Source organism: Aotus nancymaae, unplaced genomic scaffold, assembly GCF_030222135.1.
Source record: "Aotus nancymaae isolate 86718 unplaced genomic scaffold, 86718_ANA_hifiasm-v0.15.2.pri h1tg000041l, whole genome shotgun sequence".
NCBI lineage: Eukaryota > Metazoa > Chordata > Mammalia > Primates > Aotidae > Aotus > Aotus nancymaae.
The window spans coordinates 45,127,575-45,271,753 of NW_026988455.1; positions in this window are offsets into that span (position 1 = coordinate 45,127,575).

The window sequence follows — 144,179 nt, forward strand, 5'->3', positions numbered from 1 at the left end:
CAGACGTTTTCAGCCCATTACCGGCATATGGAAGAAACAGCAGAAAGCACAGGGAAATATCTGCTTCTAAATCCGAAACGCAGCTATCTAACAGAACGTTTGTCAATGTGTGCACTCAACTTCCAGAGTTAAACCCGTGTGTGGATTCAGCAGTCTGCAAACACTTTCTGTGCAGAGTTTCAAAACAGACGTTTTCAGCCCATTACCGGCATATGGAAGAAACAGCAGAAAGCACAGGGAAATATCTGCTTCTAAATCCAAAACGCAGCTATCTAACAGAACGGTTGTCAATGTGTGCACTCAACTTCCAGAGTTAAACCCGTGTGTGGATTCAGCAGTCTGCAAACACTTTCTGTGCAGAGTTTCAAAACAGGCGTTTTCAGCCCAATACCGGCATATGGAAGAAACAGCAGAAAGCACAGGGAAATATCTGCTTCTAAATCCAAAACACAGCTATCTAACAGAACGGTTGTCAATGTGTGCACTCAAATTCCAGAGTTAAACCCGTGTGTGGATTCAACAGTCTGCAAACACTTTCTGTGCAGAGTTTCAAAACAGGCGTTTTCAGCCCAATACCGGCATATGGAAGAAACAGCAGAAAGCCCAGGGAAATATCTGCTTCTAAATCCAAAACGCAGCTATCTAACAGAACGGTTGTCAATGTGTGCACTCAACTTCCAGAGTTAAACCCGTGTGTGGATTCAGCAGTCTGCAAACACTTTCTGTGCAGAGTTTCAAAACAGATGTTTTCAGCCCATTACCAGCATATGGAAGAAACAGCAGAAAGCAGAGGGAAATATCTGCTTCTAAATCCAAAACGCAGCTATCTAACAGAACGGTTGTCAATGTGTGCACTCAACTTCCAGAGTTAAACCCGTGTGTGGATTCAGCAGTCTGCAAACACTTTCTGTGCAGAGTTTCAAAACAGGCGTTTTCAGCCCAATACCGGCATATGGAAGAAACAGCAGAAAGCACAGGGAAATATCTGCTTCTAAATCCAAAACGCAGCTATCTAACAGAACGGTTGTCAATGTGTGCACTCAACTTCCAGAGTTAAACCCGTGTGTGGATTCAGCAGTCTGCAAACACTTTCTGTGCAGAATTTCAAAACAGGCGTTTTCAGCCGAATACCGGCATATGGAAGAAACAGCAGAAAGCCCAGGGAAATATCTGCTTCTAAATCCAAAACGCAGCTATCTAACAGAACGGTTGTCAATGTGTGCACTCAACTTCCAGAGTTAAACCCGTGTGTGGATTCAGCAGTCTGCAAACACTTTCTGTGCAGAGTTTCAAAACAGACGTTTTCAGCCCAACACCGGCATATGGAAGAAACAGCAGAAAGCACAGGGAAATATCTGCTTCTAAATCCAAAACGCAGCTATCTAACAGAACGGTTGTCAATGTGTGCACTCAACTTCCAGAGTTAAACCCGTGAGTGGATTCAGCAGTCTGCAAACACTTTCTGTGCAGAGTTTCAAAACAGGCGTTTTCAGCCCAACACCGGCATATGGAAGAAACAGCAGAAAGCACAGGGAAATATCTGCTTCTAAATCCAAAACGCAGCTATCTAACAGAACGGTTGTCAATGTGTGCACTCAACTTCCAGAGTTAAACCCGTGTGTGGATTCAGCAGTCTGCAAAAACTTTCTGTGCAGAGTTTCAAAACAGACGTTTTCAGCCCAACACCGGCATATGGAAGAAACAGCAGAAAGCACAGGGAAATATCTGCTTCTAAATCCAAAACGCAGCTATCTAACAGAACGGTTGTCAATGTGTGCACTCAACTTCCAGAGTTAAACCCGTGTGTGGATTCAGCAGTCTGCAAACACTTTCTGTGCAGAGTTTCAAAACAGGCGTTTTCAGCCCAACACCGGCATATGGAAGAAACAGCAGAAAGCCCAGGGAAATATCTGCTTCTAAATCCAAAAGGCAGCTATCTAACAGAACGGTTGTCAATGTGTGCACTCAACTTCCAGAGTTAAACCCGTGTGTGGATTCAGCAGTCTGCAAACACTTTCTGTGCAGAGTTTCAAAACAGGCGTTTTCAACCGAATACCGGCATATGGAAGAAACAGCAGAAAGCCCAGGGAAATATCTGATTCTAAATCCAAAACGCAGCTATCTAACAGAACGGTTGTCAATGTGTGCACTGAACTTCCAGAGTTAAACCCGTGTGTGGATTCAGCAGTCTGCAAACACTTTCTGTGCAGAGTTTCAAAACAGACGTTTTCAGCCCAACACCGGCATATGGAAGAAACAGCAGAAAGCACAGGGAAATATCTGCTTCTAAATCCAAAACGCAGCTATCTAACAGAACGGTTGTCAATGTGTGCACTCAACTTCCAGAGTTAAACCCGTGTGTGGATTCAACAGTCTGCAAACACTTTCTGTGCAGAGTTTCAAAACAGACGTTTTCAGCCCATTACCGGCATATGGAAGAAACAGCAGAAAGCCCAGGGAAATATCTGATTCTAAATCCAAAACGCAGCTATCTAACAGAACGGTTGTCAATGTGTGCACTCAACTTCCAGAGTTAAACCCGTGTGTGGATTCAGCAGTCTGCAAACACTTTCTGTGCAGAGTTTCAAAACAGGCGTTTTCAGCCCAATACCGGCATATGGAAGAAACAGCAGAAAGCCCAGGGAAATATCTGCTTCTAAATCCAAAACGCAGCTATCTAACAGAACGGTTGTCAATGTGTGCACTCAACTTCCAGAGTTAAACCCGTGTGTGGATTCAGCAGTCTGCAAACACTTTCTGTGCAGAGTTTCAAAACAGGCGTTTACAGCCCAATACCGGCATATGGAAGAAACAACAGAAAGCCCAGGGAAATATCTGCTTCTAAATCCAAAACGCAGCTATCTAACAGAACGGTTGTCAATGTGTGCACTCAACTTCCAGAGTTAAACCCGTGTGTGGATTCAGCAGTCTGCAAACACTTTCTGTGCAGAGTTTCAAAACAGGCGTTTTCAGCCGAATACCGGCATATGGAAGAAACAGCAGAAAGCCCAGGGAAATATCTGCTTCTAAATCCAAAACGCAGCTATCTAACAGAACGGTTGTCAATGTGTGCACTCAACTTCCAGAGTTAAACCCGTGTGTGGATTCAGCAGTCTGCAAACACTTTCTGTGCAGAGTTTCAAAACAGGCGTTTTCAGCCCAATACCGGCATATGGAAGAATCAGCAGAAAGCCCAGGGAAATATCTGCTTCTAAATCCAAAACGCAGCTATCTAACAGAACGGTTGTCAATGTGTGCACTCAACTTCCAGAGTTAAACCCGTGTGTGGATTCAGCAGTCTGCAAACACTTTCTGTGCAGAATTTCAAAACAGGCGTTTTCAGCCGAATACCGGCATATGGAAGAAACAGCAGAAACCCCAGGGAAATATCTGCTTCTAAATCCAAAACGCAGCTATCTAACAGAACGGTTGTCAATGTGTGCACTCAACTTCCAGAGTTAAACCCGTGTGTGGATTCAGCAGTCTGCAAACACTTTCTGTGCAGAGTTTCAAAACAGGCGTTTTCAGCCCAATACCGGCATATGGAAGAATCAGCAGAAAGCACAGGGAAATATCTGCTTCTAAATCCAAAACGCAGCTATCTAACAGAACGGTTGTCAATGTGTGCACTCAACTTCCAGAGTTAAACCCGTGTGTGGATTCAGCAGTCTGCAAACACTTTCTGTGCAGAATTTCAAAACAGGCGTTTTCAGCCGAATACCGGCATATGGAAGAAACAGCAGAAACCCCAGGGAAATATCTGCTTCTAAATCCAAAACGCAGCTATCTAACAGAACGGTTGTCAATGTGTGCACTCAACTTCCAGAGTTAAACCCGTGTGTGGATTCAGCAGTTTGCAAACACTTTCTGTGCAGAGTTTCAAAACAGACGTTTTCAGCCCAACACCGGCATATGGAAGAAACAGCAGAAAGCACAGGGAAATATCTGCTTCTAAATCCAAAACGCAGCTATCTAACAGAACGGTTGTCAATGTGTGCACTCAACTTCCAGAGTTAAACCCGTGAGTGGATTCAGCAGTCTGCAAACACTTTCTGTGCAGAGTTTCAAAACAGGCGTTTTCAGCCCAACACCGGCATATGGAAGAAACAGGAGAAAGCCCAGGGAAATATCTGCTTCTAAATCCAAAACGCAGCTATCTAACAGAACGGTTGTCAATGTGTGCACTCAACTTCCAGAGTTAAACCCGTGTGTGGATTCAGCAGTCTGCAAACACTTTCTGTGCAGAGTTTCAAAACAGACGTTTTCAGCCCAACACCGGCATATGGAAGAAACAGCAGAAAGCACAGGGAAATATCTGCTTCTAAATCCAAAACGCAGCTATCTAACAGAACGGTTGTCAGTGTGTGCACTCAACTTCCAGAGTTAAACCCGTGTGTGGATTCAGCAGTCTGCAAACACTTTCTGTGCAGAGTTTCAAAACAGACGTTTTCAGCCCAATACCGGCATATGGAAGAAACAGCAGAAAGCACAGGGAAATATCTGCTTCTAAATCCAAAACGCAGCTATCTAACAGAACGGTTGTCAATGTGTGCACTCAACTTCCAGAGTTAAACCCGTGTGTGGATTCAGCAGTCTGCAAACACTTTCTGTGCAGAGTTTCAAAACAGGCGTTTTCAGCCCAATACCGGCATATGGAAGAAACAGCAGAAAGCCCAGGGAAATATCTGCTTCTAAATCCAAAACGCAGCTACCTAACAGAACGGTTGTCAATGTGTGCACTCAACTTCCAGAGTTAAACCCGTGTGTGGATTCAGCAGTCTGCAAACACTTTCTGTGCAGAGTTTCAAAACAGGCGTTTTCAGCCCAATAGCGGCATATGGAAGAAACAGCAGAAAGCCCAGGGAAATATCTGCTTCTAAATCCAAAACGCAGCTATCTAACAGAACGGTTGTCAATGTGTGCACTCAACTTCCAGAGTTAAACCCGTGTGTGGATTCAGCAGTCTGCAAACACTTTCTGTGCAGAGTTTCAAAACAGACGTTTTCAGCCCATTACCGGCATATGGAAGAAACAGCAGAAAGCACAGGGAAATATCTGCTTCTAAATCCAAAACGCAGCTATCTAACAGAACGGTTGTCAATGTGTGCACTCAACTTCCAGAGTTAAACCCGTGTGTGGATTCAGCAGTCTGCAAACACTTTCTGTGCAGAGTTTCAAAACAGGCGTTTTCAGCCCAATACCGGCATATGGAAGAAACAGCAGAAAGCCCAGGGAAATATCTGCTTCTAAATCCAAAACGCAGCTACCTAACAGAACGGTTGTCAATGTGTGCACTCAACTTCCAGAGTTAAACCCGTGTGTGGATTCAGCAGTCTGCAAACACTTTCTGTGCAGAGTTTCAAAACAGGCGTTTTCAGCCCAATAGCGGCATATGGAAGAAACAGCAGAAAGCCCAGGGAAATATCTGCTTCTAAATCCAAAACGCAGCTATCTAACAGAACGGTTGTCAATGTGTGCACTCAACTTCCAGAGTTAAACCCGTGTGTGGATTCAGCAGTCTGCAAACACTTTCTGTGCAGAGTTTCAAAACAGACGTTTTCAGCCCATTACCGGCATATGGAAGAAACAGCAGAAAGCACAGGGAAATATCTGCTTCTAAATCCAAAACGCAGCTATCTAACAGAACGGTTGTCAATGTGTGCACTCAACTTCCAGAGTTAAACCCGTGTGTGGATTCAGCAGTCTGCAAACACTTTCTGTGCAGAGTTTCAAAACAGGCGTTTTCAGCCCAATACCGGCATATGGAAGAAACAGCAGAAAGCCCAGGGAAATATCTGCTTCTAAATCCAAAACGCAGCTATCTAACAGAACGGTTGTCAATGTGTGCACTCAACTTCCAGAGTTAAACCCGTGTGTGGATTCAGCAGTCTGCAAACACTTTCTGTGCAGAGTTTCAAAACAGGCGTTTTCAGCCCAACACCGGCATATGGAAGAAACAGCAGAAAGCACAGGGAAATATCTGCTTCTAAATCCAAAACGCAGCTATCTAACAGAACGGTTGTCAATGTGTGCACTCAACTTCCAGAGTTAAACCCGTGTGTGGATTCAGCAGTCTGCAAACACTTTCTGTGCAGAGTTTCAAAACAGACGTTTTCAGCCCATTACCGGCATATGGAAGAAACAACAGAAATCCCAGGGAAATATCTGCTTCTAAATCCAAAACGCAGCTATCTAACAGAACGGTTGTCAATGTGTGCACTCAACTTCCAGAGTTAAACCCGTGTTTGGATTCAGCAGTCTGCAAACACTTTCTGTGCAGAGTTTCAAAACAGACGTTTTCAGCCCATTACCGGCATATGGAAGAAACAGCAGAAAGCACAGGGAAATATCTGCTTCTAAATCCAAAACGCAGCTATCTAACAGAACGGTTGTCAATGTGTGCACTCAACTTCCAGAGTTAAACCCGTGTGTGGATTCAGCAGTCTGCAAACACTTTCTGTGCAGAGTTTCAAAACAGGCGTTTTCAGCCCAATACCGGCATATGGAAGAAACAGCAGAAAGCCCAGGGAAATATCTGCTTCTAAATCCAAAACGCAGCTATCTAACAGAACGGTTGTCAATGTGTGCACTCAACTTCCAGAGTTAAACCCGTGTGTGGATTCAGCAGTCTGCAAACACTTTCTGTGCAGAGTTTCAAAACAGGCGTTTTCAGCCCAATAGCGGCATATGGAAGAAACAGCAGAAAGCCCAGGGAAATATCTGCTTCTAAATCCAAAACGCAGCTATCTAACAGAACGGTTGTCAATGTGTGCACTCAACTTCCAGAGTTAAACCCGTGTGTGGATTCAGCAGTCTGCAAACACTTTCTGTGCAGAGTTTCAAAACAGACGTTTTCAGCCCATTACCGGCATATGGAAGAAACAGCAGAAAGCACAGGGAAATATCTGCTTCTAAATCCAAAACGCAGCTATCTAACAGAACGGTTGTCAATGTGTGCACTCAACTTCCAGAGTTAAACCCGTGTGTGGATTCAGCAGTCTGCAAACACTTTCTGTGCAGAGTTTCAAAACAGGCGTTTTCAGCCCAATACCGGCATATGGAAGAAACAGCAGAAAGCACAGGGAAATATCTTCTTCTAAATCCAAAACGCAGCTATCTAACAGAACGGTTGTCAATGTGTGCACTCAACTTCCAGAGTTAAACCCGTGTGTGGATTCAGCAGTCTGCAAACACTTTCTGTGCAGAGTTTCAAAACAGGCGTTTTCAGCCGAATACCGGCATATGGAAGAAACAGCAGAAAGCCCAGGGAAATATCTGCTTCTAAATCCAAAACGCAGCTATCTAACAGAACGGTTGTCAATGTGTGCACTCAACTTCCAGAGTTAAACCCGTGTGTGGATTCAGCAGTCTGCAAACACTTTCTGTGCAGAGTTTCAAAACAGACGTTTTCAGCCCAACACCGGCATATGGAAGAAACAGCAGAAAGCACAGGGAAATATCTGCTTCTAAATCCAAAACGCAGCTATCTAACAGAACGGTTGTCAATGTGTGCACTCAACTTCCAGAGTTAAACCCGTGAGTGGATTCAGCAGTCTGCAAACACTTTCTGTGCAGAGTTTCAAAACAGGCGTTTTCAGCCCAACACCGGCATATGGAAGAAACAGCAGAAAGCCCAGGGAAATATCTGCTTCTAAATCCAAAACGCAGCTATCTAACAGAACGGTTGTCAATGTGTGCACTCAACTTCCAGAGTTAAACCCGTGTGTGGATTCAGCAATCTGCAAACACTTTCTGTGCAGAGTTTCAAAACAGACGTTTTCAGCCCAACACCGGCATATGGAAGAAACAGCAGAAAGCACAGGGAAATATCTACTTCTAAATCCAAAACGCAGCTATCTAACAGAACGGTTGTCAATGTGTGCACTCAACTTCCAGAGTTAAACCCGTGTGTGGATTCAGCAGTCTGCAAACACTTTCTGTGCAGAGTTTCAAAACAGACGTTTTCAGCCCAATACCGGCATATGGAAGAAACAGCAGAAAGCACAGGGAAATATCTGCTTCTAAATCCAAAACGCAGCTATCTAACAGAACGGTTGTCAATGTGTGCACTCAACTTCCAGAGTTAAACCCGTGTGTGGATTCAGCAGTCTGCAAACACTTTCTGTGCAGAGTTTCAAAACAGGCGTTTTCAGCCCAATACCGGCATATGGAAGAAACAGCAGAAAGCCCAGGGAAATATCTGCTTCTAAATCCAAAACGCAGCTACCTAACAGAACGGTTGTCAATGTGTGCACTCAACTTCCAGAGTTAAACCCGTGTGTGGATTCAGCAGTCTGCAAACACTTTCTGTGCAGAGTTTCAAAACAGGCGTTTTCAGCCCAATAGCGGCATATGGAAGAAACAGCAGAAAGCCCAGGGAAATATCTGCTTCTAAATCCAAAATGCAGCTATCTAACAGAACGGTTGTCAATGTGTGCACTCAACTTCCAGAGTTAAACCCGTGTGTGGATTCAGCAGTCTGCAAACACTTTCTGTGCAGAGTTTCAAAACAGACGTTTTCAGCCCATTACCGGCATATGGAAGAAACAGCAGAAAGCACAGGGAAATATCTGCTTCTAAATCCAAAACGCAGCTATCTAACAGAACGGTTGTCAATGTGTGCACTCAACTTCCAGAGTTAAACCCGTGTGTGGATTCAGCAGTCTGCAAACACTTTCTGTGCAGAGTTTCAAAACAGGCGTTTTCAGCCCAACACCGGCATATGGAAGAAACAGCAGAAAGCCCAGGGAAATATCTGCTTCTAAATCCAAAACGCAGCTATCTAACAGAACGGTTGTCAATGTGTGCACTCAACTTCCAGAGTTAAACCCGTGTGTGGATTCAGCAGTCTGCAAACACTTTCTGTGCAGAGTTTCAAAACAGACGTTTTCAGCCCAACACCGGCATATGGAAGAAACAGCAGAAAGCACAGGGAAATATCTGCTTCTAAATCCAAAACGCAGCTATCTAACAGAACGGTTGTCAGTGTGTGCACTCAACTTCCAGAGTTAAACCCGTGTGTGGATTCAGCAGTCTGCAAACACTTTCTGTGCAGAGTTTCAAAACAGACGTTTTCAGCCCAATACCGGCATATGGAAGAAACAGCAGAAAGCACAGGGAAATATCTGCTTCTAAATCCAAAACGCAGCTATCTAACAGAACGGTTGTCAATGTGTGCACTCAACTTCCAGAGTTAAACCCGTGTGTGGATTCAGCAGTCTGCAAACACTTTCTGTGCAGAGTTTCAAAACAGGCGTTTTCAGCCCAATACCGGCATATGGAAGAAACAGCAGAAAGCCCAGGGAAATATCTGCTTCTAAATCCAAAACGCAGCTACCTAACAGAACGGTTGTCAATGTGTGCACTCAACTTCCAGAGTTAAACCCGTGTGTGGATTCAGCAGTCTGCAAACACTTTCTGTGCAGAGTTTCAAAACAGGCGTTTTCAGCCCAATAGCGGCATATGGAAGAAACAGCAGAAAGCCCAGGGAAATATCTGCTTCTAAATCCAAAACGCAGCTATCTAACAGAACGGTTGTCAATGTGTGCACTCAACTTCCAGAGTTAAACCCGTGTGTGGATTCAGCAGTCTGCAAACACTTTCTGTGCAGAGTTTCAAAACAGACGTTTTCAGCCCATTACCGGCATATGGAAGAAACAGCAGAAAGCACAGGGAAATATCTGCTTCTAAATCCAAAACGCAGCTATCTAACAGAACGGTTGTCAATGTGTGCACTCAACTTCCAGAGTTAAACCCGTGTGTGGATTCAGCAGTCTGCAAACACTTTCTGTGCAGAGTTTCAAAACAGGCGTTTTCAGCCCAATACCGGCATATGGAAGAAACAGCAGAAAGCCCAGGGAAATATCTGCTTCTAAATCCAAAACGCAGCTATCTAACAGAACGGTTGTCAATGTGTGCACTCAACTTCCAGAGTTAAACCCGTGTGTGGATTCAGCAGTCTGCAAACACTTTCTGTGCAGAGTTTCAAAACAGGCGTTTTCAGCCCAACACCGGCATATGGAAGAAACAGCAGAAAGCACAGGGAAATATCTGCTTCTAAATCCAAAACGCAGCTATCTAACAGAACGGTTGTCAATGTGTGCACTCAACTTCCAGAGTTAAACCCGTGTGTGGATTCAGCAGTCTGCAAACACTTTCTGTGCAGAGTTTCAAAACAGACGTTTTCAGCCCATTACCGGCATATGGAAGAAACAACAGAAATCCCAGGGAAATATCTGCTTCTAAATCCAAAACGCAGCTATCTAACAGAACGGTTGTCAATGTGTGCACTCAACTTCCAGAGTTAAACCCGTGTGTGGATTCAGCAGTCTGCAAACACTTTCTGTGCAGAGTTTCAAAACAGACGTTTTCAGCCCATTACCGGCATATGGAAGAAACAGCAGAAAGCACAGGGAAATATCTGCTTCTAAATCCAAAACGCAGCTATCTAACAGAACGGTTGTCAATGTGTGCACTCAACTTCCAGAGTTAAACCCGTGTGTGGATTCAGCAGTCTGCAAACACTTTCTGTGCAGAGTTTCAAAACAGGCGTTTTCAGCCCAATACCGGCATATGGAAGAAACAGCAGAAAGCCCAGGGAAATATCTGCTTCTAAATCCAAAACGCAGCTATCTAACAGAACGGTTGTCAATGTGTGCACTCAACTTCCAGAGTTAAACCCGTGTGTGGATTCAGCAGTCTGCAAACACTTTCTGTGCAGAGTTTCAAAACAGGCGTTTTCAGCCCAATAGCGGCATATGGAAGAAACAGCAGAAAGCCCAGGGAAATATCTGCTTCTAAATCCAAAACGCAGCTATCTAACAGAACGGTTGTCAATGTGTGCACTCAACTTCCAGAGTTAAACCCGTGTGTGGATTCAGCAGTCTGCAAACACTTTCTGTGCAGAGTTTCAAAACAGACGTTTTCAGCCCATTACCGGCATATGGAAGAAACAGCAGAAAGCACAGGGAAATATCTGCTTCTAAATCCAAAACGCAGCTATCTAACAGAACGGTTGTCAATGTGTGCACTCAACTTCCAGAGTTAAACCCGTGTGTGGATTCAGCAGTCTGCAAACACTTTCTGTGCAGAGTTTCAAAACAGGCGTTTTCAGCCCAATACCGGCATATGGAAGAAACAGCAGAAAGCACAGGGAAATATCTTCTTCTAAATCCAAAACGCAGCTATCTAACAGAACGGTTGTCAATGTGTGCACTCAACTTCCAGAGTTAAACCCGTGTGTGGATTCAGCAGTCTGCAAACACTTTCTGTGCAGAGTTTCAAAACAGGCGTTTTCAGCCGAATACCGGCATATGGAAGAAACAGCAGAAAGCCCAGGGAAATATCTGCTTCTAAATCCAAAACGCAGCTATCTAACAGAACGGTTGTCAATGTGTGCACTCAACTTCCAGAGTTAAACCCGTGTGTGGATTCAGCAGTCTGCAAACACTTTCTGTGCAGAGTTTCAAAACAGACGTTTTCAGCCCAACACCGGCATATGGAAGAAACAGCAGAAAGCACAGGGAAATATCTGCTTCTAAATCCAAAACGCAGCTATCTAACAGAACGGTTGTCAATGTGTGCACTCAACTTCCAGAGTTAAACCCGTGAGTGGATTCAGCAGTCTGCAAACACTTTCTGTGCAGAGTTTCAAAACAGGCGTTTTCAGCCCAACACCGGCATATGGAAGAAACAGCAGAAAGCCCAGGGAAATATCTGCTTCTAAATCCAAAACGCAGCTATCTAACAGAACGGTTGTCAATGTGTGCACTCAACTTCCAGAGTTAAACCCGTGTGTGGATTCAGCAATCTGCAAACACTTTCTGTGCAGAGTTTCAAAACAGACGTTTTCAGCCCAACACCGGCATATGGAAGAAACAGCAGAAAGCACAGGGAAATATCTGCTTCTAAATCCAAAACGCAGCTATCTAACAGAACGGTTGTCAATGTGTGCACTCAACTTCCAGAGTTAAACCCGTGTGTGGATTCAGCAGTCTGCAAACACTTTCTGTGCAGAGTTTCAAAACAGACGTTTTCAGCCCAATACCGGCATATGGAAGAAACAGCAGAAAGCACAGGGAAATATCTGCTTCTAAATCCAAAACGCAGCTATCTAACAGAACGGTTGTCAATGTGTGCACTCAACTTCCAGAGTTAAACCCGTGTGTGGATTCAGCAGTCTGCAAACACTTTCTGTGCAGAGTTTCAAAACAGGCGTTTTCAGCCCAATACCGGCATATGGAAGAAACAGCAGAAAGCCCAGGGAAATATCTGCTTCTAAATCCAAAACGCAGCTACCTAACAGAACGGTTGTCAATGTGTGCACTCAACTTCCAGAGTTAAACCCGTGTGTGGATTCAGCAGTCTGCAAACACTTTCTGTGCAGAGTTTCAAAACAGGCGTTTTCAGCCCAATAGCGGCATATGGAAGAAACAGCAGAAAGCCCAGGGAAATATCTGCTTCTAAATCCAAAATGCAGCTATCTAACAGAACGGTTGTCAATGTGTGCACTCAACTTCCAGAGTTAAACCCGTGTGTGGATTCAGCAGTCTGCAAACACTTTCTGTGCAGAGTTTCAAAACAGACGTTTTCAGCCCATTACCGGCATATGGAAGAAACAGCAGAAAGCACAGGGAAATATCTGCTTCTAAATCCAAAACGCAGCTATCTAACAGAACGGTTGTCAATGTGTGCACTCAACTTCCAGAGTTAAACCCGTGTGTGGATTCAGCAGTCTGCAAACACTTTCTGTGCAGAGTTTCAAAACAGGCGTTTTCAGCCCAATACCGGCATATGGAAGAAACAGCAGAAAGCCCAGGGAAATATCTGCTTCTAAATCCAAAACGCAGCTATCTAACAGAACGGTTGTCAATGTGTGCACTCAACTTCCAGAGTTAAACCCGTGTGTGGATTCAGCAGTCTGCAAACACTTTCTGTGCAGAGTTTCAAAACAGGCGTTTTTCAGCCCAACACCGGCATATGGAAGAAACAGCAGAAAGCCCAGGGAAATATCTGCTTCTAAATCCAAAACGCAGCTATCTAACAGAACGGTTGTCAATGTGTGCACTCAACTTCCAGAGTTAAACCCGTGTGTGGATTCAGCAGTCTGCAAACACTTTCTGTGCATAGTTTCAAAACAGACGTTTTCAGCCCATTACCGGCATATGGAAGAAACAACAGAAAGCCCAGGGAAATATCTGCTTCTAAATCCAAAACGCAGCTATCTAACAGAACGGTTGTCAATGTGTGCACTCAACTTCCAGAGTTAAACCCGTGTGTGGATTCAGCAGTCTGCAAACACTTTCTGTGCAGAGTTTCAAAACAGACGTTTTCAGCCCATTACCGGCATATGGAAGAAACAGCAGAAAGCACAGGGAAATATCTGCTTCTAAATCCAAAACGCAGCTATCTAACAGAACGGTTGTCAATGTGTGCACTCAACTTCCAGAGTTAAACCCGTGTGTGGATTCAGCAGTCTGCAAACACTTTCTGTGCAGAGTTTCAAAACAGGCGTTTTCAGCCCAATACCGGCATATGGAAGAAACAGCAGAAAGCCCAGGGAAATATCTGCTTCTAAATCCAAAACGCAGCTATCTAACAGAACGGTTGTCAATGTGTGCACTCAACTTCCAGAGTTAAACCCGTGTGTGGATTCAGCAGTCTGCAAACACTTTCTGTGCAGAGTTTCAAAACAGGCGTTTTTCAGCCCAATACCGGCATATGGAAGAAACAGCAGAAAGCCCAGGGAAATACCTGCTTCTAAATCCAAAACGCAGCTATCTAACAGAACGGTTGTCAATGTGTGCACTCAACTTCCAGAGTTAAACCCGTGTGTGGATTCAGCAGTCTGCAAACACTTTCTGTGCAGAGTTTCAAAACAGACGTTTTCAGCCCATTACCGGCATATGGAAGAAACAGCAGAAAGCACAGGGAAATATCTGCTTCTAAATCCAAAACGCAGCTGTCTAACAGAACGGTTGTCAATGTGTGCACTCAACTTCCAGAGTTAAACCCGTGTGTGGATTCAGCAGTCTGCAAACACTTTCTGTGCAGAGTTTCAAAACAGGCGTTTTCAGCCCAATACCGGCATATGGAAGAAACAGCAGAAAGCCCAGGGAAATATCTGCTTCTAAATCCAAAACGCAGCTATCTAACAGAACGGTTGTCAATGTGTGCACTCAACTTCCAGAGTTAAACCCGTGTGTGGATTCAGCAGTCTGCAAACACTTTCTGTGCAGAGTTTCAAAACAGGCGTTTTCAGCCCAATACCGGCATATGGAAGAAACAGCAGAAAGCCCAGGGAAATATCTGCTTCTAAATCCAAAACGCAGCTATCTAACAGAACGGTTGTCAATGTGTGCACTCAACTTCCAGAGTTAAACCCGTGTGTGGATTCAGCAGTCTGCAAACACTTTCTGTGCAGAGTTTCAAAACAGACGTTTTCAGCCCAACACCGGCATATGGAAGAAACAGCAGAAAGCACAGGGAAATATCTGCTTCTAAATCCAAAACGCAGCTATCTAACAGAACGGTTGTCAATGTGTGCACTCAACTTCCAGAGTTAAACCCGTGTGTGGATTCAGCAGTCTGCAAACACTTTCTGTGCAGAGTTTCAAAACAGGCGTTTTCAGCCCAATACCGGCATATGGAAGAAACAGCAGAAAGCCCAGGGAAATATCTGCTTCTAAATCCAAAACGCAGCTATCTAACAGAACGGTTGTCAATGTGTGCACTCAACTTCCAGAGTTAAACCCGTGTGTGGATTCAGCAGTCTGCAAACACTTTCTGTGCAGAGTTTCAAAACAGACGTTTTCAGCCCATTACCGGCATATGGAAGAAACAGCAGAAAGCACAGGGAAATATCTGCTTCTAAATCCAAAACACAGCTATCTAACAGAACGGTTGTCAATGTGTGCACTCAACTTCCAGAGTTAAACCCGTGTGTGGATTCAGCAGTCTGCAAACACTTTCTGTGCAGAGTTTCAAAACAGGCGTTTTCAGCCCAATACCGGCATATGGAAGAAACAGCAGAAAGCCCAGGGAAATATCTTCTTCTAAATCCAAAACGCAGCTATCTAACAGAACGGTTGTCAATGTGTGCACTCAACTTCCAGAGTTAAACCCGTGTGTGGATTCAGCAGTCTGCAAACACTTTCTGTGCAGAGTTTCAAAACAGGCGTTTTCAGCCGAATACCGGCATATGGAAGAAACAGCAGAAAGCCCAGGGAAATATCTGCTTCTAAATCCAAAACGCAGCTATCTAACAGAACGGTTGTCAATGTGTGCACTCAACTTCCAGAGTTAAACCCGTGTGTGGATTCAGCAGTCTGCAAACACTTTCTGTGCAGAGTTTCAAAACAGACGTTTTCAGCCCAACACCGGCATATGGAAGAAACAGCAGAAAGCACAGGGAAATATCTGCTTCTAAATCCAAAACGCAGCTATCTAACAGAACGGTTGTCAATGTGTGCACTCAACTTCCAGAGTTAAACCCGTGAGTGGATTCAGCAGTCTGCAAACACTTTCTGTGCAGAGTTTCAAAACAGGCGTTTTCAGCCCAACACCGGCATATGGAAGAAACAGCAGAAAGCCCAGGGAAATATCTGCTTCTAAATCCAAAACGCAGCTATCTAACAGAACGGTTGTCAATGTGTGCACTCAACTTCCAGAGTTAAACCCGTGTGTGGATTCAGCAGTCTGCAAACACTTTCTGTGCAGAGTTTCAAAACAGACGTTTTCAGCCCAACACCGGCATATGGAAGAAACAGCAGAAAGCACAGGGAAATATCTGCTTCTAAATCCAAAACGCAGCTATCTAACAGAACGGTTGTCAATGTGTGCACTCAACTTCCAGAGTTAAACCCGTGTGTGGATTCAGCAGTCTGCAAACACTTTCTGTGCAGAGTTTCAAAACAGACGTTTTCAGCCCAATACCGGCATATGGAAGAAACAGCAGAAAGCACAGGGAAATATCTGCTTCTAAATCCAAAACGCAGCTATCTAACAGAACGGTTGTCATTGTGTGCACTCAACTTCCAGAGTTAAACCCGTGTGTGGATTCAGCAGTCTGCAAACCCTTTCTGTGCAGAGTTTCAAAACAGGCGTTTTCAGCCCATTACCGGCATATGGAAGAAACAGCAGAAAGCCCAGGGAAATATCTGCTTCTAAATCCAAAACGCAGCTACCTAACAGAACGGTTGTCAATGTGTGCACTCAACTTCCAGAGTTAAACCCGTGTGTGGATTCAGCAGTCTGCAAACACTTTCTGTGCAGAGTTTCAAAACAGGCGTTTTCAGCCCAATAGCGGCATATGGAAGAAACAGCAGAAAGCCCAGGGAAATATCTGCTTCTAAATCCAAAACGCAGCTATCTAACAGAACGGTTGTCAATGTGTGCACTCAACTTCCAGAGTTAAACCCGTGTGTGGATTCAGCAGTCTGCAAACACTTTCTGTGCAGAGTTTCAAAACAGACGTTTTCAGCCCATTACCGGCATATGGAAGAAACAGCAGAAAGCACAGGGAAATATCTGCTTCTAAATCCAAAACGCAGCTATCTAACAGAACGGTTGTCAATGTGTGCACTCAACTTCCAGAGTTAAACCCGTGTGTGGATTCAACAGTCTGCAAACACTTTCTGTGCAGAGTTTCAAAACAGGCGTTTTCAGCCCAATACCGGCATATGGAAGAAACAGCAGAAAGCCCAGGGAAATATCTGCTTCTAAATCCAAAACGCAGCTATCTAACAGAACGGTTGTCAATGTGTGCACTCAACTTCCAGAGTTAAACCCGTGTGTGGATTCAGCAGTCTGCAAACACTTTCTGTGCAGAGTTTCAAAACAGGCGTTTTCAGCCGAATACCGGCATATGGAAGAAACAGCAGAAACCCCAGGGAAATATCTGCTTCTAAATCCAAAACGCAGCTATCTAACAGAACGGTTGTCAATGTGTGCACTCAACTTCCAGAGTTAAACCCGTGTGTGGATTCAGCAGTCTGCAAACACTTTCTGTGCAGAGTTTCAAAACAGACGTTTTCAGCCCAACACCGGCATATGGAAGAAACAGCAGAAAGCACAGGGAAATATCTGCTTCTAAATCCAAAACGCAGCTATCTAACAGAACGGTTGTCAATGTGTGCACTCAACTTCCAGAGTTAAACCCGTGAGTGGATTCAGCAGTCTGCAAACACTTTCTGTGCAGAGTTTCAAAACAGGCGTTTTCAGCCCAACACCGGCATATGGAAGAAACAGCAGAAAGCCCAGGGAAATATCTGCTTCTAAATCCAAAACGCAGCTATCTAACAGAACGGTTGTCAATGTGTGCACTCAACTTCCAGAGTTAAACCCGTGTGTGGATTCAGCAGTCTGCAAACACTTTCTGTGCAGAGTTTCAAAACAGACGTTTTCAGCCCATTACCGGCATATGGAAGAAACAGCAGAAAGCACAGGGAAATATCTGCTTCTAAATCCAAAACACAGCTATCTAACAGAACGGTTGTCAATGTGTGCACTCAACTTCCAGAGTTAAACCCGTGTGTGGATTCAGCAGTCTGCAAACACTTTCTGTGCAGAATTTCAAAACAGGCGTTTTCAGCCCAATACCGGCATATGGAAGAAACAGCAGAAAGCCCAGGGAAATATCTTCTTCTAAATCCAAAACGCAGCTATCTAACAGAACGGTTGTCAATGTGTGCACTCAACTTCCAGAGTTAAACCCGTGTGGGGATTCAGCAGTCTGCAAACACTTTCTGTGCAGAGTTTCAAAACAGGCGTTTTCAGCCCAATACCGGCATATGGAAGAAACAGCAGAAAGCCCAGGGAAATATCTGCTTCTAAATCCAAAACGCAGCTATCTAACAGAACGGTTGTCAATGTGTGCACTCAACTTCCAGAGTTAAACCCGTGTGTGGATTCAGCAGTCTGCAAACACTTTCTGTGCAGAGTTTCAAAACAGACGTTTTCAGCCCAACACCGGCATATGGAAGAAACAGCAGAAAGCAGAGGGAAATATCTGCTTCTAAATCCAAAACGCAGCTATCTAACAGAACGGTTGTCAATGTGTGCACTCAACTTCCAGAGTTAAACCCGTGAGTGGATTCAGCAGTCTGCAAACACTTTCTGTGCAGAGTTTCAAAACAGGCGTTTTCAGCCCAACACCGGCATATGGAAGAAACAGCAGAAAGCCCAGGGAAATATCTGCTTCTAAATCCAAAACGCAGCTATCTAACAGAACGGTTGTCAATGTGTGCACTCAACTTCCAGAGTTAAACCCGTGTGTGGATTCAGCAGTCTGCAAACACTTTCTGTGCAGAGTTTCAAAACAGACGTTTTCAGCCCAACACCGGCATATGGAAGAAACAGCAGAAAGCACAGGGAAATATCTGCTTCTAAATCCAAAACGCAGCTATCTAACAGAACGGTTGTCAATGTGTGCACTCAACTTCCAGAGTTAAACCCGTGTGTGGATTCAGCAGTCTGCAAACACTTTCTGTGCAGAGTTTCAAAACAGACGTTTTCAGCCCAATACCGGCATATGGAAGAAACAGCAGAAAGCACAGGGAAATATCTGCTTCTAAATCCAAAACGCAGCTATCTAACAGAACGGTTGTCAATGTGTGCACTCAACTTCCAGAGTTAAACCCGTGTGTGGATTCAGCAGTCTGCAAACCCTTTCTGTGCAGAGTTTCAAAACAGGCGTTTTCAGCCCATTACCGGCATATGGAAGAAACAGCAGAAAGCCCAGGGAAATATCTGCTTCTAAATCCAAAACGCAGCTACCTAACAGAACGGTTGTCAATGTGTGCACTCAACTTCCAGAGTTAAACCCGTGTGTGGATTCAGCAGTCTGCAAACACTTTCTGTGCAGAGTTTCAAAACAGGCGTTTTCAGCCCAATAGCGGCATATGGAAGAAACAGCAGAAAGCCCAGGGAAATATCTGCTTCTAAATCCAAAACGCAGCTATCTAACAGAACGGTTGTCAATGTGTGCACTCAACTTCCAGAGTTAAACCCGTGTGTGGATTCAGCAGTCTGCAAACACTTTCTGTGCAGAGTTTCAAAACAGACGTTTTCAGCCCATTACCGGCATATGGAAGAAACAGCAGAAAGCACAGGGAAATATCTGCTTCTAAATCCAAAACGCAGCTATCTAACAGAACGGTTGTCAATGTGTGCACTCAACTTCCAGAGTTAAACCCGTGTGTGGATTCAGCAGTCTGCAAACACTTTCTGTGCAGAGTTTCAAAACAGGCGTTTTCAGCCCAATACCGGCATATGGAAGAAACAGCAGAAAGCCCAGGGAAATATCTGCTTCTAAATCCAAAACGCAGCTATCTAACAGAACGGTTGTCAATGTGTGCACTCAACTTCCAGAGTTAAACCCGTGTGTGGATTCAGCAGTCTGCAAACACTTTCTGTGCAGAGTTTCAAAACAGGCGTTTTCAGCCGAATACCGGCATATGGAAGAAACAGCAGAAACCCCAGGGAAATATCTGCTTCTAAATCCAAAACGCAGCTATCTAACAGAACGGTTGTCAATGTGTGCACTCAACTTCCAGAGTTAAACCCGTGTGTGGATTCAGCAGTCTGCAAACACTTTCTGTGCAGAGTTTCAAAACAGACGTTTTCAGCCCAACACCGGCATATGGAAGAAACAGCAGAAAGCACAGGGAAATATCTGCTTCTAAATCCAAAACGCAGCTATCTAACAGAACGGTTGTCAATGTGTGCACTCAACTTCCAGAGTTAAACCCGTGAGTGGATTCAGCAGTCTGCAAACACTTTCTGTGCAGAGTTTCAAAACAGGCGTTTTCAGCCTAACACCGGCATATGGAAGAAACAGCAGAAAGCCCAGGGAAATATCTGCTTCTAAATCCAAAACGCAGCTATCTAACAGAACGGTTGTCAATGTGTGCACTCAACTTCCAGAGTTAAACCCGTGTGTGGATTCAGCAGTCTGCAAACACTTTCTGTGCAGAGTTTCAAAACAGACGTTTTCAGCCCATTACCGGCATATGGAAGAAACAGCAGAAAGCACAGGGAAATATCTGCTTCTAAATCCGAAACGCAGCTATCTAACAGAACGTTTGTCAATGTGTGCACTCAACTTCCAGAGTTAAACCCGTGTGTGGATTCAGCAGTCTGCAAACACTTTCTGTGCAGAGTTTCAAAACAGACGTTTTCAGCCCATTACCGGCATATGGAAGAAACAGCAGAAAGCACAGGGAAATATCTGCTTCTAAATCCAAAACGCAGCTATCTAACAGAACGGTTGTCAATGTGTGCACTCAACTTCCAGAGTTAAACCCGTGTGTGGATTCAGCAGTCTGCAAACACTTTCTGTGCAGAGTTTCAAAACAGGCGTTTTCAGCCCAATACCGGCATATGGAAGAAACAGCAGAAAGCACAGGGAAATATCTGCTTCTAAATCCAAAACACAGTTATCTAACAGAACGGTTGTCAATGTGTGCACTCAACTTCCAGAGTTAAACCCGTGTGTGGATTCAACAGTCTGCAAACACTTTCTGTGCAGAGTTTCAAAACAGGCGTTTTCAGCCCAATACCGGCATATGGAAGAAACAGCAGAAAGCCCAGGGAAATATCTGCTTCTAAATCCAAAACGCAGCTATCTAACAGAACGGTTGTCAATGTGTGCACTCAACTTCCAGAGTTAAACCCGTGTGTGGATTCAGCAGTCTGCAAACACTTTCTGTGCAGAGTTTCAAAACAGATGTTTTCAGCCCATTACCAGCATATGGAAGAAACAGCAGAAAGCAGAGGGAAATATCTGCTTCTAAATCCAAAACGCAGCTATCTAACAGAACGGTTGTCAATGTGTGCACTCAACTTCCAGAGTTAAACCCGTGTGTGGATTCAGCAGTCTGCAAACACTTTCTGTGCAGAGTTTCAAAACAGGCGTTTTCAGCCCAATACCGGCATATGGAAGAAACAGCAGAAAGCACAGGGAAATATCTGCTTCTAAATCCAAAACGCAGCTATCTAACAGAACGGTTGTCAATGTGTGCACTCAACTTCCAGAGTTAAACCCGTGTGTGGATTCAGCAGTCTGCAAACACTTTCTGTGCAGAATTTCAAAACAGGCGTTTTCAGCCGAATACCGGCATATGGAAGAAACAGCAGAAAGCCCAGGGAAATATCTGCTTCTAAATCCAAAACGCAGCTATCTAACAGAACGGTTGTCAATGTGTGCACTCAACTTCCAGAGTTAAGCCCGTGTGTGGATTCAGCAGTCTGCAAACACTTTCTGTGCAGAGTTTCAAAACAGACGTTTTCAGCCCAACACCGGCATATGGAAGAAACAGCAGAAAGCACAGGGAAATATCTGCTTCTAAATCCAAAACGCAGCTATCTAACAGAACGGTTGTCAATGTGTGCACTCAACTTCCAGAGTTAAACCCGTGAGTGGATTCAGCAGTCTGCAAACACTTTCTGTGCAGAGTTTCAAAACAGGCGTTTTCAGCCCAACACCGGCATATGGAAGAAACAGCAGAAAGCACAGGGAAATATCTGCTTCTAAATCCAAAACGCAGCTATCTAACAGAACGGTTGTCAATGTGTGCACTCAACTTCCAGAGTTAAACCCGTGTGTGGATTCAGCAGTCTGCAAAAACTTTCTGTGCAGAGTTTCAAAACAGACGTTTTCAGCCCAACACCGGCATATGGAAGAAACAGCAGAAAGCACAGGGAAATATCTGCTTCTAAATCCAAAACGCAGCTATCTAACAGAACGGTTGTCAATGTGTGCACTCAACTTCCAGAGTTAAACCCGTGTGTGGATTCAGCAGTCTGCAAACACTTTCTGTGCAGAGTTTCAAAACAGGCGTTTTCAGCCCAACACCGGCATATGGAAGAAACAGCAGAAAGCCCAGGGAAATATCTGCTTCTAAATCCAAAAGGCAGCTATCTAACAGAACGGTTGTCAATGTGTGCACTCAACTTCCAGAGTTAAACCCGTGTGTGGATTCAGCAGTCTGCAAACACTTTCTGTGCAGAGTTTCAAAACAGGCGTTTTCAACCGAATACCGGCATATGGAAGAAACAGCAGAAAGCCCAGGGAAATATCTGATTCTAAATCCAAAACGCAGCTATCTAACAGAACGGTTGTCAATGTGTGCACTCAACTTCCAGAGTTAAACCCGTGTGTGGATTCAGCAGTCTGCAAACACTTTCTGTGCAGAGTTTCAAAACAGACGTTTTCAGCCCAACACCGGCATATGGAAGAAACAGCAGAAAGCACAGGGAAATATCTGCTTCTAAATCCAAAACGCAGCTATCTAACAGAACGGTTGTCAATGTGTGCACTCAACTTCCAGAGTTAAACCCGTGTGTGGATTCAACAGTCTGCAAACACTTTCTGTGCAGAGTTTCAAAACAGACGTTTTCAGCCCATTACCGGCATATGGAAGAAACAGCAGAAAGCCCAGGGAAATATCTGATTCTAAATCCAAAACGCAGCTATCTAACAGAACGGTTGTCAATGTGTGCACTCAACTTCCAGAGTTAAACCCGTGTGTGGATTCAGCAGTCTGCAAACACTTTCTGTGCAGAGTTTCAAAACAGGCGTTTTCAGCCCAATACCGGCATATGGAAGAAACAGCAGAAAGCCCAGGGAAATATCTGCTTCTAAATCCAAAACGCAGCTATCTAACAGAACGGTTGTCAATGTGTGCACTCAACTTCCAGAGTTAAACCCGTGTGTGGATTCAGCAGTCTGCAAACACTTTCTGTGCAGAGTTTCAAAACAGGCGTTTACAGCCCAATACCGGCATATGGAAGAAACAACAGAAAGCCCAGGGAAATATCTGCTTCTAAATCCAAAACGCAGCTATCTAACAGAACGGTTGTCAATGTGTGCACTCAACTTCCAGAGTTAAACCCGTGTGTGGATTCAGCAGTCTGCAAACACTTTCTGTGCAGAGTTTCAAAACAGGCGTTTTCAGCCGAATACCGGCATATGGAAGAAACAGCAGAAAGCCCAGGGAAATATCTGCTTCTAAATCCAAAACGCAGCTATCTAACAGAACGGTTGTCAATGTGTGCACTCAACTTCCAGAGTTAAACCCGTGTGTGGATTCAGCAGTCTGCAAACACTTTCTGTGCAGAGTTTCAAAACAGGCGTTTTCAGCCCAATACCGGCATATGGAAGAATCAGCAGAAAGCCCAGGGAAATATCTGCTTCTAAATCCAAAACGCAGCTATCTAACAGAACGGTTGTCAATGTGTGCACTCAACTTCCAGAGTTAAACCCGTGTGTGGATTCAGCAGTCTGCAAACACTTTCTGTGCAGAATTTCAAAACAGGCGTTTTCAGCCGAATACCGGCATATGGAAGAAACAGCAGAAACCCCAGGGAAATATCTGCTTCTAAATCCAAAACGCAGCTATCTAACAGAACGGTTGTCAATGTGTGCACTCAACTTCCAGAGTTAAACCCGTGTGTGGATTCAGCAGTCTGCAAACACTTTCTGTGCAGAGTTTCAAAACAGACGTTTTCAGCCCAACACCGGCATATGGAAGAAACAGCAGAAAGCACAGGGAAATATCTGCTTCTAAATCCAAAAGGCAGCTATCTAACAGAACGGTTGTCAATGTGTGCACTCAACTTCCAGAGTTAAACCCGTGAGTGGATTCAGCAGTCTGCAAACACTTTCTGTGCAGAGTTTCAAAACAGGCGTTTTCAGCCCAACACCGGCATATGGAAGAAACAGCAGAAAGCCCAGGGAAATATCTGCTTCTAAATCCAAAACGCAGCTATCTAACAGAACGGTTGTCAATGTGTGCACTCAACTTCCAGAGTTAAACCCGTGTGTGGATTCAGCAGTCTGCAAACACTTTCTGTGCAGAGTTTCAAAACAGACGTTTTCAGCCCATTACCGGCATATGGAAGAAACAGCAGAAAGCACAGGGAAATATCTGCTTCTAAATCCGAAACGCAGCTATCTAACAGAACGGTTGTCAATGTGTGCACTCAACTTCCAGAGTTAAACCCGTGTGTGGATTCAGCAGTCTGCAAACACTTTCTGTGCAGAGTTTCAAAACAGACGTTTTCAGCCCATTACCGGCATATGGAAGAAACAGCAGAAAGCACAGGGAAATATCTGCTTCTAAATCCAAAACGCAGCTATCTAACAGAACGGTTGTCAATGTGTGCACTCAACTTCCAGAGTTAAACCCGTGTGTGGATTCAGCAGTCTGCAAACACTTTCTCTGCAGAGTTTCAAAACAGGCGTTTTCAGCCCAATACCGGCATATGGAAGAAACAGCAGAAAGCCCAGGGAAATATCTGCTTCTAAATCCAAAACGCAGCTATCTAACAGAACGGTTGTCAATGTGTGCACTCAACTTCCAGAGTTAAACCCGTGTGTGGATTCAACAGTCTGCAAACACTTTCTGTGCAGAGTTTCAAAACAGGCGTTTTCAGCCCAATACCGGCATATGGAAGAAACAGCAGAAAGCCCAGGGAAATATCTGCTTCTAAATCCAAAACGCAGCTATCTAACAGAACGGTTGTCAATGTGTGCACTCAACTTCCAGAGTTAAACCCGTGTGTGGATTCAGCAGTCTGCAAACACTTTCTGTGCAGAGTTTCAAAACAGATGTTTTCAGCCCATTACCAGCATATGGAAGAAACAGCAGAAAGCAGAGGGAAATATCTGCTTCTAAATCCAAAACGCAGCTATCTAACAGAACGGTTGTCAATGTGTGCACTCAACTTCCAGAGTTAAACCCGTGTGTGGATTCAGCAGTCTGCAAACACTTTCTGTGCAGAGTTTCAAAACAGGCGTTTTCAGCCCAATACCGGCATATGGAAGAAACAGCAGAAAGCACAGGGAAATATCTGCTTCTAAATCCAAAATGCAGCTATCTAACCGAACGGTTGTCAATGTGTGCACTCAACTTCCAGAGTTAAACCCGTGTGTGGATTCAGCAGTCTGCAAACACTTTCTGTGCAGAGTTTCAAAACAGGCGTTTTCAGCCGAATACCGGCATATGGAAGAAACAGCAGAAAGCCCAGTGAAATATCTGCTTCTAAATCCAAAACGCAGCTATCTAACAGAACGGTTGTCAATGTGTGCACTCAACTTCCAGAGTTAAACCCGTGTGTGGATTCAGCAGTCTGCAAACACTTTCTGTGCAGAGTTTCAAAACAGACGTTTTCAGCCCAACACCGGCATATGGAAGAAACAGCAGAAAGCCCAGGGAAATATCTGCTTCTAAATCCAAAACGCAGCTATCTAACAAAACGGTTGTCAATGTGTGCACTCAACTTCCAGAGTTAAACCCGTGTGTGGATTCAGCAGTCTGCAAACACTTTCTGTGCAGAGTTTCATAACAGGCGTTTTCAGCCCAACACCGGCATATGGAAGAAACACCAGAAAGCCCAGGGAAATATCTGCTTCTAAATCCAAAACGCAGCTATCTAACAGAACGGTTGTCAATGTGTGCACTCAACTTCCAGAGTTAAACCCGTGTGTGGATTCAGCAGTCTGCAAACACTTTCTGTGCAGAGTTTCAAAACAGACGTTTTCAGACCATTACCGGCATATGGAAGAAACAGCAGAAAGCACAGGGAAATATCTGCTTCTAAATCCAAAACGCAGCTATCTAACAGAACGGTTGTCAATGTGTGCACTCAACTTCCAGAGTTAAACCCGTGTGTGGATTCAGCAGTCTGCAAACACTTTCTGTGCAGAGTTTCAAAACAGGCGTTTTCAGCCCAATATCGGCATATGGAAGAAACAGCAGAAAGCCCAGGGAAATATCTGCTTCTAAATCCAAAACGCACCTATCTAACAGAACGGTTGTCAATGTGTGCACTCAACTTCCAGAGTTAAACCCGTGTGTGGATTCAGCAGTCTGCAAACACTTTCTGTGCAGAGTTTCAAAACAGGCGTTTTCAGCCGAATACCGGCATATGGAAGAAACAGCAGAAAGCCCAGGGAAATATCTGCTTCTAAATCCAAAACGCAGCTATCTAACAGAACGGTTGTCAATGTGTGCACTCAACTTCCAGAGTTGAACCCGTGTGTGGATTCAGCAGTCTGCAAACACTTTCTGTGCAGAGTTTCAAAACAGATGTTTTCAGCCCATTACCGGCATATGGAAGAAACAGCAGAAAGCACAGGGAAATATCTGCTTCTAAATCCAAAACGCAGCTATCTAACAGAACGGTTGTCAATGTGTGCACTCAACTTCCAGAGTTAAACCCGTGTGTGGATTCAGCAGTCTGCAAACACTTTCTGTGCAGAGTTTCAAAACAGGCGTTTTCAGCCCAATACCGGCATATGGAAGAAACAGCAGGAAGCCCAGGGAAATATCTGCTTCTAAATCCAAAACGCAGCTATCTAACAGAACGGTTGTCAATGTGTGCACTCAACTTCCAGAGTTAAACCGGTGTGTGGATTCAGCAGTCTGCAAACACTTTCCGTGCAGAGTTTCAAAACAGGCGTTTTCAGCCCAATACCGGCATATGGAAGAAACAGCAGAAAGCACAGGGAAATATCTGCTTCTAAATCCAAAACGCAGCTATCTAACAGAACGGTTGTCAATGTGTGCACTCAACTTCCAGAGTTAAACCCGTGTGTGGATTCAGCAGTCTGCAAACTCTTTCTGTGCAGAGTTTCTAAACAGACGTTTTCAGCCCATTACCGGCATATGGAAGAAACAGCAGAAAGCACAGGGAAATATCTGCTTCTAAATCCAAAATGCAGCTATCTAACCGAACGGTTGTCAATGTGTGCACTCAACTTCCAGAGTTAAACCAGTGTGTGGATTCAGCAGTCTGCAAACACTTTCTGTGCAGAGTTTCAAAACAGGCGTTTTCAGCCCAATACCGGCATATGGAAAAAACAGCAGAAAGCCCAGCGAAATATCTGCTTCTAAATCCAAAACGCAGCTATCTAACAGAACGGTTGTCAATGTGTGCACTCAACTTCCAGAGTTAAACCCGTGTGTGGATTCAGCAGTCTGCAAACACTTTCTGTGCAGAGTTTCAAAAAAGACGTTTTCAGCCCATTACCGGCATATGGAAGAAACAGCAGAAAGCACAGGGAAATATCTGCTTCTAAATCCAAAACGCAGCTATCTAACAGAACGGTTGTCAATGTGTGCACTCAACTTCCAGAGTTAAACCCGTGTGTGGATTCAGCAGTCTGCAAACACTTTCTGTGCAGAGTTTCAAAACAGACGTTTTCAGCCCATTACCGGCATATGGAAGAAACAACAGAAAGCACAGGGAAATATCTGCTTCTAAATCCAAAACGCAGCTATCTAACAGAACGGTTGTCAATGTGTGCACTCATCTTCCAGAGTTAAACCCGTGTGTGGATTCAGCAGTCTGCAAACACTTTCTGTGCAGAGTTTCAAAACAGGCGTATTCAGCCCAATACCGGCATATGGAAGAAACAGCAGAAAGCACAGGGAAATATCTGCTTCTAAATCCAAAACGCAGCTATCTAACAGAAAGGTTGTCAATGTGTGCACTCAACGTCCAGAGTTAAACCCGTGTGTGGATTCAGCATTCTGCAAACACTTTCTGTGCAGGGTTTCAAAACAGGCGTTTTCAGCCCAATACCGGCATATGGAAGAAACAGCAGAAAGCACAGGGAAATAGCTGCTTCTAAATCCAAAACGCAGCTATCTAACAGAACGGTTGTCAATGTGTGCACTCAACTTCTAGAGTTAAACCCGTGTGTGGATTCAGCAGTCTGCAAACACTTTCTGTGCAGAGATTCAAAACAGACGTTTTCAGCCCTTTACCGGCATATGGAAGAAACAGCAGAAAGCACAGGGAAATAGCTGCTTCTAAATACAAAACGCAGCTATCAAACAGAACGGTTGTCAATGTGTGCACTGAACTTCCAGAGTTAAACCTGTGGGTGGATTCAGCAGTCTGCAAACACTTTCTGTGCAGAGTTTGAAAACAGGCGTTTTCAGCCCAATACCGGTCTATGGAAGAAACAGTAGAAAGCACAGGGAAATATCTGCTTCTAAATCCAAAACGCAGCTATCTAACAGAACGGTTGTCAATCTGTGCACTCAACTTCCAGAGTTAAAGCCGTGTGTGGATTCAGCAGTCTGCAAACACTTTCTGTGCAGAGTTTCAAAACAGACGTTTTCAGCCCAACACCGGCATATGGAAGAAACAGCAGAAAGCACAGGGAAATATCTCCTTCTAAATCCAAAACGCAGCTATCTAACAGAACGGTTGTCAATGTGTGCACTCAACTTCCAGAGTTAAACCCGTGTGTGGATTCAGCAGTCTGCAAACACTTTCTGTGCAGAGTTTCAAAACAGGCGTTTTCAGCCCAACACCGGCATATGGAAGAAACAGCAGAAAGCCCAGGGAAATATCTGCTTCTAAATCCAAAAGGCAGCTATCTAACAGAACGGTTGTCAATGTGTGCACTCAACTTCCAGAGTTAAACCCGTGTGTGGATTCAGCAGTCTGCAAACACTTTCTGTGCAGAGTTTCAAAACAGGCGTTTTCAACCGAATACCGGCATATGGAAGAAACAGCAGAAAGCCCAGGGAAATATCTGATTCTAAATCCAAAACGCAGCTATCTAACAGAACGGTTGTCAATGTGTGCACTCAACTTCCAGAGTTAAACCCGTGTGTGGATTCAGCAGTCTGCAAACACTTTCTGTGCAGAGTTTCAAAACAGACGTTTTCAGCCCAACACCGGCATATGGAAGAAACAGCAGAAAGCACAGGGAAATATCTGCTTCTAAATCCAAAACGCAGCTATCTAACAGAACGGTTGTCAATGTGTGCACTCAACTTCCAGAGTTAAACCCGTGTGTGGATTCAACAGTCTGCAAACACTTTCTGTGCAGAGTTTCAAAACAGACGTTTTCAGCCCATTACCGGCATATGGAAGAAACAGCAGAAAGCCCAGGGAAATATCTGATTCTAAATCCAAAACGCAGCTATCTAACAGAACGGTTGTCAATGTGTGCACTCAACTTCCAGAGTTAAACCCGTGTGTGGATTCAGCAGTCTGCAAACACTTTCTGTGCAGAGTTTCAAAACAGGCGTTTTCAGCCCAATACCGGCATATGGAAGAAACAGCAGAAAGCCCAGGGAAATATCTGCTTCTAAATCCAAAACGCAGCTATCTAACAGAACGGTTGTCAATGTGTGCACTCAACTTCCAGAGTTAAACCCGTGTGTGGATTCAGCAGTCTGCAAACACTTTCTGTGCAGAGTTTCAAAACAGGCGTTTACAGCCCAATACCGGCATATGGAAGAAACAACAGAAAGCCCAGGGAAATATCTGCTTCTAAATCCAAAACGCAGCTATCTAACAGAACGGTTGTCAATGTGTGCACTCAACTTCCAGAGTTAAACCCGTGTGTGGATTCAGCAGTCTGCAAACACTTTCTGTGCAGAGTTTCAAAACAGGCGTTTTCAGCCGAATACCGGCATATGGAAGAAACAGCAGAAAGCCCAGGGAAATATCTGCTTCTAAATCCAAAACGCAGCTATCTAACAGAACGGTTGTCAATGTGTGCACTCAACTTCCAGAGTTAAACCCGTGTGTGGATTCAGCAGTCTGCAAACACTTTCTGTGCAGAGTTTCAAAACAGGCGTTTTCAGCCCAATACCGGCATATGGAAGAATCAGCAGAAAGCCCAGGGAAATATCTGCTTCTAAATCCAAAACGCAGCTATCTAACAGAACGGTTGTCAATGTGTGCACTCAACTTCCAGAGTTAAACCCGTGTGTGGATTCAGCAGTCTGCAAACACTTTCTGTGCAGAATTTCAAAACAGGCGTTTTCAGCCGAATACCGGCATATGGAAGAAACAGCAGAAACCCCAGGGAAATATCTGCTTCTAAATCCAAAACGCAGCTATCTAACAGAACGGTTGTCAATGTGTGCACTCAACTTCCAGAGTTAAACCCGTGTGTGGATTCAGCAGTCTGCAAACACTTTCTGTGCAGAGTTTCAAAACAGACGTTTTCAGCCCAACACCGGCATATGGAAGAAACAGCAGAAAGCACAGGGAAATATCTGCTTCTAAATCCAAAAGGCAGCTATCTAACAGAACGGTTGTCAATGTGTGCACTCAACTTCCAGAGTTAAACCCGTGAGTGGATTCAGCAGTCTGCAAACACTTTCTGTGCAGAGTTTCAAAACAGGCGTTTTCAGTCCAACACCGGCATATGGAAGAAACAGCAGAAAGCCCAGGGAAATATCTGCTTCTAAATCCAAAACGCAGCTATCTAACAGAACGGTTGTCAATGTGTGCACTCAACTTCCAGAGTTAAACCCGTGTGTGGATTCAGCAGTCTGCAAACACTTTCTGTGCAGAGTTTCAAAACAGACGTTTTCAGCCCATTACCGGCATATGGAAGAAACAGCAGAAAGCACAGGGAAATATCTGCTTCTAAATCCGAAACGCAGCTATCTAACAGAACGGTTGTCAATGTGTGCACTCAACTTCCAGAGTTAAACCCGTGTGTGGATTCAGCAGTCTGCAAACACTTTCTGTGCAGAGTTTCAAAACAGACGTTTTCAGCCCATTACCGGCATATGGAAGAAACAGCAGAAAGCACAGGGAAATATCTGCTTCTAAATCCAAAACGCAGCTATCTAACAGAACGGTTGTCAATGTGTGCACTCAACTTCCAGAGTTAAACCCGTGTGTGGATTCAGCAGTCTGCAAACACTTTCTGTGCAGAGTTTCAAAACAGGCGTTTTCAGCCCAATACCGGCATACGGAAGAAACAGCAGAAAGCCCAGGGAAATATCTGCTTCTAAATCCAAAACGCAGCTATCTAACAGAACGGTTGTCAATGTGTGCACTCAACTTCCAGAGTTAAACCCGTGTGTGGATTCAACAGTCTGCAAACACTTTCTGTGCAGAGTTTCAAAACAGGCGTTTTCAGCCCAATACCGGCATATGGAAGAAACAGCAGAAAGCCCAGGGAAATATCTGCTTCTAAATCCAAAACGCAGCTATCTAACAGAACGGTTGTCAATGTGTGCACTCAACTTCCAGAGTTAAACCCGTGTGTGGATTCAGCAGTCTGCAAACACTTTCTGTGCAGAGTTTCAAAACAGATGTTTTCAGCCCATTACCAGCATATGGAAGAAACAGCAGAAAGCAGAGGGAAATATCTGCTTCTAAATCCAAAACGCAGCTATCTAACAGAACGGTTGTCAATGTGTGCACTCAACTTCCAGAGTTAAACCCGTGTGTGGATTCAGCAGTCTGCAAACACTTTCTGTGCAGAGTTTCAAAACAGGCGTTTTCAGTCCAATACCGGCATATGGAAGAAACAGCAGAAAGCCCAGGGAAATATCTGCTTCTAAATCCAAAACGCAGCTATCTAACAGAACGGTTGTCAATGTGTGCACTCAACTTCCAGAGTTAAACCCGTGTGTGGATTCAGCAGTCTGCAAACACTTTCTGTGCAGAGTTTCAAAACAGGCGTTTTCAGCCGAATACCGGCATATGGAAGAAACAGCAGAAAGCCCAGTGAAATATCTGCTTCTAAATCCAAAACGCAGCTATCTAACAGAACGGTTGTCAATGTGTGCACTCAACTTCCAGAGTTAAACCCGTGTGTGGATTCAGCAGTCTGCAAACACTTTCTGTGCAGAGTTTCAAAACAGACGTTTTCAGCCCAACACCGGCATATGGAAGAAACAGCAGAAAGCACAGGGAAATATCTGCTTCTAAATCCAAAACGCAGCTATCTAACAGAACGGTTGCCAATGTGTGCACTCAACTTCCGGAGTTAAACCCGTGTGTGGATTCAGCAGTCTGCAAACACTTTCTGTGCAGAGTTTCAAAACAGGCGTTTTCAGCCCAACACCGGCATATGGAAGAAACAGCAGAAAGCCCAGGGAAATATCTGCTTCTAAATCCAAAACGCAGCTATCTAACAGAACGGTTGTCAATGTGTGCACTCAACTTCCAGAGTTAAACCCGTGTGTGGATTCAGCAGTCTGCAAACACTTTCTGTGCAGAGTTTCAAAACAGACGTTTTCAGCCCATTACCGGCATATGGAAGAAACAGCAGAAAGCACAGGGAAATATCTGCTTCTAAATCCAAAACGCAGCTATCTAACAGAACGGTTGTCAATGTGTGCACTCAACTTCCAGAGTTAAACCCGTGTGTGGGTTCAGCAGTCTGCAAACACTTTCTGTGCAGAGTTTCAAAACAGACGTTTTCAGCCCATTACCGGCATATGGAAGAAACAGCAGAAAGCACAGGGAAATATCTGCTTCTAAATCCAAAACGCAGCTATCTAACAGAACGGTTGTCAATGTGTGCACTCAACTTCCAGAGTTAAACCCGTGTGTGGATTCAGCAGTCTGCAAACACTTTCTGTGCAGAGTTTCAAAACAGGCGTTTTCAGCCCAATATCGGCATATGGAAGAAACAGCAGAAAGCCCAGGGAAATATCTGCTTCTAAATCCAAAACGCACCTATCTAACAGAACGGTTGTCAATGTGTGCACTCAACTTCCAGAGTTAAACCCGTGTGTGGATTCAGCAGTCTGCAAACACTTTCTGTGCAGAGTTTCAAAACAGGCGTTTTCAGCCGAATACCGGCATATGGAAGAAACAGCAGAAAGCCCAGGGAAATATCTGCTTCTAAATCCAAAACGCAGCTATCTAACAGAACGGTTGTCAATGTGTGCACTCAACTTCCAGAGTTAAACCCGTGTGTGGATTCAGCAGTCTGCAAACACTTTCTGTGCAGAGTTTCAAAACAGATGTTTTCAGCCCATTACCGGCATATGGAAGAAACAGCAGAAAGCACAGGGAAATATCTGCTTCTAAATCCAAAACGCAGCTATCTAACAGAACGGTTGTCAATGTGTGCACTCAACTTCCAGAGTTAAACCCGTGTGTGGATTCAGCAGTCTGCAAACACTTTCTGTGCAGAGTTTCAAAACAGGCGTTTTCAGCCCAATACCGGCATATGGAAGAAACAGCAGGAAGCCCAGGGAAATATCTGCTTCTAAATCCAAAACGCAGCTATCTAACAGAACGGTTGTCAATGTGTGCACTCAACTTCCAGAGTTAAACCGGTGTGTGGATTCAGCAGTCTGCAAACACTTTCCGTGCAGAGTTTCAAAACAGGCGTTTTCAGCCCAATACCGGCATATGGAAGAAACAGCAGAAAGCACAGGGAAATATCTGCTTCTAAATCCAAAACGCAGCTATCTAACAGAACGGTTGTCAATGTGTGCACTCAACTTCCAGAGTTAAACCCGTGTGTGGATTCAGCAGTCTGCAAACTCTTTCTGTGCAGAGTTTCTAAACAGACGTTTTCAGCCCATTACCGGCATATGGAAGAAACAGCAGAAAGCACAGGGAAATATCTGCTTCTAAATCCAAAATGCAGCTATCTAACCGAACGGTTGTCAATGTGTGCACTCAACTTCCAGAGTTAAACCAGTGTGTGGATTCAGCAGTCTGCAAACACTTTCTGTGCAGAGTTTCAAAACAGGCGTTTTCAGCCCAATACCGGCATATGGAAGAATCAGCAGAAAGCCCAGGGAAATATCTGCTTCTAAATCCAAAACGCAGCTATCTAACAGAACGGTTGTCAATGTGTGCACTCAACTTCCAGAGTTAAACCCGTGTGTGGATTCAGCAGTCTGCAAACACTTTCTGTGCAGAATTTCAAAACAGGCGTTTTCAGCCGAATACCGGCATATGGAAGAAACAGCAGAAACCCCAGGGAAATATCTGCTTCTAAATCCAAAACGCAGCTATCTAACAGAACGGTTGTCAATGTGTGCACTCAACTTCCAGAGTTAAACCCGTGTGTGGATTCAGCAGTCTGCAAACACTTTCTGTGCAGAGTTTCAAAACAGACGTTTTCAGCCCAACACCGGCATATGGAAGAAACAGCAGAAAGCACAGGGAAATATCTGCTTCTAAATCCAAAACGCAGCTATCTAACAGAACGGTTGTCAATGTGTGCACTCAACTTCCAGAGTTAAACCCGTGAGTGGATTCAGCAGTCTGCAAACACTTTCTGTGCAGAGTTTCAAAACAGGCGTTTTCAGCCCAACACCGGCATATGGAAGAAACAGCAGAAAGCCCAGGGAAATATCTGCTTCTAAATCCAAAACGCAGCTATCTAACAGAACGGTTGTCAATGTGTGCACTCAACTTCCAGAGTTAAACCCGTGTGTGGATTCAGCAGTCTGCAAACACTTTCTGTGCAGAGTTTCAAAACAGACGTTTTCAGCCCATTACCGGCATATGGAAGAAACAGCAGAAAGCACAGGGAAATATCTGCTTCTAAATCCGAAACGCAGCTATCTAACAGAACGGTTGTCAATGTGTGCACTCAACCTCCAGAGTTAAACCCGTGTGTGGATTCAGCAGTCTGCAAACACTTTCTGTGCAGAGTTTCAAAACAGACGTTTTCAGCCCATTACCGGCATATGGAAGAAACAGCAGAAAGCACAGGGAAATATCTGCTTCTAAATCCAAAACGCAGCTATCTAACAGAACGGTTGTCAATGTGTGCACTCAACTTCCAGAGTTAAACCCGTGTGTGGATTCAGCAGTCTGCAAACACTTTCTGTGCAGAGTTTCAAAACAGGCGTTTTCAGCCCAATACCGGCATACGGAAGAAACAGCAGAAAGCCCAGGGAAATATCTGCTTCTAAATCCAAAACGCAGCTATCTAACAGAACGGTTGTCAATGTGTGCACTCAACTTCCAGAGTTAAACCCGTGTGTGGATTCAGCAGTCTGCAAACACTTTCTGTGCAGAGTTTCAAAACAGATGTTTTCAGCCCATTACCAGCATATGGAAGAAACAGCAGAAAGCAGAGGGAAATATCTGCTTCTAAATCCAAAACGCAGCTATCTAACAGAACGGTTGTCAATGTGTGCACTCAACTTCCAGAGTTAAACCCGTGTGTGGATTCAGCAGTCTGCAAACACTTTCTGTGCAGAGTTTCAAAACAGGCGTTTTCAGCCCAATACCGGCATATGGAAGAAACAGCAGAAAGCCCAGGGAAATATCTGCTTCTAAATCCAAAACGCAGCTATCTAACAGAACGGTTGTCAATGTGTGCACTCAACTTCCAGAGTTAAACCCGTGTGTGGATTCAGCAGTCTGCAAACACTTTCTGTGCAGAGTTTCAAAACAGGCGTTTTCAGCCGAATACCGGCATATGGAAGAAACAGCAGAAAGCCCAGTGAAATATCTGCTTCTAAATCCAAAACGCAGCTATCTAACAGAACGGTTGTCAATGTGTGCACTCAACTTCCAGAGTTAAACCCGTGTGTGGATTCAGCAGTCTGCAAACACTTTCTGTGCAGAGTTTCAAAACAGACGTTTTCAGCCCAACACCGGCATATGGAAGAAACAGCAGAAAGCACAGGGAAATATCTGCTTCTAAATCCAAAACGCAGCTATCTAACAGAATGGTTGCCAATGTGTGCACTCAACTTCCAGAGTTAAACCCGTGTGTGGATTCAGCAGTCTGCAAACACTTTCTGTGCAGAGTTTCAAAACAGGCGTTTTCAGCCCAACACCGGCATATGGAAGAAACAGCAGAAAGCCCAGGGAAATATCTGCTTCTAAATCCAAAACGCAGCTATCTAACAGAACGGTTGTCAATGTGTGCACTCAACTTCCAGAGTTAAACCCGTGTGTGGATTCAGCAGTCTGCAAACACTTTCTGTGCAGAGTTTCAAAACAGACGTTTTCAGCCCATTACCGGCATATGGAAGAAACAGCAGAAAGCACAGGGAAATATCTGCTTCTAAATCCAAAACGCAGCTATCTAACAGAACGGTTGTCAATGTGTGCACTCAACTTCCAGAGTTAAACCCGTGTGTGGGTTCAGCAGTCTGCAAACACTTTCTGTGCAGAGTTTCAAAACAGACGTTTTCAGCCCATTACCGGCATATGGAAGAAACAGCAGAAAGCCCAGGGAAATATCTGCTTCTAAATCCAAAACGCAGCTATCTAACAGAACGGTTGTCAATGTGTGCACTCAACTTCCAGAGTTAAACCCGTGTGTGGATTCAGCAGTCTGCAAACACTTTCTGTGCAGAGTTTCAAAACAGGCGTTTTCAGCCCAATATCGGCATATGGAAGAAACAGCAGAAAGCCCAGGGAAATATCTGCTTCTAAATCCAAAACGCACCTATCTAACAGAACGGTTGTCAATGTGTGCACTCAACTTCCAGAGTTAAACCCGTGTGTGGATTCAGCAGTCTGCAAACACTTTCTGTGCAGAGTTTCAAAACAGGCGTTTTCAGCCGAATACCGGCATATGGAAGAAACAGCAGAAAGCCCAGGGAAATATCTGCTTCTAAATCCAAAACGCAGCTATCTAACAGAACGGTTGTCAATGTGTGCACTCAACTTCCAGAGTTAAACCCGTGTGTGGATTCAGCAGTCTGCAAACACTTTCTGTGCAGAGTTTCAAAACAGATGTTTTCAGCCCATTACCGGCATATGGAAGAAACAGCAGAAAGCACAGGGAAATATCTGCTTCTAAATCCAAAACGCAGCTATCTAACAGAACGGTTGTCAATGTGTGCACTCAACTTCCAGAGTTAAACCCGTGTGTGGATTCAGCAGTCTGCAAACACTTTCTGTGCAGAGTTTCAAAACAGGCGTTTTCAGCCCAATACCGGCATATGGAAGAAACAGCAGGAAGCCCAGGGAAATATCTGCTTCTAAATCCAAAACGCAGCTATCTAACAGAACGGTTGTCAATGTGTGCACTCAACTTCCAGAGTTAAACCGGTGTGTGGATTCAGCAGTCTGCAAACACTTTCCGTGCAGAGTTTCAAAACAGGCGTTTTCAGCCCAATACCGGCATATGGAAGAAACAGCAGAAAGCACAGGGAAATATCTGCTTCTAAATCCAAAACGCAGCTATCTAACAGAACGGTTGTCAATGTGTGCACTCAACTTCCAGAGTTAAACCCGTGTGTGGATTCAGCAGTCTGCAAACTCTTTCTGTGCAGAGTTTCTAAACAGACGTTTTCAGCCCATTACCGGCATATGGAAGAAACAGCAGAAAGCACAGGGAAATATCTGCTTCTAAATCCAAAATGCAGCTATCTAACCGAACGGTTGTCAATGTGTGCACTCAACTTCCAGAGTTAAACCAGTGTGTGGATTCAGCAGTCTGCAAACACTTTCTGTGCAGAGTTTCAAAACAGGCGTTTTCAGCCCAATACCGGCATATGGAAGAAACAGCAGAAAGCCCAGCGAAATATCTGCTTCTAAATCCAAAACGCAGCTATCTAACAGAACGGTTGTCAATGTGTGCACTCAACTTCCAGAGTTAAACCCGTGTGTGGATTCAGCAGTCTGCAAACACTTTCTGTGCAGAGGTTCAAAAAAGACGTTTTCAGCCCATTACCGGCATATGGAAGAAACAGCAGAAAGCACAGGGAAATATCTGCTTCTAAATCCAAAACGCAGCTATCTAACAGAACGGTTGTCAATGTGTGCACTCAACTTCCAGAGTTAAACCCGTGTGTGGATTCAGCAGTCTGCAAACACTTTCTGTGCAGAGTTTCAAAACAGACGTTTTCAGCCCATTACCGGCATATGGAAGAAACAACAGAAAGCACAGGGAAATATCTGCTTCTAAATCCAAAACGCAGCTATCTAACAGAACGGTTGTCAATGTGTGCACTCAACTTCCAGAGTTAAACCCGTGTGTGGATTCAGCAGTCTGCAAACACTTTCTGTGCAGAGTTTCAAAACAGGCGTATTCAGCCCAATACCGGCATATGGAAGAAACAGCAGAAAGCACAGGGAAATATCTGCTTCTAAATCCAAAACGCAGCTATCTAACAGAAAGGTTGTCAATGTGTGCACTCAACGTCCAGAGTTAAACCCGTGTGTGGATTCAGCATTCTGCAAACACTTTCTGTGCAGGGTTTCAAAACAGGCGTTTTCAGCCCAATACCGGCATATGGAAGAAACAGCAGAAAGCACAGGGAAATAGCTGCTTCTAAATCCAAAACGCAGCTATCTAACAGAACGGTTGTCAATGTGTGCACTCAACTTCTAGAGTTAAACCCGTGTGTGGATTCAGCAGTCTGCAAACACTTTCTGTGCAGAGATTCAAAACAGACGTTTTCAGCCCTTTACCGGCATATGGAAGAAACAGCAGAAAGCACAGGGAAATAGCTGCTTCTAAATACAAAACGCAGCTATCAAACAGAACGGTTGTCAATGTGTGCACTCAACTTCCAGAGTTAAACCTGTGGGTGGATTCAGCAGTCTGCAAACACTTTCTGTGCAGAGTTTGAAAACAGGCGTTTTCAGCCCAATACCGGCCTATGGAAGAAACAGTAGAAAGCACAGGGAAATATCTGCTTCTAAATCCAAAACGCAGCTATCTAACAGAACGGTTGTCAATCTGTGCACTCAACTTCCAGAGTTAAAGCCGTGTGTGGATTCAGCAGTCTGCAAACACTTTCTGTGCAGAGTTTCAAAACAGGCGTATTCAGCCCAATACCGGCATATGGAAGAAACAGCAGAAAGCACAGGGAAATATCTGCTTCTAAATCCAAAACGCAGCTATCTAACAGAACGGTTGTCAATGTGTGCACTCAACTTCCAGAGTTAAACCCGTGTGTGGATTCAGCAGTCTGCAAACACTTTCTGTGCAGAGTTTCAAAACAGGCGTATTCAGCCCAATACCGGCATATGGAAGAAACAGCAGAAAGCACAGGGAAATATCTGCTTCTAAATCCAAAACGCAGCTATCTAACAGAACGGTTGTCAATGTGTGCACTCAACTTCCAGAGTTAAACCCGTGTGTGGATTCAGCAGTCTGCAAACACTTTCTGTGCAGAGTTTCAAAACAGGCGTATTCAGCCCAATACCGGCATATGGAAGAAACAGCAGGAAGCACAGGGAAATATCTGCTTCTAAATCCAAAACGCAGCTATCTAACAGAACGGTTGTCAATGTGTGCACTCAACTTCCAGAGTTAAACCCGTGTGTGGATTCAGCAGTCTGCAAACACTTTCTGTGCAGAGATTCAAAACAGACGTTTTCAGCCCTTTACTGGCATATGGAAGAAACAGCAGAAAGCACAGGGAAATAGCTGCTTCTAAATACAAAACGCAGCTTTCTAACAGAACGGTTGTCAATGTGTGCACTCAACTTCCAGAGTTAAACCGGTGTGTGGATTCCGCAGTCTGCAAACACTTTCTGTGCAGAGTTTCAAAACAGGCGTTTTCAGCCCAATACCCGCATATGGATAAAACAGCAGAAAGCACAGGGAAATATCTGCTTCTAAATCCAAAACGCAGCTATCTAACAGAACGTTTGTCAATGTGTGCACTCAACTTCCAGAGTTAAACCCGTGTGTGGATTCAGCAGTCTGCAAACACTTTCTGTGCAGAGATTCAAAACAGGCGTTTTCAGCCCAATACCGGCCTATGGAAGAAACAGTAGAAAGCACAGGGAAATATCTGCTTCTAAATCCAAAACGCAGCTATCTAACAGAACGGTTGTCAATCTGTGCACTCAACTTCCAGAGTTAAACCCGTGTGTGGATTCAGCAGTCTGCAAACACTTTCCGTGCAGAGTTTCAAAACAGGCGTTTTCAGCCCAATACCGGCATATGGAAGAAACAGCAGAAAGCACAGGGAAATATCTGCTTCTAAATCCAAAACGCAGCTATCTAACAGAACGGTTGTCAATGTGTGCACTCAACTTCCAGAGTTAAACCCGTGTGTGGATTCAGCAGTCTGCAAGCACTTTCTGTGCAGAGTTACAAAACAGGCGTTTTCAGCCCAATACCGGCCTGTGGAAGAAACAGCAGAAAGCCCAGGGAAATATCTGCTTCTAAATCCAAAACGCAGCTATCTAACAGAACGGTTGTCAATGTGTGCACTCAACTTCCAGAGTTAAACCCGTGTGTGGATTCAGCAGTCTGCAAACACTTTCTGTGCAGAGTTTCAAAACAGGCGTATTCAGCCCAATACCGGCATATGGAAGAAACAGCAGAAAGCACAGGGAAATATCTGCTTCTAAATCCAAAACGCAGCTATCTAACAGAACGGTTGTCAATGTGTGCACTCAACTTCCAGAGTTAAACCGGTGTGTGGATTCAGCAGTCTGCAAACACTTTCCGTGCAGAGTTTCAAAACAGGCGTTTTCAGCCCAATACCGGCATAAGGAAGAAACAGCAGAAAGCACAGGGAAATATCTGCTTCTAAATCCAAAAAGCAGCTATATAACAGAACGGTTGTCAATGTGTGCACTCAACTTCCAGAGTTAAACCCGTGTGTGGATTCAGCAGTCTGCAAACACTTTCTGTGCAGAGTTTCAAAACAGACGTTTTCAGCCCATTACCGGCATATGGAAGAAACAGCAGAAAGCACAGGGAAATATCTGCTTCTAAATCCAAAACGCAGCTATCTAACAGAACGGTTGTCAATGTGTGCACTCAACTTCCAGAGTTAAACCCGTGTGTGGATTCAGCAGTCTGCAAACACTTTCTGTGCAGCGTCTCAAAACAGGCGTTTTCAGCCCAATACCGGCATATGGAAGAAACAGCAGAAAGCACAGGGAAATATCTGCTTCTAAATCCAAAACGTAGCTATCTAACAGAACGGTTGTCAATGTGTGCACTCAACTTCCAGAGTTAAACCCGTGTGTGGATTCAGCAGTCTGCAAACACTTTCTGTGCAGAGTTTCAAAACAGGCGTTTTCAGCCCAATACCGGCATATGGAAGAAACAGCAGAAAGCACAGGGAAATATCTGCTTCTAAATCCAAAACGCAGCTATCTAACAGAACGGTTGTCAATGTGTGCACTCAACTTCCAGAGTTAAACCGGTGTGTGGATTCAGCAGTCTGCAAACACTTTCTGTGCAGAGTTTCAAAACAGGCCTTTTTAGCCCAATACCCGCATATGGATAAAACAGCAGAAAGCACAGGGAAATATCTGCGTCTAAATCCAAAACGCAGCTATCTAACAGATTGGTTGTCAATGTGTGCACTGAACTTCCAGAGTTAAACCCGTGAGTGGATTCAGCAGTCTGCAAACACTTTCTGTGCAGAGATTCAAAACAGGCGTTTTCAGCCCAATACCGGCCTATGGAAGAAACAGTAGAAAGCTCAGGGAAATATCTGCTTCTAAATCCAAAACGCAGCTATCTAACAGAACGGTTGTCAATGTGTGCACTCAACTTCCAGAGTTAAACCCGTGTGTGGATTCAGCAGTCTGCAAACACTTTCCGTGCAGAGTTTCAAAACAGGCGTTTTCAGCCCAATACCGGCATATGGAAGAAACAGCAGAAAGCACAGGGAAATATCTGCTTCTAAATCCAAAACGCAGCTATCTAACAGAACGGTTGTCAATGTGTGCACTCAACTTCCAGAGTTAAACCCGTGTGTGGATTCAGCAGTCTGCAAGCACTTTCTGTGCAGAGTTACAAAACAGGCGTTTTCAGCCCAATACCGGCATATGGAAGAAACAGCAGAAAGCACCGGGAAATATCTGCTTAAAAATCCAAAACGCAGCTATCTAACAGAACGGTTGTCAATGTGTGCACTCAACTTCCAGAGTTAAACCGGTGTGTGGATTCAGCAGTCTGCAAACACTTTCCGTGCAGAGTTTCAAAACAGGCGTTTTCAGCCCAATACCGGCTTCAGGAAGAAATAGCAGAAAGCACAGGGAAATATCTGCTTCTAAATCCAAAACGCAGCTATCTAACAGAACGGTTGTCAATGTGTGCACTCAACTTCCAGAGTTAAACCGGTGTGTGGATTCAGCAGTCTGCAAACACTTTCCGTGCAGAGTTTCAAAACAGCCGTTTTCAGCCCAATACCGGCATATGGAAGGAACAGCAGAAAGCACAGGGAAATATCTGCTTCTAAATCCAAAACGCAGCTATCTAACAGAACGGTTGTCAATGTGTGCACTCAACTTCCAGAGTTAAACCCGTGTGTGGATTCAGCAGTCTGCAAACACTTTCTGTGCAGGGTTTCAAAACAGGCGTTTTCAGCCCAATACCGGCATATGGAAGAAACAGCAGAAAGCACAGGGAAATATCTGCTTCTAAATCCAAAACGCAGCTATCTAACAGAACGGTTGTCAATGTGTGCACTCAACTTCCAGAGTTAAACCCGTGTGTGGATTCAGCAGTCTGCAAACACTTTCTGTGCAGAGATTCAAAACAGGCGTTTTCAGCCCAATACCGGCATATGGAAGAAACAGCAGAAAGCACAGGGAAATATCTGCTTCTAAATCCAAAACGCAGCTATCTAACAGAACGGTTGTCAATGTGTGCACTCAACTTCCAGAGTTAAACCGGTGTGTGGATTCAGCAGTCTGCAAACACTTTCTGTGCAGAGTTTCAAAACAGGCCTTTTTAGCGCAATACCCGCATATGGATAAAACAGCAGAAAGCACAGGGAAATATCTGCTTCTAAATCCAAAACGCAGCTATCTAACAGATTGGTTGTCAATGTGTGCACTGAACTTCCAGAGTTAAACCCGTGAGTGGATTCAGCAGTCTGCAAACACTTTCTGTGCAGAGATTCAAAACAGGCGTTTTCAGCCCAATACCGGCCTGTGGAAGAAACAGTAGAAAGCACAGGGAAATATCTGCTTCTAAATCCAAAACGCAGCTATCTAACAGAACGGTTGTCAATGTGTGCACTCAACTTCCAGAGTTAAACCCGTGTGTGGATTCAGCAGTCTGCAAACACTTTCTCTGCAGAGTTTCAAAACAGGCGTTTTCAGCCCAATACCGGCATATGGAAGAAACAGCAGAAAGCAAAGGGAAATATCTGCTTCTAAATCCAAAACGCAGCTATCTAACAGAACGGTTGTCAATGTGTGCACTCAACTTCCAGTGTTAAACCCGTGTGTGGATTCAGCAGTCTGCAAACACTTTCTGTGCAGAGTTTCAAAACAGGCGTATTCAGCCCAATACCGGCATATGGAAGAAACAGCAGAAAGCACAGGGAAATATCTGCTTCTAAATCCAAAACGCAGCTATCTAACAGAAAGGTTGTCAATGTGTGCACTCAACGTCCAGAGTTAAACCCGTGTGTGGATTCAGCAGTCTGCAAACAGTTTCTGTGCAGGGTTTCAAAACAGGCGTTTTCAGCCCAATACCGGCATATGGAAGAAACAGCAGAAAGCAAAGGGAAATATCTGCTTCTAAATCCAAAACGCAGCTATCTAACAGAACGGTTGTCAATGTGTGCACTCAACTTCCAGAGTTAAACCCGTGTGTGGATTCAGCAGTCTGCAAACACTTTCTGTGCAGAGTTTCAAAACAGGCGTTTTCAGCCCAATACCGGCATATGGAAGAAACAGCAGAAAGCCCAGGGAAATATCTGCTTCTAAATCCAAAACGCAGCTATCTAACAGAACGGTTGTCAATGTGTGCACTCAACGTCCAGAGTTAAACCCGTGTGTGGATTCAGCATTCTGCAAACACTTTCTGTGCAGGGTTTCAAAACAGGCGTTTTCAGCCCAATACCGGCATATGGAAGAAACAGCAGAAAGCACAGGGAAATAGCTGCTTCTAAATCCAAAACGCAGCTATCTAACAGAACGGTTGTCAATGTGTGCACTCAACTTCCAGAGTTAAACCCGTGTGTGGATTCAGCAGTCTGCAAACACTTTCTGTGCAGAGATTCAAAACAGACGTTTTCAGCCCTTTACCGGCATATGGAAGAAACAGCAGAAAGCACAGGGAAATAGCTGCTTCTAAATACAAAACGCAGCTATCAAACAGAACGGTTGTCAATGTGTGCACTCAACTTCCAGAGTTAAACCTGTGGGTGGATTCAGCAGTCTGCAAACACTTTCTGTGCAGAGTTTGAAAACAGGCGTTTTCAGCCCAATACCGGGCCTATGGAAGAAACAGTAGAAAGCACAGGGAAATATCTGCTTCTAAATCCAAAACGTAGCTATCTAACAGAACGGTTGTCAATGTGTGCACTCAACTTCCAGAGTTAAACCCGTGTGTGGATTCAGCAGTCTGCAAACACTTTCTGTGCAGCGTTTCAAAACAGGCGTATTCAGCCCAATACCGGCATATGGAAGAAACAGCAGGAAGCACAGGGAAATATCTGCTTCTAAATCCAAAACGCAGCTATCTAACAGAAAGGTTGTCAATGTGTGCACTCAACGTCCAGAGTTAAACCCGTGTGTGGATTCAGCAGTCTGCAAACACTTTCTGTGCAGGGTTTTAAAACAGGCGTTTTCAGCCCAATACCGGCATATGGAATAAACAGCAGAAAGCCCAGGGAAATATCTGCTTCTAAATCCAAAACGCAGCTATCTAACAGAACGGTTGTCAATGTGTGCACTCAACTTCCAGAGTTAAACCCGTGTGTGGATTCAGCAGTCTGCAAACACTTTCTGTGCAGAGATTCAAAACAGACGTTTTCAGCCCTTTACTGGCATATGGAAGAAACAGCAGAAAGCACAGGGAAATAGCTGCTTCTAAATACAAAACGCAGCTTTCTAACAGAACGGTTGTCAATGTGTGCACTAAACTTCCAGAGTTAAACCTGTGTGTGGATTCAGCAGTCTGCAAACACTTTCTGTGCAGAGTTTCAAAACAGGCGTTTTCAGCCCAATACCGGCATATGGAAGAAACAGCAGAAAGCACAGGGAAATATCTGCTTCTAAATCCAAAACGCAGCTATCTAACAGAACGGTTGTCAATGTGTGCACTCAACTTCCAGAGTTAAACCGGTGTGTGGATTCAGCAGTCTGCAAACACTTTCTGTGCAGAGTTTCAAAACAGGCGTTTTCAGCCCAATACCCGCATATGGATAAAACAGCAGAAAGCACAGGGAAATATCTGGCTTCTAAATCCAAAACGCAGCTATCTAACAGAACGGTTGTCAATGTGTGCACTCAACTTCCAGAGTTAAACCCGGTGTGGATTCAGCAGTCTGCAAACACTTTCTGTGCAGAGATTCAAAACAGGCGTTTTCAGCCCAATACCGGCCTATGGAAGAAACAGTAGAAAGCACAGGGAAATATCTGCTTCTAAATCCAAAACGCAGCTATCTAACAGAACGGTTGTCAATCTGTGCACTCAACTTCCAGAGTTAAACCCGTGTGTGGATTCAGCAGTCTGCAAACACTTTCCGTGCAGAGTTTCAAAACAGGCGTTTTCAGCCCAATACCGGCATATGGAAGAAACAGCAGAAAGCACAGGGAAATATCTGCTTCTAAATCCAAAACGCAGCTATCTAACAGAACGGTTGTCAATGTGTGCACTCAACTTCCAGAGTTAAACCCGTGTGTGGATTCAGCAGTCTGCAAGCACTTTCTGTGCAGAGTTACAAAACAGGCGTTTTCAGCCCAATACCGGCCTGTGGAAGAAACAGCAGAAAGCCCAGGGAAATATCTGCTTCTAAATCTAAAACGCAGCTATCTAACAGAACGGTTGTCAATGTGTGCACTCAACTTCCAGAGTTAAACCCGTGTGTGGATTCAGCAGTCTGCAAACACTTTCTGTGCAGAGTTTCAAAACAGGCGTATTCAGCCCAATACCGGCATATGGAAGAAACAGCAGAAAGCACAGGAAATAGCTGCTTCTAAATACAAAACGCAGCTATCTAACAGAACGGTTGTCAATGTGTGCACTCAACTTCCAGAGTTAAACCCGTGTGTGGATTCAGCAGTCTGCAAACACTTTCTGTGCAGAGATTCAAACAGACGTTTTCAGCCCTTTACCGGCATATGGAAGAAACAGCAGAAAGCACAGGGAAATAGCTGCTTCTAAATACAAAACGCAGCTATCTAACAGAACGGTTGTCAATGTGTGCACTCAACTTCCGGAGTTAAACCTGTGTGTGGATTCAGCAGTCTGCAAACACTTTCTGTGCAGAGTTTCAAAACAGGCGTTTTCAGCCCAATACCGGCATATGGAAGAAACAGCAGAAAGCACAGGGAAATATCTGCTTCTAAATCCAAAACGCAGCTATCTAACAGAACGGTTGTCAATGTGTGCACTCAACTTCCAGAGTTAAACGCGTGTGTGGATTCAGCAGTCTGCAAACACTTTCTGTGCAGAGTTTCAAAACAGGCGTTTTCAGCCCAATACCCGCATATGGATAAAACAGCAGAAAGCACAGGGAAATATCTGCTTCTAAATCCAAAAGGCAGCTATCTAACAGAACGGTTGTAAATGTGTGCACTCAACTTCCAGAGTTAAACCCGTGTGTGGATTCAGCAGTCTGCAAACACTTTCTGTGCAGAGATTCAAAACAGGCGTTTTCAACCCAATACCGGCCTATGGAAGAAACAGTAGAAAGCACAGGGAAATATCTGCTTCTAAATCCAAAACGCAGCTATCTAACAGAACGGTTGTCAATCTGTGCACTAAACTTCCAGAGTTAAACCCGTGTGTGGATTCAGCAGTCTGCAAACACTTTCTGTGCAGAGTTTCAAAACAGGCGTTTTCAGCCCAATACCTGCATATGGAAGAAACAGTAGAAAGCACAGGGAAATATCTGCTTCTAAATCCAAAACGCAGCTATCTAACAGAACGGTTGTCAATGTGTGCACTCAACTTCCAGAGTTAAACCGGTGTGTGGATTCAGCAGTCTGCAAACACTTTCCGTGCAGAGTTTCAAAACAGGCGTTTTCAGCCCAATACCGGCATAAGGAAGAAACAGCAGAAAGCACAGGGAAATATCTGCTTCTAAATCCAAAAAGCAGCTATATAACAGAACGGTTGTCAATGTGTGCACTCAACTTCCAGAGTTAAACCCGTGTGTGGATTCAGCAGTCTGCAAACACTTTCTGTGCAGAGTTTCAAAACAGACGTTTTCAGCCCATTACCGGCATATGGAAGAAACAGCAGAAAGCACAGGGAAATATCTGCTTCTAAATCCAAAACGCAGCTATCTAACAGAACGGTTGTCAATGTGTGCACTCAACTTCCAGAGTTAAACCCGTGTGTGGATTCAGCAGTCTGCAAACACTTTCTGTGCAGCGTCTCAAAACAGGCGTTTTCAGCCCAATACCGGCATATGGAAGAAACAGCAGAAAGCACAGGGAAATATCTGCTTCTAAATCCAAAACGTAGCTATCTAACAGAACGGTTGTCAATGTGTGCACTCAACTTCCAGAGTTAAACCCGTGTGTGGATTCAGCAGTCTGCAAACACTTTCTGTGCAGAGTTTCAAAACAGGCGTTTTCAGCCCAATACCGGCATATGGAAGAAACAGCAGAAAGCACAGGGAAATATCTGCTTCTAAATCCATAACGCAGCTATCTAACAGAACGGTTGTCAATGTGTGCACTCAACTTCCAGAGTTAAACCGGTGTGTGGATTCAGCAGTCTGCAAACACTTTCTGTGCAGAGTTTCAAAACAGGCCTTTTTAGCCCAATACCCGCATATGGATAAAACAGCAGAAAGCACACGGAAATATCTGCGTCTAAATCCAAAACGCAGCTATCTAACAGATTGGTTGTCAATGTGTGCACTGAACTTCCAGAGTTAAACCCGTGAGTGGATTCAGCAGTCTGCAAACACTTTCTGTGCAGAGTTTCAAAACAGGCGTTTTCAGCCCAATACCGGCCTATGGAAGAAACAGTAGAAAGCACAGGGAAATATCTGCTTCTAAATCCAAAACGCAGCTATCTAACAGAACGGTTGTCAATGTGTGCACTCAACTTCCAGAGTTAAACCCGTGTGTGGATTCAGCAGTCTGCAAACACTTTCCGTGCAGAGTTTCAAAACAGGCGTTTTCAGCCCAATACCGGCATATGGAAGAAACAGCAGAAAGCACAGGGAAATATCTGCTTCTAAATCCAAAACGCAGCTATCTAACAGAACGGTTGTCAATGTGTGCACTCAACTTCCAGAGTTAAACCCGTGTGTGGATTCAGCAGTCTGCAAGCACTTTCTGTGCAGAGTTACAAAACAGGCGTTTTCAGCCCAATACCGGCATATGGAAGAAACAGCAGAAAGCACCGGGAAATATCTGCTTAAAAATCAAAAACGCAGCTATCTAACAGAACGGTTGTCAATGTGTGCACTCAACTTCCAGAGTTAAACCGGTGTGTGGATTCAGCAGTCTGCAAACACTTTCCGTGCAGAGTTTCAAAACAGGCGTTTTCAGCCCTATACCGGCATCAGGAAGAAACAGCAGAAAGCACAGGGAAACATCTGCTTCTAAATCCAAAACGCAGCTATCTAACAGAACGGTTGTCAATGTGTGCACTCAACTTCCAGAGTTAAACCGGTGTGTGGATTCAGCAGTCTGCAAACACTTTCCGTGCAGAGTTTCAAAACAGCCGTTTTCAGCCCAATACCGGCATATGGAAGAAACAGCAGAAAGCACAGGGAAATATCTGCTTCTAAATCCAAAACGCAGCTATCTAACAGAACGGTTGTCAATGTGTGCACTCAACTTCCAGAGTTAAACCCGTGTGTGGATTCAGCAGTCTGCAAACACTTTCTGTGCAGGGTTTCAAAACAGGCGTTTTCAGCCCAATACCGGCATATGGAAGAAACAGCAGAAAGCACAGGGAAATATCTGCTTCTAAATCCAAAACGCAGCTATCTAACAGAACGGTTGTCAATGTGTGCACTCAACTTCCAGAGTTAAACCCGTGTGTGGATTCAGCAGTCTGCAAACACTTTCTGTGCAGAGTTTCAAAACAGGCGTTTTCAGCCCAATACCGGCATATGGAAGAAACAGCAGAAAGCACAGGGAAATATCTGCTTCTAAATCCAAAACGCAGCTATCTAACAGAACGGTTGTCAATGTGTGCACTCAACTTCCAGAGTTAAACCCGTGTGTGGATTCAGCAGTCTGCAAACACTTTCTGTGCAGAGTTTCAAAAAAGACGTTTTCAGCCCATTACCGGCATATGGAAGAAACAGCAGAAAGCACAGGGAAATATCTGCTTCTAAATCCAAAACGCAGCTATCTAACAGAACGGTTGTCAATGTGTGCACTCAACTTCCAGAGTTAAACCCGTGTGTGGATTCAGCAGTCTGCAAACACTTTCTGTGCAGAGTTTCAAAACAGACGTTTTCAGCCCATTACCGGCATATGGAAGAAACAGCAGAAAGCACAGGGAAATATCTGCTTCTAAATCCAAAACGCAGCTATCTAACAGAACGGTTGTCAATGTGTGCACTCAACTTCCAGAGTTAAACCCGTGTGTGGATTCAGCAGTCTGCAAACACTTTTTGTGCAGCGTCTCAAAACAGGCGTTTTCAGCCCAATACCGGCATATGGAAGAAACAGCAGAAAGCACAGGGAAATATCTGCTTCTAAATCCAAAACGCAGCTATCTAACAGAAAGGTTGTCAATGTGTGCACTCAACGTCCAGAGTTAAACCCGTGTGTGGATTCAGCATTCTGCAAACACTTTCTGTGCAGGGTTTCAAAACAGGCGTTTTCAGCCCAATACCGGCATATGGAAGAAACAGCAGAAAGCACAGGGAAATAGCTGCTTCTAAATCCAAAACGCAGCTATCTAACAGAACGGTTGTCAATGTGTGCACTCAACTTCCAGAGTTAAACCCGTGTGTGGATTCAGCAGTCTGCAAACACTTTCTGTGCACAGATTCAAAACAGACGTTTTCAGCCCTTTACCGGCATATGGAAGAAACAGCAGAAAGCACAGGGAAATAGCTGCTTCTAAATACAAAACGCAGCTATCAAACAGAACGGTTGTCAATGTGTGCACTCAACTTCCAGAGTTAAACCTGTGGGTGGATTCAGCAGTCTGCAAACACTTTCTGTGCAGAGTTTGAAAACAGGCGTTTTCAGCCCAATACCGGCCTATGGAAGAAACAGTAGAAAGCACAGGGAAATATCTGCTTCTAAATCCAAAACGCAGCTATCTAACAGAACGGTTGTCAATGTGTGCACTCAACTTCCAGAGTTAAAGCCGTGTGTGGATTCAGCAGTCTGCAAACACTTTCTGTGCAGAGTTTCAAAACAGGCGTATTCAGCCCAATACCGGCATATGGAAGAAACAGCAGAAAGCACAGGGAAATATCTGCTTCTAAATCCAAAACGCAGCTATCTAACAGAACGGTTGTCAATGTGTGCACTCAACTTCCAGAGTTAAACCCGTGTGTGGATTCAGCAGTCTGCAAACACTTTCTGTGCAGAGTTTCAAAACAGGCGTATTCAGCCCAATACCGGCATATGGAAGAAACAGCAGAAAGCACAGGGAAATATCTGCTTCTAAATCCAAAACGCAGCTATCTAACAGAACGGTTGTCAATGTGTGCACTCAACTTCCAGAGTTAAACCCGTGTGTGGATTCAGCAGTCTGCAAACACTTTCTGTGCAGAGTTTCAAAACAGGCGTATTCAGCCCAATACCGGCATATGGAAGAAACAGCAGAAAGCACAGGGAAATATCTGCTTCTAAATCCAAAACGCAGCTATCTAACAGAAAGGTTGTCAATGTGTGCACTCAACGTCCAGAGTTAAACCCGTGTGTGGATTCAGCAGTCTGCAAACACTTTCTGTGCAGGGTTTCAAAACAGGCGTTTTCAGCCCAATACCGGCATATGGAATAAACAGCAGAAAGCCCAGGGAAATATCTGCTTCTAAATCCAAAACGCAGCTATCTAACAGAACGGTTGTCAATGTGTGCACTCAACTTCCAGAGTTAAACCCGTGTGTGGATTCAGCAGTCTGCAAACACTTTCTGTGCAGAGATTCAAAACAGACGTTTTCAGCCCTTTACTGGCATATGGAAGAAACAGCAGAAAGCACAGGGAAATAGCTGCTTCTAAATACAAAACGCAGCTTTCTAACAGAACGGTTGTCAATGTGTGCACTCAACTTCCAGAGTTAAACCTGTGTGTGGATTCAGCAGTCTGCAAACACTTTCTGTGCAGAGTTTCAAAACAGGCGTTTTCAGCCCAATACCGGCATATGGAAGAAACAGCAGAAAGCACAGGGAAATATCTGCTTCTAAATCCAAAACGCAGCTATCTAACAGAACGGTTGTCAATGTGTGCACTCAACTTCCAGAGTTAAACCGGTGTGTGGATTCAGCAGTCTGCAAACACTTTCTGTGCAGAGTTTCAAAACAGGCGTTTTCAGCCCAATACCCGCATATGGATAAAACAGCAGAAAGCACAGGGAAATATCTGCTTCTAAATCCAAAACGCAGCTATCTAACAGAACGGTTGTCAATGTGTGCACTCAACTTCCAGAGTTAAACCCGTGTGTGGATTCAGCAGTCTGCAAACACTTTCTGTGCAGAGATTCAAAACAGGCGTTTTCAGCCCAATACCGGCCTATGGAAGAAACAGTAGAAAGCACAGGGAAATATCTGCTTCTAAATCCAAAACGCAGCTATCTAACAGAACGGTTGTCAATCTGTGCACTCAACTTCCAGAGTTAAACCCGTGTGTGGATTCAGCAGTCTGCAAACACTTTCCGTGCAGAGTTTCAAAACAGGCGTTTTCAGCCCAATACCGGCATATGGAAGAAACAGCAGAAAGCACAGGGAAATATCTGCTTCTAAATCCAAAACGCAGCTATCTAACAGAACGGTTGTCAATGTGTGCACTCAACTTCCAGAGTTAAACCCGTGTGTGGATTCAGCAGTCTGCAAGCACTTTCTGTGCAGAGTTACAAAACAGGCGTTTTCAGCCCAATACCGGCCTGTGGAAGAAACAGCAGAAAGCCCAGGGAAATATCTGCTTCTAAATCCAAAACGCAGCTATCTAACAGAACGGTTGTCAATGTGTGCACTCAACTTCCAGAGTTAAACCCGTGTGTGGATTCAGCAGTCTGCAAACACTTTCTGTGCAGAGTTTCAAAACAGGCGTATTCAGCCCAATACCGGCATATGGAAGAAACAGCAGAAAGCACAGGGAAATAGCTGCTTCTAAATACAAAACGCAGCTATCTAACAGAACGGTTGTCAATGTGTGCACTCAACTTCCAGAGTTAAACCCGTGTGTGGATTCAGCAGTCTGCAAACACTTTCTGTGCAGAGATTCAAACAGACGTTTTCAGCCCTTTACCGGCATATGGAAGAAACAGCAGAAAGCACAGGGAAATAGCTGCTTCTAAATACAAAACGCAGCTATCTAACAGAACGGTTGTCAATGTGTGCACTCAACTTCCGGAGTTAAACCTGTGTGTGGATTCAGCAGTCTGCAAACACTTTCTGTGCAGAGTTTCAAAACAGGCGTATTCAGCCCAATACCGGCATATGGAAGAAACAGCAGAAAGCACAGGGAAATATCTGCTTCTAAATCCAAAACGCAGCTATCTAACAGAACGGTTGTCAATGTGTGCACTCAACTTCCAGAGTTAAACGCGTGTGTGGATTCAGCAGTCTGCAAACACTTTCTGTGCAGAGTTTCAAAACAGGCGTTTTCAGCCCAACACCCGCATATGGATAAAACAGCAGAAAGCACAGGGAAATATCTGCTTCTAAATCCAAAACGCAGCTATCTAACAGAACGGTTGTAAATGTGTGCACTCAACTTCCAGAGTTAAACCCGTGTGTGGATTCAGCAGTCTGCAAACACTTTCTGTGCAGAGATTCAAAACAGGCGTTTTCAACCCAATACCGGCCTATGGAAGAAACAGTAGAAAGCACAGGGAAATATCTGCTTCTAAATCCAAAACGCAGCTATCTAACAGAACGGTTGTCAATCTGTGCACTAAACTTCCAGAGTTAAACCCGTGTGTGGATTCAGCAGTCTGCAAACACTTTCTGTGCAGAGTTTCAAAACAGGCGTTTTCAGCCCAATACCGGCATATGGAAGAAACAGTAGAAAGCACAGGGAAATATCTGCTTCTAAATCCAAAACGCAGCTATCTAACAGAACGGTTGTCAATGTGTGCACTCAACTTCCAGAGTTAAACCGGTGTGTGGATTCAGCAGTCTGCAAACACTTTCCGTGCAGAGTTTCAAAACAGGCGTTTTCAGCCCAATACCGGCATAAGGAAGAAACAGCAGAAAGCACAGGGAAATATCTGCTTCTAAATCCAAAAAGCAGCTATATAACAGAACGGTTGTCAATGTGTGCACTCAACTTCCAGAGTTAAACCCGTGTGTGGATTCAGCAGTCTGCAAACACTTTCTGTGCAGAGTTTCAAAACAGACGTTTTCAGCCCATTACCGGCATATGGAAGAAACAGCAGAAAGCACAGGGAAATATCTGCTTCTAAATCCAAAACGCAGCTATCTAACAGAACGGTTGTCAATGTGTGCACTCAACTTCCAGAGTTAAACCCGTGTGTGGATTCAGCAGTCTGCAAACACTTTCTGTGCAGCGTCTCAAAACAGGCGTTTTCAGCCCAATACCGGCATATGGAAGAAACAGCAGAAAGCACAGGGAAATATCTGCTTCTAAATCCAAAACGTAGCTATCTAACAGAACGGTTGTCAATGTGTGCACTCAACTTCCAGAGTTAAACCCGTGTGTGGATTCAGCAGTCTGCAAACACTTTCTGTGCAGAGTTTCAAAACAGGCGTTTTCAGCCCAATACCGGCATATGGAAGAAACAGCAGAAAGCACAGGGAAATATCTGCTTCTAAATCCATAACGCAGCTATCTAACAGAACGGTTGTCAATGTGTGCACTCAACTTCCAGAGTTAAACCGGTGTGTGGATTCAGCAGTCTGCAAACACTTTCTGTGCAGAGTTTCAAAACAGGCCTTTTTAGCCCAATACCCGCATATGGATAAAACAGCAGAAAGCACAGGGAAATATCTGCGTCTAAATCCAAAACGCAGCTATCTAACAGATTGGTTGTCAATGTGTGCACTGAACTTCCAGAGTTAAACCCGTGAGTGGATTCAGCAGTCTGCAAACACTTTCTGTGCAGAGATTCAAAACAGGCGTTTTCAGCCCAATACCGGCCTATGGAAGAAACAGTAGAAAGCACAGGGAAATATCTGCTTCTAAATCCAAAACGCAGCTATCTAACAGAACGGTTGTCAATGTGTGCACTCAACTTCCAGAGTTAAACCCGTGTGTGGATTCAGCAGTCTGCAAACACTTTCCGTGCAGAGTTTCAAAACAGGCGTTTTCAGCCCAATACCGGCATATGGAAGAAACAGCAGAAAGCACAGGGAAATATCTGCTTCTAAATCCAAAACGCAGCTATCTAACAGAACGGTTGTCAATGTGTGCACTCAACTTCCAGAGTTAAACCCGTGTGTGGATTCAGCAGTCTGCAAGCACTTTCTGTGCAGAGTTACAAAACAGGCGTTTTCAGCCCAATACCGGCATATGGAAGAAACAGCAGAAAGCACCGGGAAATATCTGCTTAAAAATCCAAAACGCAGCTATCTAACAGAACGGTTGTCAATGTGTGCACTCAACTTCCAGAGTTAAACCGGTGTGTGGATTCAGCAGTCTGCAAACACTTTCCGTGCAGAGTTTCAAAACAGGCGTTTTCAGCCCTATACCGGCATCAGGAAGAAACAGCAGAAAGCACAGGGAAACATCTGCTTCTAAATCCAAAACGCAGCTATCTAACAGAACGGTTGTCAATGTGTGCACTCAACTTCCAGAGTTAAACCGGTGTGTGGATTCAGCAGTCTGCAAACACTTTCCGTGCAGAGTTTCAAAACAGGCGTTTTCAGCCCAATACCGGCATATGGAAGAAACAGCAGAAAGCACAGGGAAATATCTGCTTCTAAATCCAAAACGCAGCTATCTAACAGAACGGTTGTCAATGTGTGCACTCAACTTCCAGAGTTAAACCCGTGTGTGGATTCAGCAGTCTGCAAACACTTTCTGTGCAGGGTTTCAAAACAGGCGTTTTCAGCCCAATACCGGCATATGGAAGAAACAGCAGAAAGCACAGGGAAATATCTGCTTCTAAATCCAAAACGCAGCTATCTAACAGAACGGTTGTCAATGTGTGCACTCAACTTCCAGAGTTAAACCCGTGTGTGGATTCAGCAGTCTGCAAACACTTTCTGTGCAGAGTTTCAAAACAGGCGTTTTCAGCCCAATACCGGCATATGGAAGAAACAGCAGAAAGCACAGGGAAATATCTGCTTCTAAATCCAAAACGCAGCTATCTAACAGAACGGTTGTCAATGTGTGCACTCAACTTCCAGAGTTAAACCGGTGTGTGGATTCAGCAGTCTGCAAACACTTTCTGTGCAGAGTTTCAAAACAGGCCTTTTTAGCCCAATACCCGCATATGGATAAAACAGCAGAAAGCACAGGGAAATATCTGCTTCTAAATCCAAAACGCAGCTATCTAACAGATTGGTTGTCAATGTGTGCACTGAACTTCCAGAGTTAAACCCGTGAGTGGATTCAGCAGTCTGCAAACACTTTCTGTGCAGAGATTCAAAACAGGCGTTTTCAGCCCAATACCGGCCTGTGGAAGAAACAGTAGAAAGCACAGGGAAATATCTGCTTCTAAATCCAAAACGCAGCTATCTAACAGAACGGTTGTCAATGTGTGCACTCAACTTCCAGAGTTAAACCCGTGTGTGGATTCAGCAGTCTGCAAACACTTTCCGTGCAGAGTTTCAAAAGAGGCGTTTTCAGCCCAATACCGGCATATGGAAGAAACAGCAGAAAGCACAGGGAAATATCTGCTTCTAAATCCAAAACGCAGCTATCTAACAGAACGGTTGTCAATGTGTGCACTCAACTTCCAGAGTTAAACCCGTGTGTGGATTCAGCAGTCTGCAAGCACTTTCTGTGCAGAGTTACAAAACAGGCGTTTTCAGCCCAATAACGGCATATGGAAGAAACAGCAGAAAGCACCGGGAAATATCTGCTTAAAAATCCAAAACGCAGCTATCTAACAGAACGGTTGTCAATGTGTGCACTCAACTTCCAGAGTTAAACCGGTGTGTGGATTCAGCAGTCTGCAAACACTTTCCGTGCAGAGTTTCAGAACAGGCGTTTTCAGCCCAATACCGGCATATGGAAGAAACAGCAGAAAGCACAGGGAAATATCTGCTTCTAAATCCAAAACGCAGCTATCTAACAGAACGGTTGTCAATGTGTGCACTCAACTTCCAGAGTTAAACCGGTGTGTGGATTCAGCAGTCTGCAAACACTTTCTGTGCAGAGTTTCAAAACAGGCCTTTTTAGCCCAATACCCGCATATGGATAAAACAGCAGAAAGCACAGGGAAATATCTGCGTCTAAATCCAAAACGCAGCTATCTAACAGATTGGTTGTCAATGTGTGCACTGAACTTCCAGATTTAAACCCGTGAGTGGATTCAGCAGTCTGCAAACACTTTCTGTGCAGAGATTCAAAACAGGCGTTTTCAGCCCAATACCGGCCTATGGAAGAAACAGTAGAAAGCACAGGGAAATATCTGCTTCTAAATCCAAAACGCAGCTATCTAACAGAACGGTTGTCAATGTGTGCACTCAACTTCCAGAGTTAAACCCGTGTGTGGATTCAGCAGTCTGCAAACACTTTCCGTGCAGAGTTTCAAAACAGGCGTTTTCAGCCCAATACCGGCATATGGAAGAAACAGCAGAAATCACAGGGAAATATCTGCTTCTAAATCCAAAACGCAGCTATCTAACAGAACGGTTGTCAATGTGTGCACTCAACTTCCAGAGTTAAACCCGTGTGTGGATTCAGCAGTCTGCAAGCACTTTCTGTGCAGAGTTACAAAACAGGCGTTTTCAGCCCAATACCGGCATATGGAAGAAACAGCAGAAAGCACCGGGAAATATCTGCTTAAAAATCCAAAACGCAGCTATCTAACAGAACGGTTGTCAATGTGTGCACTCAACTTCCAGAGTTAAACCGGTGTGTGGATTCAGCAGTCTGCAAACACTTTCCGTGCAGTTTCAAAACAGGCGTTTTCAGCCCAATACCGGCATCAGGAAGAAACAGCAGAAAGCACAGGGAAATATCTGCTTCTAAATCCAAAACGCAGCTATCTAACAGAACGGTTGCCAATGTGTGCACTCAAATTCCAGAATTAATCCCGTGTGTGGATTCAGCAGTCTGCAAACACTTTCTGTGCAGAGATTCAAAACAGGCGTTTTCAGCCCAATACCGGCCTATGGAAGAAACAGCAGAAAGCACAGGGAAATATCTGCTTCTAAATCCAAAACGCAGCTATCTAACAGAACGGTTGTCAATGTGTGCACTCAACTTCCAGAGTTAAACCGGTGTGTGGATTCAGCAGTCTGCAAACACTTTCCGTGCAGAGTTTCAAAACAGGCGTTTTCAGCCCAATACCGGCATAAGGAAGAAACAGCAGAAAGCACAGGGAAATATCTGCTTCTAAATCCAAAAAGCAGCTATATAACAGAACGGTTGTCAATGTGTGCACTCAACTTCCAGAGTTAAACCCGTGTGTGGATTCAGCAGTCTGCAAACACTTTCTGTGCAGAGTTTCAAAACAGACGTTTTCAGCCCATTACCGGCATATGGAAGAAACAGCAGAAAGCACAGGGAAATATCTGCTTCTAAATCCAAAACGCAGCTATCTAACAGAACGGTTGTCAATGTGTGCACTCAACTTCCAGAGTTAAACCCGTGTGTGGATTCAGCAGTCTGCAAACACTTTCTGTGCAGCGTCTCAAAACAGGCGTTTTCAGCCCAATACCGGCATATGGAAGAAACAGCAGAAAGCACAGGGAAATATCTGCTTCTAAATCCAAAACGTAGCTATCTAACAGAACGGTTGTCAATGTGTGCACTCAACTTCCAGAGTTAAACCCGTGTGTGGATTCAGCAGTCTGCAAACACTTTCTGTGCAGAGTTTCAAAACAGGCGTTTTCAGCCCAATACCGGCATATGGAAGAAACAGCAGAAAGCACAGGGAAATATCTGCTTCTAAATCCATAACGCAGCTATCTAACAGAACGGTTGTCAATGTGTGCACTCAACTTCCAGAGTTAAACCGGTGTGTGGATTCAGCAGTCTGCAAACACTTTCTGTGCAGAGTTTCAAAACAGGCCTTTTTAGCCCAATACCCGCATATGGATAAAACAGCAGAAAGCACAGGGAAATATCTGCGTCTAAATCCAAAACGCAGCTATCTAACAGATTGGTTGTCAATGTGTGCACTGAACTTCCAGAGTTAAACCCGTGAGTGGATTCAGCAGTCTGCAAACACTTTCTGTGCAGAGATTCAAAACAGGCGTTTTCAGCCCAATACCGGCCTATGGAAGAAACAGTAGAAAGCACAGGGAAATATCTGCTTCTAAATCCAAAACGCAGCTATCTAACAGAACGGTTGTCAATGTGTGCACTCAACTTCCAGAGTTAAACCCGTGTGTGGATTCAGCAGTCTGCAAACACTTTCCGTGCAGAGTTTCAAAACAGGCGTTTTCAGCCCAATACCGGCATATGGAAGAAACAGCAGAAAGCACAGGGAAATATCTGCTTCTAAATCCAAAACGCAGCTATCTAACAGAACGGTTGTCAATGTGTGCACTCAACTTCCAGAGTTAAACCCGTGTGTGGATTCAGCAGTCTGCAAGCACTTTCTGTGCAGAGTTACAAAACAGGCGTTTTCAGCCCAATACCGGCATATGGAAGAAACAGCAGAAAGCACCGGGAAATATCTGCTTAAAAATCCAAAACGCAGCTATCTAACAGAACGGTTGTCAATGTGTGCACTCAACTTCCAGAGTTAAACCGGTGTGTGGATTCAGCAGTCTGCAAACACTTTCCGTGCAGAGTTTCAAAACAGGCGTTTTCAGCCCTATACCGGCATCAGGAAGAAACAGCAGAAAGCACAGGGAAACATCTGCTTCTAAATCCAAAACGCAGCTATCTAACAGAACGGTTGTCAATGTGTGCACTCAACTTCCAGAGTTAAACCGGTGTGTGGATTCAGCAGTCTGCAAACACTTTCCGTGCAGAGTTTCAAAACAGCCGTTTTCAGCCCAATACCGGCATATGGAAGAAACAGCAGAAAGCACAGGGAAATATCTGCTTCTAAATCCAAAACGCAGCTATCTAACAGAACGGTTGTCAATGTGTGCACTCAACTTCCAGAGTTAAACCCGTGTGTGGATTCAGCAGTCTGCAAACACTTTCTGTGCAGGGTTTCAAAACAGGCGTTTTCAGCCCAATACCGGCATATGGAAGAAACAGCAGAAAGCACAGGGAAATATCTGCTTCTAAATCCAAAACGCAGCTATCTAACAGAACGGTTGTCAATGTGTGCACTCAACTTCCAGAGTTAAACCCGTGTGTGGATTCAGCAGTCTGCAAACACTTTCTGTGCAGAGTTTCAAAACAGGCGTTTTCAGCCCAATACCGGCATATGGAAGAAACAGCAGAAAGCACAGGGAAATATCTGCTTCTAAATCCAAAACGCAGCTATCTAACAGAACGGTTGTCAATGTGTGCACTCAACTTCCAGAGTTAAACCCGTGTGTGGATTCAGCAGTCTGCAAACACTTTCTGTGCAGAGTTTCAAAACAGACGTTTTCAGCCCATTACCGGCATATGGAAGAAACAGCAGAAAGCACAGGGAAATATCTGCTTCTAAATCCAAAACGCAGCTATCTAACAGAACGGTTGTCAATGTGTGCACTCAACTTCCAGAGTTAAACCCGTGTGTGGATTCAGCAGTCTGCAAACACTTTCTGTGCAGAGTTTCAAAACAGACGTTTTCAGCCCATTACCGGCATATGGAAGAAACTGCAGAAAGCACAGGGAAATATCTGCTTCTAAATCCAAAACGCAGCTATCTAACAGAACGGTTGTCAATGTGTGCACTCAACTTCCAGAGTTAAACCCGTGTGTGGATTCAGCAGTCTGCAAACACTTTTTGTGCAGCGTCTCAAAACAGGCGTTTTCAGCCCAATACCGGCATATGGAAGAAACAGCAGAAAGCACAGGGAAATATCTGCTTCTAAATCCAAAACGCAGCTATCTAACAGAAAGGTTGTCAATGTGTGCACTCAACGTCCAGAGTTAAACCCGTGTGTGGATTCAGCATTCTGCAAACACTTTCTGTGCAGGGTTTCAAAACAGGCGTTTTCAGCCCAATACCGGCATATGGAAGAAACAGCAGAAAGCACAGGGAAATAGCTGCTTCTAAATCCAAAACGCAGCTATCTAACAGAACGGTTGTCAATGTGTGCACTCAACTTCCAGAGTTAAACCCGTGTGTGGATTCAGCAGTCTGCAAACACTTTCTGTGCACAGATTCAAAACAGACGTTTTCAGCCCTTTACCGGCATATGGAAGAAACAGCAGAAAGCACAGGGAAATAGCTGCTTCTAAATACAAAACGCAGCTATCAAACAGAACGGTTGTCAATGTGTGCACTCAACTTCCAGAGTTAAACCTGTGGGTGGATTCAGCAGTCTGCAAACACTTTCTGTGCAGAGTTTGAAAACAGGCGTTTTCAGCCCAATACCGGCCTATGGAAGAAACAGTAGAAAGCACAGGGAAATATCTGCTTCTAAATCCAAAACGCAGCTATCTAACAGAACGGTTGTCAATGTGTGCACTCAACTTCCAGAGTTAAAGCCGTGTGTGGATTCAGCAGTCTGCAAACACTTTCTGTGCAGAGTTTCAAAACAGGCGTATTCAGCCCAATACCGGCATATGGAAGAAACAGCAGAAAGCACAGGGAAATATCTGCTTCTAAATCCAAAACGCAGCTATCTAACAGAACGGTTGTCAATGTGTGCACTCAAATTCCAGAGTTAAACCCGTGTGTGGATTCAGCAGTCTGCAAACACTTTCTGTGCAGAGTTTCAAAACAGGCGTATTCAGCCCAATACCGGCATATGGAAGAAACAGCAGAAAGCACAGGGAAATATCTGCTTCTAAATCCAAAACGCAGCTATCTAACAGAACGGTTGTCAATGTGTGCACTCAACTTCCAGAGTTAAACCCGTGTGTGGATTCAGCAGTCTGCAAACACTTTCTGTGCAGAGTTTCAAAACAGGCGTATTCAGCCCAATACCGGCATATGGAAGAAACAGCAGAAAGCACAGGGAAATATCTGCTTCTAAATCCAAAACGCAGCTATCTAACAGAAAGGTTGTCAATGTGTGCACTCAACGTCCAGAGTTAAACCCGTGTGTGGATTCAGCAGTCTGCAAACACTTTCTGTGCAGGGTTTCAAAACAGGCGTTTTCAGCCCAATACCGGCATATGGAATAAACAGCAGAAAGCCCAGGGAAATATCTGCTTCTAAATCCAAAACGCAGCTATCTAACAGAACGGTTGTCAATGTGTGCACTCAACTTCCAGAGTTAAACCCGTGTGTGGATTCAGCAGTCTGCAAACACTTTCTGTGCAGAGATTCAAAACAGACGTTTTCAGCCCTTTACTGGCATATGGAAGAAACAGCAGAAAGCACAGGGAAATAGCTGCTTCTAAATACAAAACGCAGCTTTCTAACAGAACGGTTGTCAATGTGTGCACTCAACTTCCAGAGTTAAACCTGTGTGTGGATTCAGCAGTCTGCAAACACTTTCTGTGCAGAGTTTCAAAACAGGCGTTTTCAGCCCAATACCGGCATATGGAAGAAACAGCAGAAAGCACAGGGAAATATCTGCTTCTAAATCCAAAACGCAGCTATCTAACAGAACGGTTGTCAATGTGTGCACTCAACTTCCAGAGTTAAACCGGTGTGTGGATTCAGCAGTCTGCAAACACTTTCTGTGCAGAGTTTCAAAACAGGCGTTTTCAGCCCAATACCCGCATATGGATAAAACAGCAGAAAGCACAGGGAAATATCTGCTTCTAAATCCAAAACGCAGCTATCTAACAGAACGGTTGTCAATGTGTGCACTCAACTTCCAGAGTTAAACCCGTGTGTGGATTCAGCAGTCTGCAAACACTTTCTGTGCAGAGATTCAAAACAGGCGTTTTCAGCCCAATACCGGCCTATGGAAGAAACAGTAGAAAGCACAGGGAAATATCTGCTTCTAAATCCAAAACGCAGCTATCTAACAGAACGGTTGTCAATCTGTGCACTCAACTTCCAGAGTTAAACCCGTGTGTGGATTCAGCAGTCTGCAAACACTTTCCGTGCAGAGTTTCAAAACAGGCGTTTTCAGCCCAATACCGGCATATGGAAGAAACAGCAGAAAGCACAGGGAAATATCTGCTTCTAAATCCAAAACGCAGCTATCTAACAGAACGGTTGTCAATGTGTGCACTCAACTTCCAGAGTTAAACCCGTGTGTGGATTCAGCAGTCTGCAAGCACTTTCTGTGCAGAGTTACAAAACAGGCGTTTTCAGCCCAATACCGGCCTGTGGAAGAAACAGCAGAAAGCCCAGGGAAATATCTGCTTCTAAATCCAAAACGCAGCTATCTAACAGAACGGTTGTCAATGTGTGCACTCAACTTCCAGAGTTAAACCCGTGTGTGGATTCAGCAGTCTGCAAACACTTTCTGTGCAGAGTTTCAAAACAGGCGTATTCAGCCCAATACCGGCATATGGAAGAAACAGCAGAAAGCACAGGGAAATAGCTGCTTCTAAATACAAAACGCAGCTATCTAACAGAACGGTTGTCAATGTGTGCACTCAACTTCCAGAGTTAAACCCGTGTGTGGATTCAGCAGTCTGCAAACACTTTCTGTGCAGAGATTCAAACAGACGTTTTCAGCCCTTTACCGGCATATGGAAGAAACAGCAGAAAGCACAGGGAAATAGCTGCTTCTAAATACAAAACGCAGCTATCTAACAGAACGGTTGTCAATGTGTGCACTCAACTTCCGGAGTTAAACCTGTGTGTGGATTCAGCAGTCTGCAAACACTTTCTGTGCAGAGTTTCAAAACAGGCGTTTTCAGCCCAATACCGGCATATGGAAGAAACAGCAGAAAGCACAGGGAAATATCTGCTTCTAAATCCAAAACGCAGCTATCTAACAGAACGGTTGTCAATGTGTGCACTCAACTTCCAGAGTTAAACGCGTGTGTGGATTCAGCAGTCTGCAAACACTTTCTGTGCAGAGTTTCAAAACAGGCGTTTTCAGCCCAACACCCGCATATGGATAAAACAGCAGAAAGCACAGGGAAATATCTGCTTCTAAATCCAAAACGCAGCTATCTAACAGAACGGTTGTCAATGTGTGCACTCAACTTCCAGAGTTAAACCGGTGTGTGGATTCAGCAGTCTGCAAACACTTTCCGTGCAGAGTTTCAAAACAGGCGTTTTCAGCCCAATACCGGCATAAGGAAGAAACAGCAGAAAGCACAGGGAAATATCTGCTTCTAAATCCAAAAAGCAGCTATATAACAGAACGGTTGTCAATGTGTGCACTCAACTTCCAGAGTTAAACCCGTGTGTGGATTCAGCAGTCTGCAAACACTTTCTGTGCAGAGTTTCAAAACAGACGTTTTCAGCCCATTACCGGCATATGGAAGAAACAGCAGAAAGCACAGGGAAATATCTGCTTCTAAATCCAAAACGCAGCTATCTAACAGAACGGTTGTCAATGTGTGCACTCAACTTCCAGAGTTAAACCCGTGTGTGGATTCAGCAGTCTGCAAACACTTTCTGTGCAGCGTCTCAAAACAGGCGTTTTCAGCCCAATACCGGCATATGGAAGAAACAGCAGAAAGCACAGGGAAATATCTGCTTCTAAATCCAAAACGTAGCTATCTAACAGAACGGTTGTCAATGTGTGCACTCAACTTCCAGAGTTAAACCCGTGTGTGGATTCAGCAGTCTGCAAACACTTTCTGTGCAGAGTTTCAAAACAGGCGTTTTCAGCCCAATACCGGCATATGGAAGAAACAGCAGAAAGCACAGGGAAATATCTGCTTCTAAATCCATAACGCAGCTATCTAACAGAACGGTTGTCAATGTGTGCACTCAACTTCCAGAGTTAAACCGGTGTGTGGATTCAGCAGTCTGCAAACACTTTCTGTGCAGAGTTTCAAAACAGGCCTTTTTAGCCCAATACCCGCATATGGATAAAACAGCAGAAAGCACAGGGAAATATCTGCGTCTAAATCCAAAACGCAGCTATCTAACAGATTGGTTGTCAATGTGTGCACTGAACTTCCAGAGTTAAACCCGTGAGTGGATTCAGCAGTCTGCAAACACTTTCTGTGCAGAGATTCAAAACAGGCGTTTTCAGCCCAATACCGGCCTATGGAAGAAACAGTAGAAAGCACAGGGAAATATCTGCTTCTAAATCCAAAACGCAGCTATCTAACAGAACGGTTGTCAATGTGTGCACTCAACTTCCAGAGTTAAACCCGTGTGTGGATTCAGCAGTCTGCAAACACTTTCCGTGCAGAGTTTCAAAACAGGCGTTTTCAGCCCAATACCGGCATATGGAAGAAACAGCAGAAAGCACAGGGAAATATCTGCTTCTAAATCCAAAACGCAGCTATCTAACAGAACGGTTGTCAATGTGTGCACTCAACTTCCAGAGTTAAACCCGTGTGTGGATTCAGCAGTCTGCAAGCACTTTCTGTGCAGAGTTACAAAACAGGCGTTTTCAGCCCAATACCGGCATATGGAAGAAACAGCAGAAAGCACCGGGAAATATCTGCTTAAAAATCCAAAACGCAGCTATCTAACAGAACGGTTGTCAATGTGTGCACTCAACTTCCAGAGTTAAACCGGTGTGTGGATTCAGCAGTCTGCAAACACTTTCCGTGCAGAGTTTCAAAACAGGCGTTTTCAGCCCTATACCGGCATCAGGAAGAAACAGCAGAAAGCACAGGGAAACATCTGCTTCTAAATCCAAAACGCAGCTATCTAACAGAACGGTTGTCAATGTGTGCACTCAACTTCCAGAGTTAAACCGGTGTGTGGATTCAGCAGTCTGCAAACACTTTCCGTGCAGAGTTTCAAAACAGGCGTTTTCAGCCCAATACCGGCATATGGAAGAAACAGCAGAAAGCACAGGGAAATATCTGCTTCTAAATCCAAAACGCAGCTATCTAACAGAACGGTTGTCAATGTGTGCACTCAACTTCCAGAGTTAAACCCGTGTGTGGATTCAGCAGTCTGCAAACACTTTCTGTGCAGGGTTTCAAAACAGGCGTTTTCAGCCCAATACCGGCATATGGAAGAAACAGCAGAAAGCACAGGGAAATATCTGCTTCTAAATCCAAAACGCAGCTATCTAACAGAACGGTTGTCAATGTGTGCACTCAACTTCCAGAGTTAAACCCGTGTGTGGATTCAGCAGTCTGCAAACACTTTCTGTGCAGAGTTTCAAAACAGGCGTTTTCAGCCCAATACCGGCATATGGAAGAAACAGCAGAAAGCACAGGGAAATATCTGCTTCTAAATCCAAAACGCAGCTATCTAACAGAACGGTTGTCAATGTGTGCACTCAACTTCCAGAGTTAAACCGGTGTGTGGATTCAGCAGTCTGCAAACACTTTCTGTGCAGAGTTTCAAAACAGGCCTTTTTAGCCCAATACCCGCATATGGATAAAACAGCAGAAAGCACAGGGAAATATCTGCTTCTAAATCCAAAACGCAGCTATCTAACAGATTGGTTGTCAATGTGTGCACTGAACTTCCAGAGTTAAACCCGTGAGTGGATTCAGCAGTCTGCAAACACTTTCTGTGCAGAGATTCAAAACAGGCGTTTTCAGCCCAATACCGGCCTGTGGAAGAAACAGTAGAAAGCACAGGGAAATATCTGCTTCTAAATCCAAAACGCAGCTATCTAACAGAACGGTTGTCAATGTGTGCACTCAACTTCCAGAGTTAAACCCGTGTGTGGATTCAGCAGTCTGCAAACACTTTCCGTGCAGAGTTTCAAAAGAGGCGTTTTCAGCCCAATACCGGCATATGGAAGAAACAGCAGAAAGCACAGGGAAATATCTGCTTCTAAATCCAAAACGCAGCTATCTAACAGAACGGTTGTCAATGTGTGCACTCAACTTCCAGAGTTAAACCCGTGTGTGGATTCAGCAGTCTGCAAGCACTTTCTGTGCAGAGTTACAAAACAGGCGTTTTCAGCCCAATAACGGCATATGGAAGAAACAGCAGAAAGCACCGGGAAATATCTGCTTAAAAATCCAAAACGCAGCTATCTAACAGAACGGTTGTCAATGTGTGCACTCAACTTCCAGAGTTAAACCGGTGTGTGGATTCAGCAGTCTGCAAACACTTTCCGTGCAGAGTTTCAGAACAGGCGTTTTCAGCCCAATACCGGCATATGGAAGAAACAGCAGAAAGCACAGGGAAATATCTGCTTCTAAATCCAAAACGCAGCTATCTAACAGAACGGTTGTCAATGTGTGCACTCAACTTCCAGAGTTAAACCGGTGTGTGGATTCAGCAGTCTGCAAACACTTTCTGTGCAGAGTTTCAAAACAGGCCTTTTTAGCCCAATACCCGCATATGGATAAAACAGCAGAAAGCACAGGGAAATATCTGCGTCTAAATCCAAAACGCAGCTATCTAACAGATTGGTTGTCAATGTGTGCACTGAACTTCCAGATTTAAACCCGTGAGTGGATTCAGCAGTCTGCAAACACTTTCTGTGCAGAGATTCAAAACAGGCGTTTTCAGCCCAATACCGGCCTATGGAAGAAACAGTAGAAAGCACAGGGAAATATCTGCTTCTAAATCCAAAACGCAGCTATCTAACAGAACGGTTGTCAATGTGTGCACTCAACTTCCAGAGTTAAACCCGTGTGTGGATTCAGCAGTCTGCAAACACTTTCCGTGCAGAGTTTCAAAACAGGCGTTTTCAGCCCAATACCGGCATATGGAAGAAACAGCAGAAATCACAGGGAAATATCTGCTTCTAAATCCAAAACGCAGCTATCTAACAGAACGGTTGTCAATGTGTGCACTCAACTTCCAGAGTTAAACCCGTGTGTGGATTCAGCAGTCTGCAAGCACTTTCTGTGCAGAGTTACAAAACAGGCGTTTTCAGCCCAATACCGGCATATGGAAGAAACAGCAGAAAGCACCGGGAAATATCTGCTTAAAAATCCAAAACGCAGCTATCTAACAGAACGGTTGTCAATGTGTGCACTCAACTTCCAGAGTTAAACCGGTGTGTGGATTCAGCAGTCTGCAAACACTTTCCGTGCAGTTTCAAAACAGGCGTTTTCAGCCCAATACCGGCATCAGGAAGAAACAGCAGAAAGCACAGGGAAATATCTGCTTCTAAATCCAAAACGCAGCTATCTAACAGAACGGTTGCCAATGTGTGCACTCAAATTCCAGAATTAATCCCGTGTGTGGATTCAGCAGTCTGCAAACACTTTCTGTGCAGAGATTCAAAACAGGCGTTTTCAGCCCAATACCGGCCTATGGAAGAAACAGCAGAAAGCACAGGGAAATATCTGCTTCTAAATCCAAAACGCAGCTATCTAACAGAACGGTTGTCAATGTGTGCACTCAACTTCCAGAGTTAAACCGGTGTGTGGATTCAGCAGTCTGCAAACACTTTCCGTGCAGAGTTTCAAAACAGCCGTTTTCAGCCCAATACCGGCATATGGAAGAAACAGCAGAAAGCACACGGAAATATCTGCTTCTAAATCCAAAACGCAGCTATCTAACAGAACGGTTGTCAATGTGTGCACTCAACTTCCAGAGTTAAACCCGTGTGTGGATTCAGCAGTCTGCAAACACTTTCTGTGCAGGGTTTCAAAACAGGCGTTTTCAGCCCAATACCGGCATATGGAAGAAACAGCAGAAACCCCAGGGAAATATCTGCTTCTAAATCCAAAACGCAGCTATCTAACAGAACGGTTGTCAATGTGTGCACTCAACTTCCAGAGTTAAACCCGTGTGTGGATTCAGCAGTCTGCAAACACTTTCTGTGCAGAGTTTCAAAACAGGCGTTTTCAGCCCAATACCGGCATATGGAAGAAACAGCAGAAAGCACAGGGAAATATCTGCTTCTAAATCCAAAACGCAGCTATCTAACAGAACGGTTGTCAATGTGTGCACTCAACTTCCAGAGTTAAACCCGTGTGTGGATTCAGCAGTCTGCAAACACTTTCCGTGCAGAGTTTCAAAACAGGCGTTTTCAGCCCAATACCGGCATATGGAAGAAACAGCAGAAAGCACAGGGAAATATCTGCTTCTAAATCCAAAACGCAGCTATCTAACAGAACGGTTGTCAATGTGTGCACTCAACTTCCAGAGTTAAACCCGTGTGTGGATTCAGCAGTCTGCAAGCACTTTCTGTGCAGAGTTACAAAACAGGCGTTTTCAGCCCAATAACGGCATATGGAAGAAACAGCAGAAAGCACCGGGAAATATCTGCTTAAAAATCCAAAACGCAGCTATCTAACAGAACGGTTGTCAATGTGTGCACTCAACTTCCAGAGTTAAACCGGTGTGTGGATTCAGCAGTCTGCAAACACTTTCCGTGCAGAGTTTCAAAACAGGCGTTTTCAGCCCAATACCGGCATCAGGAAGAAACAGCAGAAAGCACAGGGAAATATCTGCTTCTAAATCCAAAAAGCAGCTATCTAACAGAACGGTTGTCAATGTGTGCACTCAACTTCCAGAGTTAAACCCGTGTGTGGATTCAGCAGTCTGCAAACACTTTCTTTGCAGAGTTTCAAAACAGACGTTTTCAGCCCATTACCGGCATATGGAAGAAACAGCAGAAAGCACAGGGAAATATCTGCTTCTAAATCCAAAACGCAGCTATCTAACAGAACGGTTGTCAATGTGTGCACTCAACTTCCAGAGTTAAACCCGTGTGTGGATTCAGCAGTCTGCAAACACTTTCTGTGCAGCGTTTCAAAACAGGCGTTTTCAGCCCAATACCGGCATATGGAAGAAACAGCAGAAAGCACAGGGAAATATCTGCTTCTAAATCCAAAACGCAGCTATCTAACAGAACGGGTGTCAATGTGTGCACTCAACTTCCAGAGTTAAACCGGTGTGTGGATTCAGCAGTCTGCAAACACTTTCTGTGCAGAGTTTCAAAACAGGCCTTTTCAGCCCAATACCGGCATATGGAAGAATCAGCAGAAAGCACAGGGAAATATCTGCTTCTAAATCCAAAACGCAGCTATCTAACAGAACGGTTGCCAATGTGTGCACTCAAATTCCAGAATTAATCCCGTGTGTTGATTCAGCAGTCTGCAAACCCTTTCTGTGCAGAGATTCAAAACAGGCGTTTTCAGCCCAATACCGGCCTATGGAAGAAACAGCAGAAAGCACAGGGAAATATCTGCTTCTAAATCCAAAACGCAGCTATCTAACAGAACGGTTGTCAATGTGTGCACTCAACTTCCAGAGTTAAACCGGTGTGTGGATTCAGCAGTCTGCAAACACTTTCCGTGCAGAGTTTCAAAACAGGCGTTTTCAGCCCAATACCGGCATATGGAAGAAACAGCAGAAAGCACAGGGAAATATCTGCTTCTAAATCCAAAACGCAGCTATCTAACAGAACGGTTGTCAATGTGTGCACTCAACTTCCAGAGTTAAACCCGTGTGTGGATTCAGCAGTCTGCAAACACTTTCTGTGCAGAGTTTCAAAACAGGCGTTTTCAGCCCAATACCGGCATATGGAAGAAACAGCAGAAAGCACAGGGAAATATCTGCTTCTAAATCCAAAACGCAGATATCTAACAGAACGGTTGTCAATGTGTGCACTCAACTTCCAGAGTTAATCCCGTGTGTGGATTCAGCAGTCTGCAAACACTTTCTGTGCAGAGATTCTAAACAAGCGTTTACAGGCCAATACCGGCCTTTGGAAGAAACAGCAGAAAGCACAGGGAAATATCTGCTTCTAAATCCAAAACGCAGCTATCTAACAGAACGGTTGTCAATGTGTGCACTCAACTTCCAGAGTTAAACCCGTGTGTGGATTCAGCAGTCTGCAAGCACCTTCTTTGCAGAGTTACAAAACAGGCGTTTTCAGCCCAATACCGGCATATGGAAGAAACAGCAGAAAGCACAGGGAAATATCTGCTTCTAAATCCAAAACGCAGCTATCTAACAGAACGGTTGTCAATGTGTGCACTCAACCTCCAGAGTTAATCCCGTGTGTGGATTCAGCAGTCTGCAAACACTTTCTGTGCAGAGTTTCAAAACAGGCGTTTTCAGCCCAATACCGGCATATGGAAGAAACAGCAAAAACCACAGGGAAATATCTGCTTCTAAATCCAAAACGCAGCTATCTAACAGAACGGTTGTCAATGTGTGCACTCAATTTCCAGAGTTAAACCGGTGTGTGGATTCAGCAGTCTGCAAACACTTTCTGTGCAGAGTTTCAAAACAGGCGTTTTCAGCCCAATACCGGCATATGGAAGAAACAGCAGAAAGCACAGGGAAATATCTCCTTCTAAATCCAAAACGCAGCTATCTAACAGAACGGTTGTCAATGTGTGCACTCAACTTCCAGAGTTAAACCCGTGTGTGGATTCAGCAGTCTGCAAACACTTTCTGTGCAGCGTTTCAAAACAGGCGTTTTCAGCCCAATACCGGCATATGGAAGAAACAGCAGAAAGCACAGGGAAATATCTGCTTCTAAATCCAAAACGCAGCTATCTAACAGAACGGTTGTCAATGTGTGCACTCAACTTCCAGAGTTAAACCGGTGTGTGGATTCAGCAGTCTGCAAACACTTTCTGTGCAGAGTTTCAAAACAGGCCTTTTCAGCCCAATACCGGCATATGGAAGAAACAGCAGAAAGCACAGGGAAATATCTGCTTCTTAATCCAAAACGCAGCTATCTAACAGAACGGTTGCCAATGTGTGCACTCAAATTCCAGAATTAATCCCGTGTGTGGATTCAGCAGTCTGCAAACACTTTCTGTGCAGAGATTCAAAACAGGCGTTTTCAGCCCAATACCGGCCTATGGAAGAAACAGCAGAAAGCACAGGGAAATATCTGCTTCTAAATCCAAAACGCAGCTATCTAACAGAACGGTTGTCAATGTGTGCACTCAACTTCCAGAGTTAAACCGGTGTGTGGATTCAGCAGTCTGCAAACACTTTCCGTGCAGAGTTTCAAAACAGGCGTTTTCAGCCCAATACCGGCATATGGAAGAAACAGCAGAAAGCACAGGGAAATATCTGCTTCTAAATCCAAAACGCAGCTATCTAACAGAACGGTTGTCAATGTGTGCACTCAACTTCCAGAGTTAAACCCGTGTGTGGATTCAGCAGTCTGCAAACACTTTCTGTGCAGGGTTTCAAAACAGGCGTTTTCAGCCCAATACCGGCATATGGAAGAAACAGCAGAAAGCACAGGGAAATATCTGCTTCTAAATCCAAAACGCAGCTATCTAACAGAACGGTTGTCAATGTGTGCACTCAACTTCCAGAGTTAAACCCGTGTGTGGATTCAGCAGTCTGCAAACACTTTCTGTGCAGAGTTTCAAAACAGGCGTTTTCAGCCCAATACCGGCATATGGAAGAAACAGCAGAAAGCCCAGGGAAATATCTGCTTCTAAATCCAAAACGCAGCTATCTAACAGAACGGTTGTCAATGTGTGCACTCAACTTCCAGAGTTAAACCCGTGTGTGGATTCAGCAGTCTGCAAACACTTTCTGTGCAGAGTTTCAAAACAGGCCTTTTTAGCCCAATACCAGCATATGGATAAAACAGCAGAAAGCACAGGGAAATATCTGCTTCTAAATCCAAAACGCAGCTATCTAACAGATTGGTTGTCAATGTGTGCACTGAACTTCCAGAGTTAAACCAGTGAGTGGATTCAGCAGTCTGCAAACACTTTCTGTGCAGAGATTCAAAACAGGCGTTTTCAGCCCAATACCGGCCTGTGGAAGAAACAGTAGAAAGCACAGGGAAATATCTGCTTCTAAATCCAAAACGCAGCTATCTAACAGAACGGTTGTCAATGTGTGCACTCAACTTCCAGAGTTAAACCCGTGTGTGGATTCAGCAGTCTGCAAACACTTTCCGTGCAGAGTTTCAAAACAGGCGTTTTCAGCCCAATACCGGCATATGGAAGAAACAGCAGAAAGCACAGGGAAATATCTGCTTCTAAATCCAAAACGCAGCTATCTAACAGAACGGTTGTCAATGTGTGCACTCAACTTCCAGAGTTAAACCCGTGTGTGGATTCAGCAGTCTGCAAGCACTTTCTGTGCAGAGTTACAAAACAGGCGTTTTCAGCCCAATACCGGCATATGGAAGAAACAGCAGAAAGCACCGGGAAATATCTGCTTAAAAATCCAAAACGCAGCTATCTAACAGAACGGTTGTCAATGTGTGCACTCAACTTCCAGAGTTAAACCGGTGTGTGGATTCAGCAGTCTGCAAACACTTTCCGTGCAGAGTTTCAAAACAGGCGTTTTCAGCCCAATACCGGCATCAGGAAGAAACAGCAGAAAGCACAGGGAAATATCTGCTTCTAAATCCAAAAAGCAGCTATATAACAGAACGGTTGTCAATGTGTGCACTCAACTTCCAGAGTTAAACCCGTGTGTGGATTCAGCAGTCTGCAAACACTTTCTTTGCAGAGTTTCAAAACAGACGTTTTCAGCCCATTACCGGCATATGGAAGAAACAGCAGAAAGCACAGGGAAATATCTGCTTCTAAATCCAAAACGCAGCTATCTAACAGAACGGTTGTCAATGTGTGCACTCAACTTCCAGAGTTAAACCCGTGTGTGGATTCAGCAGTCTGCAAACACTTTCTGTGCAGCGTTTCAAAACAGGCGTTTTCAGCCCAATACCGGCATATGGAAGAAACAGCAGAAAGCACAGGGAAATATCTTCTTCTAAATCCAAAACGCAGCTTTCTAACAGAACGGTTGTCAATGTGTGCACTCAATTCCAGAGTTAAACCTGTGTGTGGATTCAGCAGTCTGCAAACACTTTCTGTGCAGAGTTTCAAAACAGGCGTTTTCAGCCCAATACCGGCATATGGAAGAAACAGCAGAAAGCACAGGGAAATATCTGCTTCTAAATCCAAAACGCAGCTATCTAACAGAACGGTTGTCAATGTGTGCACTCAACTTCCAGAGTTAAACCGGTGTGTGGATTCAGCAGTCTGCAAACACTTTCTGTGCAGAGTTTCAAAACAGGCGTTTTCAGCCCAATACCCGCATATGGATAAAACAGCAGAAAGCACAGGGAAATATCTGCTTCTAAATCCAAAACGCAGCTATCTAACAGAACGGTTGTCAATGTGTGCACTCAACTTCCAGAGTTAAACCCGTGTGTGGATTCAGCAGTCTGCAAACACTTTCTGTGCAGAGATTCAAAACAGGCGTTTTCAGCCCAATACCGGCCTATGGAAGAAACAGTAGAAAGCACAGGGAAATATCTGCTTCTAAATCCAAAACGCAGCTATCTAACAGAACGGTTGTCAATCTGTGCACTCAACTTCCAGAGTTAAACCCGTGTGTGGATTCAGCAGTCTGCAAACACTTTCCGTGCAGAGTTTCAAAACAGGCGTTTTCAGCCCAATACCGGCATATGGAAGAAACAGCAGAAAGCACAGGGAAATATCTGCTTCTAAATCCAAAACGCAGCTATCTAACAGAACGGTTGTCAATGTGTGCACTCAACTTCCAGAGTTAAACCCGTGTGTGGATTCAGCAGTCTGCAAGCACTTTCTGTGCAGAGTTACAAAACAGGCGTTTTCAGCCCAATACCGGCCTGTGGAAGAAACAGCAGAAAGCCCAGGGAAATATCTGCTTCTAAATCCAAAACGCAGCTATCTAACAGAACGGTTGTCAATGTGTGCACTCAACTTCCAGAGTTAAACCCGTGTGTGGATTCAGCAGTCTGCAAACACTTTCTGTGCAGAGTTTCAAAACAGGCGTATTCAGCCCAATACCGGCATATGGAAGAAACAGCAGAAAGCACAGGGAAATAGCTGCTTCTAAATACAAAACGCAGCTATCTAACAGAACGGTTGTCAATGTGTGCACTCAACTTCCAGAGTTAAACCCGTGTGTGGATTCAGCAGTCTGCAAACACTTTCTGTGCAGAGATTCCAGCAGTCGTTTTCAGCCCTTTACCGGCATATGGAAGAAACAGCAGAAAGCACAGGGAAATAGCTGCTTCTAAATACAAAACGCAGCTATCTAACAGAACGGTTGTCAATGTGTGCACTCAACTTCCGGAGTTAAACCTGTGTGTGGATTCAGCAGTCTGCAAACACTTTCTGTGCAGAGTTTCAAAACAGGCGTTTTCAGCCCAATACCGGCATATGGAAGAAACAGCAGAAAGCACAGGGAAATATCTGCTTCTAAATCCAAAACGCAGCTATCTAACAGAACGGTTGTCAATGTGTGCACTCAACTTCCAGAGTTAAACGCGTGTGTGGATTCAGCAGTCTGCAAACACTTTCTGTGCAGAGTTTCAAAACAGGCGTTTTCAGCCCAATACCCGCATATGGATAAAACAGCAGAAAGCACAGGGAAATATCTGCTTCTAAATCCAAAACGCAGCTATCTAACAGAACGGTTGTAAATGTGTGCACTCAACTTCCAGAGTTAAACCCGTGTGTGGATTCAGCAGTCTGCAAACACTTTCTGTGCAGAGATTCAAAACAGGCGTTTTCAACCCAATACCGGCCTATGGAAGAAACAGTAGAAAGCACAGGGAAATATCTGCTTCTAAATCCAAAACGCAGCTATCTAACAGAACGGTTGTCAATCTGTGCACTAAACTTCCAGAGTTAAACCCGTGTGTGGATTCAGCAGTCTGCAAACACTTTCTGTGCAGAGTTTCAAAACAGACGTTTTCAGCCCATTACCGGCATATGGAAGAAACAGCAGAAAGCACAGGGAAATATCTGCTTCTAAATCCAAAACGCAGCTATCTAACAGAACGGTTGTCAATGTGTGCACTCAACTTCCAGAGTTAAACCCGTGTGTGGATTCAGTAGTCTGCAAACACTTTCTGTGCAGCGTCTCAAAACAGGCGTTTTCAGCCCAATACCGGCATATGGAAGAAACAGCAGAAAGCACAGGGAAATATCTGCTTCTAAATCCAAAACGTAGCTATCTAACAGAACGGTTGTCAATGTGTGCACTCAACTTCCAGAGTTAAACCCGTGTGTGGATTCAGCAGTCTGCAAACACTTTCTGTGCAGAGTTTCAAAACAGGCGTTTTCAGCCCAATACCGGCATATGGAAGAAACAGCAGAAAGCACAGAGAAATATCTGCTTCTAAATCCAAAACGCAGCTATCTAACAGAACGGTTGTCAATGTGTGCACCCAACTTCCAGAGTTAAACCGGTGTGTGGATTCAGCAGTCTGCAAACACTTTCTGTGCAGAGTTTCAAAACAGGCCTTTTTAGCCCAATACCCGCATATGGATAAAACAGCAGAAAGCACAGGGAAATATCTGCGTCTAAATCCAAAACGCAGCTATCTAACAGATTGGTTGTCAATGTGTGCACTGAACTTCCAGAGTTAAACCCGTGAGTGGATTCAGCAGTCTGCAAACACTTTCTGTGCAGAGATTCAAAACAGGCGTTTTCAGCCCAATACCGGCCTATGGAAGAAACAGTAGAAAGCACAGGGAAATATCTGCTTCTAAATCCAAAACGCAGCTATCTAACAGAACGGTTGTCAATGTGTGCACTCAACTTCCAGAGTTAAACCCGTGTGTGGATTCAGCAGTCTGCAAACACTTTCCGTGCAGAGTTTCAAAACAGGCGTTTTCAGCCCAATACCGGCATATGGAAGAAACAGCAGAAAGCACAGGGAAATATCTGCTTCTAAATCCAAAACGCAGCTATCTAACAGAACGGTTGTCAATGTGTGAACTCAACTTCCAGAGTTAAACCCGTGTGTGGATTCAGCAGTCTGCAAGCACTTTCTGTGCAGAGTTACAAAACAGGTGTTTTCAGCCCAATACCGGCATATGGAAGAAACAGCAGAAAGCACCGGGAAATATCTGCTTAAAAATCCAAAACGCAGCTATCTAACAGAACGGTTGTCAATGTGTGCACTCAACTTCCAGAGTTAAACCCGTGTGTGGATTCAGCAGTCTGCAAACACTTTCCGTGCAGAGTTTCAAAACAGGCGTTTTCAGCCCTATACCGGCATCAGGAAGAAACAGCAGAAAGCACAGGGAAACATCTGCTTCTAAATCCAAAACGCAGCTATCTAACAGAACGGTTGTCAATGTGTGCACTCAACTTCCAGAGTTAAACCGGTGTGTGGATTCAGCAGTCTGCAAACACTTTCCGTGCAGAGTTTCAAAACAGCCGTTTTCAGCCCAATACCGGCATATGGAAGAAACAGCAGAAAGCACAGGGAAATATCTGCTTCTAAATCCAAAACGCAGCTATCTAACAGAACGGTTGTCAATGTGTGCACTCAACTTCCAGAGTTAAACCCGTGTGTGGATTCAGCAGTCTGCAAACACTTTCTGTGCAGGGTTTCAAAACAGGCGTTTTCAGCCCAATACCGGCATATGGAAGAAACAGCAGAAAGCCCAGGGAAATATCTGCTTCTAAATCCAAAACGCAGCTATCTAACAGAACGGTTGTCAATGTGTGCACTCAACTTCCAGAGTTAAACCCGTGTGTGGATTCAGCAGTCTGCAAACACTTTCTATGCAGAGTTTCAAAACAGGCGTTTTCAGCCCAATACCGGCATATGGAAGAAACAGCAGAAAGCACAGGGAAATATCTGCTTCTAAATCCAAAACGCAGCTATCTAACAGAACGGTTGTCAATGTGTGCACTCAACTTCCAGAGTTAAACCGGTGTGTGGATTCAGCAGTCTGCAAACACTTTCTGTGCAGAGTTTCAAAACAGGCCTTTTTAGCCCAATACCCGCATATGGATAAAACAGCAGAAAGCACAGGGAAATATCTGCTTCTAAATCCAAAACGCAGCTATCTAACAGATTGGTTGTCAATGTGTGCACTGAACTTCCAGAGTTAAACCCGTGAGTGGATTCAGCAGTCTGCAAACACTTTCTGTGCAGAGATTCAAAACAGGCGTTTTCAGCCCAATACCGGCCTGTGGAAGAAACAGTAGAAAGCACAGGGAAATATCTGCTTCTAAATCCAAAACGCAGCTATCTAACAGAACGGTTGTCAATGTGTGCACTCAACTTCCAGAGTTAAACCCGTGTGTGGATTCAGCAGTCTGCAAACACTTTCCGTGCAGAGTTTCAAAAGAGGCGTTTTCAGCCCAATACCGGCATATGGAAGAAACAGCAGAAAGCACAGGGAAATATCTGCTTCTAAATCCAAAACGCAGCTATCTAACAGAACGGTTGTCAATGTGTGCACTCAACTTCCAGAGTTAAACCCGTGTGTGGATTCAGCAGTCTGCAAGCACTTTCTGTGCAGAGTTACAAAACAGGCGTTTTCAGCCCAATAACGGCATATGGAAGAAACAGCAGAAAGCACCGGGAAATATCTGCTTAAAAATCCAAAACGCAGCTATCTAACAGAACGGTTGTCAATGTGTGCACTCAACTTCCAGAGTTAAACCCGTGTGTGGATTCAGCAGTCTGCAAACACTTTCCGTGCAGAGTTTCAGAACAGGCGTTTTCAGCCCAATACCGGCATATGGAAGAAACAGCAGAAAGCACAGGGAAATATCTGCTTCTAAATCCAAAACGCAGCTATCTAACAGAACGGTTGTCAATGTGTGCACTCAACTTCCAGAGTTAAACCGGTGTGTGGATTCAGCAGTCTGCAAACACTTTCTGTGCAGAGTTTCAAAACAGGCCTTTTTAGCCCAATACCCGCATATGGATAAAACAGCAGAAAGCACAGGGAAATATCTGCGTCTAAATCCAAAACGCAGCTATCTAACAGAACGGTTGTCAATGTGTGCACTCAACTTCCAGAGTTAAACCCGTGTGTAGATTCAGCAGTCTGCAAGCACTTTCTGTGCAGAGTTACAAAACAGGCGTTTTCAGCCCAATACCGGCATATGGAAGAAACAGCAGAAAGCACCGGGAAATATCTGCTTAAAAATCCAAAACGCAGCTATCTAACAGAACGGTTGTCAATGTGTGCACTCAACTTCCAGAGTTAAACCGGTGTGTGGATTCAGCAGTCTGCAAACACTTTCCGTGCAGTTTCAAAACAGGCGTTTTCAGCCCAATACCGGCATCAGGAAGAAACAGCAGAAAGCACAGGGAAATATCTGCTTCTAAATCCAAAAAGCAGCTATATAACAGAACGGTTGTCAATGTGTGCACTCAACTTCCAGAGTTAAACCCGTGTGTGGATTCAGCAGTCTGCAAACACTTTCTTTGCAGAGTTTCAAAACAGACGTTTTCAGCCCTTTACCGGCATATGGAAGAAACAGCAGAAAGCACAGGGAAATATCTGCTTCTAAATCCAAAACGCAGCTATCTAACAGAACGGTTGTCAATGTGTGCACTCAACTTCCAGAGTTAAACCCGTGTGTGGATTCAGCAGACTGCAAACACTTTCTGTGCAGCGTTTCAAAACAGGCGTTTTCAGCCCAATACCGGCATATGGAAGAAACAGCAGAAAGCACAGGGAAATATCTGCTTCTAAATCCAAAACGCAGCTATCTAACAGAACGGTTGTCAATGTGTGCACTCAACTTCCAGAGTTAAACCGGTGTGTGGATTCAGCAGTCTGCAAACACTTTCTGTGCAGAGTTTCAAAACAGGCCTTTTCAGCCCAATACCGGCATATGGAAGAAACAGCAGAAAGCACAGGGAAATATCTGCTTCTTAATCCAAAACGCAGCTATCTAACAGAACGGTTGCCAATGTGTGCACTCAAATTCCAGAATTAATCCCGTGTGTGGATTCAGCAGTCTGCAAACACTTTCTGTGCAGAGATTCAAAACAGGCGTTTTCAGCCCAATACCGGCCTATGGAAGAAACAGCAGAAAGCACAGGGAAATATCTGCTTCTAAATCCAAAACGCAGCTATCTAACAGAACGGTTGTCAATGTGTGCACTCAACTTCCAGAGTTAAACCGGTGAGTGGATTCAGCAGTCTGCAAACACTTTCCGTGCAGAGTTTCAAAACAGCCGTTTTCAGCCCAATACCGGCATATGGAAGAAACAGCAGAAAGCACACGGAAATATCTGCTTCTAAATCCAAAACGGAGCTATCTAACAGAACGGTTGTCAATGTGTGCACTCAACTTCCAGAGTTAAACCCGTGTGTTGATTCAGCAGTCTGCAAACACTTTCTGTGCAGGGTTTCAAAACAGGCGTTTTCAGCCCAATACCGGCATATGGAAGAAACAGCAGAAAGCACAGGGAAATATCTGCTTCTAAATCCAAAACGCAGCTATCTAACAGAACGGTTGTCAATGTGTGCACTCAACTTCCAGAGTTAAACCCGTGTGTGGATTCAGCAGTCTGCAAACACTTTCTGTGCAGAGTTTCAAAACAGGCGTTTTCAGCCCAATACCGGCATATGGAAGAAACAGCAGAAAGCACAGGGAAATATCTGCTTCTAAATCCAAAACGCAGCTATCTAACAGAACGGTTGTCAATGTGTGCACTCAACTTCCAGAGTTAAACCCGTGTGTGGATTCAGCAGTCTGCAAACACTTTCCGTGCAGAGTTTCAAAACAGGCGTTTTCAGCCCAATACCGGCATATGGAAGAAACAGCAGAAAGCACAGGGAAATATCTGCTTCTAAATCCAAAACGCAGCTATCTAACAGAACGGTTGTCAATGTGTGCACTCAACTTCCAGAGTTAAACCCGTGTGTGGATTCAGCAGTCTGCAAGCACTTTCTGTGCAGAGTTACAAAACAGGCGTTTTCAGCCCAATAACGGCATATGGAAGAAACAGCAGAAAGCACCGGGAAATATCTGCTTAAAAATCCAAAACGCAGCTATCTAACAGAACGGTTGTCAATGTGTGCACTCAACTTCCAGAGTTAAACCGGTGTGTGGATTCAGCAGTCTGCAAACACTTTCCGTGCAGAGTTTCAAAACAGGCGTTTTCAGCCCAATACCGGCATCAGGAAGAAACAGCAGAAAGCACAGGGAAATATCTGCTTCTAAATCCAAAAAGCAGCTATATAACAGAACGGTTGTCAATGTGTGCACTCAACTTCCAGAGTTAAACCCGTGTGTGGATTCAGCAGTCTGCAAACACTTTCTTTGCAGAGTTTCAAAACAGACGTTTTCAGCCCATTACCGGCATATGGAAGAAACAGCAGAAAGCACAGGGAAATATCTGCTTCTAAATCCAAAACGCAGCTATCTAACAGAACGGTTGTCAATGTGTGCACTCAACTTCCAGAGTTAAACCCGTGTGTGGATTCAGCAGTCTGCAAACACTTTCTGTGCAGCGTTTCAAAACAGGCGTTTTCAGCCCAATACCGGCATATGGAAGAAACAGCAGAAAGCACAGGGAAATATCTGCTTCTAAATCCAAAACGCAGCTATCTAACAGAACGGGTGTCAATGTGTGCACTCAACTTCCAGAGATAAACCGGTGTGTGGATTCAGCAGTCTGCAAACACTTTCTGTGCAGAGTTACAAAACAGGCGTTTTCAGCCCAATACCGGCATATGGAAGAAACAGCAAAAAGCACAGGGAAATATCTGCTTCTAAATCCAAAACGCAGCTATCTAACAGAACGGTTGTCAATGTGTGCACTCAACTTCCAGAGTTAAACCGGTGTGTGGATTCAGCAGTCTGCAAACACTTTCTGTGCAGAGTTTCAAAACAGGCGTTTTCAGCCCAATACCGGCATATGGAAGAAACAGCAGAAAGCACAGGGAAATATCTGCTTCTAAATCCAAAACGCAGCTATCTAACAGAACGGTTGTCAATGTGTGCACTCAACTTCCAGAGTTAAACCCGTGTGTGGATTCAGCAGTCTGCAAACACTTTCTGTGCAGCGTTTCAAAACAGGCGTTTTCAGCCCAATACCGGCCTATGGAAGAAACAGCAGAAAGCACAGGGAAATATCTGCTTCTAAATCCAAAACGCAGCTATCTAACAGAACGGTTGTCAATGTGTGCACTCAACTTCCAGAGTTAAACCGGTGTGTGGATTCAGCAGTCTGCAAACACTTTCCGTGCAGAGTTTCAAAACAGGCGTTTTCAGCCCAATACCGGCATATGGAAGAAACAGCAGAAAGCACAGGGAAATATCTGCTTCTAAATCCAAAACGCAGCTATCTAACAGAACGGTTGTCAATGTGTGCACTCAACTTCCAGAGTTAAACCCGTGTGTGGATTCAGCAGTCTGCAAACACTTTCTGTGCAGAGTTTCAAAACAGGCGTTTTCAGCCCAATACCGGCATATGGAAGAAACAGCAGAAAGCACAGGGAAATATCTGCTTCTAAATCCAAAACGCAGCTATCTAACAGAACGGTTGTCAATGTGTGCACTCAACTTCCAGAGTTAATCCCGTGTGTGGATTCAGCAGTCTGCAAACACTTTCTGTGCAGAGATTCAAAACAGGCGTTTTCAGGCCAATACCGGCCTTTGGAAGAAACAGCAGAAAGCACAGGGAAATATCTGCTTCTAAATCCAAAACGCAGCTATCTAACAGAACGGTTGTCAATGTGTGCACTCAACTTCCAGAGTTAAACCCGTGTGTGGATTCAGCAGTCTGCAAGCACCTTCTTTGCAGAGTTACAAAACAGGCGTTTTCAGCCCAATACCGGCATATGGAAGAAACAGCAGAAAGCACAGGGAAATATCTGCTTCTAAATCCAAAACGCAGCTATCTAACAGAACGGTTGTCAATGTGTGCACTCAAACTCCAGAGTTAATCCCGTGTGTGGATTCAGCAGTCTGCAAACACTTTCTGTGCAGAGTTTCAAAACAGGCGTTTTCAGCCCAATACCGGCATATGGAAGAAACAGCAAAAAGCACAGGGAAATATCTGCTTCTAAATCCAAAACGCAGCTATCTAACAGAACGGTTGTCAATGTGTGCACTCAACTTCCAGAGTTAAACCGGTGTGTGGATTCAGCAGTCTGCAAACACTTTCTGTGCAGAGTTTCAAAACAGGCGTTTTCAGCCCAATACCGGCATATGGAAGAAACAGCAGAAAGCACAGGGAAATATCTGCTTCTAAATCCAAAACGCAGCTATCTAACAGAACGGTTGTCAATGTGTGCACTCAACTTCCAGAGTTAAACCCGTGTGTGGATTCAGCAGTCTGCAAACACTTTCTGTGCAGCGTTTCAAAACAGGCGTTTTCAGCCCAATACCGGCATATGGAAGAAACAGCAGAAAGCACAGGGAAATATCTGCTTCTAAATCCAAAACGCAGCTATCTAACAGAACGGTTGTCAATGTGTGCACTCAACTTCCAGAGTTAAACCGGTGTGTGGATTCAGCAGTCTGCAAACACTTTCTGTGCAGAGTTTCAAAACAGGCGTTTTCAGCCCAATACCGGCATATGGAAGAAACAGCAGAAAGCACAGGGAAATATCTGCTTCTTAATCCAAAACGCAGCTATCTAACAGAACGGTTGTCAATGTGTGCACTCAAATTCCAGAATTAATCCCGTGTGTGGATTCAGCAGTCTGCAAACACTTTCTGTGCAGAGATTCAAAACAGGCGTTTTCAGCCCAATACCGGCATATGGAAGAAACAGCAGAAAGCACAGGGAAATATCTGCTTCTAAATCCAAAACGCAGCTATCTAACAGAACGGTTGTCAATGTGTGCACTCAACTTCCAGAGTTAAACCGGTGTGTGGATTCAGCAGTCTGCAAACACTTTCTGTGCAGAGTTTCAAAACAGGCCTTTTCAGCCCAATACCGGCATATGGAAGAAACAGCAGAAAGCACAGGGAAATATCTGCTTCTTAATCCAAAACGCAGCTATCTAACAGAACGGTTGCCAATGTGTGCACTCAAATTCCAGAATTAATCCCGTGTGTGGATTCAGCAGTCTGCAAACACTTTCTGTGCAGAGATTCAAAACAGGCGTTTTCAGCCCAATACCGGCCTATGGAAGAAACAGCAGAAAGCACAGGGAAATATCTGCTTCTAAATCCAAAACGCAGCTATCTAACAGAACGGTTGTCAATGTGTGCACTCAACTTCCAGAGTTAAACCGGTGTGTGGATTCAGCAGTCTGCAAACACTTTCCGTGCAGAGTTTCAAAACAGGCGTTTTCAGCCCAATACCGGCATATGGAAGAAACAGCAGAAAGCACAGGGAAATATCTGCTTCTAAATCCAAAACGCAGCTATCTAACAGAACGGTTGTCAATGTGTGCACTCAACTTCCAGAGTTAAACCCGTGTGTGGATTCAGCAGTCTGCAAACACTTTCTGTGCAGGGTTTCAAAACAGGCGTTTTCAGCCCAATACCGGCATATGGAAGAAACAGCAGAAAGCACAGGGAAATATCTGCTTCTAAATCCAAAACGCAGCTATCTAACAGAACGGTTGTCAATGTGTGCACTCAACTTCCAGAGTTAAACCCGTGTGTGGATTCAGCAGTCTGCAAACACTTTCTGTGCAGAGTTTCAAAACAGGCGTTTTCAGCCCAATACCGGCATATGGAAGAAACAGCAGAAAGCACAGGGAAATATCTGCTTCTAAATCCAAAACGCAGCTATCTAACAGAACGGTTGTCAATGTGTGCACTCAACTTCCAGAGTTAAACCCGTGTGTGGATTCAGCAGTCTGCAAACACTTTCTGTGCAGAGTTTCAAAACAGGCCTTTTTAGCCCAATACCAGCATATGGATAAAACAGCAGAAAGCACAGGGAAATATCTGCTTCTAAATCCAAAACGCAGCTATCTAACAGATTGGTTGTCAATGTGTGCACTGAACTTCCAGAGTTAAACCAGTGAGTGGATTCAGCAGTCTGCAAACACTTTCTGTGCAGAGATTCAAAACAGGCGTTTTCAGCCCAATACCGGCCTGTGGAAGAAACAGTAGAAAGCACAGGGAAATATCTGCTTCTAAATCCAAAACGCAGCTATCTAACAGAACGGTTGTCAATGTGTGCACTCAACTTCCAGAGTTAAACCCGTGTGTGGATTCAGCAGTCTGCAAACACTTTCCGTGCAGAGTTTCAAAACAGGCGTTTTCAGCCCAATACCGGCATATGGAAGAAACAGCAGAAAGCACAGGGAAATAACTGCTTCTAAATCCAAAACGCAGCTATCTAACAGAACGGTTGTCAATGTGTGCACTCAACTTCCAGAGTTAAACCCGTGTGTGGATTCAGCAGTCTGCAAGCACTTTCTGTGCAGAGTTACAAAACAGGCGTTTTCAGCCCAATACCGGCATATGGAAGAAACAGCAGAAAGCACCGGGAAATATCTGCTTAAAAATCCAAAACGCAGCTATCTAACAGAACGGTTGTCAATGTGTGCACTCAACTTCCAGAGTTAAACCGGTGTCTGGATTCAGCAGTCTGCAAACACTTTCCGTGCAGAGTTTCAAAACAGGCGTTTTCAGCCCAATACCGGCATCAGGAAGAAACAGCAGAAAGCACAGGGAAATATCTGCTTCTAAATCCAAAAAGCAGCTATATAACAGAACGGTTGTCAATGTGTGCACTCAACTTCCAGAGTTAAACCCGTGTGTGGATTCAGCAGTCTGCAAACACTTTCTTTGCAGAGTTTCAAAACAGACGTTTTCAGCCCATTACCGGCATATGGAAGAAACAGCAGAAAGCACAGGGAAATATCTGCTTCTAAATCCAAAACGCAGCTATCTAACAGAACGGTTGTCAATGTGTGCACTCAACTTCCAGAGTTAAACCCGTGTGTGGATTCAGCAGTCTGCAAACACTTTCTGTGCAGCGTTTCAAAACAGGCGTTTTCAGCCCAATACCGGCATATGGAAGAAACAGCAGAAAGCACAGGGAAATATCTTCTTCTAAATCCAAAACGCAGCTATCTAACAGAACGGTTGTCAATGTGTGCACTCAACTTCCAGAGTTAAACCGGTGTGTGGATTCAGCAGTCTGCAAACACTTTCTGTGCAGAGTTTCAAAACAGGCCTTTTCAGCCCAATACCGGCATATGGAAGAAACAGCAGAAAACACAGGGAAATATCTGCTTCTAAATCCAAAACGCAGCTATCTAACAGAACGGTTGCCAATGTGTGCACTCAAATTCCAGAATTAATCCCGTGTGTTGATTCAGCAGTCTGCAAACACTTTCTGTGCAGAGATTCAAAACAGGCGTTTTCAGCCCAATACCGGCCTATGGAAGAAACAGCAGAAAGCACAGGGAAATATCTGCTTCTAAATCCAAAACGCAGCTATCTAACAGAACGGTTGTCAATGTGTGCACTCAACTTCCAGAGTTAAACCGGTGTGTGGATTCAGCACTCTGCAAACACTTTCCGTGCAGAGTTTCAAAACAGGCGTTTTCAGCCCAATACCGGCATATGGAAGAAACAGCAGAAAGCACAGGGAAATATCTGCTTCTAAATCCAAAACGCAGCTATCTAACAGAACGGTTGTCAATGTGTGCACTCAACTTCCAGAGTTAAACCCGTGTGTGGATTCAGCAGTCTGCAAACACTTTCTGTGCAGAGTTTCAAAACAGGCGTTTTCAGCCCAATACCGGCATATGGAAGAAACAGCAGAAAGCACAGGGAAATATCTGCTTCTAAATCCAAAACGCAGCTATCTAACAGAACGGTTGTCAATGTGTGCACTCAACTTCCAGAGTTAATCCCGTGTGTGGATTCAGCAGTCTGCAAACACTTTCTGTGCAGAGATTCAAAACAGGCGTTTTCAGGCCAATACCGGCCTTTGGAAGAAACAGCAGAAAGCACAGGGAAATATCTGCTTCTAAATCCAAAACGCAGCTATCTAACAGAACGGTTGTCAATGTGTGCACTCAACTTCCAGAGTTAAACCCGTGTGTGGATTCAGCAGTCTTCAAGCACCTTCTTTGCAGAGTTACAAAACAGGCGTTTTCAGCCCAATACCGGCATATGGAAGAAACAGCAGAAAGCACAGGGAAATATCTGCTTCTAAATCCAAAACGCAGCTATCTAACAGAACGGTTGTCAATGTGTGCACTCAACTTCCAGAGTTAATCCCGTGTGTGGATTCAGCAGTCTGCAAACACTTTCTGTGCAGAGTTTCAAAACAGGCGTTTTCAGCCCAATACCGGCATATGGAAGAAACAGCAAAAAGCACAGGGAAATATCTGCTTCTAAATCCAAAACGCAGCTATCTAACAGAACGGTTGTCAATGTGTGCACTCAACTTCCAGAGTTAAACCGGTGTGTGGATTCAGCAGTCTGCAAACACTTTCTGTGCAGAGTTTCAAAACAGGCGTTTTCAGCCCAATACCGGCATATGGAAGAAACAGCAGAAAGCACAGGGAAATATCTGCTTCTAAATCCAAAACGCAGCTATCTAACAGAACGGTTGTCAATGTGTGCACTCAACTTCCAGAGTTAAACCCGTGTGTGGTTTCAGCAGTCTGCAAACACTTTCTGTGCAGAGATTCAAAACAGGCGTTTTCAGCCCAATACCGGCCTATGGAAGAAACAGCAGAAAGCACAGGGAAATATCTGCTTCTAAATCCAAAACGCAGCTATCTAACAGAACGGTTGTCAATGTGTGCACTCAACTTCCAGAGTTAAACCGGTGTGTGGATTCAGCAGTCTGCAAACACTTTCCGTGCAGAGTTTCAAAACAGGCGTTTTCAGCCTAATACCGGCATATGGAAGAAACAGCAGAAAGCACAGGGAAATATCTGCTTCTAAATCCAAAACGCAGCTATCTAACAGAACGGTTGTCAATGTGTGCACTCAACTTCCAGAGTTAAACCGGTGTGTGGATTCAGCAGTGTGCAAACACTTTCTTTGCAGAGTTTCAAAACAGGCGTTTTCAGCCCAATACCGGCCTATGGAAGAAACAGCAGAAAGCCCAGGGAAATATCTGCTTCTAAATCCAAAACGCAGCTATCTAACAGAACGGTTGTCAATGTGTGCACTCAACTTCCAGAGTTAAACCCGTGTGTGGATTCAGCAGTCTGCAAGCACCTTCTTTGCAGAGTTACAAAACAGGCGTTTTCAGCCCAATACCGGCATATGGAAGAAACAGCAGAACCCACAGGGAAATATCTGCTTCTAAATCCAAAACGCAGCTATCTAACAGAACGGTTGTCAAAGTGTGCACTCAACTTCCAGAGTTAAACCGGGGTGTGGATTCAGCAGTCTGCAAACACTTTCCGTGCAGAGTTTCAAAACAGGCGTTTTCAGCCCAATACCGGCATAAGGAAGAAACAGCAGAAACCACAGGGAAATCTCTGCTTCTAAATCCAAAACGCAGCTATATAACAGAACGGTTGTCAATGTGTGCACTCAACTTCCAGAGTTAAACCCGTGTGTGGATTCAGCAGTCTGCAAACACTTTCTGTGCAGAGTTTCAAAACAGACGTTTTCAGCCCATTACCGGCATATGGAAGAAACAGCAGAAAGCACAGGGAAATATCTGCTTCTAAATCCAAAACGCAGCTATCTAACAGAACGGTTGTCAATGTGTGCACTCAACTTCCAGAGTAAAACCCGTGTGTGGATTCAGCAGTCTGCAAACACTTTCTGTGCAGAGTTTGAAAACAGGCGTTTTCAGCCCTTTACCGGCATATCGAAGAAACAGCAGAAAGCACAGGGAAATATCTGCTTCTAAATCCAAAACGCAGCTATCTAACAGAACGGTTGTCAATGTGTGCACTCAACTTCCAGAGTTAAACCGGTGTGTGGATTCAGCAGTCTGCAAACACTTTCTGTGCAGAGTTTCAAAACAGGCGTTTTCAGCCCAATACCGGCATATGGAAGAAACAGCAGAAAGCACAGGGAAATATCTGCTTCTAAATCCAAAACGCAGCTATCTAACAGAACGGTTGTCAATGTGTGCACTCAACTTCCAGAGTTAAACCGGTGTGTGAATTCAGCAGTCTGCAAACACTTTCCGTGCAGAGTTTCAAAACAGGCGTTTTCAGCCCAATACCGGCATATGGAAGAAACAGCAGAAAGCACAGGGAAATATCTGCTTCTAAATCCAAAACGCAGCTATCTAACAGAACGGTTGTCAATGTGTGCACTCAACTTCCAGAGTTAAACCGGTGTGTGGATTCAGCAGTCTGCAAACACTTTCTGTGCAGAGATTCAAAACAGGCGTTTTGAGGCCAATACCGGCCTTTGGAAGAAACAGCAGAAAGCACAGGGAAATATCTGCTTCTAAATCCAAAACGCAGCTATCTAACAGAACGGTTGTCAATGTGTGCACTCAACTTCCAGAGTTAAACCCGTGTGTGGATTCAGCAGTCTGCAAGCACCTTCTTTGCAGAGTTACAAAACAGGCGTTTTCAGCCCAATACCGGCATATGGAAGAAACAGCAGAAAGCACAGGGAAATATCTGCTTCTAAATCCAAAACGCAGCTATCTAACAGAACGGTTGTCAATGTGTGCACTCAACTTCCAGAGTTAAACCGGTGTGTGGATTCAGCAGTGTGCAAACACTTTCTGTGCAGAGTTTCAAAACAGGCGTTTTCAGCCCAATACCGGCCTATGGAAGAAACAGCAGAAAGCACAGGGAAATATCTGCTTCTAAATCCAAAACGCAGCTATCTAACAGAACGGTTGTCAATGTGTGCACTCAACTTCCAGAGTTAAACCCGTGTGTGGATTCAGCAGTCTGCAAGCACTTTCTGTGCAGAGTTACAAAACAGGCGTTTTCAGCCCAATACCGGCATATGGAAGAAACAGCAGAAAGCACCAGGAAATATCTGCTTAAAAATCCAAAACGCAGCTATCTAACAGAACGGTTGTCAATGTGTGCACTCAACTTCCAGAGTTAAACCGGTGTGTGGATTCAGCAGTCTGCAAACACTTTCCGTGCAGAGTTTCAAAACAGGCGTTTTCAGCCCAATACCGGCATCAGGAAGAAACAGCAGAAAGCACAGGGTAATATCTGCTTCTAAATCCAAAAAGCAGCTATATAACAGAACGGTTGTCAATGTGTGCACTCAACTTCCAGAGTTAAACCCGTGTGTGGATTCAGCAGTCTGCAAACACTTTCTTTGCAGAGTTTCAAAACAGACGTTTTCAGCCCATTACCGGCATATGGAAGAAACAGCAGAAAGCACAGGGAAATATCTGCTTCTAAATCCAAAACGCAGCTATCTAACAGAACGGTTGTCAATGTGTGCACTCAACTTCCAGAGTTAAACCCGTGTGTGGATTCAGCAGTCTGCAAACACTTTCTGTGCAGCGTTTCAAAACAGGCGTTTTCAGCCCAATACCGGCATATGGAAGAAACAGCAGAAAGCACAGGGAAATATCTGCTTCTAAATCCAAAACGCAGCTATCTAACAGAACGGTTGTCAATGTGTGCACTCAACTTCCAGAGTTAAACCGGTGTGTGGATTCAGCAGTCTGCAAACACTTTCTGTGCAGAGTTTCAAAACAGGCCTTTTCAGCCCAATACCGGCATATGGAAGAAACAGCAGAAAGCCCAGGGAAATATCTGCTTCTAAATCCAAAACGCAGCTATCTAACAGAGCGGTTGCCAATGTGTGGACTCAAATTCCAGAATTAATCCCGTGTGTTGATTCAGCAGTCTGCAAACACTTTCTGTGCAGAGATTCAAAACAGGCGTTTTCAGCCCAATACCGGCCTATGGAAGAAACAGCAGAAAGCACAGGGAAATATCTGCTTCTAAATCCAAAACGCAGCTATCTAACAGAACGGTTGTCAATGTGTGCACTCAACTTCCAGAGTTAAACCGGTGTGTGGATTCAGCAGTCTGCAAACACTTTCCGTGCAGAGTTTCAAAACAGGCGTTTTCAGCCCAATACCGGCATATGGAAGAAACAGCAGAAAGCACAGGGAAATATCTGCTTCTAAATCCAAAACGCAGCTATCTAACAGAACGGTTGTCAATGTGTGCACTCAACTTCCAGAGTTAAACCCGTGTGTGGATTCAGCAGTCTGCAAACATTTTCTGTGCAGAGTTTCAAAACAGGCGTTTTCAGCCCAATACCGGCATATGGAAGAAACAGCAGAAAGCCCAGGGAAATATCTGCTTCTAAATCCAAAACGCAGCTATCTAACAGAACGGTTGTCAATGTGTGCACTCAACTTCCAGAGTTAATCCCGTGTGTGGATTCAGCAGTCTGCAAACACTTTCTGTGCAGAGATTCAAAACAGGCGTTTTCAGGCCAATACCGGCCTTTGGAAGAAACAGCAGAAAGCACAGGGAAATATCTGCTTCTAAATCCAAAACGCAGCTATCTAACAGAACGGTTGTCAATGTGTGCACTCAACTTCCAGAGTAAAACCCGTGTGTGGATTCAGCAGTCTGCAAACACTTTCTGTGCAGAGTTTGAAAACAGGCGTTTTCAGCCCTTTACCGGCATATCGAAGAAACAGCAGAAAGCACAGGGAAATATCTGCTTCTAAATCCAAAACGCAGCTATCTAACAGAACGGTTGTCAATGTGTGCACTCAACTTCCAGAGTTAAACCGGTGTGTGGATTCAGCAGTCTGCAAACACTTTCTGTGCAGAGTTTCAAAACAGGCGTTTTCAGCCCAATACCGGCATATGGAAGAAACAGCAGAAAGCACAGGGAAATATCTGCTTCTAAATCCAAAACGCAGCTATCTAACAGAACGGTTGTCAATGTGTGCACTCAACTTCCAGAGTTAAACCGGTGTGTGAATTCAGCAGTCTGCAAACACTTTCCGTGCAGAGTTTCAAAACAGGCGTTTTCAGCCCAATACCGGCATATGGAAGAAACAGCAGAAAGCACAGGGAAATATCTGCTTCTAAATCCAAAACGCAGCTATCTAACAGAACGGTTGTCAATGTGTGCACTCAACTTCCAGAGTTAAACCGGTGTGTGGATTCAGCAGTCTGCAAACACTTTCTGTGCAGAGATTCAAAACAGGCGTTTTGAGGCCAATACCGGCCTTTGGAAGAAACAGCAGAAAGCACAGGGAAATATCTGCTTCTAAATCCAAAACGCAGCTATCTAACAGAACGGTTGTCAATGTGTGCACTCAACTTCCAGAGTTAAACCCGTGTGTGGATTCAGCAGTCTGCAAGCACCTTCTTTGCAGAGTTACAAAACAGGCGTTTTCAGCCCAATACCGGCATATGGAAGAAACAGCAGAAAGCACAGGGAAATATCTGCTTCTAAATCCAAAACGCAGCTATCTAACAGAACGGTTGTCAATGTGTGCACTCAACTTCCAGAGTTAAACCGGTGTGTGGATTCAGCAGTGTGCAAACACTTTCTGTGCAGAGTTTCAAAACAGGCGTTTTCAGCCCAATACCGGCCTATGGAAGAAACAGCAGAAAGCACAGGGAAATATCTGCTTCTAAATCCAAAACGCAGCTATCTAACAGAACGGTTGTCAATGTGTGCACTCAACTTCCAGAGTTAAACCCGTGTGTGGATTCAGCAGTCTGCAAGCACTTTCTGTGCAGAGTTACAAAACAGGCGTTTTCAGCCCAATACCGGCATATGGAAGAAACAGCAGAAAGCACCAGGAAATATCTGCTTAAAAATCCAAAACGCAGCTATCTAACAGAACGGTTGTCAATGTGTGCACTCAACTTCCAGAGTTAAACCGGTGTGTGGATTCAGCAGTCTGCAAACACTTTCCGTGCAGAGTTTCAAAACAGGCGTTTTCAGCCCAATACCGGCATCAGGAAGAAACAGCAGAAAGCACAGGGTAATATCTGCTTCTAAATCCAAAAAGCAGCTATATAACAGAACGGTTGTCAATGTGTGCACTCAACTTCCAGAGTTAAACCCGTGTGTGGATTCAGCAGTCTGCAAACACTTTCTTTGCAGAGTTTCAAAACAGACGTTTTCAGCCCATTACCGGCATATGGAAGAAACAGCAGAAAGCACAGGGAAATATCTGCTTCTAAATCCAAAACGCAGCTATCTAACAGAACGGTTGTCAATGTGTGCACTCAACTTCCAGAGTTAAACCCGTGTGTGGATTCAGCAGTCTGCAAACACTTTCTGTGCAGCGTTTCAAAACAGGCGTTTTCAGCCCAATACCGGCATATGGAAGAAACAGCAGAAAGCACAGGGAAATATCTGCTTCTAAATCCAAAACGCAGCTATCTAACAGAACGGTTGTCAATGTGTGCACTCAACTTCCAGAGTTAAACCGGTGTGTGGATTCAGCAGTCTGCAAACACTTTCTGTGCAGAGTTTCAAAACAGGCCTTTTCAGCCCAATACCGGCATATGGAAGAAACAGCAGAAAGCCCAGGGAAATATCTGCTTCTAAATCCAAAACGCAGCTATCTAACAGAGCGGTTGCCAATGTGTGGACTCAAATTCCAGAATTAATCCCGTGTGTTGATTCAGCAGTCTGCAAACACTTTCTGTGCAGAGATTCAAAACAGGCGTTTTCAGCCCAATACCGGCCTATGGAAGAAACAGCAGAAAGCACAGGGAAATATCTGCTTCTAAATCCAAAACGCAGCTATCTAACAGAACGGTTGTCAATGTGTGCACTCAACTTCCAGAGTTAAACCGGTGTGTGGATTCAGCAGTCTGCAAACACTTTCCGTGCAGAGTTTCAAAACAGGCGTTTTCAGCCCAATACCGGCATATGGAAGAAACAGCAGAAAGCACAGGGAAATATCTGCTTCTAAATCCAAAACGCAGCTATCTAACAGAACGGTTGTCAATGTGTGCACTCAACTTCCAGAGTTAAACCCGTGTGTGGATTCAGCAGTCTGCAAACATTTTCTGTGCAGAGTTTCAAAACAGGCGTTTTCAGCCCAATACCGGCATATGGAAGAAACAGCAGAAAGCCCAGGGAAATATCTGCTTCTAAATCCAAAACGCAGCTATCTAACAGAACGGTTGTCAATGTGTGCACTCAACTTCCAGAGTTAATCCCGTGTGTGGATTCAGCAGTCTGCAAACACTTTCTGTGCAGAGATTCAAAACAGGCGTTTTCAGGCCAATACCGGCCTTTGGAAGAAACAGCAGAAAGCACAGGGAAATATCTGCTTCTAAACCCAAAACGCAGCTATCTAACAGAACGGTTGTCAATGTGTGCACTCAACTTCCAGAGTTAAACCTGTGTGTGGATTCAGCAGTCTGCAAGCACCTTCTTTGCAGAGTTACAAAACAGGCGTTTTCAGCCCAATACCGGCATATGGAAGAAACAGCAGAAAGCACAGGGAAATATCTGCTTCTAAATCCAAAACGCAGCTATCTAACAGAACGGTTGTCAATGTGTGCACTCAACCTCCAGAGTTAACCCCGTGTGTGGATTCAGCAGTCTGCAAACACTTTCTGTGCAGAGTTTCAAAACAGGCGTTTTCAGCCCAATACCGGCATATGGAAGAAACAGCAAAAAGCCCAGGGAAATATCTGCTTCTAAATCCAAAACGCAGCTATCTAACAGAACGGTTCTCAATGTGTGCACTCAACTTCCAGAGTTAAACCGGTGTGTGGATTCAGCAGTCTGCAAACACTTTCTGTGCAGAGTTTCAAAACAGGCGTTTTCAGCCCAATACCGGCATATGGAAGAAACAGCAGAAAGCACAGGGAAATATCTCCTTCTAAATCCAAAACGCAGCTATCTAACAGAACGGTTGTCAATGTGTGCACTCAACTTCCAGAGTTAAACCCGTGTGTGGATTCAGCAGTCTGCAAACACTTTCTGTGCAGCGTTTCAAAACAGGCGTTTTCAGCCCAATACCGGCCTATGGAAGAAACAGCAGAAAGCACAGGGAAATATCTGCTTCTAAATCCAAAACGCAGCTATCTAACAGAACGGTTGTCAATGTGTGCACTCAACTTCCAGAGTTAAACCGGTGTGTGGATTCAGCAGTCTGCAAACACTTTCTGTGCAGAGTTTCAAAACAGGCCTTTTCAGCCCAATACCGGCATATGGAAGAAACAGCAGAAAGCACAGGGAAATATCTGCTTCTTAATCCAAAACGCAGCTATCTAACAGAACGGTTGCCAATGTGTGCACTCAAATTCCAGAATTAATCCCGTGTGTGGATTCAGCAGTCTGCAAACACTTTCTGTGCAGAGATTCAAAACAGGCGTTTTCAGCCCAATACCGGCATATGGAAGAAACAGCAGAAAGCACAGGGAAATATCTGCTTCTAAATCCAAAACGCAGCTATCTAACAGAACGGTTGTCAATGTGTGCACTCAACTTCCAGAGTTAAACCCGTGTGTGGATTCAGCAGTCTGCAAACACTTTCTGTGCAGAGTTTCAAAACAGGCCTTTTTAGCCCAATACCCGCATATGGATAAAACAGCAGAAAGCACAGGGAAATATCTGCTTCTAAATCCAAAAGGCAGCTATCTAACAGATTGGTTGTCAATGTGTGCACTGAACTTCCAGAGTTAAACCCGTGAGTGGATTCAGCAGTCTGCAAACACTTTCTGTGCAGAGATTCAAAACAGGCGTTTTCAGCCCAATACCGGCCTGTGGAAGAAACAGTAGAAAGCACAGGGAAATATCTGCTTCTAAATCAAAAATGCAGCTATCTAACAGAACGGTTGTCAATGTGTGCACTCAACTTACAGAGTTAAACCCGTGTGTGGATTCAGCAGTCTGCAAACACTTTCCGTGCAGAGTTTCAAAACAGGCGTTTTCAGCCCAATACCGGCATATGGAAGAAACAGCAGAAAGCACAGGGAAATATCTGCTTCTAAATCCAAAACGCAGCTATCTAACAGAACGGTTGTCAATGTGTGCACTCAACTTCCAGAGTTAAACCCGTGTGTGGATTCAGCTGTCTGCAAGCACTTTCTGTGCAGAGTTACAAAACAGGCGTTTTCAGCCCAATATCGGCATATGGAAGAAACAGCAGAAAGCACCGGGAAATATCTGCTTAAAAATCCAAAACGCAGCTATCTAACAGAACGGTTGTCAATGTGTGCACTCAACTTCCAGAGTTAAACCGGTGTGTGGATTCAGCAGTCTGCAAACACTTTCCGTGCAGAGTTTCAAAACAGGCGTTTTCAGCCCAATACCGGCATCAGGAAGAAACAGCAGAAAGCACAGGGAAATATCTGCTTCTAAATCCAAAAAGCAGCTATATAACAGAACGGTTGTCAATGTGTGCACTCAACTTCCAGAGTTAAACCCGTGTGTGGATTCAGCAGTCTGCAAACACTTTCTTTGCAGAGTTTCAAAACAGATGTTTTCAGCCCATTACCGGCATATGGAAGAAACAGCAGAAAGCACAGGGAAATATCTGCTTCTAAATCCAAAACGCAGCTATCTAACAGAACGGTTGTCAATGTGTGCACTCAACTTCCAGAGTTAAACCCGTGTGTGGATTCAGCAGTCTGCAAACACTTTCTGTGCAGCGTTTCAAAACAGGCGTTTTCAGCCCAATACCGGCATATGGAAGAAACAGCAGAAAGCACAGGGAAATATCTGCTTCTAAATCCAAAACGCAGCTATCTAACAGAACGGTTGTCAATGTGTGCACTCAACTTCCAGAGTTAAACCGGTGTGTGGATTCAGCAGTCTGCAAACACTTTCCGTGCAGAGTTTCAAAACAGGCGTTTTCAGCCCAATACCGGCATAGGGAAGAAACAGCAGAAAGCACAGGGAAATACCTGCTTCTAAATCCAAAACGCAGCTATCTAACAGAACGGTTGTCAATGTGTGCACTCAACTTCCAGAGTAAAACCCGTGTGTGGATTCAGCAGTCTGCAAACACTTTCTGTGCAGAGTTTCAAAACAGGCGTTTTCAGCCCAATACCGGGATAAGGAAGAAACAGCAGAAAGCCCAGGGAAATATCTGCTTCTAAATCCAAAACGCAGCTATCTAACAGAACGGTTGTCAATGTGTGCACTCAACTTCCAGAGTTAAACCCGTGTGTGGATTCAGCTGTCTGCAAGCACTTTCTGTGCAGAGTTACAAAACAGGCGTTTTCAGCCCAATATCGGCATATGGAAGAAACAGCAGAAAGCACCGGGAAATATCTGCTTAAAAATCCAAAACGCAGCTATCTAACAGAACGGTTGTCAATGTGTGCACTCAACTTCCAGAGTTAAACCGGTGTGTGGATTCAGCAGTCTGCAAAAACTTTCCGTGCAGAGTTTCAAAACAGGCGTTTTCAGCCCAATACCGGCATCAGGAAGAAACAGCAGAAAGCACAGGGAAATATCTGCTTCTAAATCCAAAAAGCAGCTATATAACAGAACGGTTGTCAATGTGTGCACTCAACTTCCAGAGTTAAACCCGTGTGTGGATTCAGCAGTCTGCAAACACTTTCTTTGCAGAGTTTCAAAACAGACGTTTTCAGCCCATTACCGGCATATGGAAGAAACAGCAGAAAGCACAGGGAAATATCTGCTTCTAAATCCAAAACGCAGCTATCTAACAGAACGGTTGTCAATGTGTGCACTCAACTTCCAGAGTTAAACCCGTGTGTGGATTCAGCAGTCTGCAAACACTTTCTGTGCAGCGTTTCAAAACAGGCGTTTTCAGCCCAATACTGGCATATGGAAGAAACAGCAGAAAGCACAGGGAAATATCTGCTTCTAAATCCAAAACGCAGCTATCTAACAGAACGGTTGTCAATGTGTGCACTCAACTTCCAGAGTTAAACCGGTGTGTGGATTCAGCAGTCTGCAAACACTTTCTGTGCAGAGTTTCAAAACAGGCCTTTTCAGCCCAATACCGGCATATGGAAGAAACAGCAGAAAGCACAGGGAAATATCTGCTTCTAAATCCAAAACGCAGCTATCTAACAGAACGGTTGCCAATGTGTGCACTCAAATTCCAGAATTAATCCCGTGTGTTGATTCAGCAGTCTGCAAACACTTTCTGTGCAGAGATTCAAAACAGGCGTTTTCAGCCCAATACCGGCCTATGGAAGAAACAGCAGAAAGCACAGGGAAATATCTGCTTCTAAATCCAAAACGCAGCTATCTAACAGAACGGTTGTCAATGTGTGCACTCACCTTCCAGAGTTAAACCGGTGTGTGGATTCAGCACTCTGCAAACACTTTCCGTGCAGAGTTTCAAAACAGGCGTTTTCAGCCCAATACCGGCATATGGAAGAAACAGCAGAAAGCACAGGGAAATATCTGCTTCTAAATCCAAAACGCAGCTATCTAACAGAACGGTTGTCAATGTGTGCACTCAACTTCCAGAGTTAAACCCGTGTGTGGATTCAGCAGTCTGCAAACACTTTCTGTGCAGAGTTTCAAAACAGGCGTTTTCAGCCCAATACCGGCATATGGAAGAAACAGCAGAAAGCACAGGGAAATATCTGCTTCTAAATCCAAAACGCAGCTATCTAACAGAACGGTTGTCAATGTGTGCACTCAACTTCCAGAGTTAATCCATGTGTGTGAATTCAGCAGTCTGCAAACACTTTCTGTGCAGAGATTCAAAACAGGCGTTTTCAGGCCAATACCGGCCTTTGGAAGAAACAGCAGAAAGCACAGGGAAATATCTGCTTCTAAATCCAAAACGCAGCTATCTAACAGAACGGTTGTCAATGTGTGCACTCAACTTCCAGAGTTAAACCCGTGTGTGGATTCAGCAGTCTGCAAGCACCTTCTTTGCAGAGTTACAAAACAGGCGTTTTCAGCCCAATACCGGCATATGGAAGAAACAGCAGAAAGCACAGGGAAATATCTGCTTCTAAATCCAAAACGCAGCTATCTAACAGAACGGTTGTCAACGTGTGCACTCAACTTCCAGAGTTAATCCCGTGTGTGGATTCAGCAGTCTGCAAACACTTTCTGAGCAGAGATTCAAAACAGGCCTTTTCAGGCCAATACCGGCCTTTGGAAGAAACAGCAGAAAGCACAGGGAAATATCTGCTTCTAAATCCAAAACGCAGCTATCTAACAGAACGGTTGTCAATGTGTGCACTCAACTTCCAGAGTTAAACCCGTGTGTGGATTCAGCAGTCTGCAAGCACCTTCTTTGCAGAGTTACAAAACAGGCGTTTTCAGCCCAATACCGTCATATGGAAGAAACAGCAGAAAGCACAGGGAAATATCTGCTTCTAAATCCAAAACGCAGCTATCTAACAGAACGGTTGTCAATGTGTGCACTCAACTTCCAGAGTTAATCCCGTGTGTGGATTCAGCAGTCTGCAAACACTTTCCGTGCAGAGTTTCAAAACAGGCGTTTTCAGCCCAATACCGGCATATGGAAGAAACAGCAAAAAGCACAGGTAAATATCTGCTTCTAAATCCAAAAAGCAGCTATATAACAGAACGGTTGTCAATGTGTGCACTCAACTTCCAGAGTTAAACCCGTGTGTGGATTCAGCAGTCTGCAAACACTTTCTTTGCAGAGTTTCAAAACAGACGTTTTCAGCCCATTACCGGCATATGGAAGAAACAGCAGAAAGCACAGGGAAATATCTGCTTCTAAATCCAAAACGCAGCTATCTAACAGAACGGTTGTCAATGTGTGCACTCAACTTCCAGAGTTAAACCCGTGTGTGGATTCAGCAGTCTGCAAACACTTTCTGTGCAGCGTTTCAAAACAGGCGTTTTCAGCCCAATACCGGCATATGGAAGAAACAGCAGAAAGCACAGGGAAATATCTTCTTCTAAATCCAAAACGCAGCTATCTAACAGAACGGTTGTCAATGTGTGCACTCAACTTCCAGAGTTAAACCGGTGTGTGGATTCAGCAGTCTGCAAACACTTTCTGTGCAGAGTTTCAAAACAGGTCTTTTCAGCCCAATACCGGCATATGGAAGAAACAGCAGAAAGCACAGGGAAATATCTGCTTCTAAATCCAAAACGCAGCTATCTAACAGAACGGTTGCCAATGTGTGCACTCAAATTCCAGAATTAATCCCGTGTGTTGATTCAGCAGTCTGCAAACACTTTCTGTGCAGTGATTCAAAACAGGCGTTTTCAGCCCAATACCGGCCTATGGAAGAAACAGCAGAAAGCACAGGGAAATATCTGCTTCTAAATCCAAAACGCAGGTATCTAACAGAACGGTTGTCAATGTGTGCACTCACCTTCCAGAGTTAAACCGGTGTGTGGATTCAGCACTCTGCAAACACTTTCTGTGCAGAGTTTCAAAACAGGCCTTTTCAGCCCAATACCGGCATATGGAAGAAACAGCAGAAAGCACAGGGAAATATCTGCTTCTAAATCCAAAACGCAGCTATCTAACAGAACGGTTGCCAATGTGTGCACTCAAATTCCAGAATTAATCCCGTGTGTTGATTCAGCAGTCTGCAAACACTTTCTGTGAAGAGATTCAAAACAGGCGTTTTCAGCCCAATACCGGCCTATGGAAGAAACAGCAGAAAGCACAGGGAAATATCTGCTTCTAAATGCAAAACGCAGCTATCTAACAGAACGGTTGTCAATGTGTGCACTCAACTTCCAGAGTTAAACCGGTGTGTGGATTCAGCAGTCTGCAAACACTTTCCGTGCAGAGTTTCAAAACAGGCGTTTTCAGCCCAATACCGGCATAGGGAAGAAACAGCAGAAAGCACAGGGAAATATCTGCTTCTAAATCCAAAACGCAGCTATCTAACAGAACGGTTGTCAATGTGTGCACTCAACTTCCAGAGTTAAACCCGTGTGTGGATTCAGCAGTCTGCAAACACTTTCTGTGCAGAGTTTCAAAACAGGCGTTTTCAGCCCAATACCGGCATATGGAAGAAACAGCAGAAAGCCCAGGGAAATATCTGCTTCTAAATCCAAAACGCAGCTATCTAACAGAACGGTTGTCAATGTGTGCACTCAACTTCCAGAGTTAATCCCGTGTGTGGATTCAGCAGTCTGCAAACACTTTCTGTGCAGAGATTCAAAACAGGCGTTTTCAGGCCAATACCGGCCTTTGGAAGAAACAGCAGAAAGCACAGGGAAATATCTGCTTCTAAATCCAAAACGCAGCTATCTAACAGAACGGTTGTCAATGTGTGCACTCAACTTCCAGAGTTAAACCCGTGTGTGGATTCAGCAGTCTGCAAGCACCTTCTTTGCAGAGTTACAAAACAGGCGTTTTCAGCCCAATACCGGCATATGGAAGAAACAGCAGAAAGCACAGGGAAATATCTGCTTCTAAATCCAAAACGCAGCTATCTAACAGAACGGTTGTCAATGTGTGCACTCAACCTCCAGAGTTAATCCCGTGTGTGGATTCAGCAGTCTGCAAACACTTTCTGTGCAGAGTTTCAAAACAGGCGTTTTCAGCCCAATACCGGCATATGGAAGAAACAGCAAAAAGCACAGGGAAATATCTGCTTCTAAATCCAAAACGCAGCTATCTAACAGAACGGTTGTCAATGTGTGCACTCAACTTCCAGAGTTAAACCCGTGTGTGGATTCAGCAGTCTGCAAACACTTTCTGTACAGAGTTTCAAAACAGGCGTTTTCAGCCCAATACCGGCATATGGAAGAAACAGCAGAAAGCACAGGGAAATATCTGCTTCTAAATCCAAAACGCAGCTATCTAACAGAACGGTTGTCAATGTGTGCACTCAACTTCCAGAGTTAAACCCGTGTGTGGATTCAGCAGTCTGCAAACACTTTCTGTGCAGCGTTTCAAAACAGGCGTTTTCAGCCCAATACCGGCATATGGAAGAAACAGCAGAAAGCACAGGGAAATATCTGCTTCTAAATCCAAAACGCAGCTATCTAACAGAACGGTTGTCAATGTGTGCACTCAACTTCCAGAGTTAAACCGGTGTGTGGATTCAGCAGTCTGCAAACACTTTCTGTGCAGAGTTTCAAAACAGGCCTTTTCAGCCCAATACCGGCATATGGAAGAAACAGCAGAAAGCACAGGGAAATATCTGCTTCTTAATCCAAAACGCAGCTATCTAACAGAACGGTTGCCAATGTGTGCACTCAAATTCCAGAATTAATCCCGTGTGTGGATTCAGCAGTCTGCAAACACTTTCTGTGCAGAGATTCAAAACAGGCGTTTTCAGCCCAATACCGGCATATGGAAGAAACAGCAGAAAGCACAGGGAAATATCTGCTTCTAAATCCAAAACGCAGCTATATAACAGAACGGTTGTCAATGTGTGCACTCAACTTCCAGAGTTAAACCCGTGTGTGGATTCAGCAGTCTGCAAACACTTTCTGTGCAGAGTTTCAAAACAGGCCTTTTTAGCCCAATACCCGCATATGGATAAAACAGCAGAAAGCACAGGGAAATATCTGCTTCTAAATCCAAAAGGCAGCTATCTAACAGATTGGTTGTCAATGTGTGCACTGAACTTCCAGAGTTAAACCCGTGAGTGGATTCAGCAGTCTGCAAACACTTTCTGTGCAGAGATTCAAAACAGGCGTTTTCAGCCCAATACCGGCCTGTGGAAGAAACAGTAGAAAGCACAGGGAAATATCTGCTTCTAAATCCAAAACGCAGCTATCTAACAGAACGGTTGTCAATGTGTGCACTCAACTTCCAGAGTTAAACCCGTGTGTGGATTCAGCAGTCTGCAAACACTTTCCGTGCAGAGTTTCAAAACAGGCGTTTTCAGCCCAATACCGGCATATGGAAGAAACAGCAGAAAGCACAGGGAAATATCTGCTTCTAAATCCAAAACGCAGCTATCTAACAGAACGGTTGTCAATGTGTGCACTCAACTTCCAGAGTTAAACCCGTGTGTGGATTCAGCTGTCTGCAAGCACTTTCTGTGCAGAGTTACAAAACAGGCGTTTTCAGCCCAATATCGGCATATGGAAGAAACAGCAGAAAGCACCGGGAAATATCTGCTTAAAAATCCAAAACGCAGCTATCTAACAGAACGGTTGTCAATGTGTGCACTCAACTTCCAGAGTTAAACCGGTGTGTGGATTCAGCAGTCTGCAAACACTTTCCGTGCAGAGTTTCAAAACAGGCGTTTTCAGCCCAATACCGGCATCAGGAAGAAACAGCAGAAAGCACAGGGAAATATCTGCTTCTAAATCCAAAAAGCAGCTATATAACAGAACGGTTGTCAATGTGTGCACTCAACTTCCAGAGTTAAACCCGTGTGTGGATTCAGCAGTCTGCAAACACTTTCTTTGGAGAGTTTCAAAACAGACGTTTTCAGCCCATTACCGGCATATGGAAGAAACAGCAGAAAGCACAGGGAAATATCTGCTTCTAAATCCAAAACGCAGCTATCTAACAGAACGGTTGTCAATGTGTGCACTCAACTTCCAGAGTTAAACCCGTGTGTGGATTCAGCAGTCTGCAAACACTTTCTGTGCAGCGTTTCAAAACAGGCGTTTTCAGCCCAATGCCGGCATATGGAAGAAACAGCAGAAAGCCCAGGGAAATATCTTCTTCTAAATCCAAAACGCAGCTATCTAACAGAACGGTTGTCAATGTGTGCACTCAACTTCCAGAGTTAAACCGGTGTGTGGATTCAGCAGTCTGCAAACACTTTCTGTGCAGAGTTTCAAAACAGGCCTTTTCAGCCCAATACCGGCATATGGAAGAAACAGCAGAAAGCACAGGGAAATATCTGCTTCTAAATCCAAAACGCAGCTATCTAACAGAACGGTTGCCAATGTGTGCACTCAAATTCCAGAATTAATCCCGTGTGTTGATTCAGCAGTCTGCAAACACTTTCTGTGCAGAGATTCAAAACAGGCGTTTTCAGCCCAATACCGGCCTATGGAAGAAACAGCAGAAAGCACAGGGAAATATCTGCTTCTAAATCCAAAACGCAGCTATCTAACAGAACGGTTGTCAATGTGTGCACTCACCTTCCAGAGTTAAACCGGTGTGTGGATTCAGCACTCTGCAAACACTTTCCGTGCAGAGTTTCAAAACAGGCGTTTTCAGCCCAATACCGGCATATGGAAGAAACAGCAGAAAGCACAGGGAAATATCTGCTTCTAAATCCAAAACGCAGCTATCTAACAGAACGGTTGTCAATGTGTGCACTCAACTTCCAGAGTTAAACCCGTGTGTGGATTCAGCAGTCTGCAAACACTTTCAGTGCAGAGTTTCAAAACAGGCGTTTTCAGCCCAATACCGGCATATGGAAGAAACAGCAGAAAGCACAGGGAAATATCTGCTTCTAAATCCAAAACGCAGCTATCTAACAGAACGGTTGTCAATGTGTGCACTCAACTTCCAGAGTTAATCCCGTGTGTGGATTCAGCAGTCTGCAAACACTTTCTGTGCAGAGATTCAAAACAGGCGTTTTCAGGCCAATACCGGCCTTTGGAAGAAACAGCAGAAAGCACAGGGAAATATCTGCTTCTAAATCCAAAACGCAGCTATCTAACAGAACGGTTGTCAATGTGTGCACTCAACTTCCAGAGTTAAACCCGTGTGTGGATTCAGCAGTCTGCAAGCACCTTCTTTGCAGAGTTACAAAACAGGCGTTTTCAGCCCAATACCGGCATATGGAAGAAACAGCAGAAAGCACAGGGAAATATCTGCTTCTAAATCCAAAACGCAGCTATCTAACAGAACGGTTGTCAATGTGTGCACTCATCTTCCAGAGTTAATCCCGTGTGTGGATTCAGCAGTCTGCAAACACTTTCTGTGCAGAGTTTCAAAACAGGCGTTTTCAGCCCAATACCGGCATATGGAAGAAACAGCAAAAAGCACAGGGAAATATCTGCTTCTAAATCCAAAACGCAGCTATCTAACAGAACGGTTGTCAATGTGTGCACTCAACTTCCAGAGTTAAACCGGTGTGTGGATTCAGCAGTCTGCAAACACTTTCTGTGCAGAGTTTCAAAACAGGCGTTTTCAGCCCAATACAGGCATATGGAAGAAACAGCAGAAAGCACAGGGAAATATCTGCTTCTAAATCCAAAACGCAGCTATCTAACAGAACGGTTGTCAATGTGTGCACTCAACTTCCAGAGTTAAACCCGTGTGTGGATTCAGCAGTCTGCAAACACTTTCTGTGCAGTTTCAAAACAGGCGTTTTCAGCCCAATACCGGCATATGGAAGAAACAGCAGAAAGCACAGGGAAATATCTGCTTCTAAATCCAAAACGCAGCTATCTAACAGAACGGTTGTCAATGTGTGCACTCAACTTCCAGAGTGAAACCCGTGTGTGGATTCAGCAGTCTGCAAACACTTTCTGTGCAGAGATTCAAAACAGGCGTTTTCAGCCCAATACCGGCATATGGAAGAAACAGCAGAAAGCACAGGGAAATATCTGCTTCTAAATCCAAAACGCAGCTATCTAACAGAACGGTTGTCAATGTGTGCACTCAACTTCCAGAGTTAAACCGGTGTGTGGATTCAGCAGTCTGCAAACACTTTCCGTGCAGAGTTTCAAAACAGGCGTTTTCAGCCCAATACCGGCATATGGAAGAAACAGCAGAAAGCACAGGGAAATATCTGCTTCTAAATCCAAAACGCAGCTATCTAACAGAACGGTTGTCAATGTGTGCACTCAACTTCCAGAGTTAAACCGGTGTGTGGATTCAGCAGTGTGCAAACACTTTCTGTGCAGAGTTTCAAAACAGGCGTTTTCAGCCCAATACCGGCCTATGGAAGAAACAGCAGAAAGCACAGGGAAATATCTGCTTCTAAATCCAAAACGCAGCTATCTAACAGAACGGTTGTCAATGTGTGCACTCACCTTCCAGAGTTAAACCGGTGTGTGGATTCAGCACTCTGCAAACACTTTCTGTGCAGAGATTCAAAACAGGCGTTTTCAGGCCAATACCGGCCTTTGGAAGAAACAGCAGAAAGCACAGGGAAATATCTGCTTCTAAATCGAAAACGCAGCTATCTAACAGAACGGTTGTCAATGTGTGCACTCAACTTCCAGAGTTAAACCCGTGTGTGGATTCAGCAGTCTGCAAGCACCTTCTTTGCAGAGTTACAAAACAGGCGTTTTCAGCCCAATACCGGCATATGGAAGAAACAACAGAAAGCACAGGGAAATATCTGCTTCTAAATCCAAAACGCAGCTATCTAACAGAACGGTTGTCAATGTGTGCACTCAACTTCCAGAGTTAAACCGGTGTGTGGATTCAGCAGTCTGCAAACACATTCTGTGCAGAGTTTCAAAACAGGCCTTTTCAGCCCAATACCGGCATATGGAAGAAACAGCAGAAAGCACAGGGAAATATCTGCTTCTAAATCCAAAACGCAGCTATCTAACAGAACGGTTGCCAATGTGTGCACTCAAATTCCAGAATTAATCCCGTGTGTTGATTCAGCAGTCTGCAAACACTTTCTGTGCAGAGATTCAAAACAGGCGTTTTCAGCCCAATACCGGCCTATGGAAGAAACAGCAGAAAGCACAGGGAAATATCTGCTTCTAAATCCAAAACGCAGCTATCTAACAGGACGGTTGTCAATGTGTGCACTCAACTTCCAGAGTTAAACCGGTGTGTGGATTCAGCAGTCTGCAAACACTTTCTGTGCAGAGTTTCAAAACAGGCCTTTTCAGCCCAATACCGGCATATGGAAGAAACAGCAGAAAGCACAGGGAAATATCTGCTTCTAAATCCAAAACGCAGCTATCTAACAGAACCGTTGCCAATGTGTTCACTCAAATTCCAGAATCAATCCCGTGTGTTGATTCAGCAGTCTGCAAACACTTTCTGTGCAGATATTCAAAACAGGCGTTTTCAGCCCAATACCGGCCTATGGAAGAAACAGCAGAAAGCACAGGGAAATATCTGCTTCTAAATCCAAAACGCAGCTATCTAACAGAACGGTTGTCAATGTGTGCACTCAACTTCCAGAGTTAAACCGGTGTGTGGATTCAGCAGTCTGCAAACACTTTCCGTGCAGAGTTTCAAAACAGGCGTTTTCAGCCCAATACCGGCATATGGAAGAAACAGCAGAAAGCACAGGGAAATATCTGCTTCTAAATCCAAAACGCAGCTATCTAACAGAACGGTTGTCAATGTGTGCACTCAACTTCCAGAGTTAAACCCGTGTGTGGATTCAGCAGTCTGCAAGCACCTTCTTTGCAGAGTTACAAAACAGGCGTTTTCAGCCCAATACCGGCATATGGAAGAAACAGCAGAAAGCACAGGGAAATATCTGCTTCTAAATCCAAAACGCAGCTATCTAACAGAACGGTTGTCAATGTGTGCACTCAACCTCCAGAGTTAATCCCGTGTGTGGATTCAGCAGTCTGCAAACACTTTCTGTGCAGAGTTTCAAAACAGGCGTTTTCAGCCCAATACCGGCATATGGAAGAAACAGCAAAAAGCACAGGGAAATATCTGCTTCTAAATCCAAAACGCAGCTATCTAACAGAACGGTTGTCAATGTGTGCACTCAACTTCCAGAGTTAAACCGGTGTGTGGATTCAGCAGTCTGCAAACACTTTCTGTGCAGAGTTTCAAAACAGGCGTTTTCAGCCCAATACCAGCATATGGAAGAAACAGCAGAAAGCACAGGGAAATATCTGCTTCTAAATCCAAAACGCAGCTATCTAACAGAACGGTTGTCAATGTGTGCACTCAACTTCCAGAGTTAAACCCGTGTGTGGATTCAGCAGTCTGCAAACACTTTCTGTGCAGCGTTTCAAAACAGGCGTTTTCAGCCCAATACCGGCATATGGAAGAAACAGCAGAAAGCACAGGGAAATATCTGCTTCTAAATCCAAAACGCAGCTATCTAACAGAACGGTTGTCAATGTGTGCACTCAACTTCCAGAGTTAAACCGGTGTGTGGATTCAGCAGTCTGCAAACACTTTCTGTGCAGAGTTTCAAAACAGGCCTTTTCAGCCCAATACCGGCATATGGAAGAAACAGCAGAAAGCACAGGGAAATATCTGCTTCTTAATCCAAAACGCAGCTATCTAACAGAACGGTTGCCAATGTGTGCACTCAAATTCCAGAATTAATCCCGTGTGTGGATTCAGCAGTCTGCAAACACTTTCTGTGCAGAGATTCAAAACAGGCGTTTTCAGCCCAATACCGGCCTGTGAAAGAAACAGTAGAAAGCACAGGGAAATATCTGCTTCTAAATCCAAAACGCAGCTATCTAACAGAACGGTTGTCAATGTGTGCACTCAACTTCCAGAGTTAAACCCGTGTGTGGATTCAGCAGTCTGCAAACAATTTCCGTGCAGAGTTTCAAAACAGGCGTTTTCAGCCCAATACCGGCATATGGAAGAAACAGCAGAAAGCACAGGGAAATACCTGCTTCTAAATCCAAAACGCAGCTATCTAACAGAACGGTTGTCAATGTGTGCACTCAACTTCCAGAGTTAAACCCGTGTGTGGATTCAGCAGTCTGCAAACACATTCTGTGCAGAGTTTCAAAACAGGCCTTTTTAGCCCAATACCCGCATATGGATAAAACAGCAGAAAGCACAGGGAAATATCTGCTTCTAAATCCAAAAGGCAGCTATCTAACAGATTGGTTGTCAATGTGTGCACTGAACTTCCAGAGTTAAACCCGTGAGTGGATTCAGCAGTCTGCAAACACTTTCTGTGCAGAGATTCAAAACAGGCGTTTTCAGCCCAATACCGGCCTGTGGAAGAAACAGTAGAAAGCACAGGGAAATATCTGCTTCTAAATCCAAAACGCAGCTATCTAACAGAACGGTTGTCAATGTGTGCACTCAACTTCCAGAGTTAAACCCGTGTGTGGATTCAGCAGTCTGCAAACACTTTCCGTGCAGAGTTTCAAAACAGGCGTTTTCAGCCCAATACCGGCATATGGAAGAAACAGCAGAAAGCACAGGGAAATATCTGCTTCTAAATCCAAAACGCAGCTATCTAACAGAACGGTTGTCAATGTGTGCACTCAACTTCCAGAGTTAAACCCGTGTGTGGATTCAGCTGTCTGCAAGCACTTTCTGTGCAGAGTTACAAAACAGGCGTTTTCAGCCCAATATCGGCATATGGAAGAAACAGCAGAAAGCACCGGGAAATATCTGCTTAAAAATCCAAAACGCAGCTATCTAACAGAACGGTTGTCAATGTGTGCACTCAACTTCCAGAGTTAAACCGGTGTGTGGATTCAGCAGTCTGCAAACACTTTCCGTGCAGAGTTTCAAAACAGGCGTTTTCAGCCCAATACCGGCATATGGAAGAAACAGCAGAAAGCACAGGGAAATATCTGCTTCTAAATCCAAAATCAGCTATATAACAGAACGGTTGTCAATGTGTGCACTCAACTTCCAGAGTTAAACCCGTGTGTGGATTCAGCAGTCTGCAAACACTTTCTTTGCAGAGTTTCAAAACAGACGTTTTCAGCCCATTACCGGCATATGGAAGAAACAGCAGAAAGCACAGGGAAATATCTGCTTCTAAATCCAAAACGCAGCTATCTAACAGAACGGTTGTCAATGTGTGCACTCAACTTCCAGAGTTAAACCCGTGTGTGGATTCAGCAGTCTGCAAACACTTTCTGTGCAGCGTTTCAAAACAGGCGTTTTCAGCCCAATACCGGCATATGGAAGAAACAGCAGAAAGCACAGGGAAATATCTGCTTCTAAATCCAAACGCAGCTATCTAACAGAACGGTTGTCAATGTGTGCACTCAACTTCCAGAGTTAAACCGGTGTGTGGATTCAGCAGTCTGCAAACACTTTCTGTGCAGAGTTTCAAAACAGGCCTTTTCAGTCCAATACCGGCATATGGAAGAAACAGCAGAAAGCACAGGGAAATATCTGCTTCTAAATCCAAAACGCAGCTATCTAACAGAACGGTTGCCAATGTGTGCACTCAAATTCCAGAATTAATCCCGTGTGTTGATTCAGCAGTCTGCAAACACTTTCTGTGCAGAGATTCAAAACAGGCGTTTTCAGCCCAATACCGGCCTATGGAAGAAACAGCAGAAAGCACAGGGAAATATCTGCTTCTAAATCCAAAACGCAGCTATCTAACAGAACGGTTGTCAATGTGTGCACTCACCTTCCAGAGTTAAACCGGTGTGTGGATTCAGCACTCTGCAAACACTTTCCGTGCAGAGTTTCAAAACAGGCGTTTTCAGCCCAATACCGGCATATGGAAGAAACAGCAGAAAGCACAGGGAAATATCTGCTTCTAAATCCAAAACGCAGCTATCTAACAGAACGGTTGTCAATGTGTGCACTCAACTTCCAGAGTTAAACCGGTGTGTGGATTCAGCAGTCTGCAAACACTTTCTGTGCAGAGTTTCAAAACAGGCGTTTTCAGCCCAATACCGGCATATGGAAGAAACAGCAGAAAGCACAGGGAAATATCTGCTTCTAAATCCAAAACGCAGCTATCTAACAGAACGGTTGTCAATGTGTGCACTCAACTTCCAGAGTTAATCCCGTGTGTGGATTCAGCAGTCTGCAAACACTTTCTGTGCAGAGATTCAAAACAGGCGTTTTCAGGCCAATACCGGCCTTTGGAAGAAACAGCAGAAGGCACAGGGAAATATCTGCTTCTAAATCCAAAACGCAGCTATCTAACAGAACGGTTGTCAATGTGTGCACTCAACTTCCAGAGTTAAACCCGTGTGTGGATTCAGCAGTCTGCAAGCACCTTCTTTGCAGAGTTACAAAACAGGCGTTTTCAGCCCAATACCGGCATATGGAAGAAACAGCAGAAAGCACAGGGAAATATCTGCTTCTAAATCCAAAACGCAGCTATCTAACAGAACGGTTGTCAATGTGTGCACTCAACTTCCAGAGTTAATCCCGTGTGTGGATTCAGCAGTCTGCAAACACTTTCTGTGCAGAGATTCAAAACAGGCGTTTTCAGGCCAATACCGGCCTTTGGAAGAAACAGCAGAAAGCACAGGGAAATATCTGCTTCTAAATCCAAAACGCAGCTATCTAACAGAACGGTTGTCAATGTGTGCACTCAACTTCCAGAGTTAAACCCGTGTGTGGATTCAGCAGTCTGCAAGCACCTTCTTTGCAGAGTTACAAAACAGGCGTTTTCAGCCCAATACCGGCATATGGAAGAAACAGCAGAAAGCACAGGGAAATATCTGCTTCTAAATCCAAAACGCAGCTATCTAACAGAACGGTTGTCAATGTGTGCACTCAACCTCCAGAGTTAATCCCGTGTGTGGATTCAGCAGTCTGCAAACACTTTCTGTGCAGAGTTTCAAAACAGGCGTTTTCAGCCCAATACCGGCATATGGAAGAAACAGCAAAAAGCACAGGGAAATATCTGCTTCTAAATCCAAAACGCAGCTATCTAACAGAACGGTTGTCAATGTGTGCACTCAACTTCCAGAGTTAAACCGGTGTGTGGATTCAGCAGTCTGCAAACACTTTCTGTGCAGAGTTTCAAAACAGGCGTTTTCAGCCCAATACCAGCATATGGAAGAAACAGCAGAAAGCACAGGGAAATATCTGCTTCTAAATCCAAAACGCAGCTATCTAACAGAACGGTTGTCAATGTGTGCACTCAACTTCCAGAGTTAAACCCGTGTGTGGATTCAGCAGTCTGCAAACACTTTCTGTGCAGCGTTTCAAAACAGGCGTTTTCAGCCCAATACCGGCATATGGAAGAAACAGCAGAAAGCACAGGGAAATATCTGCTTCTAAATCCAAAACGCAGCTATCTAACAGAACGGTTGTCAATGTGTGCACTCAACTTCCAGAGTTAAACCGGTGTGTGGATTCAGCAGTCTGCAAACACTTTCTGTGCAGAGTTTCAAAACAGGCCTTTTCAGCCCAATACCGGCATATGGAAGAAACAGCAGAAAGCACAGGGAAATATCTGCTTCTTAATCCAAAACGCAGCTATCTAACAGAACGGTTGCCAATGTGTGCACTCAAATTCCAGAATTAATCCCGTGTGTGGATTCAGCAGTCTGCAAACACTTTCTGTGCAGAGATTCAAAACAGGCGTTTTCAGCCCAATACCGGCCTGTGAAAGAAACAGTAGAAAGCACAGGGAAATATCTGCTTCTAAATCCAAAACGCAGCTATCTAACAGAACGGTTGTCAATGTGTGCACTCAACTTCCAGAGTTAAACCCGTGTGTGGATTCAGCAGTCTGCAAACAATTTCCGTGCAGAGTTTCAAAACAGGCGTTTTCAGCCCAATACCGGCATATGGAAGAAACAGCAGAAAGCACAGGGAAATACCTGCTTCTAAATCCAAAACGCAGCTATCTAACAGAACGGTTGTCAATGTGTGCACTCAACTTCCAGAGTTAAACCCGTGTGTGGATTCAGCAGTCTGCAAACACATTCTGTGCAGAGTTTCAAAACAGGCCTTTTTAGCCCAATACCCGCATATGGATAAAACAGCAGAAAGCACAGGGAAATATCTGCTTCTAAATCCAAAAGGCAGCTATCTAACAGATTGGTTGTCAATGTGTGCACTGAACTTCCAGAGTTAAACCCGTGAGTGGATTCAGCAGTCTGCAAACACTTTCTGTGCAGAGATTCAAAACAGGCGTTTTCAGCCCAATACCGGCCTGTGGAAGAAACAGTAGAAAGCACAGGGAAATATCTGCTTCTAAATCCAAAACGCAGCTATCTAACAGAACGGTTGTCAATGTGTGCACTCAACTTCCAGAGTTAAACCCGTGTGTGGATTCAGCAGTCTGCAAACACTTTCCGTGCAGAGTTTCAAAACAGGCGTTTTCAGCCCAATACCGGCATATGGAAGAAACAGCAGAAAGCACAGGGAAATATCTGCTTCTAAATCCAAAACGCAGCTATCTAACAGAACGGTTGTCAATGTGTGCACTCAACTTCCAGAGTTAAACCCGTGTGTGGATTCAGCTGTCTGCAAGCACTTTCTGTGCAGAGTTACAAAACAGGCGTTTTCAGCCCAATATCGGCATATGGAAGAAACAGCAGAAAGCACCGGGAAATATCTGCTTAAAAATCCAAAACGCAGCTATCTAACAGAACGGTTGTCAATGTGTGCACTCAACTTCCAGAGTTAAACCGGTGTGTGGATTCAGCAGTCTGCAAACACTTTCCGTGCAAAGTTTCAAAACAGGCGTTTTCAGCCCAATACCGGCATATGGAAGAAACAGCAGAAAGCACAGGGAAATATCTGCTTCTAAATCCAAAATCAGCTATATAACAGAACGGTTGTCAATGTGTGCACTCAACTTCCAGAGTTAAACCCGTGTGTGGATTCAGCAGTCTGCAAACACTTTCTTTGCAGAGTTTCAAAACAGACGTTTTCAGCCCATTACCGGCATATGGAAGAAACAGCAGAAAGCACAGGGAAATATCTGCTTCTAAATCCAAAACGCAGCTATCTAACAGAACGGTTGTCAATGTGTGCACTCAACTTCCAGAGTTAAACCCGTGTGTGGATTCAGCAGTCTGCAAACACTTTCTGTGCAGCGTTTCAAAACAGGCGTTTTCAGCCCAATACCGGCATATGGAAGAAACAGCAGAAAGCACAGGGAAATATCTGCTTCTAAATCCAAACGCAGCTATCTAACAGAACGGTTGTCAATGTGTGCACTCAACTTCCAGAGTTAAACCGGTGTGTGGATTCAGCAGTCTGCAAACACTTTCTGTGCAGAGTTTCAAAACAGTCCTTTTCAGCCCAATACCGGCATATGGAAGAAACAGCAGAAAGCACAGGGAAATATCTGCTTCTAAATCCAAAACGCAGCTATCTAACAGAACGGTTGCCAATGTGTGCACTCAAATTCCAGAATTAATCCCGTGTGTTGATTCAGCAGTCTGCAAACACTTTCTGTGCAGAGATTCAAAACAGGCGTTTTCAGCCCAATACCGGCCTATGGAAGAAACAGCAGAAAGCACAGGGAAATATCTGCTTCTAAATCCAAAACGCAGCTATCTAACAGAACGGTTGTCAATGTGTGCACTCACCTTCCAGAGTTAAACCGGTGTGTGGATTCAGCACTCTGCAAACACTTTCCGTGCAGAGTTTCAAAACAGGCGTTTTCAGCCCAATACCGGCATATGGAAGAAACAGCAGAAAGCACAGGGAAATATCTGCTTCTAAATCCAAAACGCAGCTATCTAACAGAACGGTTGTCAATGTGTGCACTCAACTTCCAGAGTTAAACCGGTGTGTGGATTCAGCAGTCTGCAAACACTTTCTGTGCAGAGTTTCAAAACAGGCGTTTTCAGCCCAATACCGGCATATGGAAGAAACAGCAGAAAGCACAGGGAAATATCTGCTTCTAAATCCAAAACGCAGCTATCTAACAGAACGGTTGTCAATGTGTGCACTCAACTTCCAGAGTTAATCCCGTGTGTGGATTCAGCAGTCTGCAAACACTTTCTGTGCAGAGATTCAAAACAGGCGTTTTCAGGCCAATACCGGCCTTTGGAAGAAACAGCAGAAAGCACAGGGAAATATCTGCTTCTAAATCCAAAACGCAGCTATCTAACAGAACGGTTGTCAATGTGTGCACTCAACTTCCAGAGTTAAACCCGTGTGTGGATTCAGCAGTCTGCAAGCACCTTCTTTGCAGAGTTACAAAACAGGCGTTTTCAGCCCAATACCGGCATATGGAAGAAACAGCAGAAAGCACAGGGAAATATCTGCTTCTAAATCCAAAACGCAGCTATCTAACAGAACGGTTGTCAATGTGTGCACTCAACTTCCAGAGTTAATCCCGTGTGTGGATTCAGCAGTCTGCAAACACTTTCTGTGCAGAGATTCAAAACAGGCGTTTTCAGGCCAATACCGGCCTTTGGAAGAAACAGCAGAAAGCACAGGGAAATATCTGCTTCTAAATCCAAAACGCAGCTATCTAACAGAACGGTTGTCAATGTGTGCACTCAACTTCCAGAGTTAAACCCGTGTGTGGATTCAGCAGTCTGCAAGCACCTTCTTTGCAGAGTTACAAAACAGGCGTTTTCAGCCCAATACCGGCATATGGAAGAAACAGCAGAAAGCACAGGGAAATATCTGCTTCTAAATCCAAAACGCAGCTATCTAACAGAACGGTTGTCAATGTGTGCACTCAACTTCCAGAGTTAATCCCGTGTGTGGATTCAGCAGTCTGCAAACACTTTCTGTGCAGAGTTTCAAAACAGGCGTTTTCAGCCCAATACCGGCATATGGAAGAAACAGCAAAAAGCACAGGGAAATATCTGCTTCTAAATCCAAAAAGCAGCTATATAACAGAACGGTTGTCAATGTGTGCACTCAACTTCCAGAGTTAAACCCGTGTGTGGATTCAGCAGTCTGCAAACACTTTCTTTGCAGAGTTTCAAAACAGACGTTTTCAGCCCATTACCGGCATATGGAAGAAACAGCAGAAAGCACAGGGAAATATCTGCTTCTAAATCCAAAACGCAGCTATCTAACAGAACGGTTGTCAATGTGTGCACTCAACTTCCAGAGTTAAACCCGTGTGTGGATTCAGCAGTCTGCAAACACTTTCTGTGCAGCGTTTCAAAACAGGCGTTTTCAGCCCAATACCGGCATATGGAAGAAACAGCAGAAAGCACAGGGAAATATCTTCTTCTAAATCCAAAACGCAGCTATCTAACAGAACGGTTGTCAATGTGTGCACTCAACTTCCAGAGTTAAACCGGTGTGTGGATTCAGCAGTCTGCAAACACTTTCTGTGCAGAGTTTCAAAACAGGCCTTTTCAGCCCAATACCGGCATATGGAAGAAACAGCAGAAAGCACAGGGAAATATCTGCTTAAAAATCCAAAACGCAGCTATCTAACAGAACGGTTGCCAATGTGTGCACTCAAATTCCAGAATTAATCCCGTGTGTTGATTCAGCAGTCTGCAAACACTTTCTGTGCAGTGATTCAAAACAGGCGTTTTCAGCCCAATACCGGCCTATGGAAGAAACAGCAGAAAGCACAGGGAAATATCTGCTTCTAAATCCAAAACGCAGCTATCTAACAGAACGGTTGTCAATGTGTGCACTCACCTTCCAGAGTTAAACCGGTGTGTGGATTCAGCACTCTGCAAACACTTTCCGTGCAGAGTTTCAAAACAGGCGTTTTCAGCCCAATACCGGCATATGGAAGAAACAGCAGAAAGCACAGGGAAATATCTGCTTCTAAATCCAAAACGCATCTATCTAACAGAACGGTTGTCAATGTGTGCACTCAACTTCCAGAGTTAAACCCGTGTGTGGATTCAGCAGTCTGCAAACACTTTCTGTGCAGAGTTTCAAAACAGGCGTTTTCAGCCCAATACAGGCATATGGAAGAAACAGCAGAAAGCACAGGGAAATATCTGCTTCTAAATCCAAAACGCAGCTATCTAACAGAACGGTTGTCAATGTGTGCACTCAACTTCCAGAGTTAATCCCGTGTGTGGATTCAGCAGTCTGCAAACACTTTCTGTGCAGAGATTCAAAACAGGCGTTTTCAGGCCAATACCGGCCTTTGGAAGAAACAGTAGAAAGCACAGGGAAATATCTGCTTCTAAATCCAAAACGCAGCTATCTAACAGAACGGTTGTCAATGTGTGCACTCAACTTCCAGAGTTAAACCCGTGTGTGGATTCAGCAGTCTGCAAGCACCTTCTTTGCAGAGTTACAAAACAGGCGTTTTCAGCCCAATACCGGCATATGGAAGAAACAGCAGAAAGCACAGGGAAATATCTGCTTCTAAATCCAAAACGCAGCTATCTAACAGAACGGTTGTCAATGTGTGCACTCAACTTCCAGAGTTAAACCGGTGTGTGGATTCAGCAGTCTGCAAACACTTTCTGTGCAGAGTTTCAAAACAGGCCTTTTCAGCCCAATACCGGCATATGGAAGAAACAGCAGAAAGCACAGGGAAATATCTGCTTCTAAATCCAAAACGCAGCTATCTAACAGAACGGTTGCCAATGTGTGCACTCAAATTCCAGAATTAATCCCGTGTGTTGATTCAGCAGTCTGCAAACACTTTCTGTGAAGAGATTCAAAACAGGCGTTTTCAGCCCAATACCGGCCTATGGAAGAAACAGCAGAAAGCACAGGGAAATATCTGCTTCTAAATCCAAAACGCAGCTATCTAACAGAACGGTTGTCAATGTGTGCACTCAACTTCCAGAGTTAAACCGGTGTGTGGATTCAGCTGTCTGCAAACACTTTCCGTGCAGAGTTTCAAAACAGGCGTTTTCAGCCCAATACCGGCATAGGGAAGAAACAGCAGAAAGCACAGGGAAATATCTGCTTCTAAATCCAAAACGCAGCTATCTAACAGAACGGTTGTCAATGTGTGCACTCAACTTCCAGAGTTAAACCCGTGTGTGGATTCAGCAGTCTGCAAACACTTTCTGTGCAGAGTTTCAAAACAGGCGTTTTCAGCCCAATACCGGCATATGGAAGAAACAGCAGAAAGCCCAGGGAAATATCTGCTTCTAAATCCAAAACGCAGCTATCTAACAGAACGGTTGTCAATGTGTGCACTCAACTTCCAGAGTTAATCCCGTGTGTGGATTCAGCAGTCTGCAAACACTTTCTGTGCAGAGATTCAAAACAGGCGTTTTCAGGCCAATACCGGCCTTTGGAAGAAACAGCAGAAAGCACAGGGAAATATCTGCTTCTAAATCCAAAACGCAGCTATCTAACAGAACGGTTGTCAATGTGTGCACTCAACTTCCAGAGTTAAACCCGTGTGTGGATTCAGCAGTCTGCAAGCACCTTCTTTGCAGAGTTACAAAACAGGCGTTTTCAGCCCAATACCGGCATATGGAAGAAACAGCAGAAAGCCCAGGGAAATATCTGCTTCTAAATCCAAAACGCAGCTATCTAACAGAACGGTTGTCAATGTGTGCACTCAACCTCCAGAGTTAATCCCGTGTGTGGATTCAGCAGTCTGCAAACACTTTCTGTGCAGAGTTTCAAAACAGGCGTTTTCAGCCCAATACCGGCATATGGAAGAAACAGCAAAAAGCACAGGGAAATATCTGCTTCTAAATCCAAAACGCAGCTATCTAACAGAACGGTTGTCAATGTGTGCACTCAACTTCCAGAGTTAAACCGGTGTGTGGATTCAGCAGTCTGCAAACACTTTCTGTGCAGAGTTTCAAAACAGGCGTTTTCAGCCCAATACCGGCATATGGAAGAAACAGCAGAAAGCACAGGGAAATATCTGCTTCTAAATCCAAAACGCAGCTATCTAACAGAACGGTTGTCAATGTGTGCACTCAACTTCCAGAGTTAAACCCGTGTGTGGATTCAGCAGTCTGCAAACACTTTCTGTGCAGCGTTTCAAAACAGGCGTTTTCAGCCCAATACCGGCATATGGAAGAAACAGCAGAAAGCACAGGGAAATATCTGCTTCTAAATCCAAAACGCAGCTATCTAACAGAACGGTTGTCAATGTGTGCACTCAACTTCCAGAGTTAAACCGGTGTGTGGATTCAGCAGTCTGCAAACACTTTCTGTGCAGAGTTTCAAAACAGGCCTTTTCAGCCCAATACCGGCATATGGAAGAAACAGCAGAAAGCACAGGGAAATATCTGCTTCTTAATCCAAAACGCAGCTATCTAACAGAACGGTTGCCAATGTGTGCACTCAAATTCCAGAATTAATCCCGTGTGTGGATTCAGCAGTCTGCAAACACTTTCTGTGCAGAGATTCAAAACAGGCGTTTTCAGCCCAATACCGGCATATGGAAGAAACAGCAGAAAGCACAGGGAAATATCTGCTTCTAAATCCAAAACGCAGCTATCTAACAGAACGGTTGTCAATGTGTGCACTCAACTTCCAGAGTTAAACCCGTGTGTGGATTCAGCAGTCTGCAAACACTTTCTGTGCAGAGTTTCAAAACAGGCCTTTTTAGCCCAATACCCGCATATGGATAAAACAGCAGAAAGCACAGGGAAATATCTGCTTCTAAATCCAAAAGGCAGCTATCTAACAGATTGGTTGTCAATGTGTGCACTGAACTTCCAGAGTTAAACCCGTGAGTGGATTCAGCAGTCTGCAAACACTTTCTGTGCAGAGATTCAAAACAGGCGTTTTCAGCCCAATACCGGCCTGTGGAAGAAACAGTAGAAAGCACAGGGAAATATCTGCTTCTAAATCCAAAACGCAGCTATCTAACAGAACGGTTGTCAATGTGTGCACTCAACTTCCAGAGTTAAACCCGTGTGTGGATTCAGCAGTCTGCAAACACTTTCCGTGCAGAGTTTCAAAACAGGCGTTTTCAGCCCAATACCGGCATATGGAAGAAACAGCAGAAAGCACAGGGAAATATCTGCTTCTAAATCCAAAACGCAGCTATCTAACAGAACGGTTGTCAATGTGTGCACTCAACTTCCAGAGTTAAACCCGTGTGTGGATTCAGCTGTCTGCAAGCACTTTCTGTGCAGAGTTACAAAACAGGCGTTTTCAGCCCAATATCGGCATATGGAAGAAACAGCAGAAAGCACCGGGAAATATCTGCTTAAAAATCCAAAACGCAGCTATCTAACAGAACGGTTGTCAATGTGTGCACTCAACTTCCAGAGTTAAACCGGTGTGTGGATTCAGCAGTCTGCAAACACTTTCCCTGCAGAGTTTCAAAACAGGCGTTTTCAGCCCAATACCGGCATCAGGAAGAAACAGCAGAAAGCACAGGGAAATATCTGCTTCTAAATCCAAAAAGCGGCTATCTAACAGAACGGTTGTCAATGTGTGCACTCAACTTCCAGAGTTAAACCCGTGTGTGGATTCAGCAGTCTGCAAACACTTTCTTTGCAGAGTTTCAAAACAGACGTTTTCAGCCCATTACCGGCATATGGAAGAAACAGCAGAAAGCACAGGGAAATATCTGCTTCTAAATCCAAAACGCAGCTATCTAACAGAACGGTTGTCAATGTGTGCACTCAACTTCCAGAGTTAAACCCGTGTGTGGATTCAGCAGTCTGCAAACACTTTCTGTGCAGCGTTTCAAAACAGGCGTTTTCAGCCCAATACCGGCATATGGAAGAAACAGCAGAAAGCCCAGGGAAATATCTTCTTCTAAATCCAAAACGCAGCTATCTAACAGAACGGTTGTCAATGTGTGCACTCAACTTCCAGAGTTAAACCGGTGTGTGGATTCAGCAGTCTGCAAACACTTTCTGTGCAGAGTTTCAAAACAGGCCTTTTCAGCCCAATACCGGCATATGGAAGAAACAGCAGAAAGCACAGGGAAATATCTGCTTCTAAATCCAAAACGCAGCTATCTAACAGAACGGTTGCCAATGTGTGCACTCAAATTCCAGAATTAATCCCGTGTGTTGATTCAGCAGTCTGCAAACACTTTCTGTGCAGAGATTCAAAACAGGCGTTTTCAGCCCAATACCGGCCTATGGAAGAAACAGCAGAAAGCACAGGGAAATATCTGCTTCTAAATCCAAAACGCAGCTATCTAACAGAACGGTTGTCAATGTGTGCACTCACCTTCCAGAGTTAAACCGGTGTGTGGATTCAGCACTCTGCAAACACTTTCCGTGCAGAGTTTCAAAACAGGCGTTTTCAGCCCAATACCGGCATATGGAAGAAACAGCAGAAAGCACAGGGAAATATCTGCTTCTAAATCCAAAACGCAGCTATCTAACAGAACGGTTGTCAATGTGTGCACTCAACTTCCAGAGTTAAACCCGTGTGTGGATTCAGCAGTCTGCAAACACTTTCTGTGCAGAGTTTCAAAACAGGCGTTTTCAGCCCGTTACCGGCATATGGAAGAAACAGCAGAAAGCACAGGGAAATATCTGCTTCTAAATCCAAAACGCAGCTATCTAACAGAACGGTTGTCAATGTGTGCACTCAACTTCCAGAGTTAATCCCGTGTGTGGATTCAGCAGTCTGCAAACACTTTCTGTGCAGAGATTCAAAACAGGCGTTTTCAGGCCAATACCGGCCTTTGGAAGAAACAGCAGAAAGCACAGGGAAATATCTGCTTCTAAATCCAAAACGCAGCTATCTAACAGAACGGTTGTCAATGTGTGCACTCAACTTCCAGAGTTAAACCCGTGTGTGGATTCAGCAGTCTGCAAGCACCTTCTTTGCAGAGTTACAAAACAGGCGTTTTCAGCCCAATACCGGCATATGGAAGAAACAGCAGAAAGCACAGGGAAATATCTGCTTCTAAATCCAAAACGCAGCTATCTAACAGAACGGTTGTCAATGTGTGCACTCAACTTCCAGAGTTAATCCCGTGTGTGGATTCAGCAGTCTGCAAACACTTTCTGTGCAGAGTTTCAAAACAGGCGTTTTCAGCCCAATACCGGCATATGGAAGAAACAGCAAAAAGCACAGGGAAATATCTGCTTCTAAATCCAAAACGCAGCTATCTAACAGAACGGTTGTCAATGTGTGCACTCAACTTCCAGAGTTAAACCGGTGTGTGGATTCAGCAGTCTGCAAACACTTTCTGTGCAGAGTTTCAAAACAGGCGTTTTCAGCCCAATACAGGCATATGGAAGAAACAGCAGAAAGCACAGGGAAATATCTGCTTCTAAATCCAAAAGGCAGCTATCTAACAGATTGGTTGTCAATGTGTGCACTCAACTTCCAGAGTTAAACCCGTGTGTGGATTCAGCAGTCTGCAAACACTTTCTGTGCAGAGTTTCAAAACAGGCGTTTTCAGCCCATTACCGGCATATGGAAGAAACAGAAGAAAGCACAGGGAAATATCTGCTTCTAAATCCAAAACGCAGCTATCTAACAGAACGGTTGTCAATGTGTGCACTCAACTTCCAGAGTTAAACCCGTGTGTGGATTCAGCAGTCTGCAAACACTTTCTGTGCAGAGATTCAAAACAGGCGTTTTCAGCCCAATACCGGCCTATGGAAGAAACAGCAGAAAGCACAGGGACATATCTGCTTCTAAATCCAAAACGCAGCTATCTAACAGAACGGTTGTCAATGTGTGGACTCAACTTCCAGAGTTAAACCGGTGTGTGGATTCAGCATTCTGCAAACACTTTCCGTGCAGAGTTTCAAAACAGGCGTTTTCAGCCCAATACCGGCATATGGAAGAAACAGCAGAAAGCACAGGGAAATATCTGCTTCTAAATCCAAAACGCAGCTATCTAACAGAACGGTTGTCAATGTGTGCACTCAACTTCCAGAGTTAAACCGGTGTGTGGATTCAGCAGTGTGCAAACACTTTCTGTGCAGAGTTTCAAAACAGGCGTTTTCAGCCCAATACCGGCCTATGGAAGAAACAGCAGAAAGCACAGGGAAATATCTGCTTCTAAATCCAAAACGCAGCTATCTAACAGAACGGTTGTCAATGTGTGCACTCAACTTCCAGAGTTAAACCCGTGTGTGGATTCAGCAGTCTGCAAACACTTTCTGTGCAGAGTTTCAAAACAGGCGTTTTCAGCCCAATACCGGCATATGGAAGAAACAGCAGAAAGCACAGGGAAATATCTGCTTCTAAATCCAAAACGCAGCTATCTAACAGAACGGTTGTCAATGTGTGCACTCAACTTCCAGAGTTAATCCCGTGTGTGGATTCAGCAGTCTGCAAACACTTTCTGTGCAGAGATTCAAAACAGGCGTTTTCAGGCCAATACCGGCCTTTGGAAGAAACAGCAGAAAGCACAGGGAAATATCTGCTTCTAAATCCAAAACGCAGCTATCTAACAGAACGGTTGTCAATGTGTGCACTCAACTTCCAGAGTTAAACCCGTGTGTGGATTCAGCAGTCTGCAAGCACCTTCTTTGCAGAGTTACAAAACAGGCGTTTTCAGCCCAATACCGGCATATGGAAGAAACAGCAGAAAGCACAGGGAAATATCTGCTTCTAAATCCAAAACGCAGCTATCTAACAGAACGGTTGTCAATGTGTGCACTCAACTTCCAGAGTTAATCCCGTGTGTGGATTCAGCAGTCTGCAAACACTTTCTGTGCAGAGTTTCAAAACAGGCGTTTTCAGCCCAATACCGGCATATGGAAGAAACAGCAAAAAGCACAGGGAAATATCTGCTTCTAAATCCAAAACGCAGCTATCTAACAGAACGGTTGTCAATGTGTGCACTCAACTTCCAGAGTTAAACCGGTGTGTGGATTCAGCAGTCTGCAAACACTTTCTGTGCAGAGTTTCAAAACAGGCGTTTTCAGCCCAATACAGGCATATGGAAGAAACAGCAGAAAGCACAGGGAAATATCTGCTTCTAAATCCAAAAGGCAGCTATCTAACAGATTGGTTGTCAATGTGTGCACTCAACTTCCAGAGTTAAACCCGTGTGTGGATTCAGCAGTCTGCAAACACTTTCTGTGCAGAGTTTCAAAACAGGCGTTTTCAGCCCATTACCGGCATATGGAAGAAACAGAAGAAAGCACAGGGAAATATCTGCTTCTAAATCCAAAACGCAGCTATCTAACAGAACGGTTGTCAATGTGTGCACTCAACTTCCAGAGTTAAACCCGTGTGTGGATTCAGCAGTCTGCAAACACTTTCTGTGCAGAGATTCAAAACAGGCGTTTTCAGCCCAATACCGGCCTATGGAAGAAACAGCAGAAAGCACAGGGACATATCTGCTTCTAAATCCAAAACGCAGCTATCTAACAGAACGGTTGTCAATGTGTGCACTCAACTTCCAGAGTTAAACCGGTGTGTGGATTCAGCATTCTGCAAACACTTTCCGTGCAGAGTTTCAAAACAGGCGTTTTCAGCCCAATACCGGCATATGGAAGAAACAGCAGAAAGCACAGGGAAATATCTGCTTCTAAATCCAAAACGCAGCTATCTAACAGAACGGTTGTCAATGTGTGCACTCAACTTCCAGAGTTAAACCGGTGTGTGGATTCAGCAGTGTGCAAACACTTTCTGTGCAGAGTTTCAAAACAGGCGTTTTCAGCCCAATACCGGCCTATGGAAGAAACAGCAGAAAGCACAGGGAAATATCTGCTTCTAAATCCAAAACGCAGCTATCTAACAGAACGGTTGTCAATGTGTGCACTCACCTTCCAGAGTTAAACCGGTGTGTGGATTCAGCACTCTGCAAACACTTTCTGTGCAGAGATTCAAAACAGGCGTTTTCAGGCCAATACCGGCCTTTGGAAGAAACAGCAGAAAGCACAGGGAAATATCTGCTTCTAAATCCAAAACGCAGCTATCTAACAGAACGGTTGTCAATGTGTGCACTCAACTTCCAGAGTTAAACCCGTGTGTGGATTCAGCAGTCTGCAAGCACCTTCTTTGCAGAGTTACAAAACAGGCGTTTTCAGCCCAATACCGGCATATGGAAGAAACAGCAGAAAGCACAGGGAAATATCTGCTTCTAAATCCAAAACGCAGCTATCTAACAGAACGGTTGTCAATGTGTGCACTCAACTTCCAGAGTTAAACCGGTGTGTGGATTCAGCAGTCTGCAAACACTTTCTGTGCAGAGTTTCAAAACAGGCCTTTTCAGCCCAATACCGGCATATGGAAGAAACAGCAGAAAGCACAGGGAAATATCTGCTTCTAAATCCAAAACGCAGCTATCTAACAGAACGGTTGCCAATGTGTGCACTCAAATTCCAGAATTAATCCCGTGTGTTGATTCAGCAGTCTGCAAACACTTTCTGTGCAGAGATTCAAAACAGGCGTTTTCAGCCCAATACCGGCCTATGGAAGAAACAGCAGAAAGCACAGGGAAATATCTGCTTCTATATCCAAAACGCAGCTATCTAACAGAACGGTTGTCAATGTGTGCACTCAACTTCCAGAGTTAAACCGGTGTGTGGATTCAGCAGTCTGCAAACACTTTCTGTGCAGAGTTTCAAAACAGGCCTTTTCAGCCCAATACCGGCATATGGAAGAAACAGCAGAAAGCACAGGGAAATATCTGCTTCTAAATCCAAAACGCAGCTATCTAACAGAACGGTTGCCAATGTGTGCACTCAAATTCCAGAATTAATCCCGTGTGTTGATTCAGCAGTCTGCAAACACTTTCTGTGCAGAGATTCAAAACAGGCGTTTTCAGCCCAATACCGGCCTATGGAAGAAACAGCAGAAAGCACAGGGAAATATCTGCTTCTAAATCCAAAACGCAGCTATCTAACAGAACGGTTGTCAATGTGTGCACTCAACTTCCAGAGTTAAACCGGTGTGTGGATTCAGCAGTCTGCAAACACTTTCCGTGCAGAGTTTCAAAACAGGCGTTTTCAGCCCAATACCGGCATATGGAAGAAACAGCAGAAAGCACAGGGAAATATCTGCTTCTAAATCCAAAACGCAGCTATCTAACAGAACGGTTGTCAATGTGTGCACTCAACTTCAAGAGTTAATCCCGTGTGTGGATTCAGCAGTCTGCAAACACTTTCTGTGCAGAGTTTCAAAACAGGCGTTTTCAGCCCAATACCGGCATATGGAAGAAACAGCAGAAAGCCCAGGGAAATATCTGCTTCTAAATCCAAAACGCAGCTATCTAACAGAACGGTTGTCAATGTGTGCACTCAACTTCCAGAGTTAATCCCGTGTGTGGATTCAGCAGTCTGCAAACACTTTCTGTGCAGAGATTCAAAACAGGCGTTTTCAGGCCAATACCGGCCTTTGGAAGAAACAGCAGAAAGCACAGGGAAATATCTGCTTCTAAATCCAAAACGCAGCTATCTAACAGAACGGTTGTCAATGTGTGCACTCAACTTCCAGAGTTAAACCCGTGTGTGGATTCAGCAGTCTGCAAGCACCTTCTTTGCAGAGTTACAAAACAGGCGTTTTCAGCCCCATACCGGCATATGGAAGAAACAGCAGAAAGCACAGGGAAATATCTGCTTCTAAATCCAAAACGCAGCTATCTAACAGAACGGTTGTCAATGTGTGCACTCAACCTCCAGAGTTAATCCCGTGTGTGGATTCAGCAGTCTGCAAACACTTTCTGTGCAGAGTTTCAAAACAGGCGTTTTCAGCCCAATACCGGCATATGGAAGAAACAGCAGAAAGCACAGGGAAATATCTGCTTCTAAATCCAAAACGCAGCTATCTAACAGAACGGTTGTCAATGTGTGCACTCAACTTCCAGAGTTAATCCCGTGTGTGGATTCAGCAGTCTGCAAACACTTTCTGTGCAGAGATTCAAAACAGGCGTTTTCAGGCCAATACCGGCCTTTGGAAGAAACAGCAGAAAGCACAGGGAAATATCTGCTTCTAAATCCAAAACGCAGCTATCTAACAGAACGGTTGTCAATGTGTGCACTCAACTTCCAGAGTTAAACCCGTGTGTGGATTCAGCAGTCTGCAAGCACCTTCTTTGCAGAGTTACAAAACAGGCGTTTTCAGCCCAATACCGGCATATGGAAGAAACAGCAGAAAGCACAGGGAAATATCTGCTTCTAAATCCAAAACGCAGCTATCTAACAGAACGGTTGTCAATGTGTGCACTCAACTTCCAGAGTTAAACCCGTGTGTGGATTCAGCAGTCTGCAAACACTTTCTGTGCAGAGTTTCAAAACAGGCGTTTTCAGCCCAATACCGGCATATGGAAGAAACAGCAAAAAGCACAGGGAAATATCTGCTTCTAAATCCAAAACGCAGCTATCTAACAGAACGGTTGTCAATGTGTGCACTCAACTTCCAGAGTTAAACCGGTGTGTGGATTCAGCAGTCTGCAAACACTTTCTGTGCAGAGTTTCAAAACAGGCGTTTTCAGCCCAATACAGGCATATGGAAGAAACAGCAGAAAGCACAGGGAAATATCTGCTTCTAAATCCAAAAGGCAGCTATCTAACAGATTGGTTGTCAATGTGTGCACTCAACTTCCAGAGTTAAACCCGTGTGTGGATTCAGCAGTCTGCAAACACTTTCTGTGCAGAGTTTCAAAACAGGCGTTTTCAGCCCTTTACCGGCATATGGAAGAAACAGAAGAAAGCACAGGGAAATATCTGCTTCTAAATCCAAAACGCAGCTATCTAACAGAACGGTTGTCAATGTGTGCACTCAACTTCCAGAGTTAAACCCGTGTGTGGATTCAGCAGTCTGCAAACACTTTCTGTGCAGAGATTCAAAACAGGCGTTTTCAGCCCAATACCGGCCTATGGAAGAAACAGCAGAAAGCACAGGGACATATCTGCTTCTAAATCCAAAACGCAGCTATCTAACAGAACGGTTGTCAATGTGTGCACTCAACTTCCAGAGTTAAACCGGTGTGTGGATTCAGCATTCTGCAAACACTTTCCGTGCAGAGTTTCAAAACAGGCGTTTTCAGCCCAATACTGGCATATGGAAGAAACAGCAGAAAGCACAGGGAAATATCTGCTTCTAAATCCAAAACGCAGCTATCTAACAGAACGGTTGTCAATGTGTGCACTCAACTTCCAGAGTTAAACCGGTGTGTGGATTCAGCAGTGTGCAAACACTTTCTGTGCAGAGTTTCAAAACAGGCGTTTTCAGCCCAATACCGGCCTATGGAAGAAACAGCAGAAAGCACAGGGAAATATCTGCTTCTAAATCCAAAACGCAGCTATCTAACAGAACGGTTGTCAATGTGTGCACTCACCTTCCAGAGTTAAACCGGTGTGTGGATTCAGCACTCTGCAAACACTTTCTGTGCAGAGATTCAAAACAGGCGTTTTCAGGCCAATACCGGCCTTTGGAAGAAACAGCAGAAAGCACAGGGAAATATCTGCTTCTAAATCCAAAACGCAGCTATCTAACAGAACGGTTGTCAATGTGTGCACTCAACTTCCAGAGTTAAACCCGTGTGTGGATTCAGCAGTCTGCAAGCACCTTCTTTGCAGAGTTACAAAACAGGCGTTTTCAGCCCAATACCGGCATATGGAAGAAACAGCAGAAAGCACAGGGAAATATCTGCTTCTAAATCCAAAACGCAGCTATCTAACAGAACGGTTGTCAATGTGTGCACTCAACTTCCAGAGTTAAACCGGTGTGTGGATTCAGCAGTCTGCAAACACTTTCTGTGCAGAGTTTCAAAACAGGCCTTTTCAGCCCAATACCGGCATATGGAAGAAACAGCAGAAAGCACAGGGAAATATCTGCTTCTAAATCCAAAACGCAGCTATCTAACAGAACGGTTGCCAATGTGTGCACTCAAATTCCAGAATTAATCCCGTGTGTTGATTCAGCAGTCTGCAAACACTTTCTGTGCAGAGATTCAAAACAGGCGTTTTCAGCCCAATACCGGCCTATGGAAGAAACAGCAGAAAGCACAGGGAAATATCTGCTTCTAAATCCAAAACGCAGCTATCTAACAGAACGGTTGTCAATGTGTGCACTCAACTTCCAGAGTTAAACCGGTGTGTGGATTCAGCAGTCTGCAAACACTTTCTGTGCAGAGTTTCAAAACAGGCCTTTTCAGCCCAATACCGGCATATGGAAGAAACAGCAGAAAGCACAGGGAAATATCTGCTTCTAAATCCAAAACGCAGCTATCTAACAGAACGGTTGCCAATGTGTGCACTCAAATTCCAGAATTAATCCCGTGTGTTGATTCAGCAGTCTGCAAACACTTTCTGTGCAGAGATTCAAAACAGGCGTTTTCAGCCCAATACCGGCCTATGGAAGAAACAGCAGAAAGCACAGGGAAATATCTGCTTCTAAATCCAAAACGCAGCTATCTAACAGAACGGTTGTCAATGTGTGCACTCAACTTCCAGAGTTAAACCGGTGTGTGGATTCAGCAGTCTGCAAACACTTTCCGTGCAGAGTTTCAAAACAGGCGTTTTCAGCCCAATACCGGCATATGGAAGAAACAGCAGAAAGCACAGGGAAATATCTGCTTCTAAATCCAAAACGCAGCTATCTAACAGAACGGTTGTCAATGTGTGCACTCAACTTCAAGAGTTAATCCCGTGTGTGGATTCAGCAGTCTGCAAACACTTTCTGTGCAGAGTTTCAAAACAGGCGTTTTCAGCCCAATACCGGCATATGGAAGAAACAGCAGAAAGCCCAGGGAAATATCTGCTTCTAAATCCAAAACGCAGCTATCTAACAGAACGGTTGTCAATGTGTGCACTCAACTTCCAGAGTTAATCCCGTGTGTGGATTCAGCAGTCTGCAAACACTTTCTGTGCAGAGATTCAAAACAGGCGTTTTCAGGCCAATACCGGCCTTTGGAAGAAACAGCAGAAAGCACAGGGAAATATCTGCTTCTAAATCCAAAACGCAGCTATCTAACAGAACGGTTGTCAATGTGTGCACTCAACTTCCAGAGTTAAACCCGTGTGTGGATTCAGCAGTCTGCAAGCACCTTCTTTGCAGAGTTACAAAACAGGCGTTTTCAGCCCCATACCGGCATATGGAAGAAACAGCAGAAAGCACAGGGAAATATCTGCTTCTAAATCCAAAACGCAGCTATCTAACAGAACGGTTGTCAATGTGTGCACTCAACCTCCAGAGTTAATCCCGTGTGTGGATTCAGCAGTCTGCAAACACTTTCTGTGCAGAGTTTCAAAACAGGCGTTTTCAGCCCAATACCGGCATATGGAAGAAACAGCAAAAAGCACAGGGAAATATCTGCTTCTAAATCCAAAACGCAGCTATCTAACAGAACGGTTGTCAATGTGTGCACTCAACTTCCAGAGTTAAACCGGTGTGTGGATTCAGCAGTCTGCAAACACTTTCTGTGCAGAGTTTCAAAACAGGCGTTTTCAGCCCAATACCGGCATATGGAAGAAACAGCAGAAAGCACAGGGAAATATCTGCTTCTAAATCCAAAACGCAGCTATCTAACAGAACGGTTGTCAATGTGTGCACTCAACTTCCAGAGTTAAACCCGTGTGTGGATTCAGCAGTCTGCAAACACTTTCTGTGCAGCGTTTCAAAACAGGCGTTTTCAGCCCAATACCGGCATATGGAAGAAACAGCAGAAAGCACAGGGAAATATCTGCTTCTAAATCCAAAACGCAGCTATCTAACAGAACGGTTGTCAATGTGTGCACTCAACTTCCAGAGTTAAACCGGTGTGTGGATTCAGCAGTCTGCAAACACTTTCTGTGCAGAGTTTCAAAACAGGCCTTTTCAGCCCAATACCGGCATATGGAAGAAACAGCAGAAAGCACAGGGAAATATCTGCTTCTTAATCCAAAACGCAGCTATCTAACAGAACGGTTGCCAATGTGTGCACTCAAATTCCAGAATTAATCCCGTGTGTTGATTCAGCAGTCTGCAAACACTTTCTGTGCAGAGATTCAAAACAGGCGTTTTCAGCCGAATACCGGCATATGGAAGAAACAGCAGAAAGCACAGGGAAATATCTGCTTCTAAATCCAAAACGCAGCTATCTAACAGAACGGTTGTCAATGTGTGCACTCAACTTCCAGAGTTAAACCCGTGTGTGGATTCAGCAGTCTGCAAACACTTTCTGTGCAGAGTTTCAAAACAGGCCTTTTTAGCCCAATACCCGCATATGGATAAAACAGCAGAAAGCACAGGGAAATATCTGCTTCTAAATCCAAAAGGCAGCTATCTAACAGATTGGTTGTCAATGTGTGCACTGAACTTTCAGAGTTAAACCCGTGAGTGGATTCAGCAGTCTGCAAACACTTTCTGTGCAGAGATTCAAAACAGGCGTTTTCAGCCCAATACCGGCCTGTGGAAGAAACAGTAGAAAGCACAGGGAAATATCTGCTTCTAAATCCAAAACGCAGCTATCTAACAGAACGGTTGTCAATGTGTGCACTCAACTTCCAGAGTTAAACCCGTGTGTGGATTCAGCAGTCTGCAAACACTTTCCGTGCATAGTTTCAAAACAGGCGTTTTCAGTCCAATACCGGCATATGGAAGAAACAGCAGAAAGCACAGGGAAATATCTGCTTCTAAATCCAAAACGCAGCTATCTAACAGAACGGTTGTCAATGTGTGCACTCAACTTCCAGAGTTAAACCCGTGTGTGGATTCAGCTGTCTGAAGGACTTTCTGTGCAGAGTTACAAAACAGGCGTTTTCAGCCCAATATCGGCATATGGAAGAAACAGCAGAAAGCACCGGGAAATATCTGCTTAAAAATCCAAAACGCAGCTATCTAACAGAACGGTTGTCAATGTGTGCACTCAACTTCCAGAGTTAAACCGGTGTGTGGATTCAGCAGTCTGCAAACACTTTCCGTGCAGAGTTTCAAAACAGGCGTTTTCAGCCCAATACCGGCATCAGGAAGAAACAGCAGAAAGCACAGGGAAATATCTGCTTCTAAATCCAAAAAGCAGCTATATAACAGAACGGTTGTCAATGTGTGCACTCAACTTCCAGAGTTAAACCCGTGTGTGGATTCAGCAGTCTGCAAACACTTTCTTTGCAGAGTTTCAAAGCAGACGTTTTCAGCCCATTACCGGCATATGGAAGAAACAGCAGAAAGCACAGGGAAATATCTGCTTCTAAATCCAAAACGCAGCTATCTAACAGAACGGTTGTCAATGTGTGCACTCAACTTCCAGAGTTAAACCCGTGTGTGGATTCAGCAGTCTGCAAACACTTTCTGTGCAGCGTTTCAAAACAGGCGTTTTCAGCCCAATACCGGCATATGGAAGAAAAAGCAGAAAGCCCAGGGAAATATCTTCTTCTAAATCCAAAACGCAGCTATCTAACAGAACGGTTGTCAATGTGTGCACTCAACTTCCAGAGTTAAACCGGTGTGTGGATTCAGCAGTCTGCAAACACTTTCTGTGCAGAGTTTCAAAACAGGCCTTTTCAGCCCAATACCGGCATATGGAAGAAACAGCAGAAAGCACAGGGAAATATCTGCTTCTAAATCCAAAACGCAGCTATCTAACAGAACGGTTGCCAATGTGTGCACTCAAATTCCAGAATTAATCCCGTGTGTTGATTCAGCAGTCTGCAAACACTTTCTGTGCAGAGATTCAAAACAGGCGTTTTCAGCCCAATACCGGCCTATGGAAGAAACAGCAGAAAGCACAGGGAAATATCTGCTTCTAAATCCAAAACGCAGCTATCTAACAGAACGGTTGTCAATGTGTGCACTCACCTTCCAGAGTTAAACCGGTGTGTGGATTCAGCACTCTGCAAACACTTTCCGTGCAGAGTTTCAAAACAGGCGTTTTCAGCCCAATACCGGCATATGGAAGAAACAGCAGAAAGCACAGGGAAATATCTGCTTCTAAATCCAAAACGCAGCTATCTAACAGAACGGTTGTCAATGTGTGCACTCAACTTCCAGAGTTAAACCCGTGTGTGGATTCAGCAGTCTGCAAACACTTTCTGTGCAGAGTTTCAAAACAGGCGTTTTCAGCCCAATACCGGCATATGGAAGAAACAGCAGAAAGCACAGGGAAATATCTGCTTCTAAATCCAAAACGCAGCTATCTAACAGAACGGTTGTCAATGTGTGCACTCAACTTCCAGAGTTAATCCCGTGTGTGGATTCAGCAGTCTGCAAACACTTTCTGTGCAGAGATTCAAAACAGGCGTTTTCAGGCCAATACCGGCCTTTGGAAGAAACAGCAGAAAGCACAGGGAAATATCTGCTTCTAAATCCAAAACGCAGCTATCTAACAGAACGGTTGTCAATGTGTGCACTCAACTTCCAGAGTTAAACCCGTGTGTGGATTCAGCAGTCTGCAAGCACCTTCTTTGCAGAGTTACAAAACAGGCGTTTTCAGCCCAATACCGGCATATGGAAGAAACAGCAGAAAGCACAGGGAAATATCTGCTTCTAAATCCAAAACGCAGCTATCTAACAGAACGGTTGTCAATGTGTGCACTCAACTTCCAGAGTTAATCCCGTGTGTGGATTCAGCAGTCTGCAAACACTTTCTGTGCAGAGTTTCAAAACAGGCGTTTTCAGCCCAATACCGGTATATGGAAGAAACAGCAAAAAGCACAGGGAAATATCTGCTTCTAAATCCAAAACGCAGCTATCTAACAGAACGGTTGTCAATGTGTGCACTCAACTTCCAGAGTTAAACCGGTGTGTGGATTCAGCAGTCTGCAAACACTTTCTGTGCAGAGTTTCAAAACAGGCGTTTTCAGCCCAATACAGGCATAAGGAAGAAACAGCAGAAAGCACAGGGAAATATCTGCTTCTAAATCCAAAAGGCAGCTATCTAACAGATTGGTTGTCAATGTGTGCACTCAACTTCCAGAGTTAAGCCCGTGTGTGGATTCAGCAGTCTGCAAACACTTTCTGTGCAGAGTTTCAAAACAGGCGTTTTCAGCCCATTACCGGCATATGGAAGAAACAGAAGAAAGCACAGGGAAATATCTGCTTCTAAATCCAAAACGCAGCTATCTAACAGAACGGTTGTCAATGTGTGCACTCAACTTCCAGAGTTAAACCCGTGTGTGGATTCAGCAGTCTGCAAACACTTTCTGTGCAGAGATTCAAAACAGGCGTTTTCAGCCCAATACCGGCCTATGGAAGAAACAGCAGAAAGCACAGGGACATATCTGCTTCTAAATCCAAAACGCAGCTATCTAACAGAACGGTTGTCAATGTGTGCACTCAACTTCCAGAGTTAAACCGGTGTGTGGATTCAGCAGTCTGCAAACACTTTCCATGCAGAGTTTCAAAACAGGCGTTTTCAGCCCAATACCGGCATATGGAAGAAACAGCAGAAAGCACAGGGAAATATCTGCTTCTAAATCCAAAACGCAGCTATCTAACAGAACGGTTGTCAATGTGTGCACTCAACTTCCAGAGTTAAACCGGTGTGTGGATTCAGCAGTGTGCAAACACTTTCTGTGCAGAGTTTCAAAACAGGCGTTTTCAGCCCAATACCGGCCTATGGAAGAAACAGCAGAAAGCACAGGGAAATATCTGCTTCTAAATCCAAAACGCAGCTATCTAACAGAACGGTTGTCAATGTGTGCACTCAACTTCCAGAGTTAAACCGGTGTGTGGATTCAGCACTCTGCAAACACTTTCTGTGCAGAGATTCAAAACAGGCGTTTTCAGGCCAATACCGGCCTTTGGAAGAAACAGCAGAAAGCACAGGGAAATATCTGCTTCTAAATCCAAAACGCAGCTATCTAACAGAACGGTTGTCAATGTGTGCACTCAACTTCCAGAGTTAAACCCGTGTGTGGATTCAGCAGTCTGCAAGCACCTTCTTTGCAGAGTTACAAAACAGGCGTTTTCAGCCCAATACCGGCATATGGAAGAAACAGCAGAAAGCACAGGGAAATATCTGCTTCTAAATCCAAAACGCAGCTATCTAACAGAACGGTTGTCAATGTGTGCACTCAACTTCCAGAGTTAAACCGGTGTGTGGATTCAGCAGTCTGCAAACACTTTCTGTGCAGAGTTTCAAAACAGGCCTTTTCAGCCCAATACCGGCATAAGGAAGAAACAGCAGAAAGCACAGGGAAATATCTGCTTCTAAATCCAAAACGCAGCTATCTAACAGAACGGTTGCCAATGTGTGCACTCAAATTCCAGAGTTAAACCCGTGTGTGGATTCAGCAGTCTGCAAACACTTTCTGTGCAGAGATTCAAAACAGGCGTTTTCAGCCCAATACCGGCCTATGGAAGAAACAGCAGAAAGCACAGGGAAATATCTGCTTCTAAATCCAAAACGCAGCTATCTAACAGAACGGTTGTCAATGTGTGCACTCAACTTCCAGAGTTAAACCGGTGTGTGGATTCAGCAGTCTGCAAACACTTTCTGTGCAGAGTTTCAAAACAGGCCTTTTCAGCCCAATACCGGCATATGGAAGAAACAGCAGAAAGCACAGGGAAATATCTGCTTCTAAATCCAAAACGCAGCTATCTAACAGAACGGTTGCCAATGTGTGCACTCAAATTCCAGAATTAATCCCGTGTGTTGATTCAGCGGTCTGCAAACACTTTCTGTGCAGAGATTCAAAACAGGCGTTTTCAGCCCAATACCGGCCTATGGAAGAAACAGCAGAAAGCACAGGGAAATATCTGCTTCTAAACCCAAAACGCAGCTATCTAACAGAACGGTTGTCAATGTGTGCACTCAACTTCCAGAGTTAAACCGGTGTGTGGATTCAGCAGTCTGCAAACACTTTCCGTGCAGAGTTTCAAAACAGGCGTTTTCAGCCCAATACCGGCATATGGAAGAAACAGCAGAAAGCACAGGGAAATATCTGCTTCTAAATCCAAAACGCAGCTATCTAACAGAACGGTTGTCAATGTGTGCACTCAACTTCCAGAGTTAAACCCGTGTGTGGATTCAGCAGTCTGCAAACACTTTCTGTGCAGAGTTTCAAAACAGGCGTTTTCAGCCCAATACCGGCATATGGAAGAAACAGCAGAAAGCCCAGGGAAATATCTGCTTCTAAATCCAAAACGCAGCTATCTAACAGAACGGTTGTCAATGTGTGCACTCAACTTCCAGAGTTAATCCCGTGTGTGGATTCAGCAGTCTGCAAACACTTTCTGTGCAGAGATTCAAAACAGGCGTTTTCAGGCCAATACCGGCCTTTGGAAGAAACAGCAGAAAGCACAGGGAAATATCTGCTTCTAAATCCAAAACGCAGCTATCTAACAGAACGGTTGTCAATGTGTGCACTCAACTTCCAGAGTTAAACCCGTGTGTGGATTCAGCAGTCTGCAAGCACCTTCTTTGCAGAGTTACAAAACAGGCGTTTTCAGCCCCATACCGGCATATGGAAGAAACAGCAGAAAGCACAGGGAAATATCTGCTTCTAAATCCAAAACGCAGCTATCTAACAGAACGGTTGTCAATGTGTGCACTCAACCTCCAGAGTTAATCCCGTGTGTGGATTCAGCAGTCTGCAAACACTTTCTGTGCAGAGTTTCAAAACAGGCGTTTTCAGCCCAATACCGGCATATGGAAGAAACAGCAAAAAGCACAGGGAAATATCTGCTTCTAAATCCAAAACGCAGCTATCTAACAGAACGGTTGTCAATGTGTGCACTCAACTTCCAGAGTTAAACCGGTGTGTGGATTCAGCAGTCTGCAAACACTTTCTGTGCAGAGTTTCAAAACAGGCGTTTTCAGCCCAATACCGGCATATGGAAGAAACAGCAGAAAGCACAGGGAAATATCTGCTTCTAAATCCAAAACGCAGCTATCTAACAGAACGGTTGTCAATGTGTGCACTCAACTTCCAGAGTTAAACCCGTGTGTGGATTCAGCAGTCTGCAAACACTTTCTGTGCAGCGTTTCAAAACAGGCGTTTTCAGCCCAATACCGGCATATGGAAGAAACAGCAGAAAGCACAGGGAAATATCTGCTTCTAAATCCAAAACGCAGCTATCTAACAGAACGGTTGTCAATGTGTGCACTCAACTTCCAGAGTTAAACCGGTGTGTGGATTCAGCAGTCTGCAAACACTTTCTGTGCAGAGTTTCAAAACAGGCCTTTTCAGCCCAATACCGGCATATGGAAGAAACAGCAGAAAGCACAGGGAAATATCTGCTTCTTAATCCAAAACGCAGCTATCTAACAGAACGGTTGCCAATGTGTGCACTCAAATTCCAGAATTAATCCCGTGTGTGGATTCAGCAGTCTGCAAACACTTTCTGTGCAGAGATTCAAAACAGGCGTTTTCAGCCCAATACCGGCATATGGAAGAAACAGCAGAAAGCACAGGGAAATATCTGCTTCTAAATCCAAAACGCAGCTATCTAACAGAACGGTTGTCAATGTGTGCACTCAACTTCCAGAGTTAAACCCGTGTGTGGATTCAGCAGTCTGCAAACACTTTCTGTGCAGAGTTTCAAAACAGGCGTTTTCAGCCCAATACCGGCATATGGAAGAAACAGCAGAAAGCACAGGGAAATATCTGCTTCTAAATCCAAAACGCAGCTATCTAACAGAACGGTTGTCAATGTGTGCACTCAACTTCCAGAGTTAATCCCGTGTGTGGATTCAGCAGTCTGCAAACACTTTCTGTGCAGAGATTCAAAACAGGCGTTTTCAGGCCAATACCGGCCTTTGGAAGAAACAGCAGAAAGCACCGGGAAATATCTGCTTAAAAATCCAAAACGCAGCTATCTAACAGAACGGTTGCCAATGTGTGCACTCAAATTCCAGAATTAATCCCGTGTGTTGATTCAGCAGTCTGCAAACATTTTCTGTGCAGAGATTCAAAACAGGCGTTTTCAGCCCAATACCGGCCTATGGAAGAAACAGCAGAAAGCACAGGGAAATATCTGCTTCTAAATCCAAAACGCAGCTATCTAACAGAACGGTTGTCAATGTGTGCACTCAACTTCCAGAGTTAAACCGGTGTGTGGATTCAGCACTCTGCAAACACTTTCCGTGCAGAGTTTCAAAACAGGCGTTTTCAGCCCAATACCGGCATATGGAAGAAACAGCAGAAAGCACAGGGAAATATCTGCTTCTAAATCCAAAACGCAGCTATCTAACAGAACGGTTGTCAATGTGTGCACTCAACTTCCAGAGTTAAACCCGTGTGTGGATTCAGCAGTCTGCAAACACTTTCTGTGCAGAGTTTCAAAACAGGCGTTTTCAGCCCAATGCCGGCATATGGAAGAAACAGCAGAAAGCACAGGGAAATATCTGCTTCTAAATCCAAAACGCAGCTATCTAACAGAACGGTTGTCAATGTGTGCACTCAACTTCCAGAGTTAATCCCGTGTGTGGATTCAGCAGTCTGCAAACACTTTCTGTGCAGAGATTCAAAACAGGCGTTTTCAGCCCAATACCGGCCTATGGAAGAAACAGCAGAAAGCACAGGGAAATATCTGCTTCTAAATCCAAAACGCAGCTATCTAACAGAACGGTTGTCAATGTGTGCACTCAACTTCCAGAGTTAAACCGGTGTGTGGATTCAGCAGTCTGCAAACACTTTCCGTGCAGAGTTTCAAAACAGGCGTTTTCCGCCCAATACCGGCATATGGAAGAAACAGCAGAAAGCACAGGGAAATATCTGCTTCTAAATCCAAAACGCAGCTATCTAACAGAACGGTTGTCAATGTGTGCACTCAACTTCCAGAGTTAAACCCGTGTGTGGATTCAGCAGTCTGCAAGCACCTTCTTTGCAGAGTTACAAAACAGGCGTTTTCAGCCCAATACCGGCATATGGAAGAAACAGCAGAACCCACAGGGAAATATCTGCTTCTAAATCCAAAACGCAGCTCTCTAACAGAACGGTTGTCAAAGTGTGCACTCAACTTCCAGAGTTAAACCCGTGTGTGGATTCAGCAGTCTGCAAACACTTTCTGTGCAGAGTTTGAAAACAGGCGTTTTCAGCCCTTTACCGGCATATCGAAGAAACAGCAGAAAGCACAGGGAAATATCTGCTTCTAAATCCAAAACGCAGCTATCTAACAGAACGGTTGTCAATGTGTGCACTCAACTTCCAGAGTTAAACCGGTGTGTGGATTCAGCAGTCTGCAAACACTTTCTGTGCAGAGTTTCAAAACAGTCGTTTTCAGCCCAATACCGGCATATGGAAGAAACAGCAGAAAGCACAGGGAAATATCTGCTTCTAAATCCAAAACGCAGCTATCTAACAGAGCGGTTGCCAATGTGTGCACTCAAATTCCAGAATTAATCCCGTGTGTTGATTCAGCAGTCTGCAAACACTTTCTGTGCAGAGATTCAAAACAGGCGTTTTCAGCCCAATACCGGCCTATGGAAGAAACAGCAGAAAGCACAGGGAAATATCTGCTTCTAAATCCAAAACGCAGCTATCTAACAGAACGGTTGTCAATGTGTGCACTCAACTTCCAGAGTTAAACCGGTGTGTGGATTCAGCAGTCTGCAAACACTTTCCGTGCAGAGTTTCAAAACAGGCGTTTTCCGCCCAATACCGGCATATGGAAGAAACAGCAGAAAGCACAGGGAAATATCTGCTTCTAAATCCAAAACGCAGCTATCTAACAGAACGGTTGTCAATGTGTGCACTCAACTTCCAGAGTTAAACCCGTGTGTGGATTCAGCAGTCTGCAAACACTTTCTGTGCAGAGTTTCAAAACAGGCGTTTTCAGCCCAATACCGGCATATGGAAGAAACAGCAGAAAGCCCAGGGAAATATCTGCTTCTAAATCCAAAACGCAGCTATCTAACAGAACGGTTGTCAATGTGTGCACTCAAATTCCAGAGTTAATCCCGTGTGTGGATTCAGCAGTCTGCAAACACTTTCTGTGCAGAGATTCAAAACAGGCGTTTTCAGGCCAATACCGGCCTTTGGAAGAAACAGCAGAAAGCACAGGGAAATATCTGCTTCTAAATCCAAAACGCAGCTATCTAACAGAACGGTTGTCAATGTGTGCACTCAACTTCCAGAGTTAAACCCGTGTGTGGATTCAGCAGTCTGCAAGCACCTTCTTTGCAGAGTTACAAAACAGGCGTTTTCAGCCCAATACCGGCATATGGAAGAAACAGCAGAAAGCACAGGGAAATATCTGCTTCTAAATCCAAAATGCAGCTATCTAACAGAACGGTTGTCAATGTGTGCACTCAACCTCCAGAGTTAATCCCGTGTGTGGATTCAGCAGTCTGCAAACACTTTCTGTGCAGAGTTTCAAAACAGGCGTTTTCAGCCCAATACCGGCATATGGAAGAAACAGCAAAAAGCACAGGGAAATATCTGCTTCTAAATCCAAAACGCAGCTATCTAACAGAACGGTTGTCAATGTGTGCACTCAACTTCCAGAGTTAAACCGGTGTGTGGATTCAGCAGTCTGCAAACACTTTCTGTGCAGAGTTTCAAAACAGGCGTTTTCAGCCCAATACCGGCATATGGAAGAAACAGCAGAAAGCACAGGGAAATATCTCCTTCTAAATCCAAAACGCAGCTATCTAACAGAACGGTTGTCAATGTGTGCACTCAACTTCCAGAGTTAAACCCGTCTGTGGATTCAGCAGTCTGCAAACACTTTCTGTGCAGCGTTTCAAAACAGGCGTTTTCAGCCCAATACCGGCATATGGAAGAAACAGCAGAAAGCACAGGGAAATATCTGCTTCTAAATCCAAAACGCAGCTATCTAACAGAACGGTTGTCAATGTGTGCACTCAACTTCCAGAGTTAAACCGGTGTGTGGATTCAGCAGTCTGCAAACACTTTCTGTGCAGAGTTTCAAAACAGGCCTTTTCAGCCCAATACCGGCATATGGAAGAAACAGCAGAAAGCACAGGGAAATATCTGCTTCTTAATCCAAAACGCAGCTATCTAACAGAACGGTTGCCAATGTGTGCACTCAAATTCCAGAATTAATCCCGTGTGTGGATTCAGCAGTCTGCAAACACTTTCTGTGCAGAGATTCAAAACAGGCGTTTTCAGCCCAATACCGGCATATGGAAGAAACAGCAGAAAGCACAGGGAAATATCTGCTTCTAAATCCAAAACGCAGCTATCTAACAGAACGGTTGTCAATGTGTGCACTCAACTTCCAGAGTTAAACCCGTGTGTGGATTCAGCAGTCTGCAAACACTTTCTGTGCAGAGTTTCAAAACAGGCCTTTTTAGCCCAATACCCGCATATGCATAAAACAGCAGAAAGCACTGGGAAATATCTGCTTCTAAATCCAAAAGGCAGCTATCTAACAGATTGGTTGTCAATGTGTGCACTGAACTTCCAGAGTTAAACCCGTGAGTGGATTCAGCAGTCTGCAAACACTTTCTGTGCAGAGATTCAAAACAGGCGTTTTCAGCCCAATACCGGCCTGTGGAAGAAACAGTAGAAAGCACAGGGAAATATCTGCTTCTAAATCAAAAATGCAGCTATCTAACAGAACGGTTGTCAATGTGTGCACTCAACTTCCAGAGTTAAACCCGTGTGTGGATTCAGCAGTCTGCAAACACTTTCCGTGCAGAGTTTCAAAACAGGCGTTTTCAGTCCAATACCGGCATATGGAAGAAACAGCAGAAAGCACAGGGAAATATCTGCTTCTAAATCCAAAACGCAGCTATCTAACAGAACGGTTGTCAATGTGTGCACTCAACTTCCAGAGTTAAACCCGTGTGTGGATTCAGCTGTCTGCAAGCACTTTCTGTGCAGAGTTACAAAACAGGCGTTTTCAGCCCAATATCGGCATATGGAAGAAACAGCAGAAAGCACCGGGAAATATCTGCTTAAAAATCCAAAACGCAGCTATCTAACAGAACGGTTGTCAATGTGTGCACTCAACTTCCAGAGTTAAACCGGTGTGTGGATTCAGCAGTCTGCAAACACTTTCCGTGCAGAGTTTCAAAACAGGCGTTTTCAGCCCAATACCGGCATCAGGAAGAAACAGCAGAAAGCACAGGGAAATATCTGCTTCTAAATCCAAAAAGCAGCTATATAACAGAACGGTTGTCAATGTGTGCACTCAACTTCCAGAGTTAAACCCGTGTGTGGATTCAGCAGTCTGCAAACACTTTCTTTGCAGAGTTTCAAAACAGACGTTTTCAGCCCATTACCGGCATATGGAAGAAACAGCAGAAAGCACAGGGAAATATCTGCTTCTAAATCCAAAACGCAGCTATCTAACAGAACGGTTGTCAATGTGTGCACTCAACTTCCAGAGTTAAACCCGTGTGTGGATTCAGCAGTCTGCAAACACTTTCTGCGCAGCGTTTCAAAACAGGCGTTTTCAGCCCAATACCGGCATATGGAAGAAACAGCAGAAAGCACAGGGAAATATCTTCTTCTAAATCCAAAACGCAGCTACCTAACAGAACGGTTGTCAATGTGTGCACTCAACTTCCAGAGTTAACCCGGTGTGTGGATTCAGCAGTCTGCAAACACTTTCTGTGCAGAGTTTCAAAACAGGCCTTTTCAGCCCAATACCGGCATATGGAAGAAACAGCAGAAAGCACAGGGAAATATCTGCTTCTAAATCCAAAACGCAGCTATCTAACAGAACGGTTGCCAATGTGTGCACTCAAATTCCAGAATTAATCCCGTGTGTTGATTCAGCAGTCTGCAAACACTTTCTGTGCAGTGATTCAAAACAGGCGTTTTCAGCCCAATACCGGCCTATGGAAGAAACAGCAGAAAGCACAGGGAAATATCTGCGTCTAAATCCAAAAGGCAGCTATCTAACAGAACGGTTGTCAATGTGTGCACTCACCTTCCAGAGTTAAACCGGTGTGTGGATTCAGCACTCTGCAAACACTTTCCGTGCAGAGTTTCAAAACAGGCGTTTTCAGGCCAATACCGGCCTTTGGAAGAAACAGCAGAAAGCACAGGGAAATATCTGCTTCTAAATCCAAAACGCAGCTATCTAACAGAACGGTTGTCAATGTGTGCACTCAACTTCCAGAGTTAAACCCGTGTGTGGATTCAGCAGTCTGCAAGCACCTTCTTTGCAGAGTTACAAAACAGGCGTTTTCAGCCCAATACCGGCATATGGAAGAAACAGCAGAAAGCCCAGGGAAATATCTGCTTCTAAATCCAAAACGCAGCTATCTAACAGAACGGTTGTCAATGTGTGCACTCAACTTCCAGAGTTAAACCGGTGTGTGGATTCAGCAGTCTGCAAACACTTTCTGTGCAGAGTTTCAAAACAGGCCTTTTCAGCCCAATACCGGCATATGGAAGAAACAGCAGAAAGCACAGGGAAATATCTGCTTCTAAATCCAAAACGCAGCTAAATAACAGAACGGTTGCCAATGTGTGCACTCAAATTCCAGAATTAATCCCGTGTGTTGATTCAGCAGTCTGCAAACACATTCTGTGAAGAGATTCAAAACAGGCGTTTTCAGCCCAATACCGGCCTATGGAAGAAACAGCAGAAAGCACAGGGAAATATCTGCTTCTAAATCCAAAACGCAGCTATCTAACAGAACGGTTGTCAATGTGTGCACTCAACTTCCAGAGTTAAACCGGTGTGTGGATTCAGCAGTCTGCAAACACTTTCCGTGCAGAGTTTCAAAACAGGCGTTTTCAGCCCAATACCGGCGTAGGGAAGAAACAGCAGAAAGCACAGGGAAATATCTGCTTCTAAATCCAAAACGCAGCTATCTAACAGAACGGTTGTCAATGTGTGCACTCAACTTCCAGAGTTAAACCCGTGTGTGGATTCAGCAGTCTGCAAACACTTTCTGTGCAGAGTTTCAAAACAGGCGTTTTCAGCCCAATACCGGCATATGGAAGAAACAGCAGAAAGCCCAGGGAAATATCTGCTTCTAAATCCAAAACGCAGCTATCTAACAGAACGGTTGTCAATGTGTGCACTCAACTTCCAGAGTTAATCCCGTGTGTGGATTCGGCAGTCTGCAAACACTTTCTGTGCAGAGATTCAAAACAGGCGTTTTCAGGCCAATACCGGCCTTTGGAAGAAACAGCAGAAAGCACAGGGAAATATCTGCTTCTAAATCCAAAACGCAGCTATCTAACAGAACGGTTGTCAATGTGTGCACTCAACTTCCAGAGTTAAACCCGTGTGTGGATTCAGCAGTCTGCAAGCACCTTCTTTGCAGAGTTACAAAACAGGCGTTTTCAGCCCAATACCGGCATATGGAAGAAACAGCAGAAAGCACAGGGAAATATCTGCTTCTAAATCCAAAACGCAGCTATCTAACAGAACGGTTGTCAATGTGTGCACTCAACCTCCAGAGTTAATCCCGTGTGTGGATTCAGCAGTCTGCAAACACTTTCTGTGCAGAGTTTCAAAACAGGCGTTTTCAGTCCAATACCGGCATATGGAAGAAACAGCAAAAAGCACAGGGAAATATCTGCTTCTAAATCCAAAACGCAGCTATCTAACAGAACGGTTGTCAATGTGTGCACTCAACTTCCAGAGTTAAACCGGTGTGTGGATTCAGCAGTCTGCAAACACTTTCTGTGCAGAGTTTCAAAACAGGCGTTTTCAGCCCAATACCGGCATATGGAAGAAACAGCAGAAAGCACAGGGAAATATCTGCTTCTAAATCCAAAACGCAGCTATCTAACAGAACGGTTGTCAATGTGTGCACTCAACTTCCAGAGTTAAACCCGTGTGTGGATTCAGCAGTCTGCAAACACTTTCTGTGCAGCGTTTCAAAACAGGCGTTTTCAGCCCAATACCGGCATATGGAAGAAACAGCAGAAAGCACAGGGAAATATCTGCTTCTAAATCCAAAACGCAGCTATCTAACAGAACGGTTGTCAATGTGTGCACTCAACTTCCAGAGTTGAACCGGTGTGTGGATTCAGCAGTCTGCAAACACTTTCTGTGCAGAGTTTCAAAACAGGCCTTTTCAGCCCAATACCGGCATATGGAAGAAACAGCAGAAAGCACAGGGAAATATCTGCTTCTTAATCCAAAACGCAGCTATCTAACAGAACGGTTGCCAATGTGTGCACTCAAATTCCAGAATTAATCCCGTGTGTGGATTCAGCAGTCTGCAAACACTTTCTGTGCAGAGATTCAAAACAGGCGTTTTCAGCCCAATACCGGCATATGGAAGAAACAGCAGAAAGCACAGGGAAATATCTGCTTCTAAATCCAAAACGCAGCTATCTAACAGAACGGTTGTCAATGTGTGCACTCAACTTCCAGAGTTAAACCCGTGTGTGGATTCAGCAGTCTGCAAACACTTTCTGTGCAGAGTTTCAAAACAGGCCTTTTTAGCCCAATACCCGCATATGGATAAAACAGCAGAAAGCACAGGGAAATATCTGCTTAAAAATCCAAAACGCAGCTATCTAACAGAACGGTTGTCAATGTGTGCACTCAACTTCCAGAGTTAAACCGGTGTGTGGATTCAGCAGTCTGCAAACACTTTCCGTGCAGAGTTTCAAAACAGGCGTTTTCAGCCCAATACCGGCATCAGGAAGAAACAGCAGAAAGCACAGGGAAATATCTGCTTCTAAATCCAAAAAGCAGCTATCTAACAGAACGGTTGTCAATGTGTGCACTCAACTTCCAGAGTTAAACCCGTGTGTGGATTCAGCAGTCTGCAAACACTTTCTTTGCAGAGTTTCAAAACAGACGTTTTCAGCCCATTACCGGCATATGGAAGAAACAGCAGAAAGCACAGGGAAATATCTGCTTCTAAATCCAAAACGCAGCTATCTAACAGAACGGTTGTCAATGTGTGCACTCAACTTCCAGAGTTAAACCCGTGTGTGGATTCAGCAGTCTGCAAACACTTTCTGTGCAGCGTTTCAAAACAGGCGTTTTCAGCCCAATACCGGCATATGGAAGAAACAGCAGAAAGCACAGGGAAATATCTGCTTCTAAATCCAAAACGCAGCTATCTAACAGAACGGTTGTCAATGTGTGCACTCAACTTCCAGAGTTAAACCGGTGTGTGGATTCAGCAGTCTGCAAACACTTTCTGTGCAGAGTTTCAAAACAGGCGTTTTGAGGCCAATACCGGCCTTTGGAAGAAACAGCAGAAAGCACAGGGAAATATCTGCTTCTAAATCCAAAACGCAGCTATCTAACAGAACGGTTGTCAATGTGTGCACTCAACTTCCAGAGTTAAACCCGTGTGTGGATTCAGCAGTCTGCAAGCACCTTCTTTGCAGAGTTACAAAACAGGCGTTTTCAGCCCAATACCGGCATATGGAAGAAACAGCAGAAAGCACAGGGAAATATCTGCTTCTAAATCCAAAACGCAGCTATCTAACAGAACGGTTGTCAATGTGTGCACTCAACTTCCAGAGTTAAACCGGTGTGTGGATTCAGCAGTGTGCAAACTCTTTCTGTGCAGAGTTTCAAAACAGGCGTTTTCAGCCCAATACCGGCCTATGGAAGAAACAGCAGAAAGCACAGGGAAATATCTGCTTCTAAATCCAAAACGCAGCTATCTAACAGAACGGTTGTCAATGTGTGCACTCAACTTCCAGAGTTAAACCGTGTGTGGATTCAGCAGTCTGCAAGCACTTTCTGTGCAGAGTTACAAAACAGGCGTTTTCAGCCCAATACCGGCATATGGAAGAAACAGCAGAAAGCACCAGGAAATATCTGCTTAAAAATCCAAAACG